Source organism: Myxocyprinus asiaticus, chromosome 36 (genome assembly GCF_019703515.2).
Source record: "Myxocyprinus asiaticus isolate MX2 ecotype Aquarium Trade chromosome 36, UBuf_Myxa_2, whole genome shotgun sequence".
Lineage (NCBI taxonomy): Eukaryota > Metazoa > Chordata > Actinopteri > Cypriniformes > Catostomidae > Myxocyprinus > Myxocyprinus asiaticus.
In genome coordinates, this window is record NC_059379.1 from 19,834,614 (window position 1) to 19,978,792 (window position 144,179).

Genomic DNA, 144,179 nt, shown 5'->3' on the forward strand with positions numbered 1-144,179 from the left:
ACTATAATATCCCTGTGGCTTTATTGTCTTTATGTCAAACAGTCTCATCCAGTTTCAACTCTCTGATATACATTATTCAGTCAAGCCCATTGAGAGGCTGAGAGACCTCATCCTGTATGTGGCCCCCGGTTACTCTCACTAAATAATTTAAAGACATCCACCCACTCACTCATACAATCACAGAAAAATTAGAGAGGGAGAAAAAGAGAAACTGGCAAACAGGAACATTTGTTGTTTTGTTGGTCATCATTTTAATAAAGTAATAAACACATGGAGGAAACGAGAGTAAATAGACTTCATTCTTTTAACGTGTCAGTAGTCCTGCAAAACCTCACTGCTGTGATGATGGTAATAATGCTGTTACTGGTGTGAAAATGCTAGTAGTTCTCTCACTGGCTACAAATGTGCTGGGACGGGCAATTGGAAAACAGGAAGATCGCAGCACAACTCAAAGCTGGGAATAGATGGGTTCTGTGTCCTCCTGTCCTTCCGTGTTTGTTCTTCTAAGGTAGCTTGGCAAGACTGGTCTTCATAAGAATGCAAGTCCGTTCTCTGCATTCTTAACAATGAGAAACACCCTGTGTTTTTGATACTGGTGTGCTGATGTCTCCACCAAGCTTCTTAACTAGCTTAACCAGCAAGACTACATTGCTCAGCCAGCTTCACCAGCTACAGTAATTGTTGCTGGTGAACAGCATGTTTATTGCAGATCAACCAGCTGGACGACCAGCACATACCAACCTGGACCAGAATGGAAATTAAAGCTGGTCTAAGATGATCTTTTCAACAAGGTTGCAATGTCAGTTTGTACACAGATGGGTTTTGGAAGGTTCTCACAATAGAATGAACAAGGAGGGGCTTGCCCAGAAGTTTGGCACATGCAAACATACACCCATAGACCCAAGAAAACAGATTTGCATCTGTGAGCTGTTTGGTGAATGCTGGACAAAGGCTTTATTTACAGTGCAGTGTTTAGTGCGTATCTAAGTGATTATCATAATTATTGACACCCTGCAGTTGTATTTGAGGGATTAGGTCAGTAGGGGGTAGAGACAGTAAAAAACAAAAAATGGAAAAAGATGAAATATACAGGTGCATCTCAATAAATTAGAATGTCGTGGAAAAGTTAATTTATTTCAGTAATTCAACTCAAATTGTGAAACTCGTGTATTAAATAAATTCAATGCACACAGACTGAAGTAGTTTAAGTCTTTGGTTCTTTTAATTGTGATGATTTTGGCTCACATTTAACAAATACCCACCAATTCATGATCTCAAAAAATTAGAATACATCATAAGACCAATAAAAAAAACATTTTTAGTGAATTGTTGGCCTTCTGGAAAGTATGTTCATTTACTGTATATGTACTCAATACTTGGTAGGGGCTCCTTTTGCTTTAATTACTGCCTCAATTCGGCGTGGCATGGAGGTGATCAGTTTGTGGCACTGCTGAGGTGGTATGGAAGCCCAGGTTTCTTTGACAGTGGCCTTCAGCTCATCTGCATTTTTTGGTCTCTTGTTTCTCATTTTCCTCTTGACAATACCCCATAGATTCTCTATGGGGTTCAGGTCTGGTGAGTTTGCTGGCCAGTCAAGCACACCAACACCATGGTCATTTAACCAACTTTTGGTGCTTTTGGCAGTGTGGGCAGGTGCCAAATCCTGCTGGAAAATGAAATCAGCATCTTTAAAAAGCTGGTCAGCAGAAGGAAGCCTGAAGTGCTCCAAAATTTCTTGGTAAACGGGTGCAGTGACTTTGGTTTTCAAAAAACACAATGGACCAACACCAGCAGATGACACTGCACCCCAAATCATCACAGACTGTGGAAACTTAACACTGGACTTCAAGCAACTTGGGCTATGAGCTTCTCCACCCTTCCTCCAGACTCTAGGACCTTGGTTTCCAAATGAAATACAAAACTTGCTCTCATCTGAAAAGAGGACTTTGGACCACTGGGCAACAGTCCAGTTCTTCTTCTCCTTAGCCCAGGTAAGATGCCTCTGACGTTGTCTGTGGTTCAGGAGTGGCTTAACAAGAGGAATACGACAACTGTTGCCAAATTCCTTGACACGTCTGTGTGTGGTGGCTCTTGATGCCTTGACCCCAGCCTCAGTCCATTCCTTGTGAAGTTCACCCAAATTCTTGAATCGATTTTGCTTGACAATCATAAGGCTGCGGTTCTCTCGGTTGGTTGTGCATCTTTTTCTTCCACACTTTTTCCTTCCACTCAACTTTCTGTTAACATGCTTGGATACAGCACTCTGTGAACAGCCAGACTTAAACTACTTCAGTCTGTGTGCATTGAATTTATTTATTTAATACACGAGTTTCACAATTTGAGTTGAATTACTGAAATAAATGAACTTTTCCACGACATTCTAATTTATTGAGATGCACCTGTATATGTTAGAAATGTTTATCCCTCAATTTTACAAATATGCTTTTGATGGAAGGAAGATAACAATCAACAGTATACAGAAATAAATAAAAATGTTTGCTTGCGAAGTGCTTTCCTACATTTTCAGCAATCTTGATTCCGTAAGTATTTTTCCTATTTATTTTTTTTTCTCCTAAAGTTTCATAAAATTCTTCATTAAAGAGTTCTAAGCCATGAACCAAACCAACCAGCTCTGAACTGAATCACAGCATTACAAACTTTGATTTTAAACAAAAAGTATTTGAAAATTAGCTTTAATGAGGGCATGAACTACAATCTCATGAAGCATTGCAAATAACGTAATCAAATTTAAAACAATGGAAAAGTATTAAACTACTGATTTAAAATAGTTGAATATAAGTATACAAACAACATATTTTACATTTATTGCAAAATGTTCTGAAGCATAGAGTACTGTATGTTTGATAGTGTAGAGAGACAATTTTGTCATCCACAATGCTTTAATTGGAGTGGGCAGTCGATGCAGAGCTCTTTTTATCATGATTTATTTTCCACAGTTCTCTGATTGGTGGATCTTTCCATTCAGGATCATGGGTAGTGTAGTTCTTCACCAGTAATTAAACTATTAAAATAATATTTGAAAAAACATGGACTGATAGCTTCAACAGAGGCATCTAACATTGGTTAACAACCTCACTTTACAGTAACTTTAAACTTTGGGTCTTTGGGTGTCTTGGTACAAGAAACCACACCACAATTGTATTCCTCTGATTAAATCTGATCCATTATAAAATGCAGTTTGGCAGTGAACATTATTAAATCACACTGGACACAGTATTGGGTAGGATAACAAAGATTCAGTTGCACTGCTGTCTAGATCTTGATTGACAGTTAGTACTTCCTCAGTTGCCAGTAGTGAGTGAGCACTCTGATTTCTCTGAAGGGTCAGTTAGGTGGTTAGATCAAATGCATTAGTCAAATATGGCTTGAGGGAGCATTGACAAAGAGAGGGCTCTTTCTGTGTCAGTCTCATTAGAATGAACTCATGGCCATTTACTGTTGGCTGATTGCTAAGCTAGGGGTCAGCTGAGGAAAAGGCCAAGCTGGCTCTACTTCAGTCAGGGTAATTCGTTAGCCTAACCTTTTCTTTCTGTAACATGAGACAAACACACAGCCACAAACACTCATCAACTGACAATTTCACCAGTGACTGTAATGGCTGGCAATTAATGTTCCTGACCTTTTGAAGTAACAAAGATCCAGACCATGTCTGAAAATAAATAAATAAACAAGTGTAAAACCATGGTGCTTTTTGTGAGAAATATAACAGAATATGCTATTACTTCTGATAAAGGAAAAATTATGTACAGTATATAATACAAGAAAAATGCTCAAAAAGCAAAGAAATTAGTGATTAGTATATATTATTACTACTCATAAATAATAATAATACAAATTTGTGCTTTTTTTCAATCCTTACCTGCTATGGTCTGTGTACATCACTGATGGGTTTTAATTCACTAACTCTGCTTATCAAATGCAGAAGGCAGTATATAAACTATAAACAATGTAGAAATGCAAATCCCAATTCCAAAAAGCATGAGAAGGGTATTTTAAGTGTTCAGGGTACTTTAAAAAACAAACAAACAAACATTTTTTTAAGAAAAGTTCAAAAGTAAGTTGTGTTTGTTTAATCAAGATAGGGCGGTCTTGCAATGCACATCCTTCTTGGCAAAGCCATTGCCGAGAAAATGCTGCATTCTTTATTAATTTCTCATTTAGTGCACAAAGTATGAGCTGTACAGTAAACATGTCATCATTTTAAATGTCAGTCAGTTTAATTGATTATGAATGCATGTTTTACGAGTCACATCCATACTCCAATACAGCAAGAATTTCAGACTTTTGAGAGAAAATGGGGAACAAAATATGTTTTGGATTTTGGATAGAGAGAAAAAGGTTTTCTTCATTACTTAATGTTCGTTCAATATATCTGTGTTTATAGGTTTGTTTGTATAACAGATTGGTGTTTATTAACACATAAATTGAATGCATTGTGAGAGAATAAATGAGTTGGAAAAGTATGATGGGCATTGCGTCATATTTGTTTCAGATATATGCAAGCACTGTTATTGTTCTAATCTTAACATGTGAAATATGTTTTATGCATACATTTTTTTTTAACTCTTCAATGACAGAAATGACGAGGAGCTCTGGAATTGTTTCATCTTTCCATGTGTCACAAACTAAATTTCATGAAAAAAAAAAAAAAAAAAAAAAAACACAGTCCATGCAAGAAGTTTATTAATGAGCAATCTTCTATAGTTAATGCACAAAGGAATTTCCTTTCAAACAATTCATTCACATTCACCCAATACTTCAAAGACACAAGTACTGAGGTGCACAGTAAACACTTCCCTTTCTGTAAAATATTCTAAAAATAGCTGGTTTTGATTTTAAATATTCAAAGCTTTTAGCAGGATAAAAATGTGCACAATGTAATGTAATTAATATTTTTAATGTAGTACCAAATGCAAAACAGTTTCCTGACCTCAGTTTACATCTCATGCAGAGACGGCAAATCAATTGCAACCCATACAAAATAATCATGTACAGTTTCTGTATGAAAATAGAAAAAGATATTAAATGCCATATATGGTATATGCAACAATATAATCATCTGTTTAAAAAAAATGTACAAAATGGTAGGAACAATCAAGGACTAATTACAACAATAATTTTATTCCAACTTACAAAAAGTGTGATGAATGCATGTTTTGTCATCTAAATTATTAATGGTCTGTATCTATCTGCATGAGTTTACAAATGTTTTATAATCATGCCTATAGCAAAGGGCAATATTTATACTACAGTAACATAATGGTATTTGTACTCTTCATCCATTATAATAATAATCATGTTCTGAACAAATGGGAGCAATGACTTTTATTAACTTTTTTGCCGAGCTCACTATCGCAGTCTTTGAATGTGCTAATTACTCAGTTTTTACTTACATTTATTTTTAGTCCACTTTGGACTGCAATTATAAAACAACCAAGTGATGGAAATATCGTCAAAGTAACTGTTGTCCACCTCCATTTTGTATATACAGAGTCATAAAGAAAGAAACCAAACAATAACAAAGGTATACTCAACTATATGAGTGAGCTTTCAGAACTGAGATGGACTTTTCAAGAAGAACGTAGATTGCTTCATTTATGAAATAAAATGCATAAACACAAAACACAACATAATACTTTCTTAAATTTGTGCAACAAAAGGCACACCACACACACCACAATAAAAGACTAATTTTGACTAAAAGATTCATTGTAAGAGTAATACAGGATAATAGACATACAATATTAAACATATGCAGACATGATATATTCATGATTGTTAGCAAGCAAACATTTTCACAAGGTAAAATAGAAATTACTTCTTTGAATATATTTTCATCTGTACAGTTTGTTTATAGCTTGACAAAAATAAATATATATCTTTTTTTATTTTTTGTTTGCATTTCGTGGTGAGATGATACACTATCATATTGCAACTCCAAAAAGCTCAAACTAAATATGAGATATGAAAACTCTTTGTGTGGAGTCATTTTAAAGCAATAGCTACTGAAAATGACTAATGAAGTCAATGCAGTTAAGATTACAATTGCAGGAGACCAGGACTTCAAACAAAATACCTTTCAATTTTTGTCTCTGTTCAGCTTTCTTCTTAGCTGCCTCATTTGGATAAAAATGAGTACTGTGTAAAAGTAGCCAATGCCATAATTTGCTAAACAAACAAACAAACAAAAAATAATAATGTTGTATTGCAGCTTGTTTCTCCCTACTGTAAAATATATAATGCACACTTTCCTTCTAACATTTCTTTAAAAAATAGTTTGCTCAGTGATTGAAATCAAAGTGTTATGTAACTGATCCTGCTGCTGTCTCAGTCCTATTCATTGCTTTGATACATCAAGGCCTCTCTTCATTCTCTCATTGATAATAATGGTAATAATACAGAAAATGAGAAGTGCAAACTTTAGTGTCTTTCTTGTCGTTGTTGCTTAATGGCACAATGACACTGTGTTCTGTGAAATTCCAACAGAACTCCAGCATTTGCTGGTGCAGAGAAACTTAAATTAGTAAGTCTACAGAGATTGATTTGTAGCTATTTGTGTCATGTCTGAACTTTACTTGATATATATTATACATTCATATCCAACTGATAGACAAGTTAGCTATTCCAGACATGAACAGTTCATAGAAGCTCTGAAAATGTGTCTTAATGAGTGGCATGAAGTCCATCCGCCTGCTTATTTCATCTCCAGCTATGTTTAAGATGAGAGTTTGGATTTCCAGTAAGGTCACAGGGTTTGCTCTTAAAGTGTCCAAATTCAGACTCTCTCCACATGACTGGGGTCATATGGATCTAAGGAAAAACACATGATGCATTAACGATTTTGACATAGAACCAATGGAGAAGATGGATATATCAAGGACTGTCAGCTAACTTTAATGTGTCTACTTGAAAAACAGATATCTAATCTCTGTATTATGTAATCTAAACTTTATTAACAAATCTAACAACATTTGTTTTACTTTATTAAATATAAAATGAGTCTGCAAGGACTGTTTTGGTCCATTATCTATTCTTGGCTGATTTGTGATGGCAGTGAGTCTAATAAATCTGACCACGATTCCCTCTTGTGGTGAACAAGATGCATTACTGTTTGGCTCAGAAGATTATGGCCAGTTATTGTGGCCTTGCTGCTCATAATGCTAAAAGCGAAAAACACTTCATGTGGACATGGCCAAAAATAACTTGACTCCCATGCAATATAGTACCGGAGGTGACTTCTCCTAGGGCACTACATGGAAGGTACCTCACACAATACAAATAGCACATTAAACAAAACCCTAATATTGGACACAGACTGGTATAATTTGTTCAACAATTACAAACTAAGGTACAGGAATGTTGGCTAATTTTAAATTGAACTTAATACATTTATGTTTAAAACTATTAAGGAGCACATGTATGAAGCTAAGATTTATCTACTCATTTATGAAGCTGAGAATAATTATAATTTTAGACTATAGCATTTAAAAAAAAATAAATAAATAAAATCAACCCAGTTTGAATGTTAAAATACACTAAAATGCCTTATATGCAGGGCTGGAAATGGGTGGTGACCTGGGAGGACAGAGTCCGGGTAGTGAATTTGAGGGGGGACGGAGTACCACTCCCCTTTGCCCTACTGAGGTGAGGTGATCCTCTGGAGAAAGTAATTTAATTCGCATATATTAATTTTTGCTGATGCTTTTTATCCACAGTGTCAAAGCGATTTATACATGATGAATAGCACAACCGTGTATCTTCTGTTCATTCCATTTCCATTTTAAAATAAAAAAACGGATAACGAAAAAACAGGTGTTTTCTTTTTTCATTTTTCTGCACAAGTAAAAAACAAACATACTCAAATTGATTCATTTAAAAAAAGTAAAATTCTTTTGTTTCTCATTTCCCATTCTTAAAACTAAAATTTAAGAGAAGAAAAACAAAAATCTAAAAAAACTCTTTTAATTTACATAACTATTAATTTACATCGACACTTACAAAAGTCACCAGCAGGGGGAGTAAAGATAAGAGACCTTGTATTTTACGTGGGGTAAGAGGATGTGACTATTCAGATGATAAATAATAGTATAGTTAAAATGGCATTTTGTGGAAAAACTATTGTGATCATAGTGATTTTAAGGGATATACAGTAAAGGGACTTTAAAGGGGGAAGGAAAGCCCTATTTGGATGGGATAATTTTACCAGACATATGTCTGTTATTACTGCAGATGTCTGTAAATTTACTGTCGATTTGCGTGATGGGACTTAAGCGATGTCTGCAGAAATCATACAGATGGGTGTGTCTTCTGCATTTACACATTGTTGCCAAATAACTGACCTATCAGAACATTTATTGCTGTGCATTCATTTTGCAGGACATTATAAACATGATCATATACTGGATCTGGGATTATTAGAAGAAATTGATTGGAATATCTGGCAAAATATAACAAAACTGGTGATATTAGTGAGCCTGAAATCCTATTTTAAATATATATATATATGTATATTCATGGCTAAATAAACACTCAACAGCATAAAATGCTTGAGAAAAACATGCATCAGTCTAAACGCAACAGCCAGCGCTATCTGCAGTCCATCTGAAGTGAAGCAAGTTTTACAATCTCTGGTGTCTTCTCTTGGCCAACATCCACTTCAGACACTTGAATAACTTGAGAAACAATGAAAGTTAAAGGGTTCGCTGGTTGCACAGTGCAGATTCAGTGGCTTTTTACCAGCATGTCAGTTTGCACGCGATTTTAACCAGGGGTTATTTTTACCGGGCGTTTTATAGAAAGTAAAATAGTTTACAAGATAATCTTTATTGGCGCATGAACGTGCAGTCCGTAAAAATTACTGGCATGACCAATTCGCACGGGATTAAAAACAGGGAGAAATTCTGGTAATTATTACCTTTTCCCACGTCCCCATATAAAACTAAGTTCCAGCATCTATGATCCTCTCAGGAACAGCAGAACATAAAGTAGGTTAAAAGTGTCAATCCTCGTTAGCCTTTATGCGAACTTCCATGGACATTTCGGGAAATAACAGCTTACAGATAAATTACAGAAAATTGGAAAATCTAATTTACAAAATCAGTATTACGGTCATTTTTCTCAAACTTAATTTTCCGAATGCATAATGCATTTTTTAAAAAGGGAAAAAACCTGTTTTAGTAAATAATTTACCAAAGCAAATAACTGCAAAATAAAAAGACAAGCTGTTTTTTCGTTTTCCGTTTTTTTGTTTTATTTCAAAACAGATATGGAATGAATGGAAGATACACGGATTCACAACACTGTCTGCGTGATATTTTTTGTATTGTTGGTTTATGTAAACATGCACTAGCCATCTACGGCTGTTGCGTTGGGTCTCTGTCTTGCAGGGCAACAGATCAGGATCGATAGAGAGGACGGGAGAGAGGGGTCCTGAGCGGATCCAAATGCATTAAAATACACATTAATTCACAAGGTGACAAATCAGGTTGCACAGCTAATGTATAGTTTTCTTTAAATTTGTTGTTATTTAAATGTAAATGTAGGCTATCCAATTACTACAATGGCTGCACAGCTAAATCATAAAGTTATAATATAAATGATGAAGAATGATAAAGATAAAGTGACCCCGGTGTTTGAATCACTTTGGTCCCCCCAGTGAATCTCAGCCATTTCCAGCACTGCTTATATGCCTGATAATGTGTTAGCTTTTCCCTAAAAAAATAATAACAATAGTAGTAGGTAAACGAATCATGTACTGACCTGACATAGATAGATTGTCATCATCCTCAATTGCAGACATTGTATTGTCCATTAATCCTTGTGGCAGAGTGATTTCTCTCTTCGCTACCTTGCCACTCCGGGACTGTAGGATTGGACGTGCCATAGACTTCGATGGCAGTCTTGATTTCTCTTGTATTAGCTTGTTTGCTGACACTTTCTCTTCCTCCTGAACCTTTACCTCATAGTCATGTTGTGTACAAATGGTTATGTCATTGTTCTTGTTTTCTTCCACCACATTCTCAATGTACTGATCCTTTTCCTCAAGTATTTTGTTCTCTTGAGCTGAGTCTGTTAGTTCTTTTTCTTGCTCTTCTTCTGAGCACCATTTTTCCTCTGTCTCTTTAGCCAAGGTGATCCTGGTCACAGTTCTCACTAAAGACTGAGAGTCTTCTTCCTTTGCATAGGCACTGTACTCCAGAAATGCTTGATCATTTGTGGATGAAGGGGGCAGAGGAGATGGGGAATATGCCTGGAGCTTGTCCTGTGGTTCTTCTGTTATCTCAGCAATGACTCTATCCTTCCTGTCTCCCCCAGAAACACTTAGGGCCAATTCCTCATCCTCTGCCAGTGGAAGCGACAAACACAAGTTACTTGGAGGAAATTCTGGCAGTTCCAATACAGACGAGACTCTGTGGCTGTGTTTCTCTGCACTATGTACATTTTCTCCAGATTCGGGATCCTCTTCAACTCGTATCACTATCTGTTCTGTCACATCTTCAAGACTTTCCATAGATGCATCTAGCACTTCCTCTGACTCTCTACTGACATTCTGTGTCTCCTCGTTTGAGCTCATCTCTTTGGTTTGCATTGCAATGGCTGAACCTTCAGTGGTTTCCGAATTTCCATTCTCTTTACCGTCACCCTGATCAACAACTAAAGCTTCAACTGGTACAGCAATGCCAAGTATCCTGGCAGCCCTTTGTTCAATGGATTCATTCTCAGGTATGCCTTTGGCACACTGAACTTGGTATAGGTTACTAAGGTCTTCTGTCGGCATGCTGTTGGCCTTCTCTTGACTCAAAAGGGTCTCTAGATGTTCATCTGCCAATGTCTTCTCATTACTCCAGCTCATATAATCTGAATAAAAATGGTCATCATCATCCTCATAATTTGCTTTAAACCTGCAATGGAGACTCTTGATTACATGGATGCGTGAGGACTTTCCTGAACTTGTAACCTCTGTGCTTCCTCTCCCTGATTCCTTCTCGATGAGGGCTTTGGAATTAAAGGAATTATTGTGGTTCAAACTTTGAGTACCTTCAGCAAGCTCAGGGCTGTGCCTGCTCATATCTCCACTACTGTCTGATGATGTAATTTGTAAGGTCTCACACATCTCTGAATTATCTGAAGGGCTTGTTAACATAGGGGACTCGGGACTTACGCATGTGGGTGATCCAGAGGTCACAGTGTCTGGAATGGCAGTGTACACTGTTAAACCAACATCCCTAAGCAAGCACTCCTTTGGAACTGGAATATCCTGCCTATGTATCCCTGGATCACTGTACCCCCTTTGCAGAACCTCAAAGTTTACATAACTGTTGGGTTTGGCCACAGGTGTCTCTTGTGTCTGGGTGTCCAAGTTTACCTTTGCCTTGGAACTTTTTATTCTTCTGTATTCTGGATGTCCCTCTACTCTGCCTCTGTTTCCTGAATCTGTCATTACATTTAAGTTTTTTTGTTTCATATGCATCTCTGTGACCTGTACTATATGTGACTGCTCGTCACTTTCCTTCTTCAAGTGAAGTGGCGCAGCTTCCTGTTTTCTATTGTTGACCTCTTTGCTAGTGTTGCTCAGTTCGAGAATATTGTTTAATGCATCTTCCAGCTCATCTATGCTCTGGTCAACTTTTGGACATTTGCCTGTCTGATCCTGAATCTCCTTATTAAAAGACTCAAGCTCCCCAATTGCATCCCATTTGCGTCTGTTAACCGGCTTTAATAAGAACTGTCCAAAAACTGCTTGGCCATCTGTTTGCTGTTTTGATGCAGTACTTCTAAGCAAAGGCTGAAGGTCTGAAGATGCTGGAGTTGGTGTTGATTGGGCTAGAGTGTGGCTTCTTATACTTGAACTGTTGTCAGTCCCAGTTCTGGAAAATGCACTGTTGCTGGAAGGGTTGAGATACTTTTGACCGATCATGGGATATCCATAGTTGGCACTGCAGTCAGTTTCACCTTCATTATCTGTGGTTGTGTGAGGGGAGGGATGGTCATTTGTTGTCTGCACAATGCCTCTTTGAGGATGGATGTTTCTAGAAACTTCTGGAGAGCCTGTCTGTGTTTCCTGGTTCCTGTATTGATCTCCAGGCCAGGATCCTACATAGAACAATTCATTGTCTTGACTTGCATTCAGTGATGTAGCATCTGCAATCTCTGTCCTTAAAGGGGAGCTTCTAATGGATAGGAAGCTGCTGGACTGCATTTCTGACTCCTTGCTTACTGGGGTTTTAGAAAGGCTTTGGTTGTCAGACTGTATCACTGTGTTTTCTTCAGATATCATTATTGGAGTAGCCACTTTTTCATTGTTATTTGGATCAGAGACACCTTTGTTTGCTTGCATATTAATAGGGACAGAAACCAGGCAAAACATTGTCTCTTTGAGTTTCTTCTTTGAGTTTTTCTTATTCTCAGCCAAAGTTTTGGCCTCAAATTTCTTCACTTGTGTTACCATCTCAATGAAACCCTGGTTTGAGTTGGAATTCTGTTGCATTGTCATCTGAAGAACAGTTGTGTTGTTGTGGTCAGTTGGATGCCTGTTGCAGTTTTGGTCAGATGTTGTGTTTGATCTTTCTGTCTCTTTCAATACTTTCTTGTGCATACTGTCCTCATTAATAGACTTGCTAATATTGCTTTTACTTTGTTCAGTGTGGTCAAATGATTTCTCTGTGAGAGGAAAGGCACTGTCATTGGACTTCTCAGATATGAGGCTGACCGGAATCTCATTTCTGATGTTTCTAATTTTATCTGCATCCGTCAGCGAGTTACCATCCATTCCCGCTCCTGAAATGTGCCTGACGCGAGGGTCATCAAAGGGAATGTACTGAACATTACCTATTCGTTCTTCGCTGTAGCCTGGATATGCCTGTCTCTTGCAGGGCATACTTCTTCGTCCATCTCTGTAATGATCTGGCCAAGCCATCCCTGTCTGCCTGATAAACCATTCCTGCACCTCTGTCATTGCAGAATCTTGCATATATGGGTCACCCCTATACTGGTGGTTACCCAATGAAATAGGATAAGTTCTATGACCTCCCTTAACTAAAGGCTGCCTCCTGTAGGATGGGGGAGGGTTATATACGGGGGGCTCTGCACCAGAGCCTCCAAGTTCTTGCACAAAGTATTCTTGCCTTGAGAAAGGAAGTGGAGTCCTGTCTCTAGCCCGAGGGGCAACTTCCCCCATAAGCATCTCTACGCTCCCACGCATCTGCTGGTGCACTTCATAAGATGGAGGTCTAAGCGGTCGACTAAATCTGGGTTTTGATGGTGGAGCAGACTGTGCACCCGATCGGTCAGTCCACCTGCTCTCTCCATCAAGATGCCTTCCATGAGGGTCTCGGGTATGGTGGCCGTTCAACCTATAGCTTCCATAAGAATCTCGCCCAGCATTTGGTATGCTAAAGTATTGGAGGCTTTCTGATTGAAGAGTCATTCTGGGCAATGACTGGGACTTGGTTTTTGTTCTAGGTGGAACAGCACCTTCTGCAGTTCGTGGCCTGCGTTGCTCCTGTGTTACTTCATTTTCAGATGGCTGGCGGCTCAAAGTGGTCACAGGATGCCACTCATCTGTTCCCAAACTCTGGTACTTCCTCTCAGCTGCAATTCTCCACTGGTGCAGGGCAATCTCTCTCTCCCTGGCACGTGCGCTCTCAGCCCTGCGCTGTCTCTCACGGTTATGCTCATCTGTGCCCAAGGCGGATTCTGGTCTCCGCTGCATGCCCTCTGGCTTGTTGGGAAGCCCCCCTGCACTTCCACGTGGGTCCCTGAAGTCGGCATAATCCAGAAGCACACTGAAGTCCTGACCTCTTCTTCGCCAGTATGACACATCCTGCTCAGGCTGAGAATGTATTCCTCTGTGGCTATCATAAAACCTGCAGACACACAGATGGAAGTAAATAAGTAGAAGTCAACTTTTATATTGTATCGTGTATCTTTTTTTAACAATTATTAATTTCTTGTTAGTAATCAGATAATTAAGAAAATAACAAATTGTAATTAGACATTTTCTAACGATTTTAATACTTTAGGCAAGACAAGAAGAAACTGTCTTACAATCAATTAACTCAATAACACATTTATGTTCAAATCCCACTATGCAGTATGCACTAAGACAGGGATATTCAATTAAAGTTCCAAGAGGTTCGGTCTCTAGATTTCCTTCCCAGCAAATGTCCGGACAATAACTTATGGTGTTAGTAGTCAGTATAGCTATGAAATGACATATTTTTTATTTTTTTTTTTAAATAGTAGGCCTAATTGTACATTTCCAAGTTGGCAGTAATAGTACTTTGTAAAAGAAGATAAAATATAAAAAGTCAAAACAGTCTCTTTAAAACTGGGCAAGGATTAGGACATTGGGGCTCCAGAGACAAAGCCAAAGTAGTGGGGTTTGGGGGATCTTCTACCAAAAGATTAAAATATTTTAATGAGTTCATCAATCGAGAGCACTTTGTTATAGATATTAAAACATAAATCAACTGTTCATTTTGAAGCTGAATGACAAAGTCCAGTATTTGTGTTTGGATATTTTTAGATACTCAAGGGGCATAGGAGGCCTTGTGACTTTTAAGGAAATATATTGTTTGGGGGTTCAGGGGTATCCCCTGAGAGAAAATTTTGAAAATGTAAAAGTCTGAATGGACCATTTTTATATTTTCCTTAAAATGAAAAACTACTAACAACAATGTACAGCACAATAGTGAAGCTTAAAAATACTGTTAGCTAAAGTTAAATAGGCCTATAAATGGTCAGACTATCAAATAAATGGAAACATTCTCATGAGAACTCCACTATGCTACTAGTAAAATCAGATTTTTGGTTGTTTTTCCTTGCCATTTATGCAAGAGATGAACTTGATAACATTTCACAAATATAGCCTGTTTATGAAAGGCTCGAAACATGCTGATTAATAAAGCTAATTTTAGACGGAAAAAACGTTATAGTTTAAAGGTGCTCTGGAAGCACATCGTCTTGCAATGCAATTATTTGAAAGTGCAAAGATGCACTACAGTATATCTTGAAAGCATGGCAATAATTATGTCCAGATCGATCTATCTATTTATCTATCTACCTGTCTGTCTGTCTGTCTGTCTATCTCTGTCCGTCTGTCTGTCTGTTAATCCATGGCATTACAAAAATCAATGACACACACACATACGCACGCACGCACGCACACACACGCACACAAAAACATTCCCTGAAGTCACTCTGCAACAACAGAGCTGACAGAATGCAGATATTCACATTTATATTCATCATGTTTTATTAATAATTGTGTTATATAAGAGATTGTTATAAGGGATGGAATATTGATCTGACAAAGGTCTCATGGGACATGTAGTTTACTGCTGACTCTGCTTGCAAAACTGAGCATGCTCAGTAGGGGGAGCTGCGGGCTTTCCCACAACAGTGCTTTTTATGCCACTATGGTCCCGTGTGAATGAGAGGAAATAAAAACTAACTGCAAAATCTTCTAAACAGTTAATTAATTAATTTGCTATAGGGAGAGGGTGAATGAGGCAGGAAAGAGAGCAGGCAGTCAAGTGAGATTAGGAAACAGAAACATGAAAATGTAGGATGTACAAAGATTTTAGAGGAAGAGATCAAGATGAAAGAGTGAAGGCAAAAATAAGAGAAGGAAAGAGAAAGAGAGAACAAAAGGGGAGGGGGAGGATTAAACAAACAAACAAACAAACAAACAAACAAAAAAGGGATCTTGTCCTGGTGCAAAAGTCCTTGACAGCTTCTCCCTTTACATAACTCTTTTCATCATGCAAGACAGCTTAAAGCTCAGATCAAAGGGATGAAAGGCAAAGAAGGAAAGACAGCAGAAATAAAAGAGTGTGTGTTTGTATGTGTGGGACAGAGAGAGAGAGGTAATGCACAAAGGATGAGGACGTCAATAAACAACAAATCAGCACAACTCACCCACTGTCTGTGGTCAGGCTGTCTTCTTGCAAACGTCCATCTCCTAGGTTACCGTTGTCTACGTCTTGTGTTCTCTGCTTTCTGACCCGGTTCTCGGTGTCACTGGGGAATCCCCTGGAAGAAGTCTGTCTGATGCCTCCTCTGCCACCACCGCTGTAAACATGGTCGCCCTCATAGCCATTCACGCCACTCTGTCCTTTCCGCTTCTCACCGATTTCACACCGGCTGTCGCTTTGTGCTGGCAGACATTTTTCATAGGTTGCAGGGTGGGGGGAAGATGAGTGTGGCACAGGGACATTGTTGCTGTTCCTTTGTGGGACTTTGTATCCATGTGAGATAAGAAGGTCTTCCACGCTGTACATGGCCAAGCGGTAAGTTGTTGCTTTTAGTGGTGTGTGTGTCAGATAAATTCCAGTCCTACTCTAGATGAGGCGAGCTCATGAACAGCTGCACAGGAGAGGCCATCACTGTGAGAATTGAGAAAACGGGACAGTGGGGAGAGAGAGGAAGAAGGAGAGGGGGAGAGAGAGGGAGAGAGATATAGGTGAAGTTAAAATGATTCTCTCTCAGTATGTTTATCATAAGAGGATTGCTGCTCGCTCCCCAATCAGAGGGGCAGCCAAAACAAAATGGCCCTATCTCACCACAAGAGAAGCGTTTCGTATGGCTGTTTGCTTGTCTGTCTACTGACCCAATCTCATTTTCTCCCTCTCTCTCATCTCCACTTTCCTCTGTTCTTTATCCAGAATGGAAAATCCATCTACTAGATCGCTGACTACCTCGTCTGCAAAAACTTCTGTGATGTGGAATGTTATCAAAATCTTGAACTCCAAACTTGACTTTAGCAAACAAATGCTAGTTATAAAGAATTTGATGAGAGTTTTTTTGTAATCAAATGACAATAAGAAATCTTGATAAATTTTTTTAATCCTGAGCAAAAAGTTTGTTTTAATATTTGAATCTTAACTACAATTTTGGGGACACATTTGTCCCCAGAAGTGAGTTAAATTGGAAAAACTTCTCATTTTGGACATTTGCAGACATCCTTAATTGGAAAATTGTTTCATTGATCAAACAGAGAGCATGTTTATATGCACAATCTTACACAATTATGCTTAATAAGTAGACAACATGTCAGGTCGTGTAAACACCTTAAATGGTTTTCCTTTATTGGGGTTAGGTCATAAATTTTCTAAGCAAAAAACCAATCAGCACACATAGATTTTTGCCCATTACCCCGATTTTGCATTGCATGTGTGGTTATTTCTGTCAAGCATGGCGCTAGCAATGCCAAGATCATGGGTTCAATTTGCAGGGAACACACAAACTGATAAAATATATACCTTGAATGCACTGTAAGTCACTTTGGATAAAAGCATCAACGGAATACATAAATGTAAATGTAATTTCTTTACCAGCGCTCTTTACCAGCTTATCCAATGTGTGCAAGTGTTATACGCATGTCTGTTTACATTTTGACATAAAAATCAGAGAATAACCCGATGATTTTCAAAAGATGCTAAAAGTTTTTGTCATTGTCAATGAGTGTGGGTTAAGGTTGGTCTATTGCTATTATAATTACCTTTATATAAAAACAATATGAATCTTGGCATGTCCTCATCTGGATAGCTAAGCTGAACATGCAACAGACTAAACAGTTGTAGGTCTACTGGTTTAGATAAGGCATCCAAAATAAAACTTGCCTTAAAAAGGCAGAAATGGTAGCGTAAAACTGTGTCTAAGCAAGACTGTGGAAAGAGAGGTTACCTAACCTGCCCTGAACACACATGCACACTCAGAGAGAGAGAGAGAGAGAGAGAGAGAGAGAGAGAGAGAGAGAAATTAACATGGTCTACAATCTCCCACCATTAGAAGGATTATCGTTATTATCTTGATCTGCTGAGAGTGAAGTCCAAATGGAAGCTTAGAGTTCTGCATACCTGAATGTTCTCTCAACCCTGCACGCTGCCTGATTTCCTAAAACAAACTAAAGAAAAAATTTTTTTTACAACATTTCCAACATTCTGCCAAAAAAACACTCCATGGTAGTTGTTCAAATATCAGAAACTAAATCAAAAGATTGGGCCACGCTTGTGGGTTATGCCCACTCATTTAGACATACAGAGATGGTGGTGCACAGCTCTTTTTGTGCACAGAGGCCCCATTACAATTTTCTCCAACCATAAACCTTAGTGCTGGAGGACTGACTTTTTAAAGTGAAAAAAATTAGGTGTCAACTTACATAGTGTAGTGAGAAGTCTCATGGTGGTAAGTTACTTCAAACAGACAAAATTTCTTTACTGATGGCACTGAATATTCACATAATAAAACATATAGACATATGTTTTACCATTTAAAAAACTGATATGTTTTGATTTACTGCTAATGTTTATCAGTTGCAGAGATATGTCTTTCATATTTTCACACTTCCCAACCCAGATACTCGGCCAGACTGATCCACATTTACCATTAAAGGCCCTTAGAGACCACTGCATCTCACAGCATCATCTAGCACACACAGAAGTCAAAAGAGGCACCCAAAATAATACAGACTTTTTTCTTTGTCCCCACACATTTGCATGTCTTCGTCCCATAGCAAACGCAACAATATTCAAAAACCAAAACTTCTAGGCAGGGTCCATTGAGAAGTTAAATGGCAAAGAACTGTATGTCTGGTTCAGAACACAGTGGTTTTAGCAATGACAAACTGCCTCCTAGAGCATGAGACAAATTCATACAATTGCGGATATGTGAGATAAAGCACTATTCTTTTTTTTATTAATGGCCTGCTTTTATGGCTAACACATTTTGCAAGCTAAAAATGAACCAAAGCACAAACAGACCAGTGCTGTCATGAGGCTGCTTTGAGCAAAAACTTAACAATAACAGTTAATCATTTGAATCCATTCAGACACTTTGATTCCTTTTTCTGAAAAGAAACACTTATGCTCACTTCTTTGAACCATTAATTTCCTTGATTAGCTGCTTATTTGCAGCTAATCATTAAGATAAAACCCATCATGTCTGTGAGCCTCTTACCTCCCAGAAGACCACTGAACTCTTTAGCTCTATAAACAGTAAGGTATGTCTGTGGAGCCAGCACTAACTTCCCTCATAAATGAATTACACATTTTTAGATCTGGCCCGCCTCACACCCCCCTCACCAGCAGGCCTGCAGAGCACAGAGCTACCGCCATGACAGTTTGGTGTCAACTCTGTATTCTTAGTCTTACTGAGATTTGTGGTGTGTGTTTGTGAAAGAAAAAAGAGAGAGAGAGACCCACTAATAAGAGGAGTAAATTTTCAGACACACAGATTGTGTGTGTGTGTGTAACCCAGTCTAAATTTTAAAACTCATAAAACATAAATAGTAAATGTAAATGCACAAAATTTAAAAAAGAAACACTCATATAACATTCTAGGTTACTAAACAAATCAATTAATAAGCCCTAAATATACAGTATTTGTAACATAAATTAGAAAAAGGGCACGTGGCCCCTATCGCAAAAACGATAGGTTACCTTTTCTGTAACCCCAGTTCTCTGAGACATCAAGTGGAAAGGGCATACGCACCAGACATCTGCAGAAGCATCCAATAGCACCAAATCTGGCTTGACAGACAGAAGCGCATGTCCAATGCCGGTGTAAGGCCCTGCCCTTACCTGAGGGCATAAAAGGACCTGTATGCTACTTCCATCGGTGAGCATATTCGCTTCTTGTGAAGCAAGCAGGGCAAGCTTGGTGAATCTCTCCACTCAATGTTTCAGAGAACTGGGGTTACAGAAAATGTAACCCATCGTTCTCTTTTATCATCTCGTGCTCGAGATCCACCTATGGGAAGATATGGACAACTCCCCGATTGCCCTATCAAAAGGATGGTTTACTAATTAAGGCAGTGCCGGACACATCCTTTATAATATTAGCAGGCTCTATAAACCATAAACATAACAAATCAGGGAGAAGAGGCCATGCACTGTGCTTGGAGTGAAACCTGTGGGGTAACATGTACACAGTGTGAGGGAGAAAGGGTTATGTTTAACCCATTATGAAGAACCCAAAACTGCATGTGCTACTGGGGTTCTGGTGACATCAAGGTGGTAGTACCTGGGGGGGGGGAGCCCAACATGCAGCTGAACAAATGTCTTGCAGAGAGACTCCTTGAAACAGGGCCCAGGTAGCAGCCATGCCTCTCGTGGAATGGGCCCTAAGGCCTGAGAGGGGCTGGAGACCCTTAGAGCTATATGCAAAAGATATTGCTACCACAAGCCAATGGGAAAGGCTTTGTTTAAAAATGGGTTTATCCATGTGGGAGGAAGCCCAGGTCGCTCTTTCTGATAGTCTCATTCCTACACATATACATGTGGAGTGTATGCACAAGACACAAGGCATTCAGCCTCTCATCCTCCACAGAGGTGAAAGGAGGTGGATGGAAAGCGCTGAGCTCTAACACCTCCCCTGTGAATTTAGGGTAACACTTAGGCATAAAGGCTGGATTGGGACTAAGAGAAACCTTCTCCATGCCTGGGGAAAATCTTGTACAAGAAGGATGAATAGAAAGGGCATGCAGATCAATGACATGTCTGGCTGATGCCACTGCCAGGAGTATAGATGTTTTCTAAGACAACAACTTTAAGAAATATTTTCCAAGGGCTCAAAAGGCTGCTGTGACAGAGCTTCCAGCACCATGGAGAGGTTCCACTCAGGAACAAGCTTTCTAGTAACTGGCACAGAACGGCGAGCACCCTTCATGTATCTACGAATGAGAGGATGCTGCCCTACTGCTGCATCATTGAAGACAATGTGGCAAGCAGAAATGGCTGCCAGGTAAACCTTGATGGTCGAAAAAGATTTTCCTTTGTCCAAAAGGTTTTGTAGAAAGCATAATATATCCGTGACTGAACACTGATATGACACCAAATGATGTGAATTACAAAATTTTTCAAACACCTGCCACTTACAATCATTCAAAGACCTCATGTACAAGGCTCTAGAATTTAGTATAGTGGCGACCACCTTGGGGGGAAGCCCCAGTGTGTTCAGGTTGGACCTTTCATGGGCAAGGCCCATAGTGCCACCCTGTCTGGGTGAGGGTGGTATATTTCTCTGTTCGCCTGAGACAAGAGGTTTGTGTGCAACGGGAGCGGGCATGGCTGGTTATGAAGGAGGAGAATTATTATGGTGCTTTGGGCCATCTGGGTGCTATGAGAATTAGTGTCAAGCTCTGCTCTCTCACCCTTGCTTGACAGGAGATCCGTGCCCAAGTTCACAACACCCGGGATGTGAGTCACATGTAATGACAGGAAGTACTGACTGCTCCATACCAAAGGTTTGTGGGCTAGGCAGTGAAGCTGAGGGGAGCACATCCCTCCTTGGTGATTGATGTGTGCTACGGCTGTGGTATTGTTGCATCGCTCTAGAATATGATGCCCCTGAAGGCGAGGCAGAAAATGTCTTGGAACCTTCCACACAGTAAGGAGCTCTAGATAATTTATGTGAGCTAAGTGTAGTTTCGTCGGCCACATCCCATTCACTGTTCTGCCCTCCTGGGTGGCACCCCACCCAGACAGGGAAGCATCTTTCGTAACAAGTTTTCATATCATAACCGCCCCTAGAGGCATCCTGTGTGCATAAAACTCTGTGCTCGTCCAGTGGTGCAATGCTGATATGTAAGTGCGGGTCACTGTAACGTTGCAACGGAGATCGCGCAGGGGGTTGTGATGAAGAGACAAAATCCATTTCATGAATGTTCTCATCCTCAAAAGTCCCAAGGGCAAAACATGGATGGCTGAAGCCATGAGGCCCTGAAGTCTGAGACAAATGTGTTACTGCACGCTTGCTCCCTCTTTGAACTGTGAGAGACCATTCATTAGAGACAGAATGCGCTCTTCTGACAGATGAGCACGCATCACAGTGGAATTTAGCTCCAGTCCCAGAAAAGTGACATTCTGGGACAGAGTGAAATTGCTCTTGCTCAGATTTATTCTGAAACCGAGAAATGCAAGGTGTGAGAGCACTAGTTGTGTGTCCTGCACTGCTTTCTCTCTTGAACTGGCTATGATTAACCAATCGTCTCTATATATGTCAGGATTTTCAGCCACGCTAGGAGTAACAGAGCTAATTCTGCTTCCAAACAGAGACAAAATACGCACGGGCTTAGGGCGAGACTGAACGGCAGAACCGTGAATTCATAACAAATGCCATGATAGGCAAAACAAAGGAATTTCCTGTGTGGGGGATAAATGCTGACATGGAAGAAAGCATCTTTCAGATTGACTGATGTGAACCAATCGTTCTTATGTATAGAACGAGAGAGAGTGTTGCATGTTAACATCTTGAAATTGTATTGTATCAAATGTCTGTTTAACACTCTGAGATCCAACTTAGGGTGCAGTGAACCACCCTTCTTTGGAACTAGAAAATAACGGGAATAAAATCCCTGTTGACATTGGTCCGGGGGAACTACCCAAATTGCCCCTTTCTCTAAGAGAGAAGAAATTTCCTCTTCCATAAAATAAGCAGAGCTCTCATTCGTCTGCGAGAAAATTACACTGCCGAAACTTGGGGGTTTCATGGCGAACTGAAGCCTGCAGCCGTGCATAATTGTCTGAATTACCCACTCGGGAGCCGACACGGTGTGCTAGACTTATATGTGATTTGTGAGCATTCCCACCTGAGCTGAGGCATTGCAATGAGTTTCAATAGTGGGCAGTATGCTTGTTTGTGATACAATGGTGCAATCTAGTGGGCAACTTAGGTGTGATATGTGGGACAGTGGAGAATTTTCCATTCTTAGCAGTTGATTCATTTGATTCTTTAGATTTTTTATTTTCAAACACACATTGGTCATGGCCTTTATTGCGAGTGTGAAAATGGTGTTGTGCATACGGTGTAGTGACACTGCTTGTGCACTTGAAACTGAGTCTCTTTCCAGCGTGAAAACTCTTAACACTGCGTGCTGGGAGGTGAGACTTAACCTGGGCAGCACTTGAACTGGTGCTGTCGTGCACAAAACCCGGGGAAGGGAACCCATGGGTGACCCCACCAACCCCACCAACTGAGAGTTTCCTCCTCTTGTGAGAAAGGATGGGAAAATCCAAACTCACGTCCAAAGGGCTGACAGCCCAGGAACCTGGACTTAGAGCCTCCGGAGCCTGTACATCAGGCAGATCGCTTCCTTTTGGAGTCAGAAGGGGTAGGGTTGGGGGGCTCCTTGGCCATGGCAGTAATGGTCATTTTCCCCCAGGGCTTTGGAGGAGGATTGGGCTGATGACTAGGTGGCTTTTTATGAGACTTATGTCTGATGGCATTGTGATATGCTAGCCCAGTGGTAGCAGCCTGTGCAGCCCGTACAGTAGAAGCCTGGTGAGGCGTAGATTGTGCCTACAGCGTAGGAGCTTCATGGGCTAAGCGAGACAATGGCTACAGGTGTCAGGCAGAGAAAGAGCTTCCTCCGCATGTTTCAACCCCATACACATAATGCAGAAGGGATGGGTATCCCTTGCTGCAATTAGGGCTCCGCAAGTGGCCGGGCATGCCCACGACTGCTGGTTCCCAGAGTTCAAAGATGTTATGGGTTTTGACTGAGCCATGCCATAGAAAACCGCTGAATTCTTATTCCCAAAGTATCAGCAGGCGGTTAGCCTGAGATGCAGGAAAAACGGCAACAAAGAAAGGCGGGCAGCCTTAAAAGCAAGAGGGCCAGCGAGCGTGGGCGGATTGCAGGCAGGATAAAACAGCAACTGACTGGTATTTTCTTGGCAGTCATGCCTAGCGGAGGCTGATCCTAGATCCTGTTAAATGAAAACCAACAAGTGAAATCTAATTGAGCTGTGAGTTAAAAACTTAATAATAATTTAAATAATTAAAAAAAAATCACATAGACCTTTAAAGACAATTATAATAGTCCTACGCCTAAACAAAAATAAAATGGAGATAGTTGAAAGAGAGAATGTCAAAATCACAAGCTCAATTATAGTTAGTGGCCTTACTAACACAGAGTTAGATGAAGACTTGTCTGACTTTCTAAATACACATGGCCGTGTATCCAGAATCCTTTGCATAAATGACCCACAATCTCCAAATTATCGTGATGTCATCGTGGAGTATGAGAGTTACTATGCTCCTACAACCTTTGAACCCATGCTGCCTCATAGCTTAAAGAGCCCACACAATGTCACCTACCACATAAGACACTTGTCAAGCATGTACCTGCCCATAGTCACTGAGCACGCCACTTTGAGTTATTTCAGTGAACTGCAGAAAATAGCCAAGCTTAGTGGTAAATCATTCGAGAACCTCTTGAAAGAGCAGCTTTCCAGATGCACTGAATCAGCTGTTGGAAACCTGAAAGATACAAGTGAGTCTGTTACAAGTGAGTCACAATTGCCTTATCCTCCTTCCCCACTTAAGAGTACTAACCTTGCAGAAGGGAGTCAAAGCCCAGCTACAATTAATACCGTAATTTCAGAGAAACAATCACCTGCCATTGGAGTAACTGACGCAAATCTGCCAGAGGTCCATTACATGGTTATAGAACATATTGCAAGGATTGAAGGAGCATCATCACAGGCACATGCATCTTTCAGGCTCAGAGTGTTCTCCGGAAAAAGTCCCTGTCCAAGCACTGAAGTGGACTATGAAATTGGAGAAATAATGTGGAGCTCATTCTACAAGATCCTTCTCTTTCAGACCTTCATCGGTCTAGGAAAATCCTAAACAGCCTTCTACCGCCAGCAATAGACATAGTCAAACACCTAGGTTCAAAAGCTCTACCCACAGCTTCCCTAGACTTGTTGGACTCCGCTTTTGATACTGTGGAAGATGGCGATTAACTTTTTGCCAAGTTCTTAAATACATTACATGATGCTGGTGAAAAGCAGTCCTTATACTTACAGCAGTTGCAGACAGCTCTTACCAAGGTAATCAAGAGAGGTGGTGTCTCTGCTGATGAAGTCAACCAGCAGCTTCTTAAACAGTTTGCAGAGGGTGTTGGGACAATGTGCTGATAGCAGGTCTCCAGCTCAAACACAAGACAGAAAACCAACCTCCATTCCCTGAATTTCTCCTACAGATACGTAGTGAGGAAAGCAAATACACTGCTAAAGAGAGCAGAATGAGAAAGCATCTTGGAGCTCACAAGCAAAAAGTCACTTCCCACATTGTAAATGCTTGTCCAATTGACATGACCTCGGAAGAAAATGAAGTATCTTAGTTAAAAAGACAAGTTGCCAAACTTCAGAGCCAATTCACCAAACGTAAGACCAAGCAAGCTGAAAAGAGTGTGCAGCCCCAAAGTAATGCTGTCCTTGACCTGAAAAAGCAAGTCACTGAGTTACAGAGCCAGATTACAAAACTAAATGTACAGAAATGCCAAAACCGCCAAGTAAATGTCACTGAAATGAGAAAGGCACCTTTTCCTAAACCTACTATGAAGAATCCTCCACCTACCATAACTAGAAAGATGCTTGACAGGCCCAAGCCCGGCTACTGTTTCCATTGTGGAGAGGATGGGCACATTGCTTCTGTGTGCGATAGCGAGTCAAACCTTTCGCTTGTGGCAAGTAAGAGGAGACAGTTGAAGGAAAGACAATGTGTATGGGACAGCCACTACGGCTCAGTTGGTTCTGAGTCTTTAAACGAGAACTAGCCCTTGTGGCAGTATTGTAGTACTTGAGATTGGTCTTGGTCTCTTTTTGAAAGTCTTGGTCTTGTCTCGGAATCGACCGCATTTTTATTCGGTCTTGTCTCGGTCTCAGACAAAGAGGACTCGGGATTTTATTTAAGACTGGTTAAGACCACAACTGCGGGGATGTCACTAAATTGCCTGTGCATTGTCTGATTTATTTGTTAACATCATTACTGTGACTGGATGTAAAACTTCTTGCTTCAAATGCAAGCAATAACTTGACTCATTTCTAATTAATTTTTTTTTACTGTTAACGGCTGTCACCCCTCCCCACCCCTCTTCACACACACTCCAAGAAAGTGAATGCAGGAGACAGGAGAAGAAACTGTGGCTGTCTGAGAGATGTCAGTCAAATCTTCAGTACAACAATTTGGCTACCTAAACCAGTGTTTCCCTACCACTGTGCCCACTAGCGTGCCGTGATAGATTGTCAGCTGTGCCATGGAAAATGATCAAATTCCTCAAAATAAATAAATACAGTGTTTTCCCAGGATTTTAGTGAAGGCCTAGAGACGGTAGAAGAGTTTTAAAGTTGCCAATTCAGTATATTTTCCATTACGAAGTATTTTATGCAACCAGTTTAAATATTTTGTCTATCATAACATTATTGTTCTAACAAACTCTAGTCCGCTGTGAAACGCAACTCCTCACATGCCCACAAAATGATGCTTCATCATCACACTTAGTAGTAAAATCATTCAGTTAGTGAACCAAAAGAATGAATAGAATACAACAGACTAACAGATGTTATGAACAGATGTGGCTTACTTGTCGCGTTTCTCTCATGAAACATAAAAAGAATATGAGAAACTGTTACATACAGTTACTAAAAGCAAATTCTCCTGTTTTAAACAAGTTCAAAAACCATGTGATACAGTGTATAGGTTCTGATGTACTGTAATCTTCACAGAGCGCGTTTGACATCTGAACCGGTGAAAGGAGGCCGGGCGGCTGCCAGGTCCAGGACCTAGTGCCTGCTGAATCTAACCTCTGTCAGTGCGACTTATGTGGGGTTTTTTTCTCTCTATCAACAACGCGATTTTGACCTGGTGTGACTTATAGTCAGGTGCGACTTTATTTCCGGAAAATACAGTAAATAAATAAATAAATAAAAACTAAAAAAAATTATTTGCTGAATGAATTTGCAAGAACAAATCTACAAATTGAAAAATACACAAATTTGTTGGTTTATCATTCTCCAATTAGCACTCTTAGCATCTGTGACTTCATTATACAACGTACTGTACCTATGTTACTTGTGTTTTTTGCATAGCCTAATTTCAAACATTACGAGTTCACGCTACTAAGACAGACAGCAAACATGGACAAAATCTTGAAAAGGAAAACTATCGACGATGGTTATGTGGGATAGTGGTGTGCCATGGGATTTTTTCATTGTAGAAAGTGTGCCGTGGCAGAAAAAATGTTGGGAAACACTGACCTAAACCACAAAGAGTTCATCTGCAAAAAAGCGTCAAAAAGAAAACACACAGCAGTATGTAAATTCTGCAATGCAATGCTTACCAAGACGGCTGGGACCACATCAAACTTTTATCGGCACTTAGAAAAGAAGCATAAAGAATGGTAAGCTAAGTGTAAGGGATGCTTGCAAAGCTAGCTGGCTAACGTTAGCAAGCTGCCTCTTGCTGCATTCCATTCAACTCGGAAAGTCAGATTTTCCAACTTCCTATGGGAAAAGTGCAATGGAACGTCACTTGAAGTCGTAATTAAACTTGGAAAGTTGTGCGAACTCCGATTTTGTTGAGATGCAGGTGCGTGATGAAGATGTACAAAATAATTGATAAACATTCACTTTTATTAAATAATATCGATAAATTAGTCAAAGTTCCTACATTACATGATATTAAAGCTTGTTTAACAAACATTAGCAGAGTAGCAGGTGTTCAAAACATGGTAAATTATACTCTCATTTGATAATCGTACACCTGAAGCACAAATGCTAGCGCTGCAGATTGTTTATAAATTGGGTTGCTTGGAAACATCTCTGGTGACAGTCAAACATCTGCTAAGCTAACGGGAGTGTTGCAGTTTTGTTTCCTTAAACGTCATCTGGCATTGGAATGCCTTTATGCTTAACGCTTACTTAATTTACAAATTTAAAACCATGACTTGCACTGCACACAAATAACTAATACTGGCATTATATTCATGTTGTTTAGCCAGAGGAGAACTGGCTCCCACAGTGAGCCTTGTTTCTCCCAAGGTTATTTTTCTCCATTAACCAACATCTTATGGAATTTTGTGTTCCTTGCCATAGTCACCTTCAGCTTGCTCACTGGGGTTCTAAATACAATTATTATTTAATTATTTAATATCTATACACAATTTACAATCATATTTAATCAAACTACACAATGATCACTCTAAGATTTTATAGATATTACAGTTTCATTTTTTGTTAATGCATGATTTCCTATAAAGCTGCTTTGAAACGATGTGCGTTGTGAAAACGCTATACAAATAAAAACGACTTGACTTGACTTATGGTCGGAGATTGGAGATATCAAGTGGAATATCCCCATATCCTATTTGAAAGGAACGCAGCATCTATACCTAAACTCATCTTCACCCCTCACCCAAGGAGATTTAGCGAGTATTAGCTAAACACATTAGCTACCTAAGTATTTAATGTTTTTTAGGGCGCTAGTTTCAGTTGCTCGCCAGCTATTTGCCGCCTAGCTAGGTGCACAAGCTACCTAATTTAGTTAACATAAATTGAGGAATGTAGCTAATGCAGTGTTAACTTTGTGAGAGATTGAGGGGACAAGGCATGTAGTGACAAATTGTTGTTCCCAAGTTATGTTTTTGCTTGTGATAAACAATGACGAGACAGGCCTCATAAAGTTATGTAGCTAATGTATATAAAGTTACGTTACAATAACGTTAGTTAATGTCGGCTCTGACATAAATGCTACACGCCAAGGTAACGTTCCCTCACTTGGGTGAGAGAGCTAGAGATGTGACAGCAGAGAGTGGAGACAGAGTAATGCGCCTCTACTTATATGAAAATGTTACATTTTAAATAGGCTGCTTTGCTTGTTTGGCATTCTTTGTTCTATTTTCTAGATTTAGCTATGTGGTTAGCAAATTGCACACATTAATACAAGGCTTGTTGTTGGTTCAAAAACAACAAAAAAAAACTTACTATATTGTTTAAGAAAAGACAGAGAAAAGTGAAGACTTAAGTATTGAATAATTTTTGACATATTCTGTACTTAATGATGGTTTCTATGGGAAGAGTCATTCAGAAAACCTGATGTGATGCCTGCACAAAAATTTTATTGTTTTAGGTGGATGGTAAAACTTGGAAAAGGAGTGTTGAATAAAGATGGTTAAGTTGATTTCATCTCCTTAGTGTTTGTTTGCATTTGTTGGCTCATAGAAAACAAAGGAAAATTCACACACATTAAATTCACCTCTGCAATGGCTTTTGATTATTTTATCAAGACATTTCTCATGGTACACTGACACACACACTCATATATATATATATATATATATATATATATATATATATATATATATATATATATATAATGGCAATAAAAGAGGTGAATGAAGAGGAATCTTCATTTGTTTTCTGTGGGTGTTTTTATGGGAATGTGAATCTTTCAGATCAATTTGAGGGGTGCCTATGGTTTGCATGTTCCACATTTTATTGTAAGTGTGTCATGCAGTGTAGGACTCGCACTGGTCTGGTCTTGGTCTTGACTCGGTCTCTCCCTGCCTTGGTCTTGACTTGGTCTCAACTCCTCAAAGTCTTGGTCTTGTCTCGGTCTCGATACACTTTGGTCTTGGTCTTGACTTGGTCTCGGTTTAGGTGGTCTTGTCTATAACACTGTCTTGTGGTGGGATGCACAAGGGCGAGCACATGTAGAATTAGTCCCATCGACACCAAGACCAGAGATCCCAGACCATCCAAAGTCTTGTCATACCAAATCATCCACTGTTCATATACCCAAGGTTCTGGTTGGAGTCAAGTGCACTGCACAAGTATCTCCTTGACACCGGGTCTCAAGTGACCACAATCTCTCAGTCCTTCTTTGAGCAGAACTTATCCAATTTAACCCTAAACCCCCTGAATAACCTGTTGGAAGTGGAGGCTGCAAATGGCCATGATGTTCCTTACTTGGGTTATTTTGAAGTAAACATTACTTTCCCAGAGGACTTTCTTGGGTCAGAAGTTGAAGTGTCAACTCTTGCTTTGATCATTCCAGACACTGGAACCACTGCTCAGCCCAAAGTGTTAATATGCACGAACACACTGGATTTAGCCTATGAGAAGCACTTTGAGATCAACACTTCAGATTCCAAACCAATAATATATGGATATACTAAAGCTGTTGTGAAGAATATTGAGCACAGACTTAAGCAGAAAGTGAACAGTAACATCAGATGTGTGAGACTACTTGATATGCCAACTGTTATTCCTGCAGGCCAAAACATTGTTCTTGATTGAGCTGTGAGTGTTAGAGGCCAAGTCACAGAGAAATGAGTTGTGATGGAACCTCCTGCAACATCATCTGTGGCTGGAGGATCGTTGATCACCAGTTGTTTACTTACCTAACACCAAATGCCATCACGGGAGGTGCCAGTGGTGTTGAGAAATGAACCTGAGAATGACATCATTACAGTTGTGCTCAAAAGTTTGCATACCCTGGCAGAAATGGTGAAATTTTGGCACTGATTTTGAAAATATGACTGATTATGCTTTTATTTAAGAATAGTGATCATATGAAGCATTTATTATCACATAATTGTTTGGCTCCTTTTTAAATCATAATGATAACAGAAATCACCCAAATGGCCCTGATCAAAAGTTTACATACCCTTGAATGTTTGGCCTTGTTACAGACACACAAGGTGACACACAAAGGTTTAAATGGCAATTAAAGGTTAATTTCCCACACCTGTGGCTTTTTAAATTGCAATTAGTGTCTATGTATATATAGTCAATGAGTTTGTTAGCTCTCACTTGGATGCACTGAGCAGGCTAGATACTGGGCCATGGGGAGTAGAAAAGAACTGTCAAAAGACCTACGTAACAAGGTAATGGAACTTTATAAAGATGGAGAAGGATATAAAAAGATATCCAAAACCTTGAAAATGCCAGTCAGTACTGTTCAATCACTTATTAAGAAGTGGAAAATTCGGGGATCTCTTGATGCCAAGGTCAGGTAGACCAAGAAAGATTTCAGCCACAACTGCCAGAAGAATTGTTCGGGATACAAAGAAAAATCCACAGGTAACCTCAGGAGAAATACAGGCTGCTCTGGAAAAACGGTGTGGTTGTTTCAAGGAGCACAATGCGACGATACTTGAAAAAAAATGAGCTGCATGGTCGAGTTGCCAGAAAGAAGCCTTTACTGCACCAATGCCACAAAAAAGCCAGGTTACAATATGCCCAAAAACACCTTGACACGCCTCACAGCTTCTGGCACACTGTAATTTGGAGTGACGAGACCAAAATAGAGCTTTATGGTCACAACCATAAGTGCTATGTTTGGAGAGGGGTCAACAAGGCCTATAGTGAAAAGAATACCATCCCCACTGTGAAGCATGGTGGTGGCTCACTGATGTTTTGGGGGGGTGGGAGCTCTAAAGGCATGGGGAATCTTGTGAAAATTGATGGCAAGATGAATGCAGCATGTTATCAGAAAATACTGGAAGACAATTTGCATTCTTCTGCACAAAAGCTGCGCATGGGACGCTCTTGGACTTTCCAGTATGACAATGACCCTAAGCACAAGGCCAAGTTGACCCTCCAGTGGTTACAGCAGAAAAAGGTGAAGGTTCTGGAGTGGCCATCACAGTCGCCTGACCTTAATATCATCGAGCCACTCTGGGGAGATCTCAAACGTGCGGTTCATGCAAGACGACCAAAGACTCTGCATGAGCTGGAGGCATTTTGCCAAGACGAATGGGCAGCTATACCACCTGCAAGAATTTGGGGCCTCATAGACAACTATTACAAAAGACTGCACGCTGTCATTGATGCTAAAGGGGGCAATACACAGTATTAAGAACTAAGGGTATGCAGACTTTTGAACAGGGGTCATTTCATTTTTTTCTTTGTTGCCATGTTTTGTTTTATGATTGTACCATTCTGTTATAACCTACAGTTTAATATGAATTCCATAAGAAATAAAAGAAATGTGTTTTGCCTGCTCACTCATGTTTTCTTTAAAAATGGTACATATATTACCAATTCTCCAAGGGTATGCAAACCTTTGAGCACAACTTTATACCAAGGAAGAGCGTCATTGCAGAAATGCATGCCCTACAGCAAGTGTTGTCCAACAAACATACCCATGCTAAAGCTGTACCAACAGGCAGACATTCCAAGGTCGCAGAAGATTTGCACTTTGACTTTGGTGATTCTCCGGTACCTGAAGAATGGAAGAGGAGAATTATACAAAAGCTTTCTGCTATGCCTGAAGCATTCGCTTTACACAATCTTGACTTTGGTCAAACACACAAGATGAAGCATAACATCAAACTGCACAATGAAACACCCTTGTTGGGCCTCATGTATTCAGATAGAAGACAAAGGCAGGCCTAACAGTCGTAAAAGCCTGACCACACACTCCATCATAAATCTTACTGATAAAAACCACACCAAAATCAAACAAAGGGAGTCCAAAACAGACTACAAATCCCATGAAGCCTTGCTCACAAAAGGATCGAACTTTCAACTCCTATTGGATGAGGCACACAACAGAACGGCCCTCAACCATGACGTCATTGGGAGTAGAAATAACTCTGAGATGCTTCCGGGATTTGCTTCCAACAACTTTGCTTGCCGTGCGTAGACGCAGCTCATCGCTGCTCTCAGGTGTAGCCTCGTGGCACAAGGAAGTAACGTACAACTTGAAACTGTGGCCATACAATCTCCATCTCGCTGGACGAGTTGAGATTACTCTGTGTTCCACCGAACACTCTAACGGATCCGAAGGAGACCGCTGAGCATTCCGCATCTTCATCTGTTTGCCGGCAGAAGTGAAGAGATAAAAGGTTTCTCTTCCATCTTCAATCAAGTCGACGTCGCTGATTTCTCCGCCAGCCCGCCGAGAATCAGCAGCCGTACCACCCGCAGACAGAGCGAGGAAATGGCCTCCCGTCATCACCCGAGCCTTGAGGAACCGAGTAGGAGTTAAAGGACAGATGAACATACATTCTATTCAATTAAGAGGTTATCTCTGGGCAGAGATAGAATATTATCGTGTGTTATTCTTGTGTATCAAGGTTATTGCTTGTACAGTTTATGGACCGCCGAGTCCACTCATGGCTGCTAATAATACTGAAGGTATTACTGTAATGTACTGTTATCACGAATGAGATTTGCTGTGTTGTAGTCCAACCACATTGGACTGTTGTGTATTTCCGCCATCGCGGGTGAGACCGGCACACTGAGTTTATCCATTAAAGAATGAAAGACCGCGGGACGGTTTACGAGCCGTCCACCGCATCTCTGAGTGATAAACTAACAGTTGCTTTCTCTCCCAAGATCGCAAAACCGGCTTTGGTGCCATCACTTTATTCACTCTCTCTCTCGTACTAACCACACACACACGTGCACGACCCCTCACAAACATTCTCACACACACTTTTGGCTAGTAGATAACTTCGTGATAAAGCTCAGCTTTGTCCCTAAGTTATCGTACAAGCGGAGACACGTGGTAAACTGGTAGACACCATTGACCGGTTTCTCTCCGCCCACATTCGTGGCCATATTCTCTGGCCGGAAATCTCACGTGACATACTCTCCACGAGAGTCACGTCTGCCATTTTGTGCGCGTCCCTCCTTACACACACACACACACACACACATTCGCCCTCTCTTACACACACACACCTTCCTCATGTGTCATAGGATTATTTTGGTTACCCTATCTAATCATGTCACTGTTTAGTATGTAGTTGTAAGTCGGAAGTTTACTGACTGCATTGTATTAATTATTAATTGATATTACAGCATAAATAAACTTTGTTATATTTCAAAGAGAAGTGTTTTGGTTTGTTTTGAATACACCTGTGTCAAATGCTGACGGGATGTCAGTGCTCAGATTCAAGCCTTCATTGTTTTTTTTTTTGAAAATCGATGTCGATTTTCCTAAGAGAACAATCTAATATTGAGACTGTTATACTATCTGGTTATTAGTCCCTGATTCCAGGGTGGTGCCCCGGCGATATGAATCCTTATTAATATTCTATTGATTTTTGATAATTGATCATTATCTTTGATGATTGTTGAATTTGAAGGATCAATATGCTAGTGTTAATTTTAATCAATGTTTCATCGATGTTAACAATTAATGATTATCTTTGATAACTGTTGATTTAAAGGATTAAAAAAAGCTAACATTGATTCAAATCAATGTTCTATTGATTTTAATAATTAATAATTATCTTTGATAATTATTAATTATTGCTGATAACCAAACCCGCTCCTAAACATAGCGCACTACATTTACTGGAGCCCCATATGAGGTTTTAATGAGTTAGATTCTATTCTTTAATTTAAATATTAATTAATAACTAAAGAAATAATTATTAATTATTTCTGATGTAACACTGATCTAAACAACCAGTAAAGCCCTACACCCTTCAAGCAAAAAACTAGGCCTATTCACCCAAATGACCTTGAGGCTGTCTGAAGACATCTGGAAGAGTTACTTGAAGCTGAATTTATTCGTGAATCTGAGTCTTCTTTTTCTTCATTCATTGTAGTAGTAAGGAAGAAGAATGGAGAAGTGAGGCTCTGTATTGATTACAGAAAGCTGAATCTGTAGACAGTAAAAGATGCTTATGCCTTACCAAATTTGGAAGAAACCTTCTCAGCACTCAGATGTTCCAAGTGGTTCTCTGTTCTGGACCTCAAGTCTGGATATTATAAAACTGAAATGGAGGAATCAGACAAACATAAAACAGCCTTTGTATGTCCATTAGGATTCTGGGAGTTCAATAGGATACCACAGGGGATCCCCAATGCTCCCAGAACATTTCAAAGGTTGATGGAAAAATGCATGGGCAATACAAACCTCAAAGAAGTCCTCGTTTTTCTAGACAACCTGATTGCGTTCTCAAAATCTCTTAAAGAGCATGAACAACATCTTCTTCATGTGTTAAATTGTCTAAAGGAGTATGGTTTGAAGCTGTCCCTTAAGAAATGCAAGTTCTTTCAGACATATGTGAAATACTTGGGCCATATTGTATCCCAGCAAGGTGTTGAAACAGATCCTCAGAAAAATGAAGCAATAAAGACCTGGCCAAATCCAAGGAATCTAAAAGAACTGTGTTCATTTTTTTGGATTCTACAGTTATTACCAAAGATTCATCAAGCATTATGGCAAATTTGTGAAGCCACTAAATGATTTGATGGCTGGTTATCCACCTCTAAAGAAAAACTTCAAAGTCAAAAGCCCCAGTAAACAGTATTTGAATCCCAAGGAGCCTTTCAGCAGGCGATGGACTAATAGCTGTCAAAAAGCCTTTGAGTTTTGGGTTTTGCTGACCCAGGACTGCCGCAAGTACTACTGGGTTAGGAGCAGCGCTCTACCAAGAGCATGAGAGAAACATGCGTGTCATAGCATTTGTAAGTCGTGGGCAATCGAAGAGTGAAGCTCGTTATCCTGCCCACAAACGTGAGTTCTTGGCCTTTAAGTGGGCCGTCACAGAAACATTTAGTGACAAACTATATGGGAGCACTTTCAATATAGTCACAGACAGCAATCCCCTAACATACATTTTAAGATCCACTAAATTGAATGCAACAAGTTACCGTTGGTTGTCTATCCTTTCAACTTTCTCTTTCAAGCTCCAGTATCGACCAGGAAAGTCTAACCTTGATGCCGATGGTCTTTCAAGGCATACTCATGGAGGTCTCACCAATGACCTTGTATCTCTAAAAGAACAGAAACACATTTGTCAGTTTGCTTTACACCACTTACCTGAAGCTGAAGAGTCCACTCTTGTTCCTCAAGATGTAATCCAAGCAATCTGTGACAGATACCCGGTGCGTAAAACCATGGACAGTGTGGACTGTATTCCCCTTGTTGAGACCCTCTCCATGTGTCCAGATGCGTCCCTGAGACTTTTGAGTGTTTTGATGGATTTCCTGTTGTTCCCAGTATGTCTGAAACAGAGCTGAAAGAAAATCAAAGAGCAGACTCTGCAATACGAGAAGTTATCCTTCACTTGGAGTCAGGAGAAACTTCGCCAACTATGGTGAGGAAAGAATTACCCGAGTTTCCTCTCCTGATGCGAAAGTGGAAAAAGTTGGAGCTAAAGAATGGAATTCTCTACAGAAATTGAAACATTGGTGAACAAATAAATTATCAGTTGGTCCTTCCAGAACAGTTAAGAAGTATTGTCTGAAAAGTTTACACGATGATATCGGTCAATTAGGGCTTGAATGAACCCTTGATCTTGCCAGAACTCGTTTCTATTGGCCCAGGATAGCAAATGACATTGAAAATAAGATCAAGAACTGCCATTGTTGTGTGTTGCAAAGCACTGCTAGAGAAGGCAGCTCCGCTATTAAATATCCAAGTCACTGGACCGCATGAACTAGTCTGTATGGACTTCCTACCATTGGAGCCAGACTGCAGTAACGTGAAGGATATCCTGGTAATAACTGACATCTTCACGAAATATGCAATAGCGATCCCTACTTCAAATTAAAAAGCCAGGACTGTGGCAAAGTGTCTTTGGGAAAACTTCATCGTTCACTATGGCATCCCTGAAAGGCTACATGGCGATCAAGGCCCAGATTTTGAATCCCGTACAATTAAAGGGTTATGTGAAATTGCAGGGATTCACAAGGTCCGAACCACACCATACCACCCAAGAGGAAACCCTGTAGAACGGGTCAACCATACAGTGTTAAACATGCTGGGTACCCTTAAAGGTGGAGTAAGTAATTTTAATCCAATACACTTTTTGTCAAATTCCACAAATATCTCTTCATGCACTGCTAGCTGTCCGTTCTGTGTGTGTGTTGAAAAAAATCCAGTGTTTGTACACAGCCCTGGCTCTGTAAATGGAAAAATAAACAAAGTGGATCGGGCCGATCCACACAACACTATTCCAGCCAACCAGCAACAGGGGGTGGTTGGTGCTCATGCACAGGTTGGGGGGGGGGGGGGGGGGATGGGGGAAATGGGGCAGTGAGCGAGAAGGAAATTCATTAGAAGAAGAGGGACGGTAAATATGGCTAATGTTAACTTGCTGAACTCAGCAGGAGAGATGGCTGAGAAACAGCCCAAGAGAAAAAGGTCAGGCGAATATAAAATGAAAAAGAGGGGGTGTGATCAGGCAAGGGCTAGAAGCTGCATAAACATCGGAGAGGCTTTCCAATGGTGGACAGACCTGTGAGAACTGAAAGGCCTGAAGACAGATGCGGAGGTTGCTCTGTTTCTGCTTGATAGGTGGGTAACATTATTTTTTGCTATGTTTTACAGAACCAAGATATGCTGTTGTTGTGATTTTAGCTATAGTAGCAGGAGAGTTGTGAGTGTCGCTTTCTGGAGCTGGTGTGCTGGCTCTGGGAAACCATCTTGTCCTGTCTGCATGTTATCTTTGCAACAGCAACTGTAGCAACAGTTTGCTAACCAACTACCTAGCTAACATTATTTACATTATTTGCTGTGTTGTTGTTCACTCATTATTATGGTATTTGTCCGTACAACTTTTGCAAAGGTTTTTATAGCCACGACAGCCTAAAAACACAAGTTTGCTAGTACAGTGTTGAAGTTACTAGCGATAATGATATTGATTCACTGGCTAAGTTTGTCCTCGGCTTAGACTTTGGCTAAGATAAGTATTTTGCTTCCACACCTATTGACAGGGTTATTGGCACACACTTTACAGTACTATAAAAAAAACATATGCCACCTGAATTTTCATAGCGATAAAAATTGCTTCCACTTATTGAGGCCAACTTACCCTCGGGCAGCAGACGCACCGGATTCCTCCATATTTGTCTTTTTGTCAGCTAGCCCAGTTGTTAGTGTTGTTGCCTTGGCAATGTGCGTGCATAAATTGGGGGGGGGGGGGGGTGAAGCTTCTGAAGGAGCACTGAAGGAAGGGGTGTGTTTGTTTGGCTGTTGAGTTAAAATATCAACAGTCTTTCTCAGGAATCGCTTACTCAACCCTTTAAAGATCATGAAAAGAGACATTGGCATGATTTTGTCAAGCCAACTGTACATGCTTACAACTTTACAAAGCATGAAACAAACAGGGTTCACACCATATGAACTGATGTTCGGGTGACAGCCTAGACTGCCAGGAGACCTTGCATTCAATGTCCCTTTGAGATAGAGTCACCAAAAATCACACTCTGAGTATGTCCAAACCCTGAAAAGATATAATAAAATAGTCACAGAATCCACTCTGAAGATTGGTGACCATGTCTTGGCCAAACATATACACCTGCGAGGTAAGCACAAACTGGCAGATAAATGGGAGTCTGCTGTGCACATTGTCATAAGCCGTGCAGATGAACTCCCAGTTTACACTGTCAAACCTGAAAGCAAAGATGGTCCCATACGAACATTACGTAGAGACTTCTTACTACCCTGTGGGTTTTTATCAGCACCTGTTGAAGAGAGTCAAGCTGTGTCCAAAACAAGAAAACGCCAGTAACACGACAAAATCCTGATGCTGACAGCCAAGAAGATCAAGAGTGTTACATGAGCAATGATGATAATGATGAATGGTTAACCCACATCTCTGAAGAACTCCCAACATCAAACACCACATGGTTTGTCCAACAGTATGATGTGATGAAACATCCAAAAGAACCGTCTCTTTCATCCATTAGTCCTGCTGAATGAATCCCTTCCAATCTAGAAGCTATCACTGAAGAATTTCCTGGTAATGTAAATTCCAAAACCCTACCTAGAGGAGAAGACATAAAACCAACAGAATACTTACCTGAAAAATAATACTTACCAGAAACTGAGGAACCTGAAAAGGAAAATGTACAAGAGAAAGATTACTTACCTGGAGTGAGCTCTGAAATCATGACCTACCTGAAATGAGCATGGAGAAACAGTCTAAAATGGATCCAACTTGTGCTAAAGAAAACTCACTTGACATTCCGTTTGAAACTAATGAAGTGCATTGCAATGAGTTTGATGTACCTGAGGAGGAAAATGAGCAAGGTGTAAATCACATGAAAGCCTTAAGGAGATCTACCAGAATAAGAGAGAAGTCCAAAAGGTTGACTCTCCCAGAGTTGGGAAACCCCCTAGCCACTATTATTTAATCCTTGTTTCAAGGTTTGAACACAGCCTACACAAATTCACTCATAGAACAGACTATTGAAACTGAGTTCCCTGAACCTATAACAGTACAGACAATTAGTGTTATGCAAACGGACTTGCATGGAGTAAAGAGGGCAGGGTGTAACCCAGTGTAGATTTTCAAACTCATAATACATAAATTGTGAATGTAAATGCATAAAATTTAAAAAATAAACACTCATTTAACATTCTGGGTTACTAAACAAATCAATTAATAAGTCCTAAAAATATTTGTAACATAAATCAGAAAAAGGGCACGCAGCCCCTTTAAGAGATGAGCATGTGTGCCAATGATGAGAAAGAGTGAGAGAGATGAGCTGATTAGAGAAGATGCGAAAACTGATCGGCCAAAAAAAATAAATAAAATAAATAAAATAAAATGAAATAATTGGTAAAATCCTTACCTAAATGTGGCTGAAAGAGTGTTTATGTTGATTAAGGTTTGTTCTAAATCCTTCAATGTATCTGTGAATTCACCTGGAGTTAACTGAAAATTGGGAAATTGAGAGAAACCGATTTGGTGAGTTTTAATTTGATCCTTTCCTCATAAAATATGTATTTTTGTGACTATTAGCCAAGATATTGGTGGAAAATTTGTGTTTTTATTCTACAACCCCAATTCCAAAAAAGTTGGGACAGTATGAAAAATGCTAATAAAAACAAAAAGGAGTGATTTGTAAATTATATTCACCCTTTGCTATATTGAAAGCACTAAAACTACACATTATATTATATTCCCTATCTGTCACTCACTCAATGTTGTGTCGATGTAGTGACACTAGGGGTCGCCCTTGGGAGCCCCAAACACCTCTGATCTTTGAGAAAAGACCAATGGGAATTGGTGAGTGGAATTTGCATGCCACTTCCCCGGACATACGGGTATAAAAGGAGCTGGCTCGCAATCACTCATTCAGATTTTTTCTTCGGAGCAGAGCGGTTGTGTTCAGCAAGCTGAATCCTCTGCCATTCCATTCACCTCTAAAAAACTGTTGGCGTTTACAGCGCATTACAGCGGCTTCTCCCGCTCGTGCACTGGTGGAGTGCAGAGAACGCCTCTGGGTGCTTCGACAGTCTAAAAGAGTATATATTCTTGCGATAAAAGTATATTTTCCCTACTAAAAGAGTGGTACTGATGGAGAGCGTCTTTTTAAAGATGCCTTAACATCTGTGTTTATTTCCTAGTTGCGGTCGTTACCTCTCCGCTTCCGATGGCCAAGATCGCTGTCTTACATGCTTGGGCGCTGCCCTCGCAGAGAACATGACCATGACAACGTTGCAGTTGCGGCTTTCCTTCGTTAGAGGGAAAGCCACCCCAGCGGCTCCCCGCCTCGGTCCTTCTACCTATGGTTTTGAGGCCGTGTCGGTTAGCACTGGGGGTGATTTGGGGACCCCTATGGGAGTCGCTCCGCTGGGTAACTCCCCACGGACCTCCCATTCCCCAGTATGCTCAATTGCCCCGGTCGAGTTCTGGGATGAGACCGTCGGCTCGTCTCAGGGCGAGTTCGCAATCTCATTCGGTGCTCCTGAAGTGGATGAGCTCTCGATTGCAGCATCAGAGAGCGGGCTAGTCCAGTCTGATGCTGAGGACTTGACTGGGCTCCCACCTTCGGATGCGGTCGCCCAGTTACAGGCCGATGTAGAACTGGCGGCCATGCTTGCCCGGGCGGCTGTGAACGTTGGGCTGGAGTGGAATCCTTCACACACCCCAGAACCCTCATGGCTTGACGATTGGTTTCTGGGTTCGGAGCGCTGCTCATGGCCGCGCCCCACCCTGGTCCCTTTCTTCCTGGAGGTGCATGATTTCACTGCCCAGACCCGGTCTCTGAGCTCCTCCGCTCTCACTACCCTCGACGGTGGGGCTGCCAGGGGGTACTCTGCGATTTCCCAGGTGGATAAGGCGGTTGCGGTGCACCTGTACCCGCAAAACGCTGCCACCTGGCGGAACCGCCCAAGACACCCTTCCAGTGCCTGTAGGTTTACGTCATCTCTGGAGACTAAAGCCTACAGTGCCACTGGACAGGCCGCCTCCGCCCTGCACGCCATAGCTCTCCTGCAGGTGCACCAAGCCAGGGTGCTAAGAGAACTGCACGAGAGTAGTTCTGACCCAGGATTGATGCAAGAGCTGCGCTCGGCGACCGATCTCACCCTCCAGGCAACGAAGGTCACAGCACGGACTCTCAGGCAGGCGATGTCCACCCTGATGGTCCAGGAGCGCCATCTATGGCTCAACTTGGTCGAGATGAGGGAGGCTGACAAGTTACGGTTCCTTGACGCCCCCGTCTCCCAGGATGGCCTATTCGGTGACACCGTCGAGGACTTTGCCCAGCAGTTCTTGGTGGTTGAGAAGCAGATGGAGGCTATTAAGCATATCCTGCCCCAGTGCGGACTAAGATCCCGTACCCCGTCTGCTCGTTGCCAGGGGCGTCCCCCTGTGGCGACGACACCGGCTCCGCCACAGCCCGCAGGAAGCAGACGCCCCCATCTCACGGCCCGCCGCCAAGAACCCAAGAAAAGCTTCAAGGTGTCCCTGAGATGGGCGACCCAGGCACGTGGAGACCTGCTGCAGGCCTAGAGATGGTAAGCAGGCCACTCCATCCCCCGGTGGAGGGCCAGGAGGAGAATTTATTTACACCAAACATTTATGGCAGGCACGACGCTGCGGAGGTGGGCCCCCCCACTCCTGCGCGCCGAGCTGCAGCATAACACACCCATGCCCGGGAGGTTGTGACAGATTACAAAGACAGTTTCCTCCTCCCCAGTTGCTGACCGGTCCTATGGTGGGTACCCAGAGCCAGGTAAGTGCTTCGATGTCCCCAGACTCAGCATGCCCACGAGTTTGGGGTCTGAGCCCCCTCAACGTGGTGCCTCCGGCTCCACCCCGTCGTGAGGCCCCACCCGCTGGTAAATCCTACGTGATTGTCTCCTTGGTCCCCCTCACCCGGAGCTTGGGGGTGTGGCTTGTGCTCCCCAACCCATCGCGATGGCTGACCGGGACCGTCCGACTTGGCTATGCGATTCAGTTCGTCAGGCACCCACCCAGGTTCAGTGGAGTCCGTTTTACCTCAAGTGCAGGGCAAGAACGCCGCTGCCCTGGGTGTGGAGATCGCATCCCTTCTGCGGAAGGACGCGGTAGAGCCTGTCCCTCCAGCCAAGATGAAGAAGGGGTTCTACGGCCCCTACTCCATCGTACCAATGAAAGGTGGTGGGTTGCGGCCAATCCCGGACCTGTGAGTTCTGAACCCGGCCTTGCACAGACTCCCGTTCAAGATGATGACGTGGAAATGCATTTTAGAGAGCATCCAGCATCAGGATTGGTTCGCGGCAGTAGACCTGAAGGACGCGTACTTCAACATCTTGGTTTCTCCTCGGCACAGGCCCTTTCTTCGGTTCGCCTTAGAGGGCCGGGCGCACCAGTACAAGGTCCTCCCCTTCAGTCAGTCTCTGTCGCCCCACGTCTTCACGGAAGTCACAGAGGCAGCCCTTGCCCCACTAAGGGAAGTGGGTGTCCACATCCTCAACTGTCTCGATGACTGGATGGCTCTAGCTCACTCTCGAGACTTGTTGTGTGTGCACAGGGACCTGGTGCTCAGGCACCTAAGCCGGTTGGGGCTTCGGGTCAACTGGGGAAAGAGCAGCTCTCACCGGTACAGAGCATCTCTTTTCTCGGGTCTCTATGATGGTGTGCCTCACGAGCGAGTGCACGCAGTCAGTGCTGAACTGCCTGAAGTTGTTCAGGCGGAGCACGGTGGTCCCACTGAAACATTTTTAGAGGCTCCTGGGGCATATGGCGTCCTCAATGGCAGTCATGCCGGGTTGATGCATATGAGACCGCTTCAGCACTGGCATCAGACTCAAGTCGTGAGATGGGCATGCGCCGCGGCACACATCGCGTGGTCATCACGCCGATCTGCCGCTACTTGTTCAGCCCTTGGACGGGCCTTGCATTCCTGCAGGCAGGAGTCCCCTTAGTGCAAGTACCCCAGGCGCATCGTGGTTATGACAGACACCTCAGAGCGTGGCTGGGGCGCTGTGTGCATGTCAACTGCCTCGAGTTGCTGGCACTGTTGCTCACCCTGCGGAGGCTTTGGCCGTTGATCCAGGACAAGCACGTGTTGGTCCAGACGGTGATGGTAGCGTACATTAGCCGCTAAGGCGGCTTGTACTTGCGTCGCATGTCGCAACTTGCCCACAGCCTCCTCCTCTGGAGTCAGCAGCGACTCAAGTCGTTGCGAGCCACTCACATCCTGGGTGACCAGTGCTCTGGAGTGTCCATGTTTGGCCCTTAGATGGGATGCAGAAGACCTAAGTGGCCTACCACCTGCGGTGGTAGACACGATCACTCAGGCTAGGGCTCCATCTATGAGGCGCTTGTATGCCTTGCATTGGCGTCTGTTCACTAAGTAGTGTTCTTCCTGACACGAAGACCCCCAGAGATGCGCAGTCGGGTCAGTGCTTTCCTTCCTGCAGGAGAGGCTGGTGGGGCGGCTGTCCCCCCCACCTTGAGGGTGTACATGGCCACTATGGCGGCGCACCACAATGCAGTTGACGGTATTTAGGGAAGCATGACCTGATCATCAGGTTCCTTAGAGGCACGAGGAGGCTAAGTCCTATCAGACTGTGCCTCGTTCCCTCATGGGATCTCTCCGTGGTCCTGCGGGGAGCCCCGTTTGAGCCCTGGAGTCAGCTGAGTCCTCCTGACTGAGCTCACGTCCATCAAGAGGGTAGGGAACCTGCAGGCGTTCTCTGTCAGCGACACATGCCTGGAATTTGATCCGGAATTCTCTCACGTGGTCCTGAGGCCCCGGCCAAGCTATATGCCCAAGGTTCCTACTACCCCGTTTAGGGATCAGGTGGTGAACCTGCAAGCGAAGCTGCCCCAGGAGGAGGCAGACTCAGCCTTTTCGTTGGCTCTGAGCAGCTCTATGTCTACTTCGGAGGACAGCGGAATGGGAGCGCTGTCTCCAAACAGAGGATCGCCCACTGGGTCTTTGACTCCATCGCTTTGGCATACCACGCCCAGGATGTGCCGCCCCCCTTGGGGCTTCGGGCACACTCCACCAGGAGTGTGGCGGCCTCCTGGGCCCCGACCAGTGGTGCCTCTTTGGCAGACATCGGTAGAGCAGCGTGCTGGGCAACGCCCAATACCTTCGTGAGGTTCCTCAATCTCCGGGTTGAGCCGGTTCATCCCGTGTGTTGTCAGGTACGAACAGGTAAGTTGGTGGGACAACTGGCTGGGTGTACCACTTGCATACAGTGCCTTTCCCCTCCTGGAGGGGGAGACGTGCGCTTTTTACCCCCAGCCATGTTCACGAGGTCGTGGATCCTGGATGTCCTTCCTCCTTAGCTCTGTGGCAGGCGAGTTCGCAGAGAAACTCGACGCTGGCCCAGTACGTGTGCTATTAGGCCCTGTGTGATGTATCTTCCGCGAGACAGTTTCTCCGTTGGTAAACCCGTGTCTTCCTTGGGCAGAGTTCCCCTCTGCCACTGGTCACCGTGTTTGTAGAGCTCCATCCCCTCTGGGTAGGACGTACCATAGGGACATCCCCACATGCGACACTGCCAACAGAATTCGGTAAGACCATGTGACGTATTTCCAAACAGTTGCCTCCCCTTCGGGCTGTGGGTCTCCGCGGTGTCTTCCCCTTGGGAATGGACACCCTCTGACGCGGACATTTATGGCCCCCAGCTGAACGATTTCCACTGTTTTTTGGGGAGAAAAAAGAAGAGAAGAGGCCAAGGCTGGGGTGGCCTGTCCCCATTTTGGGCAGTTGACTTGTCCCTGAGGTGCAAGGGACCGTACGACGCTCGTAGGAGCGTTGGGGGAGGTTACGTGACGGCCAGGTGTGCTGGCTACGAGGCACGCAATGGTCTGCCCGTCTCGCACCGTCAGTTCACGTAACACAATTCAGCTAGTTGTGGCGTTTCATATAGGGACCCCTAGTGTCACTACATCAACACAACGTCGAGTGAGTGACAGATAGGGAACATCCTGGTTACCTTTGTAACCTCCGTTCCCTGATGGAGGGAATGAGACGTTGTGTTCCTCCTGCCACAACACTGAACTACCCGCTGAAATGGCCGAGACCCTGTCTCGGCTCCTCAGCACAAAACCTGAATGAGTGGTTGCAAGCCAGCTCCTTTTATACCCGTATGTCTGGGGGAGTGACATACAAATTCCACTTGCCAATTCCCATTGGCCTTTTCTCAAAGATCAGAGGTGTTTGGGGCTCCCAAGGGCGAGCCCTAGTGTCACTACATCGATACAACGTCTCGTTCCCTCCATCAGGGAACGAACAGAGGTTACGAAAGTAACCAGGACATTTTCCTTGTGAATTTCATTGTTTTTTTGAAAATGTACAGTAATTTCAAATCAGATGATTGCAACATACTCCAAAAAAGTTGAGACGGGGCAATTTAAGACTAATAACAATTTGAGGAGTTGAAATAGCAAGGCGTTGTGAAACAGGTGAGGCAATCATGTCTATATATATATAGTATATAGGGAGCCTCCAAAAACAGCCTAGTCCTTCAAAAGGAAGGATCATTCAAGACTTGTCAATTTTCCAACAGATACTTCAGAAAATAATCCAGCACTTTGAGAACAATGTTCCCCAAAGACAATTGGAAGGATTTGGGGCATTCAACCCTCTACAGTGCACAATATAGTTAAAAGATTCAAGGAATCTGGTCAAATCTCAGTGCGTAAAGGGCAAGACGAAAACCATTTCTGAATGCGTGTGATCTCTGATCCCTCAGACGTCACTGTCTTAAAAAACGGCATTCATCTGTAATGTATATCATGAACATGGGCTTGGGATAACTTTAGTAAACCTTTGTTAGTCAACACCACTCGCCGCTGCATCCATAGATGCAAGTTAAGACTTTACTATGCAAAGCAGAAGCCCTACATCAACAATGTCCAGAAGCGCTGCCGACTTCTCTGGGCTCAGTCTCATCTTAGATGGAAAGTAGAACAGTGGAACTGTGTTTTTTGGTCTGAAGTTTTTGAAAAACAAAGCCGTCGTGTTATCTGGGCCAAAGAGGAAAAAGGCCATCCAAGCTGTTATTAGCCATTGTCTGTATGGGCCAGGGGTGTGTCAATGCCCATGGCATGGGTAACTCGCACATCTGTAAGAACACCATGAATGCAGGCAGATTTGTACAAATATTGGAGCAACATATACTGCCATCCAGCACAGTCTTTTCCAGAGACGTCCCTGCATTTTCCAGCAGGACAACTTCAAACCACATACTGGCCAGATTTCAAGTGCATGGCTGTGTAAGCAGAGAGTGTGGGTGCTAGACTGGCATGCCTGCAGTCCTGACCTGTCTCCAATTGAGAATGTGTGGCGCACCATACGGCAATGAAGACCCCATACAATTGTGCAGTTAAAGACCTAAATAATGGATGATTGGGGGAAAATTCCACTTTCTAAACTTAACAAACTTGTATCTTCAGTGCCCAAATGCTTAATAAGTGTTATTAGAAGAAATGGTGATGTTTCACTGAGGTAAACACTCAACTGTCCCAACTTTTTTGGAATGTGTTGCAATCATCTGATTTGAAATGACTGTACATTTTCAAAAAACAATGAAATTCACAAGGAAAAACATAATATAATGTGTAGTATAATGTGCTTTCAATACAGCAAAGGGTGAATATAATTTACAGATCACTCCTTTTTGTTTTAATTAGCATTTTTCATACTGTCCCAACTTTTTCGGAATTGGGGTTGTACTTGTGTTAGGATGACACGTGAAAGTTTGATAGATAACACTTATCAAAATGTACTGTGCTCATGTTGATTTGCATGTGCGTAGCAGCCATTTTGGGAAAATGCACAGCTGCCAGAGACTGAAAGACCATGTAATGTCTCAAAGAACCAGTTTATTTTCTTGTATATTTGTGTATAATTGTACTACTATGTTTATAATTTCTTTTTTTTGTGTACATTATATGACACTGTTATGTGCATAAACAGGACAGGTCTTTTGAAATGCTTGGAATACGATTAGCATCAAGATGGAGAGCCTTCCAAAGAGTCACTGTTGAAGATAAAGACTGAATCATCACATACGAACACACCTCAAACCGAAAAGGAACACTTTTCCCTGGAATTTTCAACTGGTAAAACCGTATAGACTCTTTTATATTCACCTTACTGCAACCAGCAGTTGGATTTGCAGAAGAAAAAAAGAACTGATTTTATCTAAATTAGTTCCTGTCACATATTTTGAAGTGTGAAATCGAACAATTTGTGATTAGTATTTTGTGTACATTTTAAATTGTGGATACCAGAATTTTGGTGAATTTTGAATGAATCAAAAGGAGTAACCTTAAAACCAGACTACTAATGAGAGACAAAAGGTGAACGTAAACTAGAAACAAAACTCAAAATAGGCCTAAATGCGAAAAAAATAGAACTAAATAGATTTAAACTTAAATGCGGCATTCTTCTGGGATTTAAGTCCCAGTACATCCTTAAGCTCATTTAGCACATTTTAAAGAACAGTACTATTTTTGCTACATTTTGAACGAAAGAACTGTTTTGCATATGTCTCTAAAGTAATTATAAAAATCAATCTTAACTTTGATTGATTCAGGCTTAGTTTTAACAATCTTGAACAGAACCGAACTGTGAGTTCAGTATCGTGAGTCGAACCCCTAATTTTTATACATCAGGAATTGATTGGATAATGAAAAGTTGCCATTTCTTACCAGAATGGAGAGGGTTGGAGAGGAGGGGTTGAAAAAGAGAGAGATTTGTGACGTTAGTCAACAAGGAAAGTAATTTCAAAAGTGGAACATAAATTGCGAACACAAACATTTGAAAAAAAAAAGGCTTTATGCCCTTTCAGGATTTTTTAACAAGAGGATTTTGAATGCAAAAAAAGAGGATTTGTAAATTTCATAGTTAAGTTGAATGATTATTTTTGTTTTAAAAGAGTATTTTAAACACTGTGGCAGAAATCCGTGTTCATACTGTTTGTAATAGGAAAGTCACACCTTCTGCTGATCATTTGCATTTTTCATCATCTACCCACATGCATGTCACGAGAAACTTGTGTGACTAAAATATCTTAAACTTTTTTTTTTTCAAGGAACTTTTTATTTTATTAGACTTATCTCATCAAAGGATAATGTCCCGTCCCCCCCCCCCCCCAAAAAAAAGAAAAAGAAAATTAGCTGCATGATGCCACCTGATAACTTGCACCAATGAATCAAGCACAATAAGACCAGGAATGTACATGGAGAAAGTAAACGTGAATTTTAATTTCATGTTGACTTAAACTTCACTCAGTCTCTGGTGTGACAGAACTGACTCATGACTCATGATGAATTGCCTCATCAGACTAATGTCTCCTCACAAATTGCCTAATAAGTGCCACATAAACATGAAAGTAATGACAGAAACAATATTATGCCTGAAACCACAGCAACTGTACTATGACATGCCATCATCTTTTTCACTTCAAGTTAAATATAAATAAGACTGGAAACGAAGTGTCTACATGTAACCAAAAAACAAGTTAAACAGTAAACAAAACAATGTCCTCCTTGTCCTATTAAAAGTTCTTTCAGAGTCACACCCCATTATTGTTCTCTCCATCCCAACGTAAATCCTAAACTGTCTCTTCATCGTAAACACTGTGACATCATCACAGTTGACTTCTGCTTCCTGAGGATATGCATGCTTCTAGGGAAAGGGGGGCAGAGGGGTTTAATAACCTGACAGTCAAACACGATACTGAGAGGAAAGAGATGAAGCCAAAACAGAAGGAAAACGCTTAACCAAGCTGGATTTCAGGCTGACTTGAATATCTCCATTCTCTCACTCATAACTCTAAGCCTTGGCAGAGTCATAGGCCTTCAACTGAATTTTACATCAGTTGGGTTCTAAACAAGCATGATGTTCTGGAAATTCCACAAAATTTCGACCTTATCCCTGGACCGCCCTGACGTTAACTAAGCCATTTGTAGGTTGATTTCACTTAAAAGTGTAAAAAATGTGCCTCTGGAGTGCTATTAAACATTCCTCTTTTTGTATAAGTGGCCTGTCCAGCCAGTCATGACTACACTGACTCAACCAGTGGTGTGAGTTTGGGGTGGGACCAGGCCCGTTTCCAGATCAAAATCGCTGAGGGTGGTTCTGAAAAGAATGGGGGTGCTCTGTATAAAGTGGAGACGTAATTATTATAATTTTTTAGATAAAATCATATTTAATGCTACCAATACAACATATTTAATCCATGAATAACTGTCTTTAAGAAAAGTTTTATTTTTTTATTTATAAACATTTATTGCTTAATTTTTCTGCACATGAATGCAGCAAGCGATGTCGGGAAATGTTATCCACAACCACTGATCTATAGTCAGTTTTGCATTTCACTATAAGGTTCGATTTGGGAGAAGGGTATAGCTGCTGGCAATGTTCCAAAAAGGGGCGGCAGCTCCAAACGGCCAGCAAAGATATAGTGAGACCACTAACCAAACCCTTACCTAACCCTAAATTCTTCGGAGCTGCCCCACCCACTTCTGGAGTAACCAAGCCCTCTTTTGGAGGTTACGCCCCTGTTTGGAGGTCTCTGTGCGGCTACAGTACTTTGGATTTGGCTGTTGGAAACTGATACTAGACCAGCAGTCAACATTTTTACAAACCAAAATTGTGTGTTGTATTACACGTTTGGCTGCAGTTTCCCAGTGAAATGTCCTGCGGGGGCCGTCAAAAGTGACTCAAATGATGTTGTAATCAGACAAGGTTTTTAAGGTGAAGTTTAGATGTGTGTTTTAATGAGTAAACCGTTCCTCCCTATTCTAAAACTTAACCTAAACCTAACCAATAGTATCCTAAAAGATAAACGAGAGGTGAACAAAATAGACATCCTTACTCTTAACCAACACCTAAACTTAACCGATATTGTTTTTAATGCAAATGCAACATAAAAAGCACATTTTCTGAAGAAACCACATCATTTTGTGTCATTTCTATGGCACTTTCGTATCAAGCATCCTTGGCAGGGTTCGAACCGTAGTCTACGAATTCTATGTTCAATGCTAATCAGGTGAGCGACTATGCAAGTTAATCACACTGGAATAAGTGTGTAAATATGGGTGGGTCTGTAAACCAAGCGTTAAAATGTATAATTTTTCAAGTGATGCATTAGAGTAAAAGTGTGTCGATATCATTAAATAGCAGGATGTAAATAATCGAGTTAAAAGTGTACAGTAAATAAAGTCATAATCGGCCATTGTAGTGGTTTTTGTGAGAAATTATTTATGTGAAAGTGAATAAAACACACAGTTGTTGTAGCGCCGCTAGTGTATATTTCACCAGGAAACTGCAGGGAAACGTAGACCATGGCACATAAAACTCAGTTTGCAAAAATGTGGTTATAGTAACATTTATTCTATGAGACTAGTTTGAAAAAAACACATTTACTTAAGACAGTCTTTAATCTTTCAAGCCATTTTTTACCATCTGTTCTGACATCACATGAAAATTAACTGACAATTTGATATCCGTGTTTGTTACTTAGATACTAAAATGTGCAGAATGCATTAGAGTTTGTTGACAGGCTACAAATGAGAATGATACATTTCTGAAGTGGGTTTACTCTAAGCGCTGATTCTGCCTAAGAGGTTTAGATTACCTTAAAAGGACAGAAGATCAGATTGGAGACAGAAAATATATCTAGATTAAGTTAGGGTTAGGGTTTAAACAGTAACATTTTGAATATAACAGGGTTCAATATACACTCAGACGATATAGTGCTGGTCCTTTGGGCCTCATAGTTTACAATTACATTTAACCATTTACAGTAAAAACACTTTTATCCACAGAGACTTACAGATGGATAAACACAAGCAACTTATTATACAGCAGCCAAACAATATTAACAGCAACGTAATACTGCATTTTAAGAGTAAACAGAAAAGCTAGAACAGAAGTGTAAAGGGAAGAAAAGGGAGAAAGGAAAAACAGATTTTCAAAATAAATTAATAGTAAGTGCCATTAGGCTTATGGATTAATTAAGTGGTCATTGACGTGGTAGGCTTCGTCTTCTTCTGTTTTTTGAAGACTTGTCATAGTTGCATTAACAGCCAAATTACCCATGCCTCTCTTTTCACAAGTAGGTCTAATCTGCATCTTTTCAGGAACAAACTTTAGCCAGCTCCTTAAGATACCATTGTTTTGTTTGAGCTGTGGCCATGGAGATGACCATTTTGAAAAGCGGATTTTCGAACAATAGACTACAAGTATGGTGTCGCTGGAAGCACTAAAGAAATGTTTTCAGAGTGTGGTAATTCAATTGGCAGGACTAGCAAAGCATCATCATTGCAGAAAGTAATGTTTTTCCATGCTGTGATCTAACCACAGTGCCAATCCTACAATTCACATTTCACCATGTGTTCCACATATATATATATTGCACAAAATCCACAATAATTTAATAATTTACAAAAGATTACTGATCTTATTTTACAATAAACTTTAGTTATGTGCAAGATCTTGCTCTATATTCCATCTCTATTAAATTACTAAAGAGATTAAATTTGGAGTTATTCATTTATGCTGGGTCAGTTTATTTGTTTATCATTAAACATATTAGGCTAAACATTTAAAATAACATGGTGACTTTTTGCTCCTTTCAGTCCTGAAATATATTAGCTCAAAACTGGGGTTTTACGTATATAAATGCTAAAATGTACTTTCGAGGTCAACTCCTGCACTGTGCATGTGATAGGTGGTTGTTATTAGGAAATATTCATGATTTGTACAGACAATCTTCTTGTTTATGACAGGAAGCAGAAAAGGCCTTGACCAAGATCCGTGAAAATCTGATCCAACAAGAGCATTTTATAACAATTTATCATGAGGAGAAGCAATGATATTGCAAGGGGTTAGGGCTTATAGTGGGTTCAGTGATTTCACCAAGGTTAACATCATCTACTAATGTGCACTTATAAAAAGCAACAACCAAACACATAGTATGACTTATTTGTGGGCTTAACCTAGATGAGTATGACTTATTCGCAACAGGGCTCTCAATCTGCAGCTGTTTCTAAGCTTACCAGCATGGCTGTACACAATTAGCGCATGGAAACTTACCAAGAGACGACAGCGACAAGGTTTATCAGCTAAAAACACTTTGATCAAAGGACTAGCACACGTAAGCATTCTGCTAATTACTCTCTTATCCTGAAAAGGAATATGATCTCAAATGAAGGGGAAGAAGGCTTAGAGACATTTCAACAAACACCACTTTTGCATTAAAGAGGACAGACAGGGAAATATACCATGGTGACCATAGGCTATTGCTGAAAGTTCAAGCAGCCAGCAGCCTTCAAAATGTAAGGCAACTGCAATAAAAAACAAAAAACAAATTCAGTTTTCCCATTTCATTAAAAACAAAAACAATTTAATTTTAACAAATACATTTTGAAAGGATAACACATACAATTTAATAGACTACCTAATTCATGGTACTACATTGTGCTACTTTTGCTCGTACCATTCATACCTTTACAGGACATTTAAGCAGGTTGCTGTGACCAGTGATAGGTTAGGTTAGGGTTAGGGGGTCATGGTTATCCTTATCAGTTCGTATTCCTCCCCTGAGCTTAATCAACTCGGGCTAATGCATTTGACCAGAGGAATCCATACAGGAGCATATAGGAAAGAATAGCAGTCCATCTGTTTTCTATATGAGTTTATGGCCTCTAATGTATGACTTCATCATACACAAGGCCTATACTGTACCAATCCTTTACCCTGCATCTCTTTTAAATACAATTAGGCCACTAGTCTATTTCACTGCACTTTTTCATCCACAGATGGTTGCACTTTGCTTGTTAAATGTTTATCACAACCAAAAAGCTTCTGATCTAAAAGCAGTTCAACTGTTGGCCCACCATCTTTCATATGCAACATATATGGAATTTGTGGGGGTAAAGCTTGTCTTTTACATTTCATTGCACCCAAACATCAATCAACCCTCACAACATAGTCAAACTATTGTCATTAGGTCATGAATTTTAGTAATTTATCAAGCTTATAGTTGTGATACATTGTAGCTTTGAGGCAAAGTTTCTTTCAAAATATTTAAAGGGATAGTTCACCCAAAAATATAAATTACTTTACTCCCCCCACATGTTGTTCCAAACCCGTAGAACTTTCTTTTCTCCGTGAAAAAAACAAAAGAAGATGTTTGGCAGAATATTAGCCCCAGTCACCATTCATTTTGTTAGTATATTTTTTCCATAAAATGAAAGTAAATAGTGACTGAGACTAACATTCTGCCTGATATCTCCTTTTGTGTTCAATGGAGGAAAGAAAGTAAATTGGGTTTGGAACAACATGAAGGAGTGTTGATGATGACAGAACTTTCCTTTTAGGGTGAACTATTACTTTAAGCAAAATCACACAAGCATGGGTGTTGTTATATGGAATAAATGCATGGTTGTGATTCAGCTGTACGCACTAGGTCACAAGTTAATATTGATTAACTAACATTTCAGACAACATTTGGCCAGTTAGTCGATATATTTTTCTTCACCAATGAAAGAAACAAAAGCATCAAGCTTTGCAAGTCAACAAGCAACACAGACTGAAAGCTTGTAAGAAACACAGTGAATGCAGACAAGTGGAGTGATAAAAATCAGCTAAATGTCCCAGTGCTGTTATACAAAATATCAGCACTCTTGTCCAATCAAATTAGAGGACTGGAAATGCAACTATGGTTGTATAAACTCTACAAATCTTTCTGTTCCTTTTCTACATTTCATTTCTTCCCCTACTTTGAAGGCAGAATTGAGAATAAACTGGCTTTGCTGTTATCCATTAGCCATGGCCAATATTTATTGTGAAATGAATGAGATTACATTCATGATCCGCATGGAAACCTGTCAAATGATTTTGCCCTCCACTACAAACAAGGAGGAGATTCTAAGACAACATTCTTTAAGCAAGACATTTTCTAAATTAGGCAACTCTGTTCATTAATCTCTATTGTGGACAAGGACTTGCACCCCCTATGCATGTGAAATTAAAAATGAATGGAACTACCCACCCGATCTCATGAGAAGTCTAATTTGTATGAAATCGTACAAATTTGTTCATATGAATTTGTACGAACTGTAGACGTGCAAATCCCATAAACAAAAGTTCAGATATTGTACATGCTTCTTAATTTTATACCCTTAACCAAACCCCACATCTAAACCTAACCATAGAGTAGAGTCCCAAAGCATAATTTGAAGCGAAAAGAGTATGTTATGAAAGACGGAAGAACTTGATGAGGGAGAGTAAACTGATTGGCTGTTGTAAAACCCTCCAACTATTTAGCGGACTAGTACAAATTCTTGCGATTTTTTCGTGAGATTTTATTGGAAACTACTGTAAACTGATATAAAGACCCTACTGTAAAAGTTCCCACGGAAACTCCACTGAAAGACTGTATCTAATAAAAACAGAATCATTCACCGTGCTGTTTTTAAAAACCTGGAAAGAACAATGCCCTCACTCTGTTCAGCAATGAACAGCCATTACCATTTCATTCATTAAAAATTCACTTTATGTGACCAACTGCATGTGTACAACAGCGAAATCAGCACATTTCCACATTTCCAGGAAACAGACTCCAGCTTTTTCTCCATACCACTAGATAAGTGATGCTCTGTGATTCAGCTCTCTTCCTCTTCTGCCCATCCCTTTCCTCATCGCCCTCCCTTTCCCTCAGATTTAAGGAATACTCAAACATACTGTTTTAGATGTTTGTAGATCCTTGTTACTTGATGGGGATAAAATCCTACGATCTTGAGAAGCCATCCACAGATATGGAGTTTTCCATGGCCAATGCTGACACGAACTCACATGTATGATGTATTGCTTTTATATATAAACTATTTAATTATAGAAACTGACATGTATACACTGAAATTAAACACTTTTTAACACTATATTTACATAAGAATGTCTCAGCTCTGTAGGTCCATACAATGCAAGTAAATGGTGACCAAGATTTTGAAGCTCAAAAAGCCCATAAAGTCAGCATGAAATTAATCCATCCGACTCTCCTAAAAGTTCTTCTTCTTTTGTTTTTTGTGATTCACATTCTTTGTATATATCACCACCTACTGGGCAGGGAGGATAATTTATAGAAAAAAGGACATAAAAGACTATCCCGTGTTCAATACATGTTCATTTCAATTGAAAGCATATGTGGCATAATGTAAAGAGTGATATTCTCATTCAGTGACCCCACAACATAGTAAATAGACCAAACAAATTACACTGCTGGCCAAATGTTTGGAATAATGTACAGATTTTTCTGTTTCGGAAGGAAATTGGTATTTTAATTCACCAAAGTGGCATTCAACTGATCACAAAGTATAGTCAGGACATTACTGAAAAAACAGCACCATCACAATTTGAAAAAAGTAATTTTTTATCAAACTTAGACAGGCCCCATTTCCAGCAGCCATCACTCCAACACCTTATCCTTGAGTAATCATGCTAAATTGGTACTAGAATATCACTTGCCATTATATCAAACACTGCTGAAAGCTATTTGGTTCATTAAATGAAGCTTAACATTGTCTTTGTGTTTGTTTTTGGGTTGCCATGGTATGAAATAGACTGGCGTGTCTTAAGGTCAATATTAGGTCAAAAATGGCAAGAAAGAAACAGCTTTCTCTAGAAACTCGTCAGTCAATCATTGTTTTGAGGAATGAAGGCTATACAATGCTTGAAATTGACATAAAACTGAAGATTTCATACAAAGGTGTACACTACAGTCACCAAGATCACAGAAAAAGCCACTTTTGAAACAGAAAAACAAGAAGAAAAGGTTAGAGTGGGCAAAGAAATACAGACATTAGACAACAGATAATTGGAAAAGAATGTTATGGATCTTAACCCCATTGAGATTTTGTGGGATCAGCTAGACTGTAAGGTACATGAGAAGTGCCCGACAAGACAGCCACATCTATGGCAAGTGCTACAGGAAGCCAAAAATGGCAAAAAAAATAAACAGCTTGCTATATAACTCATCAGTCAATCATTGTTTTGAGGAATGAAGGCTATACAATGTTATAAGTTGCCAAAAAACTGAAGATTTCATACAAAGGTGTATGTCCTTTGTCTTCAAAGACAAAGGACAACTGGCTCTAACAAGGACAGAAAGAGATGTGGAAGGCCAGATGTACAACTAAACAAGAGGATAAGTACATCAGAGTCTCTAGTTTGAGAAATAGACACCTCACATATCCTCAGCTGACAGCCTGTTTTTTTCACCCAATTTGGAATGCCCAATTCCCAGTGCACTTTTAAGTCCTCGTGATCGCGTAGTGATTCGCCTCAATCCGGGTGGCGGAGGATGAATCCCATTTGCCTCCGCATCTGAGACCATCAATCCTCGCATCTTATCACATGGCTTGTTGAGCACGTTGCCACGGAGACATAGTGTGTGTGGAGGCTTCACGCCATCCACCGCGGCATCCGGGCTCAACTCACCATGCGCCACCACCGAGAACGAACCACATTATAGCGACCACGTGGAGGTTACCCCATGTGACTCTACCCTCCCTAGCAACCAGGCCAATTTGGTTGCTTAGGAGACCTGGCTGGAGTCACTCAGCATGCACTGGGATTTGAACTAGCGAACTCCAGGGGTGGTAGCCAGCATATTTTACCACTGAGCTACCCAGGCCCCAACTCACAGCTTCATTGAACTCTACCTGCTCAACACCAGTTTCACCTACAACAGTAAAGAGAAGACTGAGGGGTGCAGGCCTTATGGGAAGAACTGCAAAGAAAAACAAGAAAAGGTTAGAGTGGGCAAAGAAACACAGACATTGGATAACAGATAATTGGAAAAGAATGTTATGGATCTTAACCCCATTGAGCTTTTGTGGGATCAGCTAGACTGTAAGGTGTGTGAGAAGTGCCCAACAAGACAGCCACATCTATGGCAAGTGCTACAAGAAGCGTGGGGTGAAATGTCACCTGAGTATCTGGACAAACTGACAGCTAGAATGCCAAGGATCTGCAAAGCTGTCATTGCTGCAGATTGAGGATTTTTTGATGAGAACTCTTTAAAGTAGTTTAAGAAATTCTGAAAAAAAAAATTCAAATTGTAATAGTAATTTTTCACTTAATTAATGTCCTGACTATACATTGTGATCAGTTGAATGCTACTTTGATGAATAAAAGTAGAGCTCGACCGATATGGGATTTTTGAGACCGATACCGATTTTAGAGATTTAATCACTGATTACCGATATGGTGGCCAATATAGTTAATTTTTGAACTGGAATGAAAACAGACCTTTTCTATGTGGATTGTGCGCAGATTTTTGCACCGATATGACTATGCAAAGGTACTCAGAAGGCTGCTTTCTTAAATATTTTTATCAAAGAATATTTGACATTATTATACATTGTCAACAAATTCTAGAAATGAACACTGAGAAAATGAAGAATAATTAAAAATACAATAAATAGCTTAAAAAACATCAGTACTGCATTTTCAGTATCAGTCAGTTGCTGACCATTAAACTAAAGAATAAATTCAAATAAAATAAATAGCTAAATAAACATCAGTGCTGTATGTTTAGAATCAGTCAAATACTGACCATTAAAATAAAGAATACATTCAAATAAAATAAATAGCTAAATAAACATCAGTACTGTATGTTTAGTATCAGTCAATTGCTGACCATTAAAATAAAAAATAAATAAAAATACATTAAATAGCTAAATAAACATCAGTACTGTTTAGTATCAGTCACATGCTGACTATTTTAATACTGCCAGTCAATTATTGGCAGGTTGTAAAACAAGAAGCATTTACACCTGCCGAGACAAGAGATAAACGGCAGCAGCCGTGTTACACCGTATTCTGCTATACAAGTTCATGGGAAAATATCAATGGTGGAAAACCAGACTTTTAAATATTACATTTTATAAATGCAACGACTGGAATTGTTCAGTTGAAGGGGGTACCAAACTGTGAATCCTGAACAAAACATTTTGGTGAATACATGTTTACACATTAGCTTCCACTCAGCTGACAACAATGAAAGTAGCTATGTGGTTAGCTAGTTAGCTATAAGCTCGTTGTCACGGAGAGTAAAAGATGGACTTTATTTACTTTCCAGCATTGCGTCTCACCAACTAGGTAACAACATAGCATGAAATCAACACTCAACAGACACAATCCATTACCGCACCGTGGTCTGCTGAGCTGCAAAAAGATGCTCTGATGTTTACCTTTCAATCTGCTACATTACTTACTGCACTGACAATAGTTGGCTAACAGCTAACAGACATGAGTGACATGGTTGTCAGGGACAGGGTTAACATTATATTAGTTATATTGAAAAGGGAAAATGATGGGGTCATTGTTTAATAACTTTCCAGTATGTATTTCACAAACTAGTAAGCAACTTACCAACACACAGTTCAACTCCGCCCTGTCTGCAGAGCCACCGTCAGCTCAGCTCTGTAAACAATGGAGTTGGAGCACGCTCTGCTGGACAAACTACGTAATGACACCAATTCTAAAGCACTGTTTTCTGCATTATATTTTCTGAAAAAAAGTTTTCATAGCGGCGCATATCGGCAAAATATACGGCGATACCGATATATCTGTGAAAGGCTAATATCGGCCGATAATACTACTTAAGTCTATTCATTATTATTTCAGGAGCTCAAGTTTTTCACAACAAGGACAGTTGTTTCATTTATACTGTATGTTTGATACATGTTTACATTAGAAAATATTTATAATTTTTTTTTTAAATATTTGAATATTTGATAAAAGTTTGATCTGTTACAGTTTGAAACTTTCTTCTCCATTTTGCCCGTCATCATCAAGTAAAAGATATTTGTTGACTAAAATTTTTTTATTTTGGTCTGAGTAAAACTGACTAAAATGAATGAATATGACATGATGAAATATTGACTATTTTTAAAGGACATTTTCATCAAAAGACTAAAACTGTGACTAAAACTAAAAACTGAACATTGATAAAGCAAGTGAAACTCTAGGCCTAATAACAATAAAAACATAAAACAAGCAATAATGGGGATAAAATATACTTTATACACATGAAAACAATATGTATAAGAAGTCAATTTCAGAAGTCATACATATTAGTAAACATGCAGAGTAACTATCCCTGACAACTAGGGCTGAAACGATTAGTCGCTTTTATCGACAACGTCGACAACAAAAAATCTGTCGACAAAAATTGTCTTTGTCAAATAGTTGTTTGATCTCATTTAACGTAACATGAGATCATATAAAACTTTAATGATGACGCACGAGAAAAAAATGTATTAGACAATTTTAAATAGAAAACAAGACAAAAACACATAACAATAGGATTTTTTGCAGTGAATTTCTTTACTGAATTAAACTTAATAAAAAGTCTTTTTTCCCTTTAATTCAGTGAATATCATTTAGAGGTATTTTTAAAAGATGATTTTCGGGGCACAAGCTGAATAATCGGTTAAGAGCTAATGATTAATTGTTGCAATAATCACCGAATAGTTGAATAATCATTCTAATAATCGTTAGATTAATCGATTATCAAAATTATCATTTGTTGCAGCCCTACTGACAACGTAGATACAGGTGCATCTCAATAAATTAGAATGTCATGGAAAAGTTCATTTATTTCAGTAATTCAACTCAAATTGTGAAACTCGTGTATTAAATAAATTCAATGCACAAAGACTGAAGTAGTTTAAGTCTTTGGTTCTTTTAATTGTGATGATTTTGGCTCACATTTACAAAAACCCACCAATTCACTATCTCAAAAAAATTAGAATATGGTGACATGCCAATCAGCTAATCAACTCAAAACACCTGCAAATGTTTCCTGAACCTTCAAAATGGTCTCTCAGTTTGGTTCTCTAGGCTACACAATCATGGGGAAGACTGCTGATCTGACAGTTGTCCAGAAGACAATCATTGACACCCTTCACAAGGAGGGTAAGCCACAAACATTCATTGCCAAAGAAGCTGGCTGTTCACAGAGTGCTGTATCCAAGCATGTTAACAGAAAGTTGAGTGGAAGGAAAAAGTGTGGAAGAAAAAGATGCACAACCAACCGAGAGAACCGCAGCCTTATGAGGACTGTCAAGCAAAATCGATTCAAGAATTTGGGTGAACTTCACAAGGAATGGACTGAGGCTGGGGTCAAGGCATCAAGATCCACCACACACAGACATGTCAAGGAATTTGGCTACAGTTGTCGTATTCCTCTTGTTAAGCCACTCCTGAACCACAGACAACATCAGAGGCGTCTTACCTGGGCTAAGGAGAAGAAGAACTGGACTGTTGTCCTCTTTTCAGATGAGAGCACATTTTGTATTTCATTTGGAAACCAAGGTCCTAGAGTCTGGAGGAAGGGTGGAGAAGCTCATAGCCCAAGTTGCTTGAAGTCCAGTGTTAAGTTTCCACAGTCTGTGATGATTTGGGGTGCAATGTCATCTGCTGGTGTTGGTCCATTGTGTTTTTTGAAAACCAAAGTCACTGCACCCGTTTACCAAGAAATTTTGGAGCACTTCATGCTTCCTTCTGCTGACCAGCTTTTTAAAGATGCTGATTTCATTTTCCAGCAGGATTTGGCACCTGCCCACACTGCCAAAAGCACCAAAAGTTGGTTAAATGACCATGGTGTTGGTGTGCTTGACTGGCCAGCAAACTCACCAGACCTGAACCCCATAGAGAATCTATGGGGTATTGTCAAGAGGAAAATGAGAAACAAGAGACCAAAAAATGCAGATGAGCTGAAGGCCACTGTCAAAGAAACCTGGGCTTCCATACCACCTCAGCAGTGCCACAAACTGATCACCTCCATGCCACGCCGAATTGAGGCAGTAATTAAAGCAAAAAGGAGCCCCTACCAAGTATTGAGTACATATACAGTAAATGAACATACTTTCCAGAAGGCCAACAATTCACTAAAAATGTTTTTTTTTTATTGGTCTTATGATGTATTCTAATTTTTTGAGATAGTGAATTGGTGGGTTTTTGTTAAATGTGAGCCAAAATCATCACAATTAAAAGAACCAAAGACTTAAACTACTTCAGTCTGTGTGCACTGAATTTATTTAATACACGAGTTTCACAATTTGAGTTGAATTACTGAAATAAATGAACTTTTCCACGACATTCTAATTTATTGAGATGCACCTGTACATCGCGATCGGTAAACACACGAGTAATGTTCGATTCATAAAAGCATGACAACCCTACTAGACAACATACTGTATCTAGTTCTAAGCATGTAAACGACTTCGCCAAATGGATAACAGATAAACATCCATCCAGACTGCAGTGATGCTGTCCTGAACTGTGTGACTGTGACTGAAGGAAATGAACAGCGTCCTCGGCCGGAACACGTGACAGCGGCACTTCTTTCCTGTGTTTACAGACATGATGTCATGACACAAAAAGGAACGACATAAGAAAGCAATTTCGTGCAAAATCCAACCTGACAGCTCAAAATATAAATTATTTTTATAGGCTTACCGAAATGAATCGGGGTAAGGTAAGGACATTGTTTTGAACACTGATTGTTTATGTACTTAATCAATAATGGCAATTTGTTCATTTTTAACCAAAAAAATCTTACATAGTGCAGCTTTAATGTTTTGCACTGTACAATGCAGAAACAAGACAAATGTAATGCAACAAGTTTGGCAAAACAAACAAATGAAGTGACTCTGATGAAACAGCACGCTGGAACAGATGTAAAGAAACCGGTATGAAGAATCAGCAGCTAGCAAATTTATTATGAATACACCTAAAAACATAAAATTGGAACCCTTTATAAACCACCTCACTAAAGCCCAAATAAATGCCTTACCTTCAGTGAGAAAGGCTCTTATACACAAAGCTCACCATATCAACGCATTCCAACCTAATAATATATACAGATTAATATTGGTACTGTTGGGTACAGGCGCAAGAATAAAAAGCAAATGCGCAACTAACCAGGAGAGAGAGCACAAACCTGCAGGGTTGATCCTGCTTCTCTTACATATGAAATGCAAGAGAAGCACTAAATAGTTACAGGGAAGATAACAAACACAACGTCCTCTTTATAAACATAATTTATCAATCAAATACTTAACACGCACCAATCACAAGGGAGAGGCACACGTGTGCTCAATAACAGAGAAGTGACCTTAATATTAGCAACTGCATTCTCTAATAAGAGGCGCACACCAAGCGCTCTTAATAGGGAATGTGTATAGACACTGACAGACATAATAATGATTAAAAAATAACCACATTAAAGCCATCTTATTGGTCACTTATAATTACGATGCATGCAACCTTTTTAAACTCATAGTAACTGAGATAGATACATTTAAAAATTCACTTGTTACACTTGACCATTTAAAATTAACTAGTGGATTTAAAAATGTGCTTAAAAATTCTTAAAAGTATCTTAAAGGAAATGGTGTCCATTTACTAGACCACATGCCTAAAATCTTGATGTAGCCTATCATTCATTTTACCCAAGAATTTTACTGCATCAGTCTTTCTAAAGAACAGCATGGCAACATGGCTTAAAGTTTGTGGATAAATCCAGAATGTTAGGGTGTATTGACTTATTAAAATTTGGTGAATCTTTAGTTGTCTTTAAAAAATTGCATGTCCTCAAATATTAAAACCGCAAATTATGTTTTAGATGTGTACAAGGGACATTTAAGGTATAATACAGTCAAAATCGTCTAGAACCGCCCCTGGTTACAGTATATACAACTTTACAACTTCGTTGCTATGATACGTAACGCCGTAAACTCTAAAACGACGCTAAAAACTATGATAGACACTTTACAGCTCAAATAATGCACAAGTCTCAACAGAAGAATTAATGTAAGTGCTTCTATAAAATTATAAGCTTCACATTTCTGCCTTTAAAGCCTCCAGAAATTGGCCCCAATTGGACCCTGTTGACTTGCATTGTGGGGACCAACAGAGATTTAATATTCTTCTAAAAATCTTTAGTTGTATTCAGTAGAAGAAAGAAAGTCAAACACATCTAGGAATGCATGAGTGTGAGTAAATGATGAGAAAATTTTCATTTTGGGGTTAACGATTCCTTTAATACTTATGTTAATCTGCCATGAGGCTGATGCTGATCTCAAAATAGCCAATTATCAGCTGATTTATCGGACAATCACTAACCTTGAGAAATTTCACTTTCATTACACCTCCGCATTCTCATATGATCCTTTTGACCTCAACTTGACCTTTTCACATTTTCCTGTTAGATACCATTTGTTTTCTTTCCTCACCTTCCTATAGCAGGTTTTTATAACCAATGAGCTCTTTAAACACAATAGCTCTTGCCACACAAATCATTTTCATTTCATTAAGATCTATAAGCCACATAAGGACAGACATGCTTATTTAGTACATTGCAGTCTTCAAAATGGACCTTGGCAGTAAAGTTATAGGCATGTTTTGCTTGAGAAATGTGATACATTGTCCCAGAATTCAACTCTGATCACAAAACATCACTTAACATAAGGGCTCATTCTAAACCACACTCTATTGGACTCCTTTGCTCTCTGCTGCTATCCACACAAGTCAAACTCAAAAGCTGTTAAGGGACCATTAAACGCTGCCGCTCTTTTGAAAAGCAGCTTCCCAATTGATTTGAGTGGCCATCCGGCGCACAGTTGTTGACCTCGCACCTCCCTGTTCGCATCCCGCGAGCTTGACGCACATGTCGCTTCCTCTTGCAAGTGAGACATTGTCCTTTGAAGTTGTTCAACTAACCAGCCGGTGTCAACACGACAGGAGGCTGTTTTTGCGGACAGTTGAACAACAAATGCTGACACGTCAAGAGATGCTGCCTGATGTCCATTCATATTTAGATATTTTTTTTTGTTTTAAATATTTGGATTGCGCGCGACAGTAAGTCGCGAAGTCTCGTGCCTGCGTGGATAGCCAGACACATACAACCCCCGGAGGTGTGGTGGCTTTTGATAGGTTCTGTGTTGTTTAAAATGTTTTTTTAAAAATGTTTAAAAAAGAAACAGTCTAAGGCTGCTGTAACAGGGTGTGATTTAGGCACTTTTGACATAGGACATAGGCAGTGCGTCTACACATAACTTGACGTCAAAGTTATAATTGTATGTTATATATAACATATATGACGGATAAACCTCATTGCTTCTTTGCACTATACAATCAGCTCAGGTCACCCTTTACCTCGCGTGTGTAGCACACACATCTTGCGCACTGCGCCCGACCCTTAAGCACAGAATTTATGGAGAAGCGGCAAGCTCAAGCTGTCTGTCTGCCTTCTGTAGGATATTTTTCCACAACGGAAAATGCAACAAATTAGCTAATACTTATCAGAGAGTGTCGCGCGATTCATAGCAGATTAAAATATCATTCCACTGGTTGCGGCCATTTATTCCGTGACAGATGTCGCGACATTCCGGCACGACTGATTCACGAGCTAAATGTTATTATGGAGACAGGACCCCGTTATCTCGCAAGTTTATCCCTATGACGCTTCATTCCCCGCCTGTATCGAACGGGTCAGTGTTACTAACGTCAGCAGCTGAAACCGCGTTAAAATCTGCAGGTCTAGAAAGCCACACAAACGAGCCTGTTTGTAGATTTCAGTAAAATGCTATGTCTTTTCCCACGTACCTGAGATGTGCTCTTTTTGAGGTCCCACAGCAGTCTGTGCTTAGTTCTTCGTGTAGTGTGTCGAATCCGGTCTGTGCTGAGCATTTCTGAGGGAAAGGTTGTGCAGAGGAGAGGGAGAGAATTGAGCTCACTCTGATTGCGTCTTGTGTGGGTCGGATGGCGAGGGGAATGGTTCCTCCCAGCATGTGGGTAAACTTTTACGGAAACACACTCCACCCCATCCCATCCCATCCCACTCCACTATTACACAAAAGCTTCACACTGAGGCTGAATCATACTACGACATGATCTTTGATAATTGCAAGTGCAACCGTTAATTAGTGGTTAATTAAATACGTATCAACAAACATCTACTCTAAAAATCCTTTGCAAATCACTTGTTTACACTTTTAATTAATAAAACATGAATAGCACCTAATATTCATGCGTAATGACCTATTTATTGACTTGGATAGTCTTGTTTAAAGGGATAGTTCACCCTGAAACTTAATGATGGCGCCGCGGATGGCTGCCTCGGTGTGGAGCGCTCCTATTGTTTTGTTGTTGTTGTTTGTTGTCTTGTGTTTAGTAATCTTTTTCCAGTCAGTTTTACCAGAGATGAACTGCTGAACATTCGACAGCATATACCAGACAATCTTTACCCGGTTTTTGAATATTCAGACATTTTGCTAGACATTTTAGTTGGAGGCGCGGCTCTGCTGTTCAAGAGACGCAGGTGAGGGAGACGAGCAGGCGCGCTGGTCAAACTCCGTCGGCGCGGATATCGAACAGCGCTGCCGAATATTCACTTAGCGAATCTCCGCTTTCTTCCTAACAAAACGAACGAACTACATCTCCTCACCCGCACAAACAAGGAGTGAAGCCATTCCGGACAGCGTGTTACATCTGCTGGTCTTCCAGCTGTTCAGAGAGGATCGCATCGTGGAGTTAACGGGGAAAACGAGAGGCGGTGGAACATGATTTTACATCATTGAAAGTTGGTGTACAGATGTAACAACGTTAAAGAGGATGTGCTGTCCTAATTTGGAAGCACTCTTTATTAACTGTAAGCCTTTCTACTCGCTGCGCAATTTTTCCTTGTTTATTCTGGCGAGTGTGTATATCGCACCAAACGCGTGTTTGAATGCCACGCTGCAACAGCTGGCTGATCAAATCACAGACACAGAACAACAATACCCGGACTCAGTTATTATTATTCTTGGGGATTTTAACAAAGCAAATCTCACACGTGAACTGCCCAAATACAAACAGCACATTACATGCCCCACCAGAGACAGGAACATACTGGATCACTGCTACACAACAATAAAGGATGCATATCGCTCTGTCCCTAGAGCAGCTTTGGGACTCTCTGATCACTGTCTGGTTCATCTTCTTCCAACCTACAGGCAGAAATTAAAATCAACCAAGCCAGTAGTAAGGACTGTAAAGAGATGGACTAATGAAGCAGAGCGGGAACTACAAGCCTGCTATGACTGCACTGATTGGAGTGTTTTGAGACTGCAGCACCCAGACCTGGACGAGCTCACAGATACTGTTACATCATATATCAGTTTCTGTGAGGATATGTGCATTCCTACTAGGACTTATTTAAAGTTCAACAACGACAAACCGTGGTTTACAGCAGAGCTCAGGCAGCTTTGTCAGGCCAAAGAAGATGCTTACAGGGGTGGGGATAAAGTCTTGTACAGTCAGGCCAGGAACACACTGAACAAGGAAATCGGAGTGGCTAAAAGAAGATACTCTGAGAAGTTGAAAAACAAGTTTTCAGCTAACGACTCTGCATCAGTTTGGCATGAAACAACTCACAAATTACAGGACCCACAACCCTGTGGTGGACCAACAACTGGCTGACAACCTGAATGTGTTCTACTGCAGATTTGAAAGGCCCAATCTCACACCCCACACCCAATCTGACCTTCACTTCACACAAACACCAACACCTCCTGCAACCCCCCTCCTCCCCCCTCCTGCTACTCAACCTGCACTTAAGATCTGTGAAGATGATGTGAGCCGGGTCTTTCGTAAACAAAAGATGAGGAAAGCTTCAGGCCCAGATGGTGTTTCACCAGCGTGTCTTCGATCCTGTGCTAATCAGCTGGCCCCCATCTTCACACAGATCTTCAATAGATCACAGGAGCAGTGTGAAGTCCCATGCTGCTTCAAACGCTCGATCATTATTCCTGTCCCAAAGAAACCAAAAATCACAGGACTTAATGACTACAGACCTGTCGCCCTGACGTCTGTGGTCATGAAATCATTTGAGAGACTGGTGTTGGCCCACCTGAAGAACATCACTGGACCCTTTCTAGATCCCCTTCAATTTGCTTATCGAGCAAACAGGTCTGTGGATGATGCAGTCAACATGGGATTGCATCATATCCTGCAACATCAGGACAGACCAGGGACATATGCAAGGTTCCTTTTTGTGGACTTCAGTTCGGCTTTCAACACCATCATCCCAGCTATACTCCAGAATAAATTACACCAACTCTCTGTTCCCATGTCTATCTGTCAGTGGATTACCAGCTTTCTGATGGACAGGCAGCAGCTTGTGAGACAGGGGAAACTCACTTCCAGCACCTGTACAATCAGCACTGGTGCCCCCCAGGGATGTGTGCTCTCCCCACTACTCTTCTCCCTCAACACCAATGACTGCATCGCCAAGGACCCCTCTGTCAAGCTCCTGAAGTTTGCAGACAACACCACTGTCATCGGCCTCATCCGAGATGACGATGAGTCTGCATACAGAAGAGAGGTTGAACAGCTGGCTGTCTGGTGCAGTCAAAACAACCTTGAGCTGAACACGCTCCAAACGGTGGAGATGACTTTGGACTTTAGGAGGAACACCCCAACACTGACCCCCTCACCATTCTAAACAGCACTGTGGCAGCAGTGGAGTCATCCAGGTTCCTGGGCACTACCATCTCACAGGACCTGAAGTGAGAGACACACATTGACTCCATTGTGAAAGCTGAGGAAGTTCAACCTGCAACAGGCGCTGCTGATACAGTTTTACTCAGCAGTCATTGAGTCTGTCCTCTGCACTTCAATAACTGTCTGGTTTGGTTCAGCTACAAAATCAGACATCAGAAGACTACAAAGGACAGTTCGGACTGCTGAGAGGATTATCGGTTGCCCCCTGCCCCCCCTTCAAGAACTATGCACTTCCAGATTGAGGAAGAAGGCTGGAAAAATCACTCTGGACCCCACTCACCCTGCCCATTACCTTTTTGAACTGTTGCCTTCTGGCCGACGCTTCAGAGCTCTGAGCACCAGAACCGTCCCTCAAGCTATCCATCTCATGAACAAATAAATTGCCCCATTTAGCAATAACTATGTGCAATACACTGTTTAGTCTTTTTTATATTTATCCAACACGTCCAATCTCTTCTGCCATTTCATTCCTCTGAGAAAAACAAAACAAAAACATTTGCACTGTACATAACAGATAACAGATTGTATTAGATTTGCACTACCTATGTGTGTATGTATGCATGTATGTGTGTGTCTGTACGTATGTGTATAACTATTTTTTATTTTTTATTATTATCTATGTCTTGCTGCTGTTTTTGTATTGTTTTTGTATTGTTGTACACTGGAAGCTCCTGTCACCAAGACAAATTCCTTGTATGTGTAAGCATACTTGGCAATAAAGCTGATTCTAATTCTGAAATGAAAATCCTCTCATTTACTCACCCTCGTGCCATCCCAGGGGTGTATGACTTTCTTTATTCTGCATAGCACAAATTAGGATTTTAGAAGAATATTTCAGCTCTGTAGGTCCATTCAATGCAAGTGAATGGTGACCAAAACTTTGAAGCTTGAAAAAGCACATGAAGGCAGCATAAAAGTAATCCAAAAGACTCCAGTGGTTTAATCCATGTCTTCAGAAGCAACCCAACTGATTTTAGTTGAGATCAGACCAAAATATAACTCCTTTTTTAGAAGAATATTTGGGTATTTGTGTTCTGCAGAAGAAAGTCATACATATCTGGGATTTCATGAGGGTGAGTAAATGATGAGAGAATTTTCATTTTTGTGTGAACTATTCCTTTAAAAGCATATTTAAAAAATTTGTAATTTGTTCACATTCACAACCCTTTAATGATTAAATTCAAGTTTTAGAAAAAAAAATATGGGCTGAATAATTTTCTTGGAAGCTTCATATAGTTCAGTAGCACACACTCATACGCATACGCACACTCCCCCGTACCTGTTTCCGTGACTGTCCATTCACAGATGGAAAGCTGTAGGCTTTGAGCAATTTCAAAATGCAAAAAGGCTGACAGATCTCATAATATTGACACAGATGTTACATATATACCTCAATCCACACAATATGTTTTGAATGGGAGTATGTTATAATATAGAGTCTCGATGCATGCACCATCTTTACTTCTCAAATATAAATCTGAAGAGTTGATCTGAGCTGTGGTTACTTGAGTTTCCAGTTAAATCACTTGGTTTGTTTTGTGAGGTCACCCTGTACATCTGTTGAAGTAAGGCCGAAGGTCATGGACCTCCAACCGCTGAAATGTTTGTGATAATTCCAGCCGACTTTAAATTACCTAGTTGCTGCTTATCTGCTTCCTGTAAATCTACCCATTGTTTAAATCGGTCTCCCTTCTACTAGAGTTCAGATAAAAAGGATTAAGGAAAGTCATAGCTTGACCATCTTGCAGAAAAGACAACACAGAGGTACAAAAAACTAAGCAAATACATTTTCATTTGAGAATATGTGGGAATGATACTAAACCTGATTGGGCATATCAAGCCAAATAGGCTATACAACAATTAATGTGGCCTCACAATAATTAATTTTAGTGCACCTGGAAACCATTAATGTAGGGAGCATTATAATGAGTCAATGCTGCTCATCAAAATTATTTTAGCCTGAAATCATAGCACGACATATCAAGGACATACCAACATGTTGAAAACTATTAGCATAATAAATTATATGAAAGGATATATGAGATATGTATTATGTATTATTTTCATTAATATATGAGATATAACTTCTTACAAATTAATAGCTGCAGAGATATACAGTTGAAGTCAGAAGTTTACATACACCTTAGCCAAATACATTTAAACTCAATTTTTCACAATTCCTGACATTTAATTGTAGAAAACATTCCCTGTCTTAGGTCAGTTAGGATCACTACTTTATTTTAAGAATGTGAAATGTCAGAATAATAGTAGAGAGAATGATTTATTTCAGCTTTTATTTCTTTCATCAAATTCCCAGTGGGTCTGAAGATTACACACACTTTGTTAGTATTTGGCAGCATTGGCTTTAAATTGTTTAACTTGGGTCAAACATTTTGGGTAGCCTTCCAAAAGCTTCTCACAATAATTTTCTGGAATTTTGGCCCATTCCTCCAGACAGAACTGGTGTAACTGAGTCAGGTTTGTAGGCCTCCTTGCTCGCACACGCTTTTCAGTTCTGCCCACAAATGTTCTATCGGATTGAGGTCAGGGCTTTGTGATGGACAGTCCAGTACCTTGACTTTGTTGTCCTTAAGCCATTTTGCCACAACTTTGGAGGTAGGCTTGGGGTCATTGTCCATTTGGAAGACCCATTTTTGACCTAGCTTTAACATCCTGGCTGATGTCTTGAGATGTTGCTTCAATATATCCACATAATTTTCCTTCCTCATGGTACCATCTATTTTGTGAAGTGCACCAGTCCCTCCTGTAGCAATGCACCCGCACAACATGATGCTGCCACCCCCATGCTTCACGGTTGGGATAGTGTTCTTCGGCTTGCATGCCTCACCCTTTTTCCTCCAAACATAACGATGGTCATTATGGCCAAAAAGTTCAAAAGACCGGAGGACAATTCTCCAAAAAGTATGATCTTTGTCCCCATGTGCACTTGTAAACTGTAGTCTGGCTTTTTTATGGCGGTTTTGGAGCGTTGGCTTCTTCATTGAAGAGCAGCCTTTCAGGTTATGATGATATAGGACTTTTACTGTGGATATAGACACTTGTCTACCTGTTTCCTCCAGCATCTTCACAAGGTCCTTTGCTGTTGTTCTAGGATTGATTTGCACTTTTCGCACCAAACTCTGTTCATCTCTAGGAGACAGAATGCATCTCCTTCCTGAGCGGTATGATGGTTGCATGTTCCCATGGTGTTTATACTTGCATACTATTGCTTGTACAGATGAACATGGTAACTTCAGGTGTTTGGAAATTGCTCCCAAGTATGAACCAGACTTGTGGAGGTCCACAATTTTTTTCTGAGGTCTTGGCTGATTTCTTTTGATTTTCCCATGATGTCAAGCAAAGAGGCACTGAGTTTGAAGGTAGGCCTTAAAATACATCCACAGTTACACTTCCAATTGACTCAAATTAGCCAATTATATAGTCAATTAAAAGTGAAACAATCTGTCTGTAAATAATTGTTGGAAAAATTACTTGTGTCATGCACAAAGTAGATGTCCTAAACGACTTGCCAAAACTATAGTTTGCTAAAATGAAATCTGTGGAGTGGTTAAGAAAATTAGTTGTAATGACTTCAACCTAAGTGTATGTAAACTTCTGACTTCAACTGTAGAGTGAGATTAGTGTTACGTTTTGAAATGCTGTGCTTACGGTGTGTGTATGGGAGCAATAGAAAAATGCTTGGCATCCTGAAACAGAGCACAAGGTAATGGGCTTTGGAGGACAGTCAATCAGCTGTGATAGCTAGCATAGCTCCTGCCCCTTTAGCTCAATCAGACACATACACAACTTGGCATAGCGGACAGAGAGATTGTCTACTACACAAGGTTTCAGTGCCTCTTGGCCAATGTTCTTCACCTGGGAGTGTCTGCTCAGCTCTGATCTGGTTCACCTGACACTTACAGTCTGTCAACTAGAAACTGTCAGATAGGTTATTTAATTGGCTTCCAGTTAATCTGTAAATAGATCAAGGGGATCCTTAATATATACAGTATGAAAAATTAGAGCATGAACTGCTTCTCCAGTCTACATTATCTAGACAGTTTTAAAAAGATTGAAAATTCATATCAAGAATTAACATTAAATAAGTCAATTTATAACAAACATTCTATAGATTTATGTTATGTTTGCTTATTATTCTGCCAGACTAAAACACTAAATACACTAAAATACAGACTTCTTTTAGGGAAATGAAGGTTCTAAGCTGGAAAACATTGCAGGGGTGCAGTAGTTGCTTGCACAGTTCCCAAACTTGTATCTGCTGGAATAAGCATTAGTTTGGAAGACATTTCTTTACATTCACTGAAATCAGGCTCTCCACTCTTTCGATTCAAAGTGAACCTATAATTTAGAAGGACTATTTTGGGGATTGCAGAGTGGCCTGTGGTCAGTGGACCCACACCAACTCGGAGCCAAATACCCAGCCATAGATTTATCCATTCCTCAGACTTGTTTGACCGAAACGGTTTGACTGTCGCCACATTGATTGCTGTCGACAAGTAAGTCTGTTAAATAGGAAATTGAGAAACCAGAGGGAAAATTTTTGGGATTTTTTGGCCTAGTGCATTTACATATGAGGTTGAGCAATGACTAAGGAAGGCAATACTGTTATTGTTGACAGAATGAGATTGTGTAACACAGTAGATTTAGAACATATGGGAATGCTTGTTATTATTTGACTGGAGAGAGATTTAAATGATTCCAATTAATGAGTTTACAAATTAACCAGTAAGTAATCACAATAGTAAACACTTCTTCTTGAATTCAAACCGTATTACCAAGTTTCATAGGCCACCCAAAAGTCCATCATTGGGAAATTTGAAAGACCTTATAAAGAAGGGGTAACACTTTGCAGTTAGGTTGGATTTTTGAATCTTTAACATTTGTTAACTACATTAGTTAACTTGAACTGATAATGAACAACGATTTCTCTGCACTTATTAATCTAATGCCAACATATTCTAGTACATTTCTAACATTAAAAGTTGTATATGTTAACAGTAGTTAATGCACAATGAACAAATGTAAACATATAAAATGTTCATTGTTAAATCATGATAATGATTAAACTAACCAAATAAGGTATATGGATACTGTTGCTGTCTGAAGAACAGACATTCTAACTGTAGCTCCACATCTGTTATGGTGCTCCCATTTTCAAACACTCTATCTCATGTACTCAATTTTTCCTAAAGATGTGGGATGAAAAAAAAAAAAAAAAAAGGGGAAGTCTGATTTATGCCACAAAAGACTCTTTGAGTGACCAAACTGAATGTTTGCTGGGTAAACATTTTTAAATTCATATATTAGTTTATATATATATCAGTGCCTACTGTACACAATGCAGTTTCATCAAAATAAGAAAGGATTTGGGAAACCCTCCAAAAAATGGTGCAGCCACTCACATACACATAATAGATATTCAAAACAATGCAGTGGTTTGAGGTATATGAAAACCAAATTTTGTTAAATGTATACTTTTTGCCATCAAAACTAGACCTTTTCTTAGACTCTTCACATCATTCTCCTCCTCAACCAAGACAAATCTATAAAGTGACCGAGGCTGCCTTGGCTAGCACCTGTGCTGACAAAGAGCAATAAGAGAGGAATAGCAGTACTGGTTCAGCCACAAAATTAGTTTGCGTATGTGTTGTCAAGGTGGCTGGGGGCGGCACAGAGCATCAGATCAGACACTAAAGGTGGGGCTTAGTTTATGTTTCTAGCTCAGTTGGGGCATCTGGATATCATGAGGTAGGACAGACAACTGGTGTGGCAGAGGGGTTGCATTAAACATATGAGGATCATGTAGAACCCACTCACCTCTGAACCATTTCTGCGAACAGCTGCCAGCTGTTGATATTAGGGCTCATGCTGATCTACTTTGATGTAAGACAAGCCCACAACCTCATACGGAGAACTTCTGTTCAAGAGCACTCTATAATGAAACACATCAGGGTGGTGCAGGGATGGCTTATCCCAGATTGACTCTACACAAAGAATTCAAAGATAAAATCTTAATAGAACTGAATTTATAGTTATTAAATGTTGTTTGGACCACGAAAGGTGAATTTAAAAAAAAAATTCTTCACAAGGTTTATTTGCCATATAGTGAAACTGAATAGTGACTCCAGTCAGTCAAGCTTGAAAAATTACAAAAAACAACAACAACAACAACAAAAGAAAACGCCATAAAACCACAGTAAAAGTAATCGATACAACTCATGCACTATATTCCAAGTCTTCTCAAGTGATACAATTACTTTGTTTGATGAACAGAATGAAAATTAAGTTGATATTCACACTCAAATCAAATAACTTGTAAAGCGCTAAACTCAAAATTGGTGGCTACATTGAGAATATCAGACCTCTTTAGTTCTCATTGTATCTCATGACCAAACGTCTCGACCTCATGTTGCAGCAACCAATGTTTGATGCTATCAGTGTAGCCGCCATATTTGTTTTCAGTGCTTTAATAATCAGTCGATTTATTTATTTCAATTCATTTATTTATAAAGCTCAATAAAAACAACAATAGTTGACCACTGTGCTGTGCAACCACAATACAAGATGACAAGACAATCAGAAATTTTAAATGCACAGAACACACAGTACACTCTAAGGCTGATTATAAGCCATGTCAAAGAAATAAAGTCTTTAGCTTAGACTTAAATTCAACTTTTGTGGAAGCAGATCTGAGGAACACTGGAAGACTGTTCCATAGCTTAGGGCCAGCTACCGCAAAGGCACGTTGTCCCTCATCTTTAGTCTTGACCTGGGAATTATCAACACATTATGTCAAAAAGATAAGAAAGTGCCATTCCATTTCAATTTTAAAATCAATTCTGTAACGAATTGGCAGCCAATGCAGAGAAATTAAAACAGGAGTAATATGTTCATAGTCAAAAGTCTAGCAGCTGCGTTCTGGACCATTTGCAAATGAGCAATTTATGAATGGCTTATTCCTATATAAAGAGAGTTACAGCAGTCAAGTCAAGATGAAATAAAAGCATGAATAACTCTCTCAAACTCTAAATGAAAGAAAAGGCTTAAATGGAAAAAGCTCGACTTGACTGCATTTATTTACTTGTTTGTGCAGAGTTGAACACAACACCTAAATTTTTCACAGAGGGCTTAACATAGGATGCCAAATTACCAAGGTTGAGCTTGATACTGCCTAAAATACCTGAAGGCCCAAACACAATGATCTCAGTTTTACTCTCATTTAGATTTTAAACATGTATGGACATTCAAGATTTGATATCAGACAATTAGGCAAATAAGGATTCTTAGCCATTATTGTCATTATGTTTCAACAGCAGATACATTTGAGTGTCGTCTGCATAGCAGTGAAAAGACGCTCCATGTTTCTTAAAAATAGATCCCAAAGAAAGCATGTATAATGAAAACAAAATTGGAGCAAGAATGGAGCCATGAGGGACCCCACAGAGTTACAGAAGATGAAAAACCATCAATGGAGACTGAGAAACTTTTATCACTCAAATAAGATTTAAACTAACTGAAGGCGTGTCCCCCAGTTCATGCCCACACATCGTTCAAGGCAAGAAATAAGGATACTATGGTCTACAGTATCAAACGCTGCACTTAAGTCTAAAAGCAGAAGTATCACAGAATCCCCAGAGTCCACAGATAACAAAATATAATTGAAAACTTTTAAAAGTGTGTACTCAGTACTATGATGTCTTCTGAACCCAGACTGGAATACTTCAAAAGTACTATTTATCTCCCAAAAAAATCAATTAATAATGATTTAATTTGATGAATAATGACTTAAATTTTGTTTTGTTCATCATACAAGTGATTGTATGGCTTCAAAAGATTTCAAATTTAGTGAATAAGTCACACTGATAGCTTTTACTGTGGTGTTGGAGCGATAGACCAGAGTCTCTATTCACTTTCATTATATGGCAAATAAACTCTGTGAAGACTATTTAAAATGTCCCCTTTTGTGTTCTATGGAAAAACAAAAGGGGTGGAATGACATTAGGGTGAGTAACTAATGACATCATTTTCATTTTTAGGTGAACTATTCCTTTAAAAACTGACTAAAAGCTAAGAGAGTGATCGAAGTCCTCAGGGATCCGTCATCTGCCACCGTGAAATTCAGTGGCGGTGCATGATATTACATAACTGCCACTCCACTGTGGAATATGAAAAGCCAAACTCCTGTCCTTGATAGATGTGCACTGAACATCAAAGGTGTTTAAAAATTTGCTATAGGCTATGTATACAAACAATGAAATGCCAAACCCTAGACTCTCAGAAACTAATACATCATTGTACACCACATTTATCATTGTTATGAAATGTCAGGGTGAACATTTTATACACCCACTCTTGACAACATCTAAGCCACAAAAAAAAAAAAAAAAAAAAAACATTATTTCAGGTTTAGAGACAGACACATAAGAAATCCCAATCATCACAGTGGTGAAGGGTGTCTGGAATTGGACCAACATCCACATGCCCAATGCCTGATTACGAAATCCTTCCTGTTTTTGTAAGCTATGCAGTGCTGAGCATCTGACATTTGTTCAGCCTGATGTAAGCAAAGATATTTATCAGATAACCCCAGACAGGCCAGACAACACAGCTCATTTAGTACACAGATCAGCCACAACATTAAAACCACCTGCCTAATATTGTGTACTGTAGCTCCCCCTCATGTCGCCAAAACAGCGTCAACCCGCATCTCAGAATATCATTCTGAGATGCTATTCTTCTCACCACAATTGTACAGAGTGGTTACCTGAGTTACTGTAGACTTTTTGACCTCTCTCATCAACAAGACATTTCTGTCCACAGAACTGCCGCTCACTGGATGTTTTTTGTTTTTGGCACCATTCGGATCCCAGGAGATCAGCAGTTACAGAAATACTCAAACCAGCCCATCTGGCACCAACAATCATCCATGCGATTATCTAATCAGCCAATCTTGTGGCAGCAGTGCAGTGTATAAAATCATGCAGATACAGGTCATGAGCTTCAGTTAATGTTCACATCAGCCATCAGAATGGGGAAAAATGTGATCTCAGTGATTTGGACCGTAGCATGATTGTTGGTGCCAGACAGGCTGGTTTGAGTATTTTTGTAACTGCTGATCTCCTGGGATTTACACACACAACAGTCTCTAGAATTTACTCCGAATGGTGCCAAAAACAAAAAACATCCAGTGAGTGACAGTTCTGTGGATGGAAATGCCTTGTTGATGAGAGAGGTCAACAGAGAATGGCCAGACTGGTTAGAATTGACAAAGTCTACGGTAACACAGATAACCGCTTTGTACAATTGTGGTGAGAAGAATAGGGTTGGCGCTGTTTTGGCAGCACGAGGGGGACCTACACAATATTAGGCAGGTGATTATAATGTTGTGGCTGATATATTCAGCATAGGCCACCTAATAACATTACATTAAAAACTGCAAAAATGGGAGATTCCCAATTCAACTAAGAACCTATACACAAAATGTTAAAGCGTGTGTTATAAAGTAAGATTTGTTCAGTGAGGTTAGACATCTGCACTATGTGTTCTCCCTGCCTCTGATTCTGATGCAGTTGCACACTTTTCATAAAGAACTGTGGATTTAAATGATGGAAATTCAGGGTAAAGCATTTTGTGTAGGAGAACAGAGGGGAAAATAAGAAAACACAAGATGTATGCTTTTAAAGTTAAAGGAATGGTTCACATAAAAATGAAAATTCTGTCATCATTTACTCACCCTCATGTTGTTCCACACCCGGATGACTTACTTTCTTCCAGGGACACAAAAAGGCAGTATGTTAGTCTCACAGTCACCTTTCACTTTCATTGCATCATTGAAAAACGTAAGTCATGTGGGTGTGGAACAACATGGGAAAGTAAACGATGACACAATTGTCATTTATGTGTGAGCTATCCCTTTAAGAGTTTGTCTGTATTGCTCATGATACCCTACACATATTTCCATAGAAAAATGTAATTGCATGTTTAACAAGACTTTGCTGTCCGTGTGTATTGGTTTCATGCTCTTTGTTTGTGTGCTCTGACTTATGGGTGTGAGATACCATCATGTTTGCAATTCAGTGTGTGCCCCAATACCACTGCACTTTTAAAACATACTCACTGCCTCTCAGTCAGCTTATTAACAAGAACACACACACACACAAGCATGCACACACGCAGTCTCACTCGCCCACTTTTATCAGACTGTGAAACACAAACATTAAGCTCTGAACTCTATCTGTCTGCCTCATGTGTGTGCTAGACTGTCATGAGTGGGGAAATACTAATGCTTATAATATAGTAAAAGCAATTAGCCACTTACAAAATATGTATACGGCCTTATGTCTTTCTTATGTGGGGAGGCAGTGAGTTAGGAACATAAATGTAAATGCAATGGTTTAAATATTTACTGTACAATAAAACTGTCCAAGGCTGAATTTGAGTTATGTCTACCTGTTCTGTCTCTTCCTCTCTCTACACCCAGGTTAAAGGAAAGCAGAAAGGAATGGAATAGAGAGAGGGAAGTAAAAAGGGAAAGGATAGTGAGAACAGGGTGAAGAAGGGAGTGTATTGGGAAGGGCTTGTAAGTAAGATAAGCACCATCTGGAGTGTAACAATCTACATTTAAACAAAACAGGCACTCAAAAACATTGCATTCCATGTTAATGAAAAATTGGGAGTGTTACGTTTAAAAGTTAAAAACACACCACTGTGTTTATAAAGTGAGATAAAATTCCAGAACATAAAGAGAGTTGATGCTGGTATTACTCTGTAATAACCTTGTGGCATTCTCGCACTGAACCATACCTTGCCCGTGACAAATGAGTTTTCCTCTGGTGGACTGAACCCTGAACCCTGAACCTAAAACCCTGAACCTCAAGACATCACCATCATTCTTTCTTTCATCATTATATGAATGAAGAGAGAAGGAAAGGGTGTGAAGTATTTCATCACTTTCAGAAAAGGGGTGTTAAAATAAGTAGAAAGAGAAGTAGATATCCAGAGTGAACATCAAACATTCAAACACCAGAGGTCTGATGGTTTAAAGATGTATGATACATGCACACATGCAAGACATTCTTCAGTAAGGATTCATTTGGCCATGTGCTTAATTTTTGTTAATTTTCAACTAATTTTCAACTATTAATTTTTTTATATAACACTCGACTACACTTTACACCAATAAAGCAGATAGTGGAACTGAGATGTAAGACTTTTGCCAATGCAATCAGCACCAGTGGAGTGATTGGTGGATTGTTTTGAATGTGACTGAGAGGGAGAATATGTTGCTGCTCTGCTTTAGTCCAAGTGCAACACACTGGTTTGCGGTCTGAAACCAGCTCATCAAGACAGTGTAAACAATGGAGAAAGACGGAGAGAGACGGAAAAAATGACAAAGACTCCATCCTGACGTCTTATCCATTTGGCAAAGATATAAAAAGGCCCACTTTGGTTCAAAGGAGAAAAAAAAAGATGTATGGAATTTTATATTTGGTGTGTTTTTAAAAGCTCATTTAGCATGGCATGATGTTTATGGGCTTTCAGGGCAATGTCTGGTTTAGAGGAAGAGCTCTTTCTCTTTTGCAGCAAGCTGAAATCCTGCTGCTACAGGTCATAAAACTCTCTAAAACTCCCACCAACAAACCTATATACGCACACACACTCACAGGCAGATCAAGAAAAACACCATCACACTCAAAACTGAATAAACAGCACTGTAAGTAAGCACACAAGCTGTGCTGTGGGAATGTGGCTCTTAAAACTGGTAGGATTTGGGGAGTCTTTGTAAAACCTGATCACACCCACACAGATAACAGTGAGAGTGATGCTATCTCTCCCAGGTTAAAACCCACTTAATACAGCTTTCACATGGCATAGGCATGCTATCTAAGCCTGCATGGATTCACAGAAGCATCAAAGCTCGGCTTCCAGACTGCTGAACAGCTGCTAAGAGGTGGTTAGTGCTATATTTATATAGTTATTACTAAAAAATATCTCATCATTGATCAAAACCACAAATTGGTAGAGGGACTGAGATTTACTTTTAAATCTGCAAAGTAAGAATACTGTTTTTTTTTTTTTTTTAATGTTAGGAGGTCTGCATTTTATGAGTGGGATAACATTTGCTCTCATAGTTGGTTAGGTATTTAGGAAATACTGCATTTCTTTGTCCTGGAATGGAGATAGTGACAGGCAAAGGCATAAATTTAGCTTGAATATGGCTTCATGAGTTTGGACACACTTGACTGAATAGCCTGTATGTTTCTCATAATTTTAAAATCTTTTATCCAGATGCTAATCCTAAAATGCTGGAAATTCATTTTCATGAACAAATAAGGGAAGCAAGGACTAGTTGTCACATTTTTTAGCACCGGTCTCCCTAATAAATTGTACCTATGTATGATAAAAGTGCCCACAATACTAGGCATAGTATTGGAATGCCAATACAGTTTAAAAAATCACCCCAGGTGGATACCTCATGAAGTAGGTTGAGAGAATTACTACTGTATTACTGAAGTTTTCTATTATCTTAAATAGACATTTGTTTGTGTATTTCTTCTCAGTCCAGCCCATTTTTCCCCTTTGTGCAATGACCTCACAGTAACACTCTCCTCCTATTCTCACCCTCATCCCAACATACTCATTGCGGGAATACAAACCGGTGACTGCTCTGAGTCTGAGAATTCCTCTCTGACAAAGTGTGACTTTTACATAACCGTCAGCTAACAATCTTATCCCTCTCCAAGAAAACTTCTATGACCACAGAATTCCCAGTATACCTCCAACTCGTTGTGTCCAAATGTTGCTGTGTTTGATAGCATGTTTGCATTCCAAGAGATAACGAGCGACGGAAGTGAGATATCTGTATCCTTATCACCAACACAGTTACCAACCAAGAAAACAGAACACTATAAATAGAGCCAATCATAAGACAGTAGCATTATAGCTCCTCAACACCATCACTGCAAAAATTTAAAGATTTTCAAGACATCTAAGCATCATTTTAGTTATTTGAAAACTTTGAACTCTCAATGTTTCCTTCAGTAACCCCATCATAAGTGAATGGTTTTGAGGCACTTGAAGTTCCTTGAGTACATAAATTAGACATTTGAGGCTCCTGTAAAGGGAGTCTCGAGGTTCTTTATTAACTTATGGCAGAGTGGCATCTGAAGAACCCAAAAAGTTGCCTCAAAAATCTTTTAATTCTCACATTTGTTAGTTTGACAAGTACATCATCTGCTTTGCCTTATTCATCTAAAAATTTACCAAAATTATACAGAAATCAGAAAGTCTGATAATTAATTGAGCTCCCCCTACTCCTCCCCACCCTGATTTGGCACACTGATAAAACTTTGGTCTCTTAAGGCAAACCATTTACCCTCAGTGTTTTTTTTGCATCAACAACAGTCCACCACCAACAAATTTGAACTTGATTGCAGATCATTTTGATTCCTTATCACAACTTTCAACTTGGCCATGACTTCAACTCTGCACAAAGAAGATCACAGGAGGGGTGTAATTATGATTTATTAGTAGGTCTGGTTATAAAACAACTTCTGTAAGCAATCAAAAGAAAGAGAGACATCATAAATTCATGGTCCAGACAGCTGTTGGGATTTATTGTCCATTCCCACCACCTCCTATCTCAATCACTGTCTCTGCATGGGACATCGTCCTTTTTCATATATTATGTATTTTTCATCTCTCTGTCAAGCCATATTTGAAAAAAAAGAGTGGTTTGTATTGAAATAAGTCATACATCATGAAATGTGTCATTCCATGCAAGCTACTGCCCTTAATCAATAAGGACCCTGTATATACATAAGTCCCATAGACAAGACCACATGACCCTGTGATCCCTGCATTAACTTTGGACCTTTCTAGCCTTCATCTCTAACCTCTCTGGTAAGGCAAGGACTGTGCTGTGGTGGCCAAGCATTAGGGTTAAGCATGATAGAGAGGTTAAAAATTGTAGAAAGACAGCACATATAAGGACTGATTGTGTGTTTGTTCTAGAGAGTGTGTGTAAGAGAGAAAAACAGACTGATCAAAGTTGTTCCATTGGAATTAGGCCTTGTCTGTAACAGAACCCTCTCATTTTAACCACAGGAAAGATTTTGATTATATGTGTGATGCTGTAAGCAGGAAATAATTGATATATATTATATTTATTTTTGTAAGTTTACACAGGTATGAAAACACAGGGTAAGCCAACACACATACTGTAAATAATGATAGTGCATGGAACACACACACACACACACACACACAATCCGACATCACAGACTCCTTGCAGATACTCCAAATCAATGTAGACTGCAGCTACAGATTTCCATTCCAGAAACCAGAAACAGAAAATATCAATGCCATGGGTCCACAGAGAGAGAGAGAGAGAGAGAGAGAGAGAGAGAGAGAGAGAGAGAGAGAGAGAGAGAGAGAGAGAGAGAGAGCATGACTCACTTGGAAACCTGTATGACATGGAAGATCCATTTTATCAAACTTTTGAAAACATCAAAATCAAACTTAAGCAGTAGCTGACAGTAAAATTTACAGAGCAAAGCAAAAGGAAATGCCAGTGTTTGTAAGGCAGCAAAATAACAGTGCTTTAGTTTTAGGCATGCTTAGATTTTATGTGTAAATGAAATGCTGCATCTCTTTGTCAGTGGCACTTAACATGAGATGCTTTGCCAATTACACTCAATGTGCATCGCTGGCACATACGAATCAACAAAGAATGCAACAATGTAATCACATGGAACTCAACATTTGATGCCATACCCCATTAAACAGTTCTGCATCAATTCAATCATAATCATAATCCATCTTGTGCTACTGATAGCATGTTGCGCGAGCAACCTCACTGGTTCTAGTCCCATAAGAAACCAGGCAATAATCACATTCACATATACAATGGTGATCACAATTTGAAGGTTGCATTTTCACTCTAAAATCAAAATTTTACTCCACTGACAGTTAGATTTAGGCCACGTTCACACTCGTACGTTTTCCTTTGAAAACATTTTAATTTCTGTGTTTATGGCTCTCATCCACACTGGAATGGCACTGAAAACAGAGACTTTAAAGGTGCTGTAAGCAACTTTTCATGGAAAATTATGTAAAAAATGTTCCTACTCCCTTAAAGATATTAATTAAATAACTATCCTAAGATATCACACTGGTCTCTGTGACAGTTGTAGACTTTGTAAACAGCAAACAAATATGTGTCCGTGGACCGCGGACATTGACGCTTTTCACTTGTCAATCATTTTGCTTGTTTTCATAGTGTTGTCTTTGAAGCGGATCATTGAGGCTATGATTGATAATGTTTGTCAGTTGAGGGCACTGTTGTGCCACTGTTGAATTTGACAGCCACCGGAACAAGCAATACTGCTCTTTTGCTCGGCTTTGGTCTCAAAATTATCTTTGGAGGGCGGGGTTTTGGAATGAGGTTGGTGTGGCTAATTCAACGGCTCAGTCACGTGAACACTTCAGAATGCTAAAATCATTTCTATCAGGAAGACTCGCAGACTTGAGTGAATTTTAAGATTACATTTATTTGATGAATATAAAACAGAAATGTAATGTCTCTCTTTGGCGTAAGCCCCGTCTGGCAGTCCGAAGGAGTTGTACTCGGAACCGTCATATCCTGCCGGCGTTAGGAGGCAGGGGCGAGGAGCCTATCCCCGTGCAGGACGGGACTCAACTGGTGGTGGTGGGGTGGTGGTTGCCACGTTAGCACACTGAAACAGCAATGTGATAGATTGTGAGCAGACTTATAAAGCATTGGCTTACATGTGATTGGCTAGGGGTTACCTAGCTAATGGTGCGATGATGTACAGCTGCTAGTCTTCCTGCTAGAACTACACTGCGCTTACATTTACAGCACCTTTAAAAACACTCTCTCTAACTGCATACTTTGGAAACTGAGGACATTAGGAAACTGAACACTGAGTTTTTAAACTTAAACAGATTAGTCTGGACATGGCCTTAGGGTGGGGGTTTGGGGGTACAGTTAATAAAATATGCATTCCTTATTTACTGTAATACATCATTTACAAAAAAAAAAAATACAACTCACTTTTTGGCACCACTATTTTGACTATTCACGCAGAAACTGAAGCTCGCACATGCCCATCCATAAGTTCAACAACATTTCTAGCTTCGGCCATTGGGGGCAATGATTTGAATTTCAGTAAGCACAACGATTTCTGCTGAAGAGCACTTGATCTACTGTCACTGAATTCTCAGTGTGATCAGCCTGTCTTTGCAGTGCAAAGGTAGAAGAAAAACATGTGAGAAAGAAGACAAATCTAAACTCAGTATGCAGATATTTCAATGTCAGCAGTGTTGGTTAGATTTTGAATGCTGAAAATTCTCTCATTGTAAGTCAAAGGGAGATTTTCAAAATTATTCTTAAATTTCTTAAGTATACAGTTTACAAAAAACAAAAATAGACAGAACATCCAAGAAATTATCTACAAAATAAAGTTTCAGTCTATACATCAGGTTTAGGATTAAATAATTACAGAAATGTAATACTTAAGGTCTGCAGTTCAGTTAGAAAAAAGCTCAAACCCTAAGCAGATGTTGTTGACAGTTATAAGTCCAAATGCTGTCTGTACTGAACCTGAGATCATCAAGAGCTCCAGAGAGCTGTTCGCTATACTGGACCTGAGATTAATCAGAGTCATGTGGTTCTGGCTGCTCTGGATCTCCTCACCAGCCAAACAAGAAAGTGAAAAAAATTCATGCTTCATACTTCCTTATTTCCATGGCACACGCCTATGTTTTGATTCCTTGGCCACTGGTGAGAGCGAGCTGTCGGGAAGACAACTCATAATGGAATGAAACCTGGACATGTTTTATATTCTTGATTCAGTGATACGTGTTTAATTCAAGTTGTTTATAGATGAAATACTGCTTCACTGACAACAAAGCCAAATGGTAGCCTAATCTATGATGTCATCATTTTAATTCAAACACAGATTTTTCATACCTATGTTCTGTAACTCAGCGAAGACATTGTCCTGTCTAAAAGGAAGAGAATATTATATTGATGATTCATTAATTAATGACCCAGTGCAAATCACTGCTGCTGAAATTATGAAGCAGATCAAAACAGAATTGTTTAACATTCAGGCCTTAAAACAGTTACAACAAAGACAAGTCCACTTATCAAAATATCAGCAGCTGATATTGATTAATTGCTCTGTCTAATAATTAATATATAAATTATTTGACAAATAATGACTACACACAATGTCTCAGTTAGGTCTATCATTGAGAAAGCGGCAGCATCAATATGAAAGAAAACTCTCTGTCCTTGGAACCCAGTACAGTGGATCTTTCAATATAAAAAAGCCTTTCCCACTGACTGCAGTAGTCATTACCAGAGAAATTTTTTTTTTTTTTTTTGCTGTATTTCAATAGGGTTGAGGAATAAGAGAGACCCAGTTACATCTGCAGTATCATGTGAATCAAAGCCCTATGTGATTATTATTTTAACTCTCAGGGATTTTCCTTTCCCTGCACAGTATCCATTGAAACACCCCTCTCAAATGCAAGAGCTGACCAAGACCTGCTTTCTTTCGTCATACCTGTTTCTTTCTATTTCAAGGCAGATATTTAGCATGGAGCCTGGGGTGCTTGAATAAAGTTACTGGGGAGATCACAATAAAAATCTCATATGAAATAATATTAGAATAATACGTTTGACAGCAGTAAGAATGTCATTGGAGTCTGCACTGGTCTATCTGACCTTCACCTCCTATAGGGAATTCTAACAGCACTAGGGGTGTGATAATATTAGCACTGTCTGCTGCCTCAACTCACTTCTTGTGGACTTAGAGATCAGACTTCAAGTTCTGTTCTCATTTATTCCAAGGGGACTTTTATAAATGGATTGCTGTCTGCAAACAGATGCCTTAAAGGTGAAGTGCATATTTTTTTCTGTTACTGTCTCTTCTGTACCGGCTTAATACACAGAGACAGCTACAAGTGAGCCATTGTAGGTGGATATTCCCAGAAGGTTTACACACTGTGGCACTTTCAAAACATTGCTGTACTTGTTTGATCATCCAGACCTACACAGCAACATCGACTAAGCATAAGGGTGGGACTATTTGTTTGTTTGACCATTGGAACAAACTGGAGTGTTCAAGAAACCTGTTTTAAAAAAGTCACAACATGATCACAGGGGAAGTCGGCATTTTGCTTCAGAACGGTCCAACACCTTGACTTAGGCTCAATTTCGCCAAGTTACTGTCAAGCGGCATCTCCCATCAGATATTTTTTTTTCATTGGTTCAAATGTAGATTATTTTCCTTAACCGGAAGTTATTTTTGGCGTAACCAGAAGTGCATTGAAACCAGGAAGTTGCATAATCAGTGACAAGTGCAATTTGGAGGTTGTATTTTCCCTCCAAGATTACATTTTTACAGGGGGCAGTGCATTCAAGTGTTTAGCTATAGTAAAATCAACCTACAGTTTTCAAGTTCAATGTGAGATCAGTCTGAAAGTCATAATGTTTAGGGTTTTCACAAAATCTTTAATGCATGACCAACATTTTCATTTGTAACTCCTCAAGTATGTCATGACAAACTTTAACTATCTAGTTTTTTAAATTCCGTTTGGTTTAATGCATGTATTGTAACATACAATGACCTTATTACATTATTAGAAAAGCATATCAGGTCCTCTGAGATTCAGTGGAGAGTGCTATCTCATTGTTTGTATATGTGTGTATGGATTTGCTTGTACATAGTGTCCAGATTCACTCACACCATAATTTCCCCATCTCACCCTCATCACTACTCCACAAGCATCTATCCCATTTCATTTCACCCTCTCCTCCTCTCCAAATCACTCAGTAATATCCTCTCCCTTGCTGTGTTCCCCACTTACTTCACATCTCACCATCTCTTCCCTTTCCATATTGCTTTGATTACTTTTTTGCCACCTTCATTTGATGGCCACTCACTGAACTGTCAGTGTGGTTGGATCTCAGCGGAGGGGGGTCGGTATGGGCTGCTGGTGGCCCCACACCTCTGTCTCCCTCCCTTCTATCAATGTATGTGCAGACTGGAGGGAGGGTGGAAAATTCCTGAGCAGTAAGCTAGCTGCACTCCTGGGCTCCCTCCATCCCAAATTAAAGGCATGTGTGGAATCTCTAGCTGAGACTCTGGCAGCAAGGAAAGAGGGGAATGGGGGTAAGGCGATGATCCACGAGAACGAACAGAAAAATAAATCTAGGAGTTAAAAACAGATGAGTGTGTGTAGTTGAGAGAATCAGAGAGTGATTTTCTCTAAGGACAGAAAGTACAGTAGATGAAAGAGAATAAGAGAGATGGTTTGAAGAATTAGAGAAAGGGGAAAGTGAAGGGTGGAGCCACTCCCCAGAGATGGTTAAGCACATGTGCTTCCTATCCAACACTCATGTGTATCTCTCCTTTGCTCATTTGTATGGCCCCCACTCACTGTGAGCTTCTGGAGTGGGAGGAAGAAAGGCTCTTCTAAAGTCCTTAGCTCAGATGTGAACAGTCCAAATGCCAGTTTAATAAAAAGAAAACAAACTTGGGTCTACTTTCTCCTACTTAATCTGCCCCACTAGAGGGGGACTTATAACTCTGGGCAGGGACAGAAACTACCTACTTCTCCTTCACTTTCCATTTCCCCCTGCACCTAAATACAGATAAAGAGAGACCGAGAGAAAGATATGCCTCATTTGGGATACAAAATACACATTGTGTCCTTGCTGTGTTGCTTATAATCATCTAGAGCCAAAATACAATATTAGTGGTAAAGCAGTGATCGACAATACATGAAGGCTTGTACTTCATCAGTATGTCCTACAAGTATAAAGTGAGGTCCAAAAGTCAGTTACCACTAATAAAAAAAAAAGTTCTGTTTTGGGGGAGGTCACATGACGCCATACAAGAAGCAGACGTGTGAGCGACGAGCTCTGCGCACTTTGCTAAATTATTTATTATTTTCATGTTATAATCCGGTGAAATTTGATAACCCAGTTACACATTTGCTCTTTGAGGCAAAACATGGCAAAGAAGTCAAAATCCTCAGGCTCTGGAGACATTAAAAGACACTTACGTGCTCAGGATGAAAGCCCCGACAGGCCTACAGACCGGGGACTCAATTTGGATGACGCGGTGGGAGAGGATATCCAGCGTCAGTTGTCCAACATGTCGGTGATGCTGACGAAGTTCTCGCTGTAATACGTCGATCGATTACGGCGATGGAAATAAAATTCTCTGAGTAAGTTACAAGAGTGACTGATTTTGAGAGACGAATCGATTGTCTGGATTCTTCGGAGAGGGAATTAACTGCTAATCCGCCCACGACCAAAGTTGATTTGGAACATCTCCTTGAAAAGCTTGAAGATCTTGAGAATAGAAGCCGCAGGAATAACGTTCGAATTGTTGGAATTCCTGAGCATGAGGAGGGCAGAGATATGGTGAAATTCCTAGACGAGCTTTTCCCGAGTCTGCTCAACATAACAGGCCATAAACTGGAAATCGAGCGAGCTCACAGAGTCCCAGCTCACAGATTTGCTGAGGAAGAAAGGCCCCGATCAATCCTGGCCAAATTTCTGAGATCATCCGATAAAGATCTTGTGTTGCACCAGGCAAGGAGCAAAGGGAAGCTTTCTTGGAAAAACCATAATATTTTCTTGTTCCCGGACTTTGCGAGTTCGACAAGAGAGAAACGCGATCGGTTCAAGTAATGTAAGAAACTCTTACATCAGCGAAAGATCACTTTTGCTCTGATGTTTCCGGCCAAACTGAGAATAGAAACGAAGGACGGTCGCAAAATATTTACATGTCCCAATCAGGCAATGTCTTTTATAGAATCAATGGGTGAATAAACCATTGGGTGTTTCTCATGTGAGTGGGTCGACTCACTGTACTTACTCTGGCTTTTGAGGAAGCTGGGCGTTATTTTGTTTTCTTTTTGCTTTTTGCTTTGGCTCCGCAGAGCGGCTGGATTTGTTTTGTGATTAACACTTTTCCTTAAAGAAACTTTTGCATTGCCGGAAGATTACTTTTGCATTGAAGTTCCCGGCCAGTTTGAGAGTGGACACTACGGATAACCGCAAAATATCTATATGCTCACACAAAGGATGTCTTTTATAAAGTTGATGGATTGTGTATGTCATGGTATATACTTTTATGCAGCCTCCGAGTGAATTGACTCGACCATCCGGGGAACCGGGATGCCGGTTTTGTTTCTTTTTGTATTGGTTCCACCTAGCGGCTTGTTCTATTGAATAACACTCCTTTGGAACAGCTGTGGATTAATCTGTTCGTTCTTCATGCTTATTCCTCCTGCTGGCTGGAGTTTGTTTTGTTGAGTATTTTTACGGGACATTGGAATGATTACATCATCCGCTGAACTCATAACAGCTGGCTCACTGAACATTCGTTTGTCCGTCCGAGGAATCTGAATGGTTTTATATCAGCTGAAATTTGTTTTGTGGAAGATTACACCTTTGAGACAGTTCTGTGAATGAACCTACACGTTCCTTATGTTCATTCTTCCTATTGGCTGGGGTTTATTTTACAAAGTATTTTCTGTTATGTAATTTTGCCTCACAAATTTGTGAGGCAATATTGAGCAATCCGATGGCAAGGTTGTCATGGGGGCTCGTGGGCGTTCATGGACCTTTTGAGTTTAGAGGGATTGTCGCCGGTTGGCGCTTTTGTGCACGGGGTTAATGCGCACGTTTTTCTTTTTTCTGTTTGTTTTGTTCGGGGGGAAGTTCGGGGTTTGATTGTTTAACTAATGGGGAATGTGGTCTGTATAATTTTGTTTTTGACACACAATTTATTTTTTATACTATATCCAAATGTTAATATGAGTGTACTATCTCTCTCCACATGGAATGTAAATGGGTTGGGGTACCCCGTAAAAAGAAGGAAGGTTATTACTTTTCTTTAACGTAAGAAATATGATATAGTGTTTCTTCAAGAAACACATCTCTCCCCGCAGGAAGCTGAAAAATAAGATATGGGGTGGACATGTTTTCTTTAGTGCTGGCTCAAGTAAGAGCAAGGGAGTCATTATATTGATTTATAAACATCTACAATTCAAATGTCTCAAACACACTAAAGATAAATTAGGGAGAGTCATTATTGTTTTAGCTGAAATTCAGGGGCAAACGCTGATGATCAGGGCTTTTTTATATATCTTGAAGGGATGTTGCATGCCGCTGGCACCCTTCATGATATAATATTGGGAGGAGACTTTAATCTTTTGATGGACTCATTCCTTGATCATATGTAATCATGTGTGTAAGCCCCCTAGAGCAACAGTGACACTTCACTGGATGTATAAAAATCTTGGTCTTGCAAATATCTGGCGACTTCTGAACCCATCTGGTAGGGACTATACATTTTTTTCATCAGTTCATAAGATTTATTCTAGAATAGATTTTTTTAATTTATTTTTTTATATCTAAGTCCCTCATTTCATCTGTTGTTGATTGCTCAATTGGAAATATCTTAGTCTCAGATCACGCCCTGGTGAGTTTAGAGATGTTGCCACATACAGAGAAAAATAAATCATATAGTTGGCGCTTTAATGTATCCCTTTTGCAAAATTCTGATTTCCAACAATTGTTAAAGATTGAAATCAGTGTTTATATGGAGACCAACTGGTCCTCAGTATCCTCTGTGGGCGTGGCTTGGGAGGCACTTAAGGCTGTTCTTAGGGGTCGGATCATACAGTATGCCTCATTCACCAAAAAATCCAAAAGCAAGAGAACTAGTGGAATTGGAAGAGAATATTAAAAGTGCCGAGTTAGAGCTGAAGCGCCGAATGTCATCTGATTGCCTCAGAGAATTGACCCGTTTGAAATACAGATATAACACTATTTTGTCGCGGAAAGTGGAGTTTTGGTTGTTCAGGGCAAGACAGTCATACTTTGAGTCGGGGACAAAGCAGGGAAGCTTTTGGCTAGATATATACAGCAGAAAGAGTCTTTTTCTACCATTCCTTCAGTGAAATCTGCTGGTGGTGAAATATTTACCTTGGCCATTGATATTAACAATGCTTTTATAGAATTCTATCTTGATCTCTATAGTTCCACATCTTCGTCTACTGATGAAGACATTAGAAACTTTGTGGAACCATTAGAACTCCCTAAATTGACAAATGAGCAAAAGAATTCTCTTGATTCTGAGATAACCTTGGCGGAGCTTGATGAGGTAATTGAGGCCTTGCCTACAGGCAAGACTCTAGGGCCAGATGGTTTTGCTGCTGAATTTTTTAGATCTTATGCTACAGATTGATTAAGTAAAGTTATGACATCTCTTATACATACAGATCAGGTGGGGTTTATTCGGGGCCGCAGCTCTTCTGATAACATTAGGCGTCTCATCAATATCATGTGGTCAGTGGCTCACTTGACGCTGAAAAGGCATTTGATATGGTAGAATGGGATTATCTTTTTAAGGTTTTGGAAATATACGGGTTCGGGAGTATGTTTATTGGATGGATTAAGTTACTTTATAGACACCCAGTAGCGGCAGTACAAACAAATGGAGTAATTTCTGATTATTTTACTCTGGATATGGGCACCCGGCAGGGTTGCCCTCTTTCCCCATTATTGTTCTGTCTTGCCCTGGAACCATTAGCAGCGATAAGAAAGGAGGATGATTTTCCAGGGGTGTTGGCGGGAGGTATGGCGTATAAACTCTTGCTTTACGCAGATGATATTTTATTATTTGTCTCTGACCCCAGTAGATCTATGCCTTGCCTCCACAGAATTATTCATTCCTTTTCTAAGTTTTCAGGATATAGAGTCAATTGGTCTAAATCCGAAGCTTTGGCTATGACAGCATACTGCCCAGAAACGGCTTTCCAGCTGGGGGCTTTCCAGTGGCCCAAACAGGGGCATTAAGTATTTGGGTATTTTATTTCCAGCAAATTTGTGTGATTTAGTTAGAGTTAATTTTGACCCTTTAATAAAACGGTTTTCGAGTGATGTGGGCAGGTGGGCTTCATTACATTTATCTATGATTGGGAAGGTTAATGTTATTAAAATGAATTGTATTCCAAAATTCAATTACTTATGCTGCAGTCTCTCCCTGTAGATGTCCCCCTCTCTTATTTCAAGCAATTTGATAGCATAGCGAAGTCCTTCATTTGGAATGGTAAGCATCCCAAATTACATTTCAATAAGTTACATAGGCCGACTGACAGAGGTGGGCTAGTCCTACCCAAGATTTTATTTTATTATTATGCATTCTGTCTCAGACATTTGGCTCATTGGTCGCTTCCACCTGAGAGCGAGCCCCTCCCTGGTTCTGTATAGAACAGGTTCTTGCCCCTATTTCTCCACTGCAGAGCCTTTCTATCAAATTAATCGGAGAAGCTAAGTTACATCACGTTATCTCGCACTTGAACTCGGTATGGACAAAAGTGTCCAGACTGTTTAATTCAGACATTTTTTTAAATGTTGCCTCGAGCATATGGCTGAACCCCAAACTATGCATCAACAAGTCCCCTTTTTGATGGTCAGAGTGGATTGGGAGGGGGGTTACTACACTCGGTGACCTATATGAGAATGGAGTGTTGAGATCCTTTCAAAATTTGGTTAAACTTTTTGGGATTCCTAGATCTCAGTTCTGTAAGTATTTACAGCAGTGCCACCTGCTCTGTACTGTTTTTGGGAGTGGTTTACACCCCCCTAAAGTGGCAGATACTCTGGGAGTGGTGATTACTGCTTTTGGAAAAGGTCATGAGGCATCGGTGTATTACTCCCTACTAATTCAGAGTCTGGGGGATGGAACTTCAACTTCTCTTAAGAGATTATGGGAGAAAGATCTTAATTTGGTATTGCAGGAGGGAGAGTGGGCTGGGATTCTAAAAAACATCAAATCTGCATCTCGAGACGCAAGGGTTTGCCTCATGCAATTTAAGATTTTACATAGAGTCTATTGGATCCCCTCTAGATTGCATAGGCTTGGTCTTAAAGACACACCCACCTGTTGGTGATATCAGTCAGAAGATGGAGACACAACCCATGTCTTTTGGGGATGTGTTAAGGATGAGGATTCAGAGTTTTTTGTGCAAGGTTTTGGCCTCTCAAATTTTATTTTGCCCCAGACTCTGTATCTTAGGAGATGGGGCAGTCATTAATTTGGAGAATAAGCACGTGTAGGACTGGGTCCTAACTAGTATTATAATCACCAGAAAGATCACTTTGAGGAGTTGGAAGTCGGCTGGAGTGCCCCTGTTTCAGGAGTGGTGTTCAGAGATGGCCAGAGTGGCAGCTCTTGAGGAGGGGGTATCCAGAAGACTGGGGAGTTTAGACATGTTTGTGAAGAAGTGGGGCAGATATCTGTCTTTTTTGGAGGGCTCTCGGGGAGGGACAGTGGAGAGAGAGGTGTAGGGGTTTTATGTGTGTGATTAGTTTTATTTATTTTATTTTTTAAATTTTATTATTTATTTATTTTTGTTGTGTGTCTATGGTTGTGTGACCACTGGGGTGTTGTTGGGGGTCGGGTGGGGGGGATAGTGGGGGTTGGATATTGATTCTGTATATGTGTGTTCTGCTATTTATATTTAATGGTTGAATCAATAAAAAAAAATATTAATTGAAAAAAAAAAAAAAAAACGTTCTGTTTTGAATTTGTTTCCTGACCTTTCCAACAGGGGAGTTAACATGGTCAATGCCACATATTTTCTTACATTTGATGAGTGACCTAGAAATAATGCAGAGTGTTAAATATTTCTTTTTCATTTTACATCATTTTTCAAAATTCTAAAGCTTTGTTTATTCACAAATAAAAAATAAAAAAAATACAATTTTTTTTTTTAATGTGGTCTTAGATTTTTGGGCCCCACTGTACAAGACATTTTCTTATGTTCTAACACAAATTGCCTGCATGTGTACACATACTGTGCGCACACTGATGTTTGAATCACATGTTTCTTAATGAGTTCTTTCACTTTTAGGCCATGGTTCTGCTTTGCCTCTGAGTTTTAACAGGAAATAAAGTGAATTAACATTGATAATTTGCCCTGAAAGGAACAGAAAAGAATAACACTTCTGATGCTCAGTATTTCATGCAACCAACTGTATGAACCCATTTAAGGACTTTTTTTTTTTTTTTTTTTAAACAAGTTATTTTCAGACTCTGATTTATTTTACTTTTATATGCTATAGTTTACTAATAATATCAAAACCACAAGGCACCAAGGGAGTTCAGTAGATACTGCGTTTGGCTGCTGGTTTACAAAAGATGAACATTACAAAAGCCCAGAGAAATCAAAAACCTTTAAATGGCAAGAATATCCCCATGGCTACTTATTTATGCCATCAATTCTGTTATCTCTTGTCTAACAATAAAAATGGCACATTTGGTTCAGTGGAGTTATTTCTAAGGAACTGTTAATAATTCTGTTATTTTTGCTCCACTGAATGATAGAGGATGAATTTAGGACGCATCGCTCTATACCACAAAATGCATTCAAGAATTTCTCTACTGTTTCCTTGGACAGGTGACCTCTGTTAGAGGTGAACTACAAAAGGCCTGAAGGAAAGGATGCAGAGACCAGCTCACCACCACAAAATAACAGCTCAACTAATGCCAGACCTCAGGATGCACGTGTAGAGCATGTGCCTTCTGACCTTGCAGAAGTCAGCAACATAGCCTTAAAAATATGCCATTTGAACTTTGACCTTTAAAAACCATAAAGATTTGACATTAAGGTCTTTGTTTACCTAATCATGTCAGTGGACATTCTTGTAGTTGTGGAGATCTCTCACTGAAGAGAGTCTGAGTGCATTTCCTTTATTTATCAAAACTAAAAGTGAAGTAGAAAAGGAATGTCTTACTGCTGCCTAATGTTGGTCTTTCTGTGTTAGTTCTATGCTGACAGCATCAAAGATGTTACTGTGCTTATTACATCAGAAGACGAGTTTTTCATTACCTCATTTAAAGGGATATAAAATGTTAGGCTCGTACAGCCTCAGTCACCATTTACTTTCATTGTATGGAAGAATAGATAATGAAAGTAAATGGTGACTGAAGTCACTATCTAACATTCTGCCTAAAATCTCCTTTTGTGTTCCAAAGTCAGTCAGTCACAAGGGTTTGAAACAAAATAAGGGTGAGCTGAAAGTAATTAAACCATCAAACATGAAAACTTCCTAGCTGGACAGTTTTTTTTGTTGTTTTTTTTTTCCCCCAGAGGGCTGGATGAAGCCAAACAACCACACACAAACAGTTCCAGAACACAAAGAGAATGCTGGGTGCTAACATGGGGGCAGTGGGATAATGGGAGAATCTCTAACAAAGGCCATTTCCACAGAGCAAGCTTTGTCTGCATCAGCCCAGAAATTCATGCACTTCAAATGAACTCAGCAGAAATAATAGATCTTTAAACAGTGCTGGCCATCAAAAAACATCACAGTTCAGCAAATAATGTTGGCCTTTTGTTATTTATCTCAACCACATTAATTCCACTACCTAGTAAAAATAAAGTTTGCTATTTGCAGAACCATCCATTCCAAATCCTATAATTTTTTGTTGTATCTTTTATTATTGTACTTTTTTCTTCACGTATGTTGTTTACAGAATTAACAGAACATGTAAATGAGTATCCTGATGATGCAGACACAGGTGTGATGCTAGTGATACATGGGTGATTCTTCAGTTAGGGGCACTTGGGACTACTTTAAATTTGGGAAAATTATACTTCTTCAGATTTTGTTAAAACATTTGGCACATTTCCTGTAAAAAATAAATAACATTATTTTGAAAAAATAAAAACATTGTTCACTAAAATGCTCATCATGATGGCAATGATAGCAATATAAAAAGAAACGACTGTTTGTTATAAAATCCTGAATCGTACACATAAAGATAAAAAAATATTTCATACATTTAAGTTCTTAGGGAGTCTCCATATAATTCACGAAAGCATTGCCGTATTTATTGATATCTATGGGTTAAAGCATCAGGGTTACCCCCAGCACCTGCACTGTAATGCGGCGCTTACAGCTCTAATATTTTCCCCCGTTGCCAGGGACCTTTCGAAGCATCAGTTAATGATTACAGGGCAATTTGAAAATACACAAAATCTGTCTTTGCAATGACAGGTTGGACTTCACAGCAAAGTGATTTTCACACACATTTTTTACCTCACTAATTATGTACAATGCAACAAGGAATTAAATTTATGAAGAGATTTGAAAACGTCTCATTTATTTTATATATATTATATATATATATATATATGTATATATTTTACACCGATCAGCCACAACATTAAAACCACCTGCCTAATATCGTGTTGGTACCCCTCGTGCCGACAAAACAGCTCTGACCCGTCGAGGCATGGACTCCACAAGACCTCTGAAGGTGTCCTGTGGTATCTGGCACCAAGACGTTAGCAGCAGATCCTTTAAGTTCTGTAAGTTGCGAGGTGGAGCCCCCATGGATCGAACTTGTTGGTCCAGCACATTCCATAGATTCTCAATTGGATTGAGATCTGGGGAATTTGGAGGCCAAGTCAACACGTTGAACTCTTTGTCATGTTCTTCTAATCATTTCAGAACAATTTTTGCAGTGTGACAGGGCGCATTATCCTGCTGAAGGAGTCCACTTCCATCAGGGAATACCGTGGCCATGAAGGGGTGTACGAGGTTTTCAACAATCTTTAAGTAGGTGGTATGTGTCAAAGTAACATCCACATAAATGCCAGGATCCAAGGTTTCCCAGCAGAACATTGCCCAGAGCATCACACTGCCTCTGCCAGCCTGCCTTCTTCCCATGGCGCATCCTGCTGCCATCTCATCCCCAGGTAAACAACGCACACGCACCCGGCCGTCCACATGATCTAAAAAAAAACGTGATTCATCAGACCAGGCCACCTTCTTCATATATTAAACTAATTTTTCAACTTTATTAAATTATTATTAAACTAATTTAAATTCACCAAGAACAACCTTAGACCTTAACAAGTCCTCTTATTACTTTCTACAATGAATGTATCAAAGAACTTGCCAGGACTTTTTTCTCTTCAAAAAACATGTTTTCATTGTTTATTGTGCACACCTCCTGCTTTTTTGCCTGGCAAACTCTTAAAATTGCCCCTCTGTGCCGCTTTCTGCATCACTTGAAGTGGGGAAAGCAGCTCGATGCTGGCATGAGGAAACTGCTTTAAGAAAAGTGCCAAGTAGTACTGCCCCAATTTCAACACTTATGAATTTATTACAGAGGGAAAGTTACAAAGTCTGAGTAGCGGACAAGCCCAAATTAAATTCTGGCAACAACTGAACACTCTTAAACACAAAAAAAGTAGTTACAATTTAAAAAAAGTTTAAAGCTATTATAATCTACCATTATTCTAAAAGTTACCCTTAATGAAGACTTACCCAGTAATGCTTATAAAATCTAGTTATTGTTATACTATTTTGTTGATTATTTTACCTTTTTTGTAATTAGTAGTCCAGTCTGAATCACTGCGGCACTGGACACGCCAATGTACTCTATTGACCTTAGCTGTTAGGTACTGTGAGGTCATCGTCTCCTTTCAATCCAAACCATCCACCATTTACCTAAATCACATTAGCAGAGAACCCAGATACTGCACTTCCAAAAATAGACTAATTTCGAGTCTCTCTTAAGACTCAAATTTAATTTCAAACTGACATCAGTTCATTAGTGCATAGTGGTATTCCTGTTCCAGCTGTATGGCAGGATGCTTGCTTTAACTACAAAATTAATGTGCCAGAACCACAAAGTGAAGTTCTTGCAATTATGGAAACATGCATTTAACAAAGTAGCCAATTCCTAGCAGTAAATGTTTAATTATAAAGATTACAGTCAACTCCGGTCAAATCAATGCATTAAAAATGGTTTGAAAGCAGATAATCTCAGGCCTCAAATTGCCATATGCTAGACACAAACACCTACCTACACAGACTCACACAGCTAAACATGAATTTTAGAAAAAGGACAGTGCAAGGGAAAGGTTCCTATAGTTCTCCAAATGTCAGGTAGAGATGAATAGCAAAAAGAGGAATAGGATCCTACTATTATTTTTTCCAGAATTCAAATAGAGAAATAGGAGAGCTGCTGCTTCTCTCTAATAATTTTAGCAGAGACACATCATAGGGGTTATGGTTCCCAGAATGGATGTCATTACATATGGATTCACTACCACTGACGAAACCCAAGATTCATGCCGATGTTCCAGGGCTCCACTCAGAGTGATTGAGAAAGAAAAGTGAGAGGGTGTAAAATTCAAATTTACACAAAGCGATTGCAATCAAATGCCCATGTCATCAATTTTAAGCATGTGTTTTTGGTTTCCATGCTGTAAGACAAGTTCCCTGTTCCACTAATCATGGCTGCAATCAGGCCAAGACAGACACTGTACAGCACTTTGGATCCAGCAGTCAACGAACTAAGCACAATCACTGACAACTCTCAATGTCTATTACGCACCCTGTTCAAGCAACACACCCAACCCTAAAACTTCACAGCAGCTGCTGTGTAAAGCCATGAAGAAAAAGCCCAACCCTGGCGACAGGGGAGAAATTAAGACCTCAGCTCAGTAAGAGTAAATTGAAGGTTGAACTTCCATGAGCATTAGTGCCTCAACTCAAAATAATAATCGTGACATAACAGTGTATGTCAAAAGCATGACATCAATCAAAATCAATGCAACACAGAGTGCATTTGGGGTTCTCAAAGCAAAATGTATCTTGCAGGAAGCACACACAATCTCACATGCACAAAATCTCTGACTGTAGTAGCCAAAAGCTATCGAGCAGTTGACACTAGGAAAAAAGGGCTATTCCATTGTTCCCAACAATGTACTGTAAAATGTAAAGTTGACCAAGATATATCTTTATGTACAGCACTTCATCTAGACCCTAAACTTATATAGGTCCTGTAGCTAAGACATGCAGAGATATGAGACCACAGAAAAAGATATAAAACAAAAAAAAAAAAACCTAAGCTGAAATAATGCATGTACTCAAACACTATGTACAGTATATGTATGCATGCATGCATATAAACTCAGCAAAAAAAGAAACATCCCTTTTTCAGACACTGTATTTTAAAGATAATTTTGTAAAAATCCAAATAACTTTACAGATCTTTATTGTAAAGGGTTTAAACAATGTTTTCCATGCTTGTTCAATGAACCATAAACAATTAACGAACATGCACCTGTGGAACGGTCGTTAAGACACTAACAGCTTACAGACGGTAGGCAATTGAGGTCACAGCTATAAAAACTTAGGACACTAAAGAGACCTTTCTACTGACTCTGAAAAACACCAAAAGAAAGATGCCCAGGGTCCCTGCTCACCTGCGTGAACGTACCTTAGGAATGCTGCATGGAGGCTTGAGGACTGCAGATGTGGCCATGGCAATAAATTGCAATGTCCGTACTGTGAGATGCCTAAGACAGCGCTACAGGGAGACAGGAAGGACAGCTGATTGTCCTCGCAGTGGCAGACCACGTGTAACAACACCTGCAAAGGATTGGTACATCCGAATATCACACCTGCGGGACAGGTACAGGATGGCAACAACAACTGCCCGAGTTACACCAGGAAAGCACCATCCCTCCATCAGTGCTCAGACTGTTCGCAATAGGCTGAGAGAGGCTGGACTGAGGGCTTGCAGGCCTGTTGTAAGGCAGGTCCTTACCAGATATCACCATCAACAATGTCACCTATGGGCACAAACCCACCTTCGCTGGGCCAGACAGGACTCACAAAAAGTGCTATTCACGGATGAGTTGCGGTTTTGTCTCACCAGGGGTGATGGTCGGACTCGCGTTTATCGTCGAAGGAATGAGCTTTACACTGAGGCCTGTACTCTGGAGCAGGATCGATTTGGAGGTGGTGGGTCCGTCATGGTCTGGGGCGGTGTCACATCATCATCAGACTGAGCTTGTTGTCATTGCAGGCAATCTCAACACTGTGCGTTACAGTGAAGACACCCTCCTCCCTCATGTGGTACCCTTCCTGCAGGCTCATCCTGACATGACCCTTCAGCATGACAATGCCACCAGCCATACTGCTCGTTCTGTGTGTGATCTCCTGCAAGACAGGAATGTCAGTGTTCTGCCATGGCCAGTGAAGAGCCCGGATCTCAATCCCATTGAGCACATCTGGGACCTGTTGGATCGGAAGGTGAGGGCTTGGGCCATTCCTGCCAGAATGTCTGGGAACTTGCAAGTGCCTTGGTGGAAGAGTGGGGTAACATCTCACAGCAAGAACTGGCAAATCTGGTGCAGTCCATGAGGAGGAGATGCACTGCAGTACTTAATGCAGCTGGTGGCCACACCAGATACTGACTGTTACTTTTGATTTTGACCCCTCTTTGTTCAGGGACACATTATTCCATTTCTGTTAGTCACATGTCTGTGAAACTTGTTCAGTTTATATCTTAGTTGTTGAATCTTTTTATGTTCATACAGATATTTACCCAAGTTAAGTTTGCTGAAAATAAAAGCAGTTGAAATTGAGAGGACGTTTCTTTTTTGCTGAGTTTATATATATATATATATATATATATATATATATATATATATATATATATATATATATATATATATATATATATATATATACACACTAAGTTGGAATAATATGTATTCGCAACAACCCAATGATAATATATGAACAATCCCAAACTCTGATTCCTATTGATGTTGGCAAGCAATATGTGTAAGAGACAGAACAGTGGCGTAACATTGTGGGGGACACAGACCAAACAATCATATGTATGAGGGTCTGTAAAGTGTATGCATTTGTGCAAGGTCCAGTTAGCTGTTTTCACCCCTCATTAGTAACCATAAACTGATGAGGTCTTTCCAGACACCCATTTTTGCTTGTGTTGCCTCTATTGCTGCAAGGATGGAGGGGGAGGGATGGAGGGAGAGAGAGAGAGAGAGAGAGAGAGAGAGAGAAATGTCATCGACCGGCAAAGCTCTATCATCTCACTGGGCTTGAATTGAGGTACCAGGCTCAATTAAGCCTTGCTGAAGTAGAGAACTAACAACAATGGCATTTGTGGGTGTACGCAGAGGCCGGGGTAGGACAGGGCAGGACTTTCCACCAGTTTACTAAACTAATGCAACTGGCTGTATCAGTGCTTCCGATAGGTAAAAGAACTGTGTCAGATGCTTTCTCATATTTTCATAAAATGGGAAAAAGATGACAGGAAGATGAAAGGCAAAGGACAGATTTAAAGACAGGGCCTCCTCACTCAGTACGCTGACATGCAGTTCAAGCTATAGCAGGATTTTGCGTAGTTGAAAAACAGTCTTCATCGGTCTGTTCAAGTATACAGGACACATGCGTAATGGAAAATTTGAAGGAAGGACATCAGCTGAGGAAGTGTTAAATTCATGCCCGAATTACCTCTGTCACACGCTCTGAAACGCGAGGCAAAGGTGAGGCCAATCATGGCCCAATTATCATGTACATACTGGACAAAGCTGAGCTATTATCTCATTATCTAATTCTGTTAGTATCAATTTGCAAAAATTGGACTGGTATGATTTCAGTCAGACTCGGACTGAAACTGAACTTTTAAAGCGCATGCAAACGTACTGACTGATGGGGCAAGATGGAAAGAGAGATATAAGGACACAAGGAAGGTTTGTGTGTTTTGGTACTACTTGGTAACTGCTTGGCAACAGTACAAGTCTTAGAGTTGGGAATGGCCTATAGCTCACCTTGGACAATGGACTTGAGAAGGAAAAGGAAGTCAGATTATGCCTGGGAGTAAATGATACCGCAAGAGAAATTGAGGTCATTAAAGAGTCACATAAAAAAAGTCAGTGTATCAGCTATGGATACAATACAGAAACATACCAGCATCAAATATATTATTGGTACACTGATCCCTGCCTGGAAAGCTATAAAATAATATGTGGAGCATTTACTAAATTTCCAAGGCTTTAAAATGGTAAATTGCACCTAACCAGCAGAATCCTCTAAAGAGGCTGTAAATAGCACAGGTTTTGACCGAAATTCCACTAAGACGGCAAAGCCAAGACCATTTCATTTCATGTTGTTTTTCCTGAAAATTCCCCTTGTGTTTTGCAAACCCTCAAGCCACCTTTTGAAATTCTTTCAGGCTTGGAAGAGAAACTTGGAGCCAAGAATAAGCTGGAGGGTAGAGAGAGAATGAGAGTATACTGTATATTTTGTACATACTCAAAGGCAAACCTACCCCAAGGATACTGCTGATAACAGTTGGACAATATCAAAAGACAAACTCTTGGCCTGCATAAAAACATCTGGATCAGAGCTAGAGGTCGTAACAATTATCACTTCATGAGATAATCATTATATATTAAGGGATTTGTTTTGCTTGGAAACGGTATGAATAAAAAATTGTAATGTAACCTGACAAGTAATAGTCCCAGTGGAAGCCTCTACTGGTTGACTCCCTCAGACACCAAACAAACAGAATGTCTTCTGGGAGAACCGAAATAACGGTTTATATGTTCACATGTTTACTTTTGACCTTAGTTTCTCAGATCTTAGTAGAGTTTTACTGAAACAAGTAGGTCCAGTGTCAATGTATGATAAAAACACTTGATGTTACTGACTTTCCAAAGACCAATTCTTTAATGCATGCCCCCCACTGTCTTTCCAAATTGTTCCTATGCCCCTGCCTGGAGCAATACATAGACAATGAGGAAGAGGGAATAAAATTATAATTTTCTGTAGATACCTAACACAGTCAGCCATTGAGACCATTGCCAGCAAGGTGTGGGGCCCACTAACCAGCTAGGAACTTTTTATGATAAAGAATAACAAATCAAGCATGCAGGGCAGAATTAGGCCAATATCCAAATTAAGTTCTGGAAAGAGGTACAATTTAGCGACCTCAATCAAATCATTATAAAGTCAATGCCAAGAACTGGGCAGAGAAAACAGTCCACCGATGGTCATCAGCTTTAGCCTTTTCTCAACCCTCTACAGACTTTGGTACAGATACTGTACACTCAAACAATGGAAAAGCTCCCTTTACTTTTTGGGGAGACTATTTTGCATAAGGTTCACTACACTTCTTAACCTGTCATTGTGTATACTTTTCCTTTAAGAGCGCTTATAAGATGTAAGGAGTGATAAACAGATAAATGCCACACACATATCAGCTCATAATATCCCAAAGCCTTTAAGCTGTTTGGATAAATCCACCACAGGGCAGCTTAAGGGTTAGATTTCACCTGTGAAATGCTTACGGAATTTGGTTTGAGTTCTTGGCCCACTTTTCTATTTCTTCCTCTTCCTGTCTGAGACCCCATGACCTTCCTCACCTTACTGTATAGCCACTTTAGTTCAAAGTCAGCTCAGTTGGTTTAAATTTGACACGGTCTATGTTCTTCTCTTTCTTAGAGTGGAAATTGTGAGGTTGAGAGAGGCATGGTTTCAACTTTACTCTTCGACCTATGACCTCATCAAGTTAAGTGGTAAAACCGCTGTGCACACTCCTACTCTTTACCAGCGCTCCCAGGACACTTTACACTCTTTCATCCTCTCCTACTATCATTTTCCTCCTTTCGTAGTGCTTGTTCTGTGATACGGTTTCAAAAAAACATTTACTATTTCCTCTCAATCTGCCAATGTTCAACTTCTCTCCATCTTCTCAGTGTCTGTTTCCTGCCTTCCCATAAAACAAGCTCCCTGCTTTGTAGTTCTTCTCAGTTCCCACACAAATCTCTTGTCATCTACCATCCATTCATTCAAGAGAGGTCATTCTATGAGCAATGTCCATTTTGTTACACTAGCCTGCCACAGTTTATGAAATACTTCTTAAAGACCCTGTGAAATCGCTTGACAAGTGCAGATTCTTTCCTGTGTTGACGTGTTTCTGCTTGAAACGGGAAGTTTGGGAGGGAGTATATAGAAGGGGACATATAAAAGGGATTGTTTTATCTTTACCTTTTATTTTTAAATAGCAAAATAAGCTTTAGTTACGTCACTGCCATGAACCCTGATTTGCTACTTGCTAGTTGGTTGAGGTGGTATTAGGGTGAGAGACATTCTCATTCTTGAGAGCATATAATTGAACAAAATTTGTGAAGTGCAGGATGAGTCCTCAACATTTTAAGTACATTTTCCTGGAAGAGAAAGCCTACCATTTTTTAAATGCAAACATCTGCTAAAGGTTAATGTAATAATTTTTTTGAAGTACACTAGCATTTAGATGGCTTCAATGATAAAAGACATGGACCGAAAGCCACAAAACTCCAAATCTGATTTCATGGGGCCTTTATGCACTTAAAGGGATAGTTCACCCAAAAATGAAAATTCTCTCATTATTTACTCACCCAGGTGTGTATGACTTACTTTCTTCACCAGACACTTTTGGAGAAAAATAAAAATATCTTAGCTCAGTAGGTCCTTAAAATGCAAGTGAATGGCAATTTCTCTTTTAAGCTCCAAAAACCACAAACAGTCAACATAAACGTCATTTATATGACTCCAGCGGTTAAATTAATATCTTAAGCGATACGATCACTTGGTGCGAAAAAAGATCAATATTTAAGTACTTTTTTAACTATAATCCATCGCTTCCGAGAGGGTGGAGTTCAAGAGATCTCTCGTGTGACATATTCGCGTTGCCATGATACAGAGGTAATCTTACGTTCTCCACTCAGTTGAGACATTCAGGATGAGCACACATATAAATACAGATCTAAACCAAAACCAACCAAGCTACTGTACAGCATTCCTCCTCAATTGTACACAGCGCAGCTCTTCCGTCTGTGACACATCTGACTCAGTTCTCGCGTTTTAAATGCCAATGCGATTATGTCACACGTGTGTACCACTTCTGACCAGAAGCATGATTTAGAGTTATAAACAGTACTTGAATATTTATCTTATTCACACCAAAAGTGATCGTTTTGCTTTAGAATAAATTAATTTAACAACTGGTGTCGTATGGATGATGTTTATTCTGACTGTCTGAGATTTTTGGAGCTTCAAAAGAGAAATCGCCATCCACTTGCATTTATAGGACCTACTGATCTATGATATTTTTCTTCAAATGTGTCATGCACACCTGGGATATTATGAGGGTGAGTAAATAATGAGAGAATTTTCATTTTTGGGTGAACTACCCCTTTCATTTTATAAAGGAGTGGAGAAATTAGGCAACCCTACCTCATAAGAAGTCACCCAACAAAACAACAAATTTTTAAAAAGCCCATTTAACAAGGAACAAACATTACTAGGTTGATTGCACTTACTTATTTTTTAATATCTTATAAAACTTTTGTTATTTACAATGGTTGACAGTAAACTATAAATTCTTTTTTTACTTCTGACTACATACTTATGTGATAACCTTGACTGATAACTGCTTTTACAAAACTACTTATTCAGTCATTAGGCCAAAGTGTTGGTATGGCAATAAAGAGAGGATTGAGTCTGTATGTGATCTAACTGAATCAAAACTTCACTTCTGTTCTATTTAAGCTGTTTAGTGTTCAGAGGTTCTGCTTCACTGCTATAACAACAGTAATGATCACTGTTATCAGATCAGCACAACAAACTCCTTTTTCCAAAGAAGCGACGACTGCAGTGGACCTCTGCCTCCCATGTTATATCATGATGTGATCTACAAAGCTTCCCTTTTCATGTAAAAAAACTTTTAGTTGGAATGAAGTCTTAGTTTTTAAAGTTTTTTTTAAAAGAGGTATAGTGCACCATAACTTCTCATTGCAGTATGCTGAGTGAGTTTAAATGTTAGTCACACTGTCAATCCAGCTCACAAATTAAATACATAATAATCTGACTCCAACTGTAGAAATATATCCACCTCTCATTGTTTCCATGTTTGGGCATGTTGGATATTACATTTGAAAAATCTCAAGATGTTTTTCTTTAAAAACCCAAGAGTCCCCCAGTTATACTGAGCATATCACCTCCTAGGGTTGGCACTTCCTTTCTTTGCAACAGTTTCGCCACCTTTAATCTTTAGAGAGTCTAACAGGTTTTTTATCCTTGAACTAGCTGGCTCCAGTTTTCTCTTCCTGCGACTTTTCACCCCTGCTCCTGAAGTGACTGAAGGAAGGAGAAGGGCAGCGAACCCCCACGGTGAGACCGATTCAGCTGATTGGCTAGAACTTCTGTTAAGGACTTCCCTCTGCTGGAGAAGCCACGCGCTTTCTCGACAAAGTCCCACAAAACGTTCGAGCTGCGTTGCGTTAACATTCTTGCTAATGTTTAGAGTAGTTTCAAATGGGTTCTGGATGTGCAAAGCGGCTGTTTCCGGTTTGTTCTGCTCCTTTCCCTGGTGAAAAGGGTATAAACCAACATATTTATGCCTTCAGCTACTCAAACATACAAACACATTCAGTGCATCAAAACACAGTATTAATACAGCAATAAGTGTCTGCATTCCAGTTTGTGTTCTGCTCAAGTAAACAAGAAATGCATTTAGAAAATTCAATCAGACTGCTAAATGAATCAAGTGAAATGACTGTATGTCCCTTCTATATAAAGCCTGTTTTGTACATCCTATTTTGATTTAAATAGCACCTGCCAAAGTGGAGCATGTTTGGTTCTTCAATTCAGAGAGGAGGCATGATGGATAAATGGTGTGCACTGCAAAAAAAATCTATTTATATTATATATATATCGTATATTTTTGTGTTGTCTTGCAGTAAAATATCTAAGCATTGTCAAAACAAGATAAATTTATTAGAAGCAAAATGACATATCAAGTCTTGTTTTCAGAGAAATCTAACAAAATATAGTAACTTTTATGCTTATAACAAGAGAAAAATATTTGCCAGTGGAGTAAGAAAAAAAAAAATCTACTTGATTCAAAGGGAACAGTTTTTTTTTACCCCATTGGCAAATATTTGTTTCCTTTTTTTAAGCATAAATGCCACTAAATTGTAAGATTTCTCTTTAAAACAAGACATAATATCTTATGTCATGCTGCTTTTCAAGTAATTTGTTCTTTTTTTAGGGATATTTTAACATTTTTACCAGAAAATAAGACAAAGATACTCAGTAAGAAAAAGATTTTTGCAGTTTAAAAGATGATGGGAACGAATGTCTCTTCAAAAAGGGTTTAAAGCAAAGAATGAACAGCAGTTTTTGACAACAACACAAATGATATTGCAAAGAGAGTGTGCATATGATATCTTCTTGAAAAGATTCCAGAATAATTATCAAAACATTTTGACAGTAGTGGAGTAAACACACTTTTCAACAAAGGCAAAGAAGGATGGACTTTACATTTTTAATCAAGGTGCTACTTAAGCAAAGTTTCAAAATTAGATAGAAATTAGTTAGAGTTATAAATGACTCCAAGATATTCCTTATATATATATATACATATATATACTTCAAGATATGCACATTAAAATTCAGATGAACCATAAAAAAATAAATACAAAAAAATCAGATAATCAGAAAATAATGCTTAAAGTTGCAATAAAAAACTTTTTTTTTTGACATAACTAGAAAGAAAAATGTTCATTAAAATTAAACATTTTAATTTTGGTCATTAAAACACATATCTGATTGATTCACTTTTATCAGAATGAGCTAAAACGCTGCCTTCAAATGCCCACGCTATTTCTTTGAATTGACTTTATATCGCCCTCTGGTGGCCATTTGTGGAAGGCCCGCTAACACGTCAGCAATGTCCCCTGAGTGTGTGCACATGTATGCATGTGTCATCAGTGGATGACTCACCTTCCTAATATTGATCGATGCCTTGAAGTTAAAATTGCCATAAAACTCAAAGAACTCCTGCAACAGTTTTGCTGTGAATGAAGCAAAAAATAAACTAAGCAGCGGTTTGATTAAATATATCTGTAAATATGAAATGTATTACAAAAGCACAACAAAAATGTGTCATTTGTGCATGGGTATAACGTTCCATTAAGTTCATATGAATTATGAAAATGATCCATGCACTCCACTAACCTAATGTGTCTGTGTTATTCTGCAGTGCAATCTTGCTGAGGTCACTGACAATGGTGCAGTCATTCTCCTCAATGACACACTTATCTGATGGTCCTAGAGAGCGCACACACACACACACAAAACATAAATATAATGTTAGTGGCTTTACAGCGAGAGACAGATTCTGTATCACTACCGTGGAGTGTCTCCTTGACCATGACTAGACACAATAATTGTGTGTAGACGGCTGACTCAAAGGACAGCAATACAGTGTGATGTAGGCTGAGCCCCAATACTTTACTGGTGCCACAGTGAATAAGACAAGAGTGTCTCATAAAAATTCTGCTCTTTCAACCACCATAACCATATAGATATATTATATTATAACCACATAGATCTACAGTACTACATTATTATAACCATATAGATATATTACATTATTATAACCATATAAATACACTCACATATTAGGAACACCTGTACACCTACTTATAAGGGATGTGCGAGACTAGTTGACTAAACGGTTCCGATGCTGCTAGTCAACACTGGAATTACTAGTCAGTTAATATTTTTCCCCATTAAACTGATCATCATTTTTACACATTTACATTTGGCTTTATATGTTTACAGAGGCTGCACTTAAATTACTGTCATATTAATGTTACACATTTTAAATATAATTAATAATACAAACATTCATTAAAAAAATAGGAGATCTGGAGCAGATACAAAGTTTCATTTCACCGCAGGCTGCGCATGCTTCTCTCTCTCACTCGCAGCGCGCACAGGAAAATGTCTTCTCGCTAGACAAGAAAACTACTATAGCAAAGTAGCTATAGAAATCACTTCGGTGGTGGTGCGGGAAGTGGATTTACGAAACGTTTGAAAGTAACGTATTTCCCGTCGAGCAGGCTTTTTCAAGCGCAGGAAAGCCGCCTCAGGTCAGTCAAGTCCCGTCTTTCACCGGACCATGTCGACGTGTTAATTTTGCTCATCAAAAAATGTATGCTTTTGAGTAAGTAGCCTAGAAAATGATTGTTTTAGGCAAGGAATGCCATTTTTTTTTATCTGCCGAGTAAGAAGGCTATTTACAACGAGGTGCCGTCTGCATAACCAGTTAAACTATCTTTTATTCTGTGTGCACGTCATGTTTAGAATACATTAGGTTTATTGTAGGCTACATCACAGGACTATTTTTAACATTCTTAACTGAACAGCTGTCATATTAGATCATAATGCATGTTGTGAAATACGTGCTTTTTCAGCGCTTTTTTCTCTCGTAGATTTGGCTTATCCTACCTGTTAATTATTTCATAATTTCATGCACAACAGCCTCTAGAGTTTACTCAGAATGGTGCCAAAAGCAAAAAACATCCAGTGAGTGGCAGTTCTGTGGACAAAAATGCCTTGTTGATGAGAGAGGTCAACAGAGAATGGTCAGACTGGTTCGAGCTGACAGAAAGGCTACGGTAATTCCGATAACCACTCTGTACAATTGTAGTGAGCAGAATAGCATCTCAGAATGCACAACATGTCAAACCTTGAGACGGATGGGCTACAACAGCAGAAGACCACGTTGGACACTTTATTAGGACCATAGTGTTATAATAAAGTGCTTAGTGAGTGTATATACCCATATAGACAGACATGCACTAAAATACCCAGTACTGGGAAGTAACGGATTGCATGTAATCTTGATTACGTACTCGGATTACAAAAATCACATACAATTTTCAAACTCTCAGTCAGATTACAGTTACTCTTTATGGATTACATGATTACATATTAATCAGGCAAAGGCAGTAAATTGTTCAGAATTGTATTAATCTCTTTAGGTGTTCTGTTTCATTTTACATTTACATAATCCAAGAGATTACATTACTGATTTAAATTTTTGTCATGTATTTTGTAATCAGTGCCAGATTACAATTCAAAAGTAATCTACCCAGCACGGAAAATACCATTTGACTGGTCGCACAACCTTTGACGCCAATGATCAAAAACACGGGAAGCATTTTTCACCTTTTAAAAGTTAATAAACTTTTTATTATGCTATCTTTACTTTGCACAACTACATGACTAGCTGAATTTTATTATATTCATTTAGCATTAATTTTACTACTTGCCCGCGACCCTATCGGAATGTACCTTTCACCTTTTTTGGATTGCTGTGACCCACCATTTGAGAACCACAGCAATAGTCAAGAAAAATGCAGAGAAGTGTGTATACCTGCCAGCTCCTTTAGTCGGTCCAGTGTGGGCAGTATAGGAGGACTCCTCTGCTGTAGAAAGAACAATACCATGAGCGTTAAAGAGAAGTTGGTGATCCATGGTCCCGGAATACTGCTAGTGATGCTATGAACTCGAGCCCAGCACCGCACGCTGAACACCAGTTGCCGAACACGAGGATCCAGCTGCCCGTACAGAAACAGCAGCTCGGAACTTTTCATTGCCACCCTGCATTAAATGTAACATACACACATATACCTAGGTGTTACTAAACAGAATGAGTCATGGCTAATCAAAATTATGGTGGCACATCTAAAACTGTGTGAGAAACTGTCAAAACAAAAAACAAACAAAACACTTACTTTTGGCCACTTTTTATGCATCAACATATAACATTAAAAGAATTATCATGTCACTCCAAAAAAATACATTTTAATAAATGCATTTCATGTTTCCTAGTCCCTTTACATTTGTTTCGCTCTTGTTCCGTGTTTAAAACGCATCTTCCACCATGAATAGAAAGAAAAGTCAAGCTCTGATTTTCTTATTAAGCACAAGTACACAACGTACTCAGCTGGGAATCTCCCTCTGTAACCCACAGCTCTGCCCACGAGGGGACCCCCAGCATATCAGCACAACAAGAAGAGCTGAGCAGGTTTCTCTACACTGCAGGTGCGTCACGTTCTAAAAGGAAACATCAGGCAAAATGACCTTTGTTTTGGGGAAGTGTAAATGGGAGTGAGATTATGAACCGAGTTCCCTTAATGATCATCACAACAGTTTAAATGTCTTTCTTTAGGACTAAAGAAATTACCTATCACTTTTCTTCTCAGTTCAAGGCTCATCTCTACATGAGACTGCACTACACAGAAGTACACATTTCCTGAGCATTACATGTACCATCAGCAACATTTATATTATTCCACTAAATGCATTTTCTCTTGCCTCCATCTTATGTTGAAACAGTCAGGAATACAGATCTCAATTTCAAAAGAGGGACAAAACTTACATTAAGGCAAGACAGAAACTTCTAAAAGAGGGGTCTTCAACAGGGAGTCTGTGGCCCTTATGGGGTCTAGCATATGGGTCTTATTGAGCCTATTTACATTAACGCCAAAACACCTATAACTTCCAAATATCAGCTTATTTAAAAAGTACGACAAAACAAGAAAACTGCATTTACATGAGATTTGAAATAATCAAGTTATTCTATGCTTTTGATGTCAAATTGTAAAAAGGCATGCTCACAACACTTGCGTATATTGGATAAGCCAGTAAGAACACCGGTAAAAGTTTTTACATGCAACGTAAAATCGAGGTAATGGGTCAATCGGTTTACTCGTAAGCAGTTTATGTCCTTACACAGAAATTGAAAAGACATTTAATGTGTTTACATGACCACACACGTTGTCAGCTTATTAAGCATAATCGGTGTAAGAACATGCATTTAAACGCACTCACTGTTAGATCTCAAACTATTTTTTTTAAATAAATGTACAGTTACAATATTAAGTTAACTTCAACCAAAGCTAAAGTTAAAAAGCTAAAGTTCAGCTATATGCTTTATTGCCACTCCATTGCCACTTCATTGAACATTTTTGGCGGCCACCAAAGCTAAATTTCGGGTCACCGAAACAAATTTAATGATATTTGACTTTTGATGTTGCCCTTGGCTAAATGTGCTTCATCTGAAACTCGTGAATAAAGACTAGTTTCATGTGTGACACACATGATTAGAAGACAGGAGAGAGACGTGAGCGAGTGGGGATTTGAGGAGAGAAACGTAATATTCCAAGTGTATTCCAATGGAATAATTCATGGGATATTGTTCTTTGTTTGTGTAACAAGATCACAAGACAGCAGTGCCTGTTGTGTTCTTCACATTGCGATGGCTGAATTACCAGAAAAGGGCAAGAACACACAACACAGTGCTTTGACTGTAGCGCAACCTCATCACATAATTCATTATTTGTGTAGTTGTATCCAGATAATGAAAATGCATTTGCATTTACACCTTCTTTGAATGTGGTCAGAATTCGTTCCTGACCACCTCCGAAAGTGGTATCAGTGATCCGATCACGATCCGATCACAATACGTCTTGGGTGCATTAAAACCTGTCATTTAAGCGTGATCCGATCATAGAAAACACGTTAATGCCAGGGGGCCTTTGACAATATGCCAACTGCTGGTTTAGATTGTAAGCCTTTAAATAAAATATATAAATATAAAATTACCTGTTGTTGGCAGTGAGGTCACACTGAAAGCCAGAGGGTTGGTGAGCAAAGCGGACAAGAGGACATCGAGCTTGCAGAATTTTCTGGACCCCTACACATCCAGGGCCGAACTGGTCCACACATTCCCCAATGACTGAGAGGATACTCTGGGTCACAACCCGCTCTGATGCCACTCTCTTCACCTGGTACTCCAGAGACATTCCAGAGCCCTGATTGAACCATTATTTCATAATCAAGCTGTCAAAAACAAACTTTGTTGCAAAAATTCTGTCTAAATTAATAAAGTCAAAAAAGAACAAAAGAGATTTCCAGTTTTATTTGCAATCAATTGAGACAGTTTCAGTACAGATGTGCTACAGATCTACTAAAAGTAAAGACCACAGCACTAACCATTCTCTGGCCTGGTGCATAGCTGCCGTCAAGGTCCAGAAACATATCGAGGTCACAGCCCAGTTTGCCAAAACTGTTGACAGTGGAGCCAAAAGGCATGATGATGCTTTCTGGAAAATATGCAGCAGTTATGTCTCTGAGCAGAGAACAGACCAAAAACCGTAGACTAATGTTCTCTTCTGTGAGCTGAAAGGCCTCTGTCAGACGTTGCATTTGCTGATCTACCTGAGGGAGAAATGTGAAGAGAAGATACTAATTATCCTCTGTCTGAAGTTACAACCAGTGAGCATAAAACTCAAAATTAGCCACACTACAAAAAAAAACACAAAAATCCTGAAAACGTTACCCACTCCATAACTTCCACATGCCTAATCAAATGATTTTAAACGGTTAGTTCGCCCAAAAGTTAAATGTAATTTACCCATTCTCATGTTGTTCTAAACCCTACCCAAACAGTACTACATGTAACTCACACTGTCCTGTTCAGAGAGCAGCTGGATGATGCCATTGATGGATGGTGGGGACTGCTCTTGGAAATTTGGCACGGGATGATTGCCCGACTGACTGCCTGGCCCAGTCCATTTCAATGAAAGCAGACGGGATTTGAAAGGCACTGCAGCTTCATGTTGGACAGCTGGTATGTTAGTGCTCTCCTTCAACGAGGTGATGCTCTCTCTGCTGGAGAATTCAACCACTGCATATGTTCCCTGCAGAAACCCAGAATGAGATGAAAGACAGTATGACAAGTTGCACTTATTAGACGACTACATGAGAGCTGATCTGTTATAATAATGCAGTTGTTAGTGCCATGGACTTGCAGTTGTCCTTTCATAATGACTTACATAGCTATTGTAGAAGAAATGCTTGTTGATTGCCCCATGTTTAGACAGGTAACCTAAAAATTTATTTTCGTTGATCTTTGCTGGCAAGCTGATTAAGACCGACCTCTCAGCTTGTTCTCTTTTCTCCTCCTGGATTGCTTGAAATGATTTACTCTCCTTTGCTTTCGTGATCAAAACGAAAGGAACAAATAGAAAGAGGCTTGAGTTGTTTTGTTTTGGTCATGCACATCGTCATTTTTATTAACTGAAACAGTCGGCTGGTATTTAACTTTGACAAAAGAAATGGCAGGTGAAAGAATACATTTGAGTAAGTTTTACAGCTGTCAATCTCAATACACTGAAATCACTAGCTTACACGCTATTCGTCTAATCAAGAAATACAATTATACCGGCTTTCGCTGTCTTGTTTCCTATCTGGCCCTTAATTGCTGATGTAGTTGTAGCGAATCTTCTTTGCTTCTGAGGTTCTACTCCAAGACTAAATCTTACAAGCCCTCTTAAACCCCACATATGTAACCTACACACACCAAAGGAGGACGCCATTGTTGAATTGAGATGGGCGCATGCGTAGACATTCACTCTACGGTGGCTGTGAAGAGACTTGGGAAGTATTGCGTTTCATTTTAGGGGGAACTAAGCGTGACAACTGATTTCCCCATCCTTTAATCCAGTGTTTCCCAACCAGGGCTCGTAAACAGGTTCCAGGGAGTACGAGAAAAGAGAATTTTGCTATGTTCAACCTTAACAAATGTATGGATTAAAGAGAAAAAATATTAAGGATAAGGGATGGGCAAAAATAAGATTTTCCAACTAATCATGATAATCATATAAACAATCGATTAGAAACATTAATTATAATCAAACATAAGCAAAAAATAATAATAATAATAATAATAATAATAATAATAATAATAAAAAAAAAAAAAAACTTTTGTCTGTGTATCCTAATTTTTCAGATAAATTAAGTCAGATTAAATAACATTTTTTGAATTTAATAAAACCAGGCAGACCTAATGTAGATACCACACAAAGCACACTTTTTAGGTTACCTGACAAAACATGTTTTTACTACGTGGAATACATGGAATTTTTGTTTTATTTTATTTAAAAAAAAAAAAAAAAAAAAAAAGACCTATTGCCTGATGTGTTATTGTTCCCATCATTATTTTTATTTATTATTTGTTGTCCATATGGCGTTGAACTGGAGTCTGTGGATTGATTGTTTGATTATGATCACCTGAAGATCTGTAGCGTGCTCTTTTTAATTTAATATATATATTAAATATATAATAATAAATTATTATTATTATTATTATTATTATTATTTATTTATTTATCACACATTATACATTGGCGCATATACAGTGAAAATCTTTTTTTTTTTTTTTTCACATATCCCAGCTAAGCTGGGGTCATTTTATATAACTATTGAGAACAAGTGAATTGTTACATTGACGAAGGCAGACAGCCGAAACGTTTGTACTATTTGTATCTCCTGCTTGAACCTAATACAAGTATTTTTAGAGTGCAGACCTTTTTTTGCATTTTCATATTGATACATAGGTCTTAGCACCTAATTAGCTGGGAGAGCGCGGTGAGTGCTTTGATTAAAAAAAAAATAAATAAATAAAATAAAATAAAATAAAAAAAGATAATAATAATAATAATAATAATAATAATAATAATAATAATAATACATTTTATTTAATTAGCACCTTTCACAGTACTCGAAGACACCTTACAACATAGAATAAAAGCAACTATTTAAAGGGGTCATGAAATGGAAAATCTAATGTTCCTTGATATTTAGACATACAGTATAAGACGTCACTGTACTTTAAAAACATACTGTAACTTTCAGAACTCAAAACTTCCTCCCCAGTCTAAAAAGAGCATTTATAATTCCCATCTTTCTGAAACGTCTCGTTCTAAAAACTGTGTTCGTGATGTCAGGAGATACTGCTCAGTTCTATTTACACAACATGCGTCATCGCACCCTTGGCCCCGCCCACTGGCGTTCAGTTTGTATGGTAAACAGAGAGGGAGAGAGACAGGCCTAATGTCACCAACTAACACCAGAGGGGACTCATGTGGTCTGTTTTGAAGTTTTTCTTGCATATAACATGCATGAGACAGATATCTTTGACTGTTGTCATGTTTATCGCGCACATTTTAAAGACATAACTTGAGTATCAGGTTGAGTACAAGCTTGAGTACTTTTGATACATTCAGATGCAATGGGTTGGTTGTGCATTAACTGTAAACGCTGAAATGTAGTTTTATTACGTTTGGAGCTTGTTCGTTCTCTTCAGATTGAGTTTTAAATATGGCTGTATTTGAGGGGCTGCACATGTTAGCCAATCATAACAGTGGGCGTTTCCACTTAAGTTTAAAGGAGATACTGATGCCAAAACGAGCATTTGAGAAACAGGGTGGGAAATTATCATTTATTACTATGACAGTTTTGGTGCAAAAAACTTTATTGACATTTTCAGTGGACCTCAGGGGAGATAATAATAACAATAAAAATAAATAAATAAATAATTTTAAAAAAGCATTTCTTGACCCCTTTAAGTAAGTTAAAATACACACACACACATACACACACACAAAACAAACAAACCATAAAGCATACAATAGAGCGTAATTATGAGAACTACAATTCGTAAAATTAATATTTTGTAATGTACCAAGTTAAAATGTGCATTGTTGAGAGAAAATTTCTTTCAGATATAAGCAAAATGGAGATTAAGCTATAACTTAAATATACCCAAATTAATCTGCATTAAACCAGAATCTAACTGAGCGAAATTTTTTAACAATAATGGGTAGGCTAATGATAAAGGGATGTCCATAGATCGAACCAATACTGATTTATCAATAGCCTAAATAGTAAACAATTTTAACAATAATGCTAAATGCCAAAAAAATAATAATAATTATTTTTTTAAATATATTTTTTCAAAATTGGGAAACACTGCTGTAAACCAGCATCTTGAGCTTGAATACAAAGTTTTAACCGCATTTAAAAATGGATCAAAATGTGGCACCAGAACTATAAACTTCATACCAGTTTATATAGGCTAACGGTTTATATTATTCATGCTACTGCAATATTGTAACACTTGCGCAAGAGAATCATGAAGATGATGACATGTTTCTTATATTCCACGGAAGATTTTGATAGGAGATTGTGGCAGAACAAAAATAAAATAAAAAAAAAAAATCATACCGTGACCTCAGTGAGAAATTGTCTCTCACCGCCTCAGAGAGAAAAGAGAAAACGAAACCGCATGTGACGTAGGCGCAGAGCGCAGGCGCCGCTCTTCCTCTTATCTGTGAGCGTAGTGTCAGCTTCAGTGAGTGGAACTATGGACAACCAGAGAATATGTGCCCTGCTGTGAACACACTTAAACAAATGTAAGTACACTGCTGTTAACTTATATATAATAGATCGTTTTAATAACTGTATTATTAATACTGGCGAGAATCAATGCGAGAAAGGAAAACAATATACTGTTTCTTTCAAAACCAGCTGCATACTTAGTATTTTGGGGCATCAAATACATCAGGTGACTCTGAATGCTGTTTAGGTTGGCACTGGTAGTTCACTTGCTTTTGAAACACAGCCATTGACAAGCGCAATAATTATGTTTTTATTATTAATAAATGGTCCTACTTGTAGGACATCTCATAAAATGAGGCTATGTAAACATTCTCAGTACCTTCCTAATAGTCTGTTGAGGAAGATCGGCTTGTGGGGATCTCTGTTAAAACTGACGGCCAACCTAACCATTGGGGAAAAAAAAAAAAGAAATCGCTTATTTACATAGTTGTAGGTTAATTTGTGCAGTAAGACCTCAAAAAACATTTAAAAGTTTCTAGACTTAAGTTCAAATATAGGCTTTTTTGCTTATTCTGGGGTTTCCCCACCCCCTGAAAAACACCCCTCACTTGCAGGCAAAACAGGGCAAGCATACTGATCAGTAAACATACCTGACCACCCACTTGTAAACATATGAGTACTGTCTTTGAAAACAGCGTCCATGCCCACAAGCACACACATGGCACAGGTGGCAAGGCAGGTGCATACCATGTTTCTAATGATCAAATATCCTTTTGTAGGATTCAGTCAAGGATGGAGTACAAGAATGAAAATGCTGGTATAGAACTGCTTCTTGCTCACATGAACATTGAAGACTTCATTCAAGAGGCAGATAATTTTTACTGTGTGTGCGAGGAGGTTGAATCAGAGGTGTCATTTGAAGAAAGTTTCTCTGAAGACGACATGGATGAGAATGAGCAGACATCTGAGACGGTGGCATCACATGATTTGATCTCACGGATGAAAAATCACGGAAAGGTCCGTTATGGGACACCATCTGACCTATTGGACTTTGTGAATATGGTCTCAAATGCACCATCCTCCTCTCTCTTAGAGGTGGGTAAAGAAATGGGTGTCCTGCTGAACAAGGTAAGCTCTAATGGCAGTTCATTTGATTCACAAAAAAACCACTGTTAGGTGAAGGATCAATAATACATGCAGTGGCAATGTACAGTCCATAACTGCATTATTTAAGAGAATGTATTTGGAACCTTTCAAATTCCTTGTCTGCTCTGTTTATTTGTGCACATCGTTATACCCAATTTTGGACATCAGTTAAAGCAAATTATATTTGTATATAATACTGTACATTTTGTACTGGATTCACCCTGGTTTTGTGTCAGTAAGTTGTGTCATAAGTTACCTCGTCTCATGTATGTCTTGCTTTGTTCATGCAGACAGACATGGTCATCAAGGAAGGGCATTATCGCATTGACTTGGATGTTCTTCTGTTTCCATGGAAACTGACCTATAAGCCCCCCGGCCCTGGACATGTTCCCAAAGGCTCATTTGGGAAGGTCCATCTGGCCCAGGACATTAAAACTCGAAAGCGAATGGCATGCAAACTGGTAAGTCTGAGAATGCAGAGAATGTTTGTTTCAGGAATTGCAACTGTGTGGCAAAGGTAGTCGTTTTTACTCCCCTGTGAGGTTTAAACGGACATGACTTCCCTTTTAGGAATCTGCGTTCTTTCACGAGTAAGGCAAAAACATTGTTGTACATCTGTTCAAAATAATATGTTGAAAACCTCAGGGAATTAAAAAACAAAACCAAAAACCAAAACATAACCCCATAACATATACTGTATACACAGAGGGACTGATCACAGTCTGTTCAATTTTGTGCTATAGTGAGCCAGGACTAAATAAGGACTTTTAGAAAAAAGACACCAAAGACACATGATACTGAATGTGTGTTTCATCATATGATCTTGCAAAAATCATATGCATCAGCATGTGCTGTTCTCGTGAAGCCATAAGTATTTGTGAACAATGGAAGAAAAAAAATAATGGCTCAAAAAAGAGAAATACTTCTTGTAGAAACTATAGCAGCAACGATAGAATGTTTTGAAAAGAGGAACAATGCATTTGGGAAAGAACCCGATTTCTCTTAAATGCTCAGAGGGTCAGTGTGCAGCCTGCAGTGTAATAACAGAAAATTAGAATGGCTCTAACGTACACAGGAAACCTGACAGTAACGCCCATGTGGAAACATGCAGCCCACAGTGATGAAGTCTTAGCTATGTGAAAGAGCACTGATGTCTAGTGGGGAAAGACATTTCAGACCTGTGGTCAATTTGACAGGGTCCTATTGATTTAAAAACAAAACAAAAAATGTGGCCTTTGGCGTTTTGGTCTAATATTATAAAACTGGAAATGGGTGTGGTAATGTGGTGAACAGTCTTGTCATTCTTGTAATATTGTGAATATACAGTATATGGGGAAATGCATTCATAGATCATAACTTTGTGGCAGGTGTGAATAGCACCTGCCACAAAGCTATTTGCACTCCAGTAGTCTGGTGGAAACACAGAAACTGTCGACAAACTGCGCCCCTAGTGAGTGACACTGTGGTGACGAGAGTTGTAACAATGTTGTGGATATGCTTTTTTACATGCGGAGGACTTGAGTTCGATTCCGCCTTTTGTCCCACTTTTTAATTTGTCTTTTTATAATCACCATTTTGTTATTGTTGGCAATGCTTTTCTGATCAAATCCTTTCCATAGATTATTTTCTGTTTATGTCTGTAGATGGGCGATTGATGATTGTCTCTTTTTATGCTTAAAGTGTAATAAACAAGCTCAGTTTTTGGTGCACATCCATAGTGTCAGAATTTTACAAGGCAAATGATTTGAAGATCTGTTTGAAAAATGTTGTGCACTTTCTCTCCAGATTCCTGTAGAGCATTTCAAGCCTGCAGATGTGGAAATCCAAGCCCGGTTCCGGCATGAGAATATAGCAGAGCTCTATGGGGCACTGCTGTGGGAGCAGACTGTGCACTTGTTCATGGAAGCAGGGGAAGGTGGCTCAGTTCTGGAGAAGCTGGAGAGCTGCGGCCCAATGAGAGAGTTTGAGATCATCTGGGTCACTCAGCAGGTTCTACGTGGCTTGGAATACTTGCATTCTCACAACATCATACACCACGACATCAAACGTAAGTGCTTTTTGTGGCATTGCATTACATCATAAGGGTCATTGAAATTGTACTATGCAATACATTTTCATGTCCCCCATAATAATTGTATTAATATACTGGATAGAATATTAAACTTACAACTAAACTTCATTCTAAAAGATAATCAGTTTTTTATATGGGGTGAATTTGAAATAATTACAAAAAGGAACATATGGTATACCGTTTATAGAAATACTTCCTTAAATTACAACACTAGCATAAAGGTAACAGAGTTCTGCATAACAAGAATTTACCCATAATGGATTTTAGATTAAACATCACTGCAGTTTCCTGCCAAAGACATTGTTTTTGTTCATATTACATCAGCTACTTAAAATTGGAACAGTTCAAAACATGTTGAGGGTCAAAAGCAGTTCAGTACTTTTTGCATTGCAACCACAAGCACTTTAAAACAACAGACAGGCATGCCAAAAATCACAGCTATTTCACCTGTGAATGCAACAAAGGTGCTCTGTAGGTAAGTCAGATAACATGTTTGTGTGGTCAGGGAGGTACCTTCTTTGAAAGAGCTTAAAACTAGGCCATTGGGAGGAAGAAGCAGTGTTGAATGATTAACACAGGATTGGCCACAGGCTAGAGAAGTTTTTTGTTTTTGACCATCAGCGCTTGGGAGCACGACTTAATCTAATGTGGGGAAGTTGTAGCCGACAACATTCTGGTGGTGTGTAGTCATACTCAAGACCCAAACGGAACATAGTGCTGTGTCTCATGACCTCTCAAGCATCTGGAATTTCCAGTCAGGAAATAGAGAAGGAAGAAGACAGATGCGATTACTCGCATGTATTAATTTCCAGGGTTTTGGTCAGCAGTCTGTCAGTTATGCTGTCATATTTAGTAAGAATGAGAGGGGTAAAAGAAAGAAAGAAAGAAATTGTGACACGATTCAGTGTGCTGAGTGACGAATCACAATGGCCTGCTTTGTGGTTTTGAGTGCTGGCTTCTTGATGTTTGACTTGGAGAGAAAACTTGTTATTGCATTTTGAGTGAAATATGAGGGGAGTTCAAGAAAGGGGGTTTTGAGAATTCCGATGATCTATTTTTCAAACATTCATTCAACCATGCAAGCCATCCCATGAGTAATGTCCTCACCCTAATTCAAGAAAACAACACCTTGGTGCTTGTCTTGCAATGCACATATAAAGAAGATAACTGAACACTTTGAACTTTATTATTGCCTTAAAATTTTATGTTTTGCAAAAATAGTTGAAATATGGTTACAGTATATCAAAGATTACTAAATATTTATGAATGCACATGTCCTCAGCTTTAATACAGTATGTCTAAGACACATACAACCCTGACTACATAAACTAAACTCTACTTTTATCCCTGCAGCCAGTAATATTGTCCTGATGTCCGCCAAAGCTGTGCTGGTGGATTTTGGGCTTACAGTTCAGATGAAGGATGACATATATGTTCCCAGGGACCTGCGTGGCACTGAGGTGAGTGTGTATGAAATTATTTAGCATGCATTGACTTTTCTATACTGTGTATTTAGGTACAGTCTGGAACTTGCATTTCCTGATTGTGCAGGTGGCAGAAGTCACAACAATGCACAAATACTGTCTTATGGTCACATGGGCCACACTGCACACTCTGAAAATTTGTAAATTATAATTCTGACATGCTGGAGGTAGATCTGAAAAGCTATTATAGATACAACCAGACAAACACTTTTTCCTTCTCATAGCTCACTTTCTGTCCCCTAACAAACTCTGGGAAAATCCCAAGAGAACTCATGCACACCTGCATGCTAGTAGCCTTTAGTGTTGACTTTTTGCCCCATTTGGAAAGTACAGCATGCTATGTTGACCAGCACAATTTCCCCACATACTGTAGAATAATAAAGTGGTTTATTCTGGGCCAGTGCAGTGAGTGGCACCTCCTCCCCAGATTTTCACTAAAATAATATAGGAGATGTACTTCCCAGTAGAAAAAAGCAATACAATCACTCCAATGACAGTGTCTGATGACATTTTTATTTGGGAATTGCAATATTGCATTATCATGGGCATTCTGTACAACATAATCCATGTATGCTTTTAGACACACTATACATGGTCAAAAAAAATGGACCCGCTTCTGATTAACGTGTTTGGCTAGTCTCTTAAATTCCAGTCACGACAATTCTTAATGTTATGTCATACAGTGACAATCTAGAAAAGAGTGTTATTACCAAAATTGCAGCAACAGTTTGGGGAGGGCCCTTTTCAATTCGAGCATGACAGTGCACCTGGGCACAAAGCAAGGTCCATTAAAAATTATTTACTAAGTTTGGTGTGGAAAAAACTTGACTGGCCTGCAGAAAGCCCACCTTTGGGATGAAAGCCAGGCCATCAGTACCTGATCTTACCGATGCAATGCTAATTCATGAATGGGACCAAATGTAGTGGAAGACCTTCCCGGAAGAGCGGAAGCTGTTAGGGAGGACCAGCTTCCTATTAATGGCAATGATTTTGAAATACTTACTTAAAAATCTCATCACACACACATATGGGTGTGGTTGTTTGGAGTCCACGTGTATTTTGGCCATATAGTATATAGTAACAACATGTGCTCTTCTGCACACGTGGTCTCTGAGATTGTAATTTTTTGTCCATCTGTACAGATGTATATGAGTCCAGAGTTGGTTCTGTGTCGAGGCCACAACACAAAGACTGACATCTACAGTCTGGGAACCACAATCATACACATGCTGAGTGGCAGCCCTCCGTGGGTTAGGAGGTACCCCCGAACAGCCTACCCCTCATACCTCTATATAGTGAGTGTGTTTTCTCTAGTTTATTATGGTTTATTGGACTACTTATTGAGAGTCCCTGACTATACATTAACCACAGAGCAAAACCCAGACGTGCCAGCTTATGTCATAGCTTTACCATTGAAAAGCTGTTGTTAGTGTAGTGTGTCTCATGCGTGTCTTTTTTAGTTGTTCCCTTTAAACTGCTCTAAAGGAAAAAGAGGTGTAGCTTGTGATGGCAAGTTCTCCTTTCCATTACGAGCAATTTTCATGCTATTTGTTTTTTTGCATTTTTTTTTCCAGACATCAGCAGCCTAAGCTTCCTATATGTGTGTATTGTAGATTATTTAGATATTGTTTGTTTGCATGTTTCACTTTAAGAGTTGTCTTTTTAAAGCAACATCTGGATTGCAAGCCAGCTCGGTTTCAGTTCCTTTTTCACTGACTACACTTCCTTTTCATATAAATTAATGCAAATTAATGCACAATGTCTCTTCTTTGCATATGGCCATTTTTTTGTTTGTGAATGCACCTGTGCCACCATTGATTTTGACATTCCTGTCTTTCTGAATGCAGATCCATAAACAGGCCCCTCCTCTAGAAGACATTCCAGGAAGCTGTAGCCTTGCAATGCGCAGGCTCCTGGAGCATGCACTTGACAGGGTCCCAGCACGAAGGAGCTCTGCCAAAGAATTACTCAATGAGGAGGCCCTCCATCCATCTCGGGACGATCAGCCACGTTGTTGGAGTCTGGACTCTGCGCTGGAGGATGGCACACACCCACTGTTGCGACAGCAGAGTCAGCTTTCAGACAGCACCCAAGGTACTATATGGAATAAATGAACACATATATCCATTTTCCATCAAATCTGTTCATGTGCATGCCTTGACATCCTTTCCTGTTTTATTTTTAGACTCTTCCCTGTACACGGAGGACTCTGGGCACTGTAAAAAGAAAGGATCCCTCTATATTGATCTGGGTGCCCTGGCTGGTTACTACAGCATGGTGAGGGGGCCACCAACCAATGAATATGGCTAATTCAGATCTGATAAACCTTGGTGGATTTTCATACAAGGACCAGTGGGGTATTTTGTATAGTTTACATTCATATAAATCCTATCAAAATCCATAGATGAATCAGATCAGTGGATCAAGTCTGTATAATTGGTGGCACTGAGGGACAATGAGCTGTGCAATTAGAGCTGGTCATCAACTGTTTGTGAGGTGATATCTTGTTTACCCAGTTTAATTTCTGTGCTTTGAGAGCATGAAAATATAATGACAGCATACTGTTTAGTAAATACTAACTAAAACAAAATATGTAGTTTCTTTGTTTTTAAGACCTAACTTAAATTGTAAATCTGTAGCAGTGCTATAAGTGAATGCTTTATGTTTTCCGTATTTTATATCATTTACTTAAAGGGGCAGGCCTTATTGAGAGTAAATCTGTGATTTAAAATATGCCAAAATGTTCATGCAAAAGATTATCATTATTATTATACTAGATTATTGCTGCAAATAGCTGTTTTTTTTTTGTTTTGTTTTGTTTTTAACATAGCAGTGCTATGTTAAATACTGTATATGTGTCTACTCCAATTAATTACAAAGACAGCTGTATCTAAAGGGGTGTGCTTTCTGACTTACATTTGTAGGGTTTGTGTGTGTGTGTGTGTGTGTTTGGGTGGTTTACGAGGACATTTTTTTAAGGTTACAAACTGGTAATTTCAAGGGTATTTTGCTATAAATGTGGTTTATGAGGACATTTTTAGTGTCCTCATAATTCAAATCACTTAAAAAACATACTAAACGATGTTTTTTTGAAAATGTAAAAATGCAGAAAGTTAGGTTTAGGGGTAGGGTTAGGGGATAGAATCTATAGTTAGTACAGTATAAAAATAATTCTGTCTATGGAGAGTTCTCATAGGGATAGCCACACCAATGTGTGTGTGTGTGTGTGTGGTGTGTGTGTGTGTGTGTGAAATATTAATCAAAATATCTGCAAGTATATCAATCTAAATCTTGGCTGTCACATACTGTATATGTACGAACAATGTCTGAACACACTTCATATGTGTTATGAATTATAGCCTGAGTAATTGGAATATTGTACGGTTAGCTGACTCAGATTCCATGTTAGTATGTTAGTTTATCAACTAATTTTAGTAAATAGTTTCGCTTTAATATATGTTTTGCAAATTCAGTGTGAGTACCTTGGGTCTTTAAATATCTTTATTTGAGATACCTGGTCAACACCACAACCCTTGTCAAGATAAGAGATGCCAAAAAGCACACTACAGCAAAGACTTTAAAGGAAGTGTTCAAATTAAATGATTTTTCAGATGATACTGAAAAAACACCTCAGGTTTTTATTCCCATGGAATGTGGTTTTGTTGAGTAGTTGCAATGCAAACATGCATATGAATATTTGACTTGGCACCGAAGATGCTTGTGTTTTTACTCTTGTGTGTTTCAAGTTGGCTAGTGTTTCTCTGTACTGCAGTTTTGATGTCTATAGATATATATATATGAAAGAACTAATTCTGTCTGCCCATTCCTTTGTATGACCCCCTGAATAAAATACTCCACTTATTAGCTTACTAGCATGCATAAATAATTGATTGTTGTAATCTGTGTCATTTTTAACCTTTTATTAAATTGATACTTTGGAGAAATATGTTATGTCATTATGCTGTCAATTGAGCTTTTATGATTCTTTTGCCAAATATTACAATATATATTTAAAGGTTATCATTCCAGATAAACAAGGTAAAATGACATTATGGCTGGTTTAAGCAACAAACATTTCTTCAGAAAAGTCAGTCATTCTGGAAAGACCATAAAAAGCACCTGTAAAAACTGATAGTATCACCAATGACCAAGGTTGCTCTCTGTTTGTTCTTGGGGAAAGTTATAAAATAAATAAATGGAATAAAAATGATGATTAATGTATGATTCATCACTGTACTCCGAAAAGCATTACACAAAGTATTTTGGGAAAATCTGATATCTTATCTGCTTATCGATCTACATTAAGTTGTGAAGTGAGGCCAAGCAGGTGTAAAATGAAAATTCTGATCGCTGATAAAGATGAAAAAGGGGCATGTCATTTAGTGGGTAGGTTCAAACACTTTTTAGGGGATACATTTTGTGTTCACTAAAGATTAAATAATCTAAGCTGACATACAGAACGTAAATTATTTTCCCACAGTACTGATCTCTTTGTAAGAACTGTCATCTAATTTAACTAGGTTTGTAGTTTGTATTCCAGTGACAATGTTTCATGTTAGCTCTCCCCATGATCGAAATGCAGAAGTACAACACAAAACCAAATAAGGAAGTAGACATACAGTATATAGTAGACAAATGTGGACGCATTCAATGTCATGTATTTGAACTGAGAACTTGGCAGTGTGATACTGCAGATACTGTTGACTTTAGTTTGACAAATTGCATGCTTTGGATAAAAGCATCTGCTAAATGTAAATGTATATTTGCATATTTGCAAATATGATGTTTTAATTTGTACATGCAGGGAGTCAAACTATTAATAAAAAACATTTTCTAACCCTGTCATAATTGACTCTTACTCATGCTAAATTATTTCCAGGTACAGTAATAACACTGAAAATGAACGCTCTACGTGTCTTGGCTCCTGTGTCGTTAGAAAGAGAGAGAGAGAGAGAGAGCCTCTCTAACTAACCTTCATCACACTGAAGACCTGGACCAGAACAATACTGCTAAACTAATTAGATACAGCCAAATTACAGCACAAATAAAACATAATTATATAACTTATTGGGAAACTCAAACACAGCAACAGAGCAAAATGCAATGCTATCTGGCCCTAAAAAGAGAATACACCATGGCAGACTATCTGTACACAGTGACAGACAAAAAGACAAGGTACAGACTCAGTGGACACAACCTCACTATAGAAAAGGGCAGACACAGAAAAATATGGCTGCCACAGGAAGAAATGTTGTGTCCACACCAGGGGTGCAACTACACATTTCAGAGCGGGTATGCAAAACTAAATTTTGTGCCCCATGTATCTGTCAAGCGAGGTGGGGGGGAGTGCCATCCATTATAAGCGTTGAGCAGGGGGGTGGGGTGATGTTGGAGGGGTCGAGGAGGCTGACTGCACCACCTTTAGTGAGCCACTGTTGCTCCCCTTTACATGGCGCCTCTATGCATTGCATACCTTGCATATATGGTTTTTGCGCCTCTGGTCCACACTGTGATCAAAACAAAATCTAGACAGAGCTGCATTTTTTACCACAAAATTAAACATATTCACAGCACATTTGACTATTTACAAATAAAAAACTATAGCAGCACAATATGTGTCTGTCAGCCAAAGACTGAGGGACAGTGAGTGAACTGACCTGAGTCTGCATCTCCAACATTACTTTGTCTCTTTCTTATAGTTTTTAGTAATATTTTGTTTTTTCCTTTATGTGGAACTTTAAACTTGTGTAAATTTGTATTATCTAACATTATCCTTTTTACCTTATTTTTCAAGAATACATTGTATATTAAGTCTTTTTTTTTCTTTTCTTATATTATGTACATTATTTTGCACTGTCTTTTTTTCATACTGTTTTATTTGTATGCAGCTCAGCTGTAAACGCTTTGGCAATACGAATGTAAAAGTGTTTGTCATGCCAATTAAGCACCTTAAAAACTGAAAGAGAGAGAGAGAGAGAGAGAGAGAGAGAGAGAGAGAGAGAGAGAGAGAGAGAAAGCATGGTTAGCACAGTTAAGTTGAGGAGAAAATGGGTTTCCCCCTGCTGGTAAATTGAAAAGTGAAGTGGAGGAAGTGAGGGGGAATGTATTCCCTGACATTTCAAATGTAGAGTGAGAGATAATAAACACTAAGTGGAAAACCATTTTTTAGCATGATGTGTTACTTTCCTAAAATCACTTGCTAATATCCTACACTCAAACACCCACAGACCTGTGAGCACAAACCACACACACCCAATCATGCATAAACTAATATACACAATCGAAAAGCTAATAAACAGAACCATTTTAATTGTGTGTTCAAATGATCTTTGACTTTAAAGGTGCACTCAGTAATTTATTTCAGCGTGCCGTCTTGAAATTACATTGACTCCAAGAATCCTGGATGCAGCATCAAATGCAATAGTTTTCAATTATTGATGCCATGACAGAAATTCACTACTCACAGTGATCAATTCAATCCATGAGTGAAAGCCAAGTGTTCAATAACAGGGCCGTTACTGGGATTAAGAATGTAGTTTTAGGCTGGTCATGTGATCCTAACATGGCAGCCCCCATGAGGGGGACCCTCTCCATATTGAATAAAACAGCTTTTATAATGTTACTGATATGACGGGAGTCTTCATCTCATGTGAGTTGTCATGATTGTTTCAAAATGACTATACTTTACTAATTCTTTAAAAGTAAAACTTTTTTAATAAGGAAAAAAAATATATACTAAGTGCACCTTTAAGGGTGGAAGAAAATAATGACCAAATACAGCTGAAGCAACAATCAATGGAATTCAAACAGATGTGAAAGGGAAAGGGAAAGAAACTTGGGCGTACCAAATTTGGAAAAATAGATGCTAATATATTGTCTTTGAGTATAGTAATTGTCCATTATAAGAGGTTTAAAGGGATAGTTCACCCAAAAATGAAAATTCTCTCATGATTTACTCACCCTCATGCCATCCCAGATGTTTATGATTTTCTGTCTACTGCAGAACAATAGCAAAGATTTTAAAACAATATTTCAGCTCTGATGGTCCTCACAATGCAAGTGAATGGTGACCAGAACTTTGAAGGCCCAAAAACTGTATAAAAGTAATCCATAAGACTCCACTGGTTAAATCCATTTCTTCTGAAGCAATATGATAGATGTGGGTGAGAAACAGATCAATATTTAAGTCCTTTTTCAACTGTAAATCTACACATTCACTTTCACTTCCACATGGTGTTGAAGTGACTTTCACTTTCACATTCCATCCGTCCTTCGGATGAGACATTAAAGCGAGGTCCTGACTCTCTGTGGTCATTAAAAATCCCTGGGCACCTTTCATAAAGAGTAGGGGTATAAGACTTTCCTGGCCAAATCCCCCCCCCCCACCCCACCCCCCCACCCCCGGCCCTTCTCAATCATGGCCTCCTAATAATCCTCTCCATTAATTGGCTCTATAACTCTAGTCTCTCCTCTCCACCAATAGCTGGTGTGTGGTCAGCATATCAGTGCACTATGGCTGCTGTTGCATCATCCAGATGAATGCTGTACACTGGTGGTGGTTGAGGAGAGTCCCCTGTTCACTGTGTAAAGCACTTTTTGTGTAGTGTCATAAAAGCGCTATATAAATGCAACATTCATTCATTCATTCATTTGTTCGTTCATTCACATTCAGTAACCATGGTCGAGGCTGGTCAAAGGTGGAGATTGATAATAAAAAAGGACTGAAATATTGATCTGTTTCTCACCCACACCTATCATATTGTTTCAGAAGATATGGATTTAATAGATGGAGGCATGTGGATTACTTTTATACTGCTTTTATGCCATTTTGGGGCCTTCTGAGTTCTAGTCACCATTCACTTGCATTGTGAGGACCAACAGAGCTGAGATATTCTTCTAAAAACCGTTGTTTGTGTTCTGCTGAAGAAAGAAAGTCATACACATCTTGGATGGCATGAGGGTGAGTAAATGATGAGAGAACTGTCATTTTTGGGTGATTTGGGTGTCATTTTCATATTTTAATTTATTAAATCACCAAGGATCACCAAGAGCATAAACAAGAACTGCTGATGTCATACTACAGTACTTCAAAAGTATCAAACAACCAGATTCAGAGACTCAAAAACCTATAAAATACTTCAAAACTAAAGGAAATACTTTTTACTACTTTACTGTTGCCAACAGAGTAAGACGGTTTTTAGGAGTCCAAGCAACACAGCGCTGAAGTCCGTAGTATGACAGTGGAATTTAAAATATTACAGCTTATCTCCAGAAGGGGTCAGTATAAGACTATATAATGCTGAAGTGGCCACAAAAAGGGCCATATTTTATTTAATTTAAATGTTTAAAATAATTTTAACTCTAGAACTGTTTAGTGTAGTAACGCAGCTCTCTGACCTACTATGTGAGAGAGACGCCCATGTCTCGAATCACAGGACAAAAATAAAAAGCTTATAGTTGCTAGCTGTTTTCTCAGTGTGATTTTCAATATATTTCCCGTATATTTTCCAAAATATTTCCCATAACTAAAGGCTTCTTGGAGCTGAAAGATTATTAATTTTTTTTTTTCCATGAAAGAAAATATATTATTTATTTATTTATACATTATTATCGATCCATCTATTTAAGGTGGATGCATTAAAGGCATTGCATTGTAAACTTTTAGTGTACAGCTTTCTTGAATTCACCTGAAATATTAAATTGGGGGGAGCGAGATAAAAAGAGAGACAGATAGATAGAAAGAGGACCAAGACAGATAGTCCCTGGTGTGGCACCACTAATGTTAGTGTGTGCTACTGTGTACAAAGAGAAATTGTTTACAAACACATTAAACTAGAGACACACTGTCCCCTAATCTTCCCATCTCCAGACTGTAAAAACAGAGGATTGTTATTACTTTTCATAATTCATAGACTTTTTCTCTTGAGACCTAGTACCCTGCGGTCATTGTGTCTGAAAACATATGCCTGAGTACAGCTGCACTTTCACACCTATTGTTTTGATACAGCAAATATATGTTAATTAAATAAAATAAAAAATAAGAAATGGGATTGAATCTTCTCATGATGAATTTTAATGATATCTGCTTGTATTTTATGGAATGAGTGGAATTCTTTGATATAACAGGATGTGTGATGACCAGTGTCTATTATCTTGGTTTATGTATGGATACATTAACCTTTGCACAAATTACTTTTGGGTATGTGCGTGGTGAACTTGTTGGCATTGTTAGCTTGTTGATTTTGTTCACAGTATGGGTTAGTTTAGTGAGTCAGGCTATGACACACTCCTGGCAATGTCACCCCTCTCATCCTGGCAATGCCATCATTCCTGGCACTGTTCACAATTGGATCAGAGATCTGTGCATGGCCAGGAGTTACCGGTTCAATTTTGTTTGCCCTCCAACCCACCTCCACCCCCATATTCAACACACACAATAAATTAAATACACACTGTGCCCTGAAGTAAAATTGCTCCCAAGCATAAAAGAGTCAGTTTAGTGAAAATTTCAAGGCATAAGACACAAATGATAAATTATTATGTTGAACACAAAGCAGCATTACTGTGAGTTCAGGGTGTGTTCAGTAATGCTGCTGTTCTGATTAGGTAAGGCGCTTGAAATCTCTTGAGCTGGTATTGCTCCACCAAAGCATACTAAAGCACACAAAAACACACTTGCCACTACAGTCTGATAGAAAATCAGATGCTAAAGCCGTAGCACAGAAGGTAACATGCTTGCTCACACAGAATAAGTTGTTTGCTTTTATGGAGCCAGGTTCAAATCTGACCTGGGTCATGTCTGCTTCTAGTATCCAGGAAAGGAATAGTTCACCCAAAAATAAAAATTCTCTCATCATTTACTCACCCACACACCATCCCTGATGTGTATTTCTTTCTTCTGCAGAACACAAATTAAGATTCTTAGAAGAATATCTCAGCTCTGAGAGTCCATATAATGCAAGTGAATGGTGGCCAGAACTTTGAAGCCCCAAAAAGCACATAAAGTCAGCATAAAAGTAATCCATACGACTCCAGTGGTTAAATTCATGTGTTCAGAAGCAATATGATAGGTGTGGGTGAGAAACAGATCAATATTTAAGTCATTAATTTTACTATAAATCTCCAAGTTTGACCAGCCCCGACCAGTAGGTGGCGATATGCACAAAAAATACAAATCGCCAAAAAACAAAAGAAAAATGTGGAAATGAAAGTGGAGATTTATAGTAAAAAGGACTTAAATATTGATCTGTTTCTCACCCAAAATTATATAGCTTCTGAAGACGTATTTAACCACTGGATTACCTTTATACCGCCTCTATGTGCTTTTTGGAGCTTCAAAGTTCTGGTCACCATTTACTTGCATTATATGAAACTACAGAGCTGAGATATTCTTCTAAGAATCTTCATTTGTGTTCTGCAGAAGAAAGAAAGTCGTGCACATCTGGGATGGCATGAGAGTGAGAAAATGATGAGAGATTTTTGGGTGAACTATCCCTTTAAAAAGTCCAAAAATGAAATAATAATAATAAAAAAAAGCTTATGGCCGGTTGAAAGACTTGAGCATCCACATGAAAATGTGCTTATTCTGGCATTCCTTATAAAACATGGCTGTGTTGTTAGTCCAGTCACAGTGGAAATGTACCATTCAGACCCCTTTGTCTTGCTGACGTGACTTTCCTCAAATCAGGATATGCAAATAATGTTCCTCACACTATTGCAGAAAATCTAGTAACAACTTTCAATAACGTTTTGTACATTAACATTATGTAACGCTTTAGTTAATGTGAACAATGAACAATACTTTTACAGCATTTTTTAAAATCTTGTTAAATGTTAATTTCTTCATATGCTAATACATTTTTAACTTTAAAAGTTTTACAACATGAACTAACAGTAAACAATTAAATATTTATTAATTAATATAATGTGTTACACAAATGTCTCTTTCAGCTTCCTTGTTCTTAATAAACTGAACTCATTTAACTTGTATTTAAAGGACCAATTTCTCCAATTGCAACTTTTGAAGATTTTTACCAAAGGGGAGCTCATCTCATTTGCTCATTCAGAGCCATGATTTGATATTCCAGCCTCCCACAGCCACAAAAACGCAGCACACATATAACCACTTTTATTAAAATGTCCCATGTCTGGAGGGGTTACAAAACAACAAAACCAACACAAGGAGGGTAAATACACATCTGAAATTGTTGGAAAAACTAAATTAAAGGGAAAGTTTACTCGAAAATTTAAATTCTGTCATCATTATATTACAGGCCATCCTGCTAATATATCTCCTTTTGTGTTCCATGGAAAAAAGGAAAGCCATACAGGTTTGAAATGACATGAGAGTAAATAAATGATGACAGAATTATGAATTTTTGGAAAACTATCCATATAAATTCAAAAACTTTTAATCTCTGGCTCTTTCGGGCTGATCATTTAGTCATCATCTCTGGCAAGGCTTATAATAAGATTCTGAAATGTTGGGCATGACTTCATTTTAGGCTATTTTAACATGCTTTAAAATAGGAAAAATGTTATTGGATTTGGTAGTTTTCCATTAACCATGAATTTCTTGATTTCACTCATTGTTCCTCAGCTCTACATTGTAAAAATGTCTGTAATTTTAACGGTAAAAGACTGTAAAAAGGCTACAGAAACAAAACGTTAATTGATTAACGAATATTAACTGTAAAATATACAGTAACATTTTTTTATATATTTTAAAAGACAATACAGTAGTTTTTACAATAAAATGTTGTAAAAATTAATTATGTAAGTGAAAAGTATGATTTGTCTGTACAATTAATGGTAAGAATTTACATTATGTTTAACAAGAGATTACATGTACTTTTTAAGATACATTATTGTTAAAATTACAGTAAAAAACAATAATCGGCGTTCCCACAATTCCCTGCATGACCCATCATATTTCATTATATTTTATGGAAATAGTTATGTTACTTCTTATTTTTAAAATCAGTTACATACATTGGGATGTTCTGTTTTATATGTGATGTAGTTTAGTTAATGTTTACTGTATTATTTTAATTTCACATGTGTTACCCTGATGGTGTTTAGTGTTTGTGTGAGTGCAACTAAGCAATGTCTCCACATGTTTATTGGTCATTGCTCCTAGAAGAGCAACTATTGGTGAACTTTATGTCATCATGTGCTCTTCTGTAAATTTTGTGGAGATTAACAATATCGTATAAAGTAAAAAGCAGATTTTAAAAATGTTTTTTACTGTAAATTTAACATTTTATATATATATATATACAAATTTTTTTTTTTTTTTTTTTTTTTTTTTTTTACAGTGCCATCATGGTCATGTAATTTACAACAGTATTAAACTGTAAAATTTACAGGTTGTTCTGTAAAGTTGTGTACATTTTTACTGTATTTTTTACATAACTATTCTGGCAACTACAGCTGCCAGTTTTTTTTTTTTTTTTTTTTTTTTAAACAACAGGATTTGTTTTACAGTGTAAATGTTCTTTCAATATTCAAATCCCCCTCAGTCCACAAGCACATTGCCTTTTACATCCATTCAGCTTGACGCGGAACAGAGCAGAGCTGAGCCATGGTGGTCTTTAGAAACACAAGCGAACAGTCAACTGGGTTTCCTCCACATGCATTGACTTAAACTCATGAGATTTTACAGGACTTTAGTCCATCTACTGACATAAAAACCCACCCCAGGATCCTGAGAGAAATGTGATACTCTAAACAGACATTCATCTAACCCACTGACTAACAGGAATCTCTCTTTCTTGCAGTCTTACTCTCTCTCACTCATATGCTTACAGATACATACACAAAGAGGTACAAAGGTCTCTTTCTGTGACGGGCCGAGGGCAGAAGTTTGAAGTTTAATAACTGAGGTATTTTAATGCTGTCTGTGCTGATGGTGCAGTGGCTTTCAGAGGCAGGATAATGACAGGACTAAAACACTACCTGTGGATTCCTGAGGTATTGAGTTCTAAAGCGCCACTCGGAGGTCTGTTTACACTCCTTCGTCGTGTGTTTCTCAAACATCTCAGAGAAAGAAAAGTCCCATGACCCTCTTCTGATCAGAACTACTGTAGATGTGTATCTAAGCAGGGAGACTGCGGTAACAGGGATCAATACAGCATGCAGGCCTCTGAGAAACTCTGGGCCTCACACGTACATACACAAACCTCTCATATAAGACTCTCAAACTCTTGTTATTATTATTTTTTCAAGGCTTTCATATTTATTTATCTTTAAACATAAAGTCCAGCTTAAAAGATGCAAATCCCTGAAAATGATGATTGTCTCACTGAGCTCTTTACATTCATGTTAAAGACACTAAACTATTTTTCAAATACTCAAACCAGCCCATCTGGCACCAACAATCATCCATGAGATTATCTAATCAGCCAATTGTGTGGCAGCAGTTCAGTGCATAAAATCATGCAGATACGGGTCAGGAGCTTCAGTTAATGTTCACATCAACCATCAGAATGGGGAAAAATGTGATCTCAGTGATTTGGACCGTAGCATGATTGTTGGTGCCAGACAGGCTAGTTTGAGTATTTGAAAAATAGTTTAGTGTCTTAAACATGAATGTAAAGTTCGTCATGTTTCGACATGTTTGGGGTTGCCAGTTTTGAAGAGGTGAAATCCCCCAATCAGAGCTTTACACTGCCACAGTTTGGAAAGATTCTGCCAGTGTGACGCTTTAGTAGTGCAATCTGGCATCCATGAGCACGCAAGCTCTCTATCCACTGCAAAAAGGGTGCCGTTTTTTATGAAAACACTGGCAAAAAGGTGTGTTTAGCGATGGGTTGAGTTCAAAAGTTTTCAAAAGTTTCAAAAAAGAGAACAGTAGCCTACAAGGAAATATTTGGTATTTCTTTAAAAAGAAGAGAACAAAAGGTATTGCTTTGACAAGTGTACAGTTACAACATGTAGCCTAGCCCTACATGTTTTTAACTTTTTAATTTTCAGGGTTTCACCCATAAGTCACTTTTTGCACCACTGTTTAAGCATCCTTCATAGAAACAGCCCAAACTTCCATTATAGTTTGGTTACTTGAGTAGAAAAATGCATTACGTCACAGTGAACGAACGATCTAGAGCAAACCTTTTCATAACATGGATTCTTTTCACAAAATTAATCATAAAAATACAATAACAGAGGGTAAAAGGTGCATATTATGGCCATGTGTAAGGGTCAATACATAAAAAATGCAATTCACCTTTTCTGTGATGAGCATATTTTCAGTTTCTGAGTTTCAAGTCATATTAATATTTTTTTTTTTTTCTGGGACTTTAAGTAAAAGATGTGGCGTCCAGAAACAGTAAAAAAAGAAAAACAAGAAAAAACAAAAAACAAAAAAAAAACATTCAAAAGTCTATGTCACAGTCCTGTCACTCTGGGTTTCTATCTGACAGGACCGTGACATCATCATCCCATGTCTGTCTTGTGTTTCATTGTCTGTCTTGGTGTGAGCGCACGGTTTCGGTTGACTTCCCTGCCGTGCGTTCTTCGGTCGGTCTTGTTTCATGTTCGGAGCATGGTGTCTGGATCCTGACCCTTCTGTCTGGTTCGGTTTCAGTGTCTGGATCCGGACACTCATGTTCCATGTCTTGTCTCGTATTGGCGTGAGTGCATTGTGCTTGTCATCTTGGCAGCATGCACTCGCGTCAAAAATCTATGTCTGTCTCTCGTGACCGCGGACACGCTTTGTGCTGCACGCCCGGGTCAAGAGCTGTCTTTATGTTGTGCTGAGGTTCGATCACTTCGGTCTGAGGTTTCGGGTTTGTGTGTGGCCGATCTCTTGCACAGGTGTCCTGTCTTTGTTGTTTCTGTCTTGCTTAGTGTGAGAATGCGGGGCATCGCTTTGTTTGGTGTTGCTACGCATTCCCTCATCTTGTTTGTCGGTTGGCATGAGCGTATATTGCCTTATTGTCTTGGCGATGTGTCCTCTTGCCATAAGGGTGTTTTGTGTCTTGTGAGAGCATGTGGCATTGTTTTGTTTCTGCATTTCCGCGTGTCTCTCTGTCTTACATTATACCTCACCTCCTTGTTTGCCCATTTTTAGTTTAAACCTGTCCTGTCTTGTTAACCTGTTGATTTCTCTCCCTATATTAGTCACCTCGTGTTTACTGTCCAGTGCCAGTTTGTCTTGTTTTCCAGTTGGTCTTGTCTGTATGTTGGTGGTGTTTAATCTGTCCAGTTTCATCCAGTTTCATCCCTGTTCTTGGTCCGGTCGTAACCTCTGCCCCAGCCTGGATTCATTTCTTTATGGTTTCCCCTATGGGGCAGTTTATATTTGTTTTTTCACCCTTGTGGAAGTTTTATGTTGGAATTTTGTGTTTTATTTTTGTATTAAATAAGCCTTTATTTTTCACTCTGCTTTAAGGTCCAGCTGAAATTATTGAAAAAAGAAATGTTGGCATGAATAGTGCAGAATAATCATTTACTGTTTTTTCTTTGGCCCGTGATGACCATTGATTTGGCCCCCTTGCCACAGATGACAATATCTATATATATATATATGGCATTGATTCAGTTCTTCGTTTTTAATTAATCTTTTTGTTTTAACATTTTTTGTTTCATTTTTGCATTACAAAAACTATAGCTTATTTGAAAAGTAGAAAAATGTATATGTGTACATCTGTGACCTTTAAATAAGTGCTGTCTGAAAGTTCGCTCCATTGGCCATCCCAGGTGCCACCCCAAAATCTTCACTATGATTGGCCATCTCCAAAGTCAGAGGTGTGCATTCAATACCGCCAGTCTGAACCTAGTTGGTTTAAAACAGAGCGGGAACTGAAGCATTGTCAAGAAATGACAGGTAATTAGGTGGACTCCGGAACAGTGTGTGCAGAAATGAAATTTGGCTTGAGCGTGCACTATACGTTGTGCAGCATTTCATATCCACGTGAACACGACCACTGAAGCGCACCCGTGAAGCGGGCTTGATAAAGTCTGGTGAGGGAGCATTTCAATATCAACAACGGTTCCATTCACTCCAAACACCACACAATATTACAAGCACTGTAAGTGAACCAATCAGTACTCTCAAAAATCCCTTTTCTGACCTGCAAGCTAGACAAAAACGGTAATGCTGTAAACTAATTCTTCATATGTCATTTTCTTATTCAGACTAAAACCCATTTTGGGGTGTGTATAACATCTGTGTGCATCATACTGTAATTTGTTTGTCAAACGTGAGGATATCTCATTTACTTGCAACTATTTGCCTAAAAAAAGATAGCTGCAAGTTTTTTAATAACCATAAGATACAATGCCATATTTCAGCAGGTTCTTAATCATAACCATATTTTGGAGTCAATGAAATTAATAGGCCTCTCATTTTTTTAATTTGCAGAAATTTACATTTACATTTACATTTATTCATTTGGCAGACGCTTTTATCCAAAGCGACTTACAAAAGAGGAAATAAGCGAATCATCTTAAGGAGACAGTGGTACGAAAAGTGCCGTATTACAAAGTTTCACTAGCATCATAATAGTATTCAAAACAGAATAAAGTGCAACAGGAATTATTTATTTATTTATTTTTTAATGACTGGTTAAGTGCTCATGGAAAAGACGTGTTTTTAGTCATTTTTTGAAGACAGAGAGTGAGTCAGCTTCACGGATGGAGTTGGGAAGGTCGTTCCACCAACGTGATATGATGAAGCCGAAAATCCGGGAAAGTTGGTACAACAAGGTGACGTTCCTTAGCCGACCGCAGGCTTCTAGTGGGCACTTAGCTCTGCATAAATGATTTTAGGTATGCTGGAGCAGACCCAGTGACTGTTCTGTATGCCAGCATCAGAGCCTTGAATTTGATACGTGCATCAACTGGCAGCCAGTGGCGAGAGAGGAGGAGTGGTGTAACGTGCTCTCTTTGGTTCATTAAAGACCAGACGTGCTGCTGCATTCTGGATTATTTGCAGGGGTCTAATTGCACATGCAGGGAGGCCTGCAATGAGAGCGTTACAGTAGTCCAGTCTAGTTATGACAAGTGACTGGACAAGCAGTTGTGTGGCATGTTCAGAGAGGAAGGGTCTTATCTTCCTGATATTGTAGAGTGTAAATCTACATGATCTTGCGGTTTTGAGATGTGGTCTGTGAAATTGAGTCTGTTGTCGATGGTTACCCCTAGATTTCTGACCAATTTGGAAGGCGAAGAAATGTGCTTCGTAGCTTTTATTTCCTTTCATAATGTAATGCATTCTGCCTAATCGCCTCTTAAAGCTACACTATGTAACTTTTGGCCCTCTAGCGGTTAAAAAATAGAACTGCATGCGTCTTGCAGAAGAACATTGTTTTGGTTGTGCTTCGGCTCTGCTTCTCTGCGCAGATGAATGTGGTTTGAGGCACCGGTGTACACATGAATACAGGACATCTTATCAGAGTGAATGGACAAATAAATAACGAAAGAAAGGGGAAGATGGATATCTGAAAACATGTCATCTGAGCAGATAAGTGCCATATCTTATGCTGTTGTTTTGACTTATTGGAAACATTGATGTTTTGAAATAAATTACGTTACAAAAGTTAGGCAATGTTTGTTAACATTAGACATCACGATTGCTAGCACCAGTTACAGTATATTATTGTATTTCACTACCTACACACACAGATGTGTGTGTGTGTGTGATTACACAACTATACATAAACCATATCAATAAAATAGCTTACCTGTTGAGTAAGAACAAATCCATCTCTGGATCGCTTTTAAATCCTTTTAGATCTCAGAGTTGTTGCCACCTCTGAAAAGCCAAGCCGATGTTGATTCGGGTTTTATTACGGACTCTGTCGCTTTCCCTTTTTGCTTGCTCTGTTTGGGGTTTCTTTGTTTTTACAACTGGTGATTCCCCAGAGGTTTGCCATTTTGAATGATCCGTGGTAAATTTTTCTCATTACTTGTGACAAGATACTTTCAGCTTCAGCTACTCCCACATGCGCTACAGAAGCCGGATCTTATTTTCTCTATGGATGGATATTACAGGTGAATGATGTATGCAATTTCCCGCAAAAAATCATTCCGACAGCTCTATAACATTTATAATATAATATCATTATCATAGGTTTATCAAAGTGTATTTGGGTAAAGACATGGTTTGGAAGATGGATTTTTGTTGCACTCTCTCATTAATAATATTTTGTAATTTTTTTTAAAAACAACAACAACAACAACAAAAAGTTACATAGTGTAGCTTTAAGTAAAGAAGCAAAAGTACAATTTAAGTTTTTGATATCACATCAGGAAAACAGTTTTAATGTCAAATAAAAGTAAGTAGGCTAAATGCATTACGCAAAAACATTTTACAGCATTGTTTAATTAAATAATCCTATTACACGGCAGTCATATGGTAATACTGAGTGAAATCAAGGACAATGTGTAGCCTAGGTCTATGATAAGAAATATATTTAATATCTTCTTTGTCACAAAACAAAACAATATCCTACTTGATAGTATTATGTCATGCCATTGTATCTTCATCTCTCCAAAACTCTGCAAAACTGCACAGAACTAACATGTGTTCAATGTGAGGAGAGGCGCTGTTCTTAAAGAGACAGTAACCATGTTTTAAGAGACGCTTACATTTTTAGCAGACATTTTATTCAAAGTGGCTCACAAATGAGAAATAGACACAACATACATAAAAATTATATTGAAATCAGTTATATGCATTGTGCAAGTATAGGACACTTGATGATTTAAATATTAGAGTTCTCTGTGTTTTGCAGTATTAATATTTAATTTTAAAATAATACAGTTTGATATATACAACGTTTGCTTTTGGCCCACTGCCCTCAATCAAGTTTGATTTTTGGCCCTTCATAGGAAAAAGTTTGGGCACCTCTGGTCTAAAGGCTGCATCAACAAGTGAGCATCCTGATGCTTAATGACCTTTGACCTCTCAGTAAGGTGGTGGATTTTTCATGTCTGTCAGACAATGTGTGTTTACATATATCAGCCAGTAGGCAACCATTGTGTCTCTTTGTCCTATGGACTAATCCGATCAGCCCACCCACAGGCCTCAACGAATAGACTATTCCTTTATCTCCATTTATGGCTACCTTTCTTCTTCTCTGACTCCTTATTTCACTTCTTTTTTTATTTCTTTTTTCATTTGGTCACCATATTATGATAAATATGAGTTAATTTTGAGCAGATAGCCTCCTTTTAGTCTGATCACAATTGATAAAGCATAATTTGATAAACCAATCCTTGAATCAAGTTCATCCGTAAAATAGTAATTAACCAACAGCTTAATTTTATTTGTAACTGAGTGTACATGCAGCATTTAGGTCGTGCCCAGACCACAAAACTGATGGCCAAAGACAGACAAAGCGCTGGTGGAAGACAGCGACTGTACCTAAAACATTTGGATGACACACAACTTATATCTCTTACAAAACCTCACACAAAAACAAAAAAGAAATTTGAGAAAAAAACAACACACACACACACACACACACACACACACACACACACACACACACACACACACACACACACACACACACATACATGTTGGTGCGACTATCCTTATGAGGATAATAGACATAGACATAATGATTTTTATACTGTACGAACTATAGATTCTATCCCGTAACCTTACCCCTAAACCTCACAAAAAACGTTCTGCATATTTACATAAAAAATAAAATAAAATAAAAACATCATTTAGTATGTTTTTTAAGTGATTTGAATTATGGGGACACTAGAAATGTCCTCATAAACCACATTTATAGCATAATACTCAATAAAGACAAGAAAGACACACAACTACTTGTTCACTGCTGGACTGTTCATGCAGCACAGGCTAACCAAATGTACTCTTAAAATTTGCTTGTGCAAAATGAAAATTTATAGGGAGTGTTCACCCAAAAAATCTCTCATAAAATTCCAAACCCACATGACTTACTTTGTTTCATGGAACACATGGGAAATTCTGAAATTTTTTGACACTGCTCTTTTATTTCCATACTGAGCAAGTGAATGGTGACTGAGGTTGTAATTCTCTACATTTTGTGTTTCACAGAAGGAAATTCATGCAGGTTTGGTAACAACATTGAACTGAGTAAATAATGACAGAATTTTCATTTTGGGATGAACTACACCTTTAAGGGGATTACTACATTTATAGAAAGCAGTTGACATTTAGAACAGTGAGTGACCCAAACTTTATTTAGCATTCTCAAACAGGACAACCATATTCTGTGTGAATGTGGTCCTTGAGAATTGAACATGCCAATCTGAATAGTGCTAGTTGAGGGTAATATAAGAAAAGAGTAGCAGAGACAAACAGAGCACAGAATTAAGAAAAAAGGTCAAGTTTGGCTGGGAGATTTACTGCCCAAGTGACTTTAGACCTTTGTCTTTTTACCCACTCTACTCTTGGAATGGTAGAGCTCTCTGTCTCACTCTAACCTGTCCAATCTTTCCAGGTCTGTTTGCTCATGCTGACACACAATTCTGCTGCTAATGGCTAATGACCGAGTGATAAACAGATGCATGCACACACACACACACACACACACACATACACACACACTCACAAACACAAAAATATATGGAAGACAAATGGGAAATGCAGTGCACGCACCTACACACAAAAGCACAGTCTCTGTTTTTTCACAGGAGCATAAGAAAATATTGGATATGTTTACATATGTGCTGAAAACTTTAAACACAGAATAATGCATCTGTGGGGTAATCTTCCACAATTCAATATTAACTGTCTAAGAAAATATTCAGCATCAAATATAAATATACAGCATATAATAGTATAGAATACAGAATTATTTCATTAAATTAATTTCTTCTCATAAAACTTTAGCCTATTAAGCCATTTTTTTTTTAATTTTTATTATTTTTTTTTTGTTTTTTTTTTTGCTTAACTCAGAAATGACAGCATTAGCATTTAGTATTTTAGTGCTTATTTGTTATCTGGTGAACAACAAGCAATAAACACAGAATACAAAATTGTACAATGTTCCTGCTGCTCAACTGGTAACATGGTGCTAGGAATGCCAAGGTCAGAGGTTTGATTTCCAGGGAATACGCATACTGATAAAATGTATGGCTTGAATGCATTGTAAGCTTCTTTGTATAATAGCGTCTGTCAAAATGCAAAAACTATGCATTACACAATGAGTAATTGCGTCAGACATTGAAGAGAAACATTTTTAAACATCCGCTGCCTAAGCAGGCATCAAAAGGTCTGTACTTTAAAACTCTGACGGCAAGATACAATTTGTAAAAGTTTTAAACAAAGATTACAAACATGTCTTTTAGAACACAAACAAGAACAGTGATCAGCATTAATCTTGCAGGCAGAACTGGCCAATGCACAACTGTGTGTGGACTGAAACAGTGAGGTTCTCTATGGGAAAATGAACGCAAATTCTAATTTAGTCAGGATGACCCACAATCCTCCCATTTGAAGCTCCGGCCTCTCTTCATCTCACTTATCGAGCCATCGGATATAGCTAATGTTATTTTTCTCTTCTTTTTCATGAAACATGAATAGTGCCTCTGTCATTTAATGAGGCAAAGAGGGGTGTGTGTTCAATGGATGGGGATATGTCTGTTTGTATGTGTGTGTACGTGTGTGTGTGAGTTTTGTGGGGAGTCTGTCAGTCTGGGTGCTAAAAGGGGTCTGGGATGTCTCCTTCCTGCTGACTTCCTTATCACCATGGAGATCCTGAATCTATGCCTCTCTGGTGTCCGCCTCTACTCCCAAGGCACACACAAACACTCATTCTCACACAAATAAACACACACACACATCACACACACACACACACACACACACACACACACACACACACACTTGGGATGGGATGCAGGAAGCTTTCCTCCACCTCACTTTAAGGTAGGCCTCTGGTAAAAGAGCTTCCAGAGAGTGTATGTGTGTTAAAGTTCTTTGGTGTGGCCCAGCAGTGAGCTGATCGTTTGTTTTCAAAGCCATTACTATGACAGACTGTTTACTGAGAGGGGCAGATTACAGTTGCACTCTACACCACTGTTAGTCACCCAGTATAAACAACCACACCACCACTGCTTATACGGTAATTAATTAAGAGTACCTTCTCTTTCCACTTGTATTGTTTTTATATTGACAATAATTTCTTGTATTTCCTAACCCTATCCCTTAACCTAAGCCGCTCACAAATCTTTTTGCATTTGTATATTTTCATTAAAGTTGAAGAGTGTAATTTCTGCACCAATTTAGTGTCACAAAAGAGAGGATTTTTAGAATGGCAAAAGAGAGGATTTTTAGAATGGCAAAAGAGAGGATTTTTTACTCCCCTGTCTGTTGTTGGATGAACAAACAGATAGTCCCACCCTAATTCCATGCTATTGTCATGCCATTGGTTGGGATGCTCAAACAAACAAAGTAATGTTTTGATAGTGCCACAGTGCCACAATAGTCATGTTTCCATCCAAGTTATGAATCTTATTTATGTGAAAAATCTGTATGCGACTATCGCAAAAAAAATATTTGCGAGTAGAGCAGCGTTTCCATCCCATGTGTTCAAGAGAACAAAATCCTCAACCTCTAGGAAAATTGGTGCAAAATAGAAATTAAAATGGAAGTTGAAGTTGTGGCTCTACTGTTCAGTGTAAAAAATCACTTGGGGTTTAGAAAATCCAGGAATGAATGCGTATCAGACAGTTCTAAGAAGTAAAAGAAGCAAATCATTTTGATGACAGGCTTTGTTTCTGGCATTTCAGAATAACCAGAGCAACATTTGAGATGCTATGCGAAGATATTGATGATATTCTATGACCAAATTATGTATTAATATGGCTTGTTGAGACAGTCACATGACTTTTTTGATTTTGTCTATATTCCTATATAAATTCTATTGTCATATATTCGG

The 144,179-nt window shown here is 39.3% G+C and overlaps 3 protein-coding genes and 1 long non-coding RNA gene across 8 annotated transcripts; 1 reads left to right on the forward strand and 3 right to left on the reverse strand.

Moving 5' to 3' along the window:
* Positions 1–4,687: 4,687 nt before the first annotated feature.
* On the reverse strand, positions 4,688–64,802 carry LOC127427460 (junctional cadherin 5-associated protein-like). 5 transcript variants are annotated; one of them, XM_051675079.1, is made up of 4 exons: positions 64,653–64,802; positions 15,943–16,409; positions 9,781–13,886; positions 4,688–6,831 (listed from the first exon to the last, which is right to left on the reverse strand). In XM_051675079.1, the coding sequence occupies exons 2-4, from the start codon at positions 16,302–16,304 to the stop codon at positions 6,797–6,799; spliced, it is 4,503 nt and encodes a 1,500-aa protein (XP_051531039.1). In that variant the 5' UTR covers positions 16,305–16,409; positions 64,653–64,802; the 3' UTR covers positions 4,688–6,796. The 5 variants fall into 5 exon arrangements, with proteins under 5 accessions (XP_051531039.1, XP_051531042.1, XP_051531044.1 ...); XM_051675082.1 differs by lacking the exon at positions 64,653–64,802 and adding an exon at positions 64,203–64,282; XM_051675084.1 differs by lacking the exon at positions 64,653–64,802 and adding an exon at positions 56,696–56,753.
* An 18,308-nt stretch (positions 64,803–83,110) lies between these two features.
* LOC127427469 (uncharacterized) lies at positions 83,111–84,327 on the reverse strand. The gene is made up of 3 exons (XR_007894945.1): positions 84,279–84,327; positions 83,686–83,865; positions 83,111–83,347 (listed from the first exon to the last, which is right to left on the reverse strand). It is a non-coding gene; the product is annotated as an uncharacterized LOC127427469 (long non-coding RNA).
* Positions 84,328–104,735: 20,408 nt separating this feature from the next.
* On the reverse strand, positions 104,736–115,237 carry mtpap (mitochondrial poly(A) polymerase). The gene is made up of 10 exons (XM_051673854.1): positions 115,224–115,237; positions 113,636–113,835; positions 113,247–113,407; positions 112,878–113,111; positions 112,405–112,629; positions 112,015–112,223; positions 109,781–110,007; positions 107,572–107,664; positions 107,338–107,408; positions 104,736–105,919 (listed from the first exon to the last, which is right to left on the reverse strand). Exons 1-10 carry the CDS (start codon positions 115,235–115,237, stop codon positions 105,548–105,550), a joined length of 1,806 nt encoding a protein of 601 aa, XP_051529814.1. The 3' UTR covers positions 104,736–105,547.
* A 1,314-nt stretch (positions 115,238–116,551) lies between these two features.
* LOC127427465 (mitogen-activated protein kinase kinase kinase 8-like) lies at positions 116,552–125,503 on the forward strand. Its single transcript, XM_051675093.1, has 8 exons — positions 116,552–116,666; positions 117,372–117,720; positions 118,029–118,199; positions 119,524–119,785; positions 121,163–121,269; positions 122,436–122,588; positions 123,141–123,387; positions 123,479–125,503. The coding sequence occupies exons 1-8, from the start codon at positions 116,635–116,637 to the stop codon at positions 123,601–123,603; spliced, it is 1,446 nt and encodes a 481-aa protein (XP_051531053.1). The 5' UTR covers positions 116,552–116,634; the 3' UTR covers positions 123,604–125,503.
* Positions 125,504–144,179: the final 18,676 nt, after the last annotated feature.

Bases quoted from the DNA above. Each gene is read 5' to 3' on its own strand.
- LOC127427465 (XM_051675093.1), top strand. From the start codon at position 116,635: ATGTGCCCTGCTGTGAACACACTTAAACAAAT. The intron at 119,786-121,162 runs GTAAGTGCTTTT...TTATCCCTGCAG, and splicing joins CATACACCACGACATCAAAC to CCAGTAATATTGTCCTGATG. The intron at 123,388-123,478 runs GTACTATATGGA...TTTTATTTTTAG, and splicing joins GCTTTCAGACAGCACCCAAG to ACTCTTCCCTGTACACGGAG.
- mtpap (XM_051673854.1), bottom strand. The intron at 112,224-112,404 runs GTTAGTGCTGTG...TGGTTCAATCAG, and splicing joins ATGCACCAGGCCAGAGAATG to GGCTCTGGAATGTCTCTGGA. The intron at 107,665-109,780 runs GTATACACACTT...TGCGCTCTCTAG, and splicing joins CCGACTAAAGGAGCTGGCAG to GACCATCAGATAAGTGTGTC.
- LOC127427460 (XM_051675079.1), bottom strand. From the start codon at position 16,304: ATGTACAGCGTGGAAGACCTTCTTATCTCACATGGATACAAAGTCCCA. The intron at 13,887-15,942 runs GTGAGTTGTGCT...GTGTGTCTGCAG, and splicing joins AGCCTGACCACAGACAGTGG to GTTTTATGATAGCCACAGAG. The intron at 6,832-9,780 runs GTCAGTACATGA...GTTTTTCCTTAG, and splicing joins TGACAATCTATCTATGTCAG to ATCCATATGACCCCAGTCAT.